General features: G+C 40.3%; 1 protein-coding gene across 5 annotated transcripts; it reads left to right on the top strand.

Annotated features, from left to right (window-relative positions):
* The first annotated feature begins 24,386 nt into the window (after positions 1–24,386).
* Positions 24,387–138,979, top strand: LOC137256326 (PDF receptor-like). Of its 5 annotated transcripts, none has more exons than XM_067794089.1 (13): positions 24,387–24,432; positions 76,403–76,514; positions 116,559–116,666; positions 116,876–117,039; positions 118,236–118,339; positions 118,943–119,108; positions 121,494–121,650; positions 130,992–131,052; positions 131,802–131,871; positions 133,442–133,527; positions 134,639–134,819; positions 136,296–136,433; positions 138,442–138,979. In XM_067794089.1, the coding sequence occupies exons 2-13, from the start codon at positions 76,436–76,438 to the stop codon at positions 138,646–138,648; spliced, it is 1,521 nt and encodes a 506-aa protein (XP_067650190.1). In that variant the 5' UTR covers positions 24,387–24,432; positions 76,403–76,435; the 3' UTR covers positions 138,649–138,979. The 5 variants fall into 5 exon arrangements, with proteins under 5 accessions (XP_067650190.1, XP_067650191.1, XP_067650188.1 ...); XM_067794090.1 differs by lacking the exon at positions 24,387–24,432 and adding an exon at positions 54,348–54,409; XM_067794087.1 differs by lacking the exon at positions 24,387–24,432 and adding an exon at positions 72,259–72,370.
* The last annotated feature ends 5,200 nt before the right edge of the window (positions 138,980–144,179 follow it).

Raw genomic sequence — 144,179 nt, 5'->3', positions numbered from 1 at the left:
TAACACCGATATTGTCAGCTCAGGTATGTTGCCCTGGGTTAATCTCTTATACTGCCGTGGTGAAAATGACTCGGTTCTACCGTCGTTGAATTTCTCAGTTTTCACCGGCACTGCTCTCAATATAGTGGAAGGGTGACCTCCTTGAATGTTATACGTTGTGCTCACCTGGCCGAGATGAATGTACAGCTCTCGGTACGGTACTAGGTCGGGTAACTTCGTGCCTGTGACGGTTGTTGTTGGTTTTATCTCGTCAGGAGACATACCGAGTATCCTCGCTAATGGTCGGCCTAGCCTCAAGGAGGTTCTTCCGTTGTTGATTAACACCACTGTGCCGTTTGAGTCGTTCATCTTGAGTTCGGCTCCCAGGGGTTTGAAGACCTCGTCGTTTAGCGAGCACACGCTGTAGTAGCCGTCAGTTATCTGACTGCGAGTTCCACTGACGAACAGCTTATTGTTGCTGATATTAATGTTAGTCCATTGCGGTAGGTAGGTGATATCGCAGAGTGCGACTTCGAGTTGACCTGACGTGTTATCGATCGCGTGCGTCAGCTGAACGGCCTCACCGCTCGTTATTCCTGGAAGTGTTATGTACATATTATATTATATAATTTATATATTATAATATGGATTTAGCACACTTGAAAATCGTGGTGAATGCAGATGGTACGGGGTTTAAAACAACCTTTATTAATATCTTTGAAAAATATATCGTGTCCGTTAATAACGCGCAGGCGGTGGTAAACTGGAATCAAAACCCAATGCAGTTTTGGCAGAACCAACTCAACTTTGCTGTGTGGTGTGCGACGACAGGGTCGGGTGTGACACCAGACTACGGTATAGACGAACTGAGTAAGGCGGTTATTTTGTTTCATATTTATTATCAAACGAGACGAATATTGAAGGAAATAAGTGCTCCTCTTCCCCAAGATAAAGCGTGGAGTATGACGAATAACCCCTATGATAGACGCGCTTATGAACGTGTTTGTGGGGAGTTTGAGATTCCAACGAATAAAGACTTTCGCCTTCCTGGTGTGAACCATGGTCTCGGTATAGTTCTCGTGTACTTCTACAGGTCCGGAAAATATTATGCCGGTTCTAAAGATGGTTCATACAACCCACACCGTCATACATTTACAGGCCCCACAACGAATGAACAGATCCATGTCAGCTGTATAAAACAAACCAGTCCTGATGCAGCCACAGCCTGGACTAAAATGATCTCAAAAACATCGAAAGGATTCACTCGTGCTGGTACAATACGCTTGAACGACTCGATTCGAACGTACGTGTGGGCGCTGTTGGGTGCGCAGTCGATGACGCGTTCTAACATCCTCGGTAAGGGAACTGCTTACGACGCTCAGACACAATTCGTTTCCAACGTTGAGGATGCTATCAATTCTCCAGTTGATCTCCCGCGGGCTATCGACCGTTACCAAAACGTGTTAGAATACGCCAGATCGAAAGTCAATTACGTGTTCGGCGTGGGGTTGTACATGGCCCCGAGTGATATGCAACTGAGAATAAAAAAAGTGGTGGGTTATAACAACAAAATAGTCATAGCCACGGCGGACCAAAAGTTGGGTATCAACCCCGATATTAACACACCACATATCCCACACACCCAACCACGTGAAAAGGGTATAGTGGCGCCACCTCCGGAGCCTAAAGTTCAACCAACACCACAGGAGGTGGCCCCTCATATGCAGGTCTCCTATCAGCAGCATATTGATAATAAAACAGCCTTAGTGGTTGGTGGGGTAACTTTGGGACTTATTTGGTTAAAGATTTCTTAGCCGCTACGTACACCAGACCCGCCACGGCGACGATGGCTGCCCACAGGTTTTGACTGAGCCACATGGCAGTTTTAGACAGAGCGCTCAACAACCACGAGACGATGCTACCCAGTATGCCGGGAAGGGCTTCGGCGGCTTTACCAGCCAGTTTAGCTAGGCCTTCCCCGAGTTTTTTAATCCAGTCTTTAACACCACCACCACCGCCTGGAGTTCCCCCGCCGCCGGCAGGCCCCACAGGGGTTCCTCCCACCAGTGACACCACCAGGGTTGATATGATTAAACCCAATGCAGTCAGAATGCTGGCGATGGTGATCCCTTGCTCCCGGAATAATATCCGAATCCTGTCTGCTAACGTGGTGTCTCGGTAGAGGACTTGATTGATGGTTTCCCGTATACGGCTGACCTGGGATCGAAGCTTTTCTTTGAAGGAGGATGCTGTCTCCAGCCAGGTCTGCTTTTCATCTTCCAAATTACGTATTCGTTCCTCGATGGTGGCTTTCATAGACTCGTCCTCAGTTTCACCGAGTTTTTTCTTTTCATAGGCGATGTGGTCGTCTATCTCACTCATTTTGGCTGTGCTTTTCGCGAGATGTCCGCGAATGGTTTGCATCGTCAGATCCAACCCCCGCAGTTCCCGAACGGTAAATTCGAGCCCCGGGAATGGTTTGTTCTCGTAGTCGGCCAACACTTTTTTAATATCATAAGTCATGTTTTGATCTGATGTGGCGTCCCTGATGCCTTCCAGATCTTGAACTAACTTCGGAGGATACTGCTTAGGTCGCGCGCCACCGTAATTTGTGAAGCCTAGTTCATCTTGAACAAAGTTAATCTTATATTTACCGGCCAATGTTGATAAAGCAAGCGGTTTTCTCGTTGTTTGATGAAAGAGATCAATCCCCGGGTGAGCCTTCAAACGCAGCGTGCCATTGCTGAGGGTAAAATCGGAATAGTTCCTTCCCAACGGTTTGAGTTTGGATTTATTTTCAACTGCGTTGTAATAATCGTCGACGGCGCCCTTAAGGAGCTCGTCACTTTGCGAGAATGAGGTCTCCTGGTCATCATCGAATGCCTGGGCACTAGCGCCCGGCATCTCATCCATAGGTATGTCTTCATCCATTAGTATTAAAAATATATTTTATTTATATAACAATGTACGGTAAAAAATTAGATCCTTTCAGAAGATTGAGAGAGCCATTAGGTGCCAGAGCCGTGCGACAGTCGGTGACCATCACCAACAACCCCAGCAAGATAGACCAGAATCAAACTCTGCTGGTTAGATTTCCAAACCTTGGTGAGAATGACCTCATTGTACCAGGCACTGTTCGACTGGCGTTCAATATCACGTTGACCTCCGACAACGACAAACGCGAGCTAGTGCGGAACGTGGGTCGAGCTATCATCAAGAAAACGACCGTCAAGATCAGCGGTAACGAGGTACTGAGTATCGACGACAGCGACGTGTTTCACTGCTACAAGGATCTCTGGAAAAGCGAGAGAGAACGAGTCAATGATGTGTACCAGGGTATTAGCAAATCAACCCGGGCGCGCATAGGGTATGTCTTCACGCAAGACCAGCAAGACAAGCTATCGGACGGTGAAAAGGCCATAGCTCTAGCATACGGGAATCGATTCTGCGTGCCGCTCGACTTCGAGTTGCTCACGGGACACGCGCCGTTTTACCAGGCCGCGCTGGGTGATAGGCTAGAATACGAGCTCACGTTTAACGACTATAGCAAAGTAGTGCGTACGCCGAACGGTGATGAGGCCAGTTATGCCATAGACAACATCTCTCTGGAGTTCGACATGGTCACTAGCCCGGAGCTGGCCAGGCAGGTTCGAAGCCAGTACTCTGGGAAGATGGCTATCCTGTACGATCGCGTGCTGAGGCATAGATCAGTCGTGCGAGATAAGAGCGACACTGTGTGGAATATCAACCTGAACGTGCCGGCGCGATCGATGAAAGGTATCCTGGTCGTCCCCGTGGAGGATTATGATCCATTCCGGAGGGACAGCGAGAAGTTTTTCAACCCCGAGATTGAAAAGGTGGAAGTTACCATCGAGGGCGTGCCCAACCAGCTGTTCAGTCATGGTATGAGGCCACACCAGCAGTGGGATGAGATAAAAAAGCTACCAGTGGGGGATTACATAACAAAGGACCTGGACCTCGGCTCCGTGCAGATCGGTGAATACCTGACCACCAAGTATGCCCTATGGTTGGACATGCGATCCACGGATGATGATAAACTGCACGGTAGCGGGCGCCGTATAGATAACGGTAGCGAAGGGATAACTATCCAGATTAATAAGAAGGCTCAAACCGCTGGTAAGTTGAAATTATATCTGTACGTTATTATGGACGCGCAACTTAATATAGACAATGGGAGATTCGTGCAAGCCATCTACTAGTGGGGGGTACCCCCCCATACCCCCCAATAAACTACCAACCTCTGGGGGGTGTGGGGGTCTCCCCCTCCCCACTGACCCACACTGCGCTATCATATGCGGGCAGACTGGCTGTGGTAAGACCGTTTTCGTGTTGGATATGTTGGAGGGTTACTACAAGGATGTGTTCGATAACATCGTTATCATGTGCCCTACTCTGAGCATGAATAAAACGTACGCGCGACCTTGGGTGATGACGGACCCGGACGTACACAAAATCGACCCTGGAACACGCCTGCAGGACTGGTTGAAAGCTCTTCACGAGAAATTTAAAGGGGAACCGACGCTGTTTATACTGGACGACTGCAGTGCTAATCGCGAGATAACAAAAAAGAGAGACATGCTATCGTACCTGGCCTTCTCCGGCCGGCATGCAAATCACAGCGTCTGGGTGCTAACGCAGAAGTTCAACTCGGTGTTGAAAGACCTCAGGGAGCAGACGCGATGGGTGGCCTTATTTCACTGCAAGGATAGGGATTCGTTTGAGGAGTGTTTGAGAGAGAACGATGTGATGAGTAAATTAGAACGGGAACGGGTGAAGAAACAGCTCGCTGAAACTAAACACGCTAAGCTCGTTCTAAAGACCGACCAACCAGTAGCATATATAGTATACTAAAGCTAAGCAAAGCTAAGCAAAGCTAAGCAAAGCTAAGCAAATGCTAAGCATAGCTATGATATTTGAAGTATTTGTCGTGTGCAACTTAACTTTCATTTCTCTGTGTTTTGTCTGCATCGGGTATTATATAGTTAAAACTAAATCTTACTTGTTATATTATAAGATGGAGTGTGAGGAATTGCTCGAACAATTGTCTGTGGAGGGTTCCCCAACTGGGGATTCCCCCAAGCGAGAGAAACTGGTGGCGTTGGCTGTTGGCGGCAAAGCCAAACATTACTTTGGAGACTACACTCCAGATAAAATCAACAAAATGTCAGCCGAAGAAATCGATAAGCTGTACGCTAGATACGAGTCCCGGCTCGGAGCAGAAATGACAAAGACAATAGGATCGGCTATGACCCAGATATACACCGGTATTGTATCACACTTCCTTCCCATTCCACCAGAGCGCCGACTTTACCTGTGGGAGGACCTAGATAAAGACCCTTTTATCGAACACGCCGTGAGCTCTATCAGCTGCGGGCTGTACCACAAATATGGTATGTTGTTGGCCCCAGTGACGGCGGCGATTATCACGGCAAAACATTGTCAATTTGAGAGAAAGAATAATAATAATAGTATAGATGGATGCTGCACAGGAAGAGACCCCAGTGGAGGTACCCCCAACAGTGGAGGAGACCCCACCCCCAACAGTGATGGAGGAGACCCCTTCAGTGGGGGTACCCCCAACAGTAACCAGGCAGAAGAATCCTAAGAGAGTAGCTGCCGGTAAAAAACGGTGGTGTAACCAACATAAAGTGACCAACCCAACCCGACTGTTGTTGGCTGTAGGTGTAACTGCTGCCGTGGTTATAACATGGTTATACGCCTCCCACAGTGAGCCACCACCCACCCACAACAGTGGGGGTATGGGGGTATCCCCCATGGTAGACCCGCATATCATGTTATAATTTAAAATATTTTATATCATATACATAATGTCTGAGGGGAAAACGTTCGTCAACGACGCATACCACGCCACAGTGGTAGCCAGTCTAGCAGTAGGGTACGCTCGGTTGACTAAAATGGTGCTTAAACAACCAACTATCAAGCTAGATTTCAACCTGCAGGATATGGGTATGCTCATAATGAACCTTGGTATGGCGATGGCCACAAAAGACATCCTAGTAAAACAAGGAATAATACCTGATAATATAATGAAATAAATATAGGGATGGCCACAATAGCTATGATGGTCGGTGGGGCGTTAGTGAATGCCCTGGCATTTTCCGGGAGTAATTTCCTCTTCTCGAAACTACGAGATGATCACGCGGCTGAAATACAGGAAGAAAGGAAGCGACACGATCTCGCTACTGAGAAATTACAAAGAGCACAGGCCGAGTACGCTAAAAAACGCCTCCAGAGGCTCGATTTCATTAACGAACAACTCCAGCGTGAAAATCATGCCGTTCAAACATTCAACGATGTCGATGAAGGAATGAAAGAATACTACAAACTAACTGGTAAACGATTGGAAGCGCTCAATGAACCCACACTCGCTCAGTACTACACACCATCCAAGGGACAAATGAATCGTGAACTGGGCTTCATAGTGTTGGGTATAGCAGCTACTGCGTTGGTTGCTAAGCAATTAAACTAAAATACCTATATAAGTAAACATGAGACCCGCTCCATACCGATGCGAATATATACTTATGGGGAAGACCGAGGCCTGTGGTAGGAAATGCAGGAATCAGGGGTTCTGTTGTTTCCATATGGGAAGTCCTAACTACACGTGTTCTGTGTGTGGTATCGGGGTTAAAGGACACTACTGTTTATGTAAAGCTCACGGAGCGAACGTAGTCAGACATCAACTCATATACGAGAATAAAAAAGGCTACATAAAAGAACGTAGGCGACTGCTCAAGATAGACTCCAATTAGAGATTATACACACCTACGTATAGCTATGTCTGTGGAAAACATATTCAAATATGAACTGGCCTTATGGGGTAGCTTCAGATTTAAGATAATAGTGGACGTGGTATGGATTAAAGAGGGTGTTAAGTATACTCACCCCTTCGAATGGGAGCGGGATATCGCGTCTCAATACCATATAGAACGTTTTTCGAGTATAAGTGAATACAAGGAATACTATACCCAAGGCGAGTACTGGATTGAAACAGCCACACTATATATTTTACCAGGTACGTGGGACGATTTGACAGAATGTCTAGAATTGTACCCGGCCACCAGAAAATATTTTTTAAGAGTTACTGCCGACCAATTAGACATTGATTCTCTTAGGTGTAAACACTATGGCTACTGTGCGCGAGCTCAAGAGGGTCGCAAAACAGAGAGGTGTTATCGGGTATTCTAGAATGCGGAAGTCAGCATTGTTGAGATTACTAGGTTTAGAAGCCCCTCCTACGGTAAAACAATTAAAAGCTCAAGCAAAACAGCTTGGACACACGGGTTATTCAAACCTGGGGAGAGCCGGGTTAACCGCATTGTTATCACATGCCCCCGTAGCACGTCCCACTGTAAAACAACTGAAAGCCGAGGCACACGATTTGGGTTTAGGCGGGTATTCCCGTATGAGAAAACCACAGCTTGTAGAATTATTACGACAGAATAGAGCTATTGACCTACAGTTCGTGCGCACTAAGCACGCTGTAGGTAATTATTTGGGAAGTTGGCGCATGCACGTTGATAGAAACATAGACATTACAGATATCAAGCCTCTGATAGCTTATAAGGTCAACCAGGAACTAAATAATCTAGGAAGTATCAAGTTTCAGATCACAGTGAAAATGTCGCTCGATAAGGAGGGCACCACAGGGGTCACTGAGTATTTGCAACCTTACTTCCGAGGCAAACAAGAGGTCGTCACACATGCAGAGACCATTGACGCATCAATCGATACAAGTTTTCAGCAGATACGAGAATACCTAGAACGCTACACGCACATGGGGTCCGGGTGGGCTGTGGATAAAATCGATAACGTCTATCTAGACATAGCTAAATACGTGCCGTTCAGAGGCGGGTCATACCTAGCCTTACCCCCCTACTATAGGAACAAACATGCCATAGTAAACGTTAAGAATAGAGGAAACGATTGCCTGAGGATATCTATCAGGTCAGCCTTATTTCCAGCTGCCACTCATTCAGATAGGCTTTCTAGCTATCCCCAAGATGATGGGCTTAATTGGGATGGTATAGATGAACCCACCCCCATATCCCAGATCACTAAAGTAGAAAAACAGAATAATCTGGCTATAAATGTCTTTGGGCACGAAGGTAATACAATAATAGTACACAGGGTCAGCACGGTGAAGGATTGCCAAGTTATCAATATATTCATGATCCAGCGAGGTGACAAGTTTCACTACACATGGATAAAACATCTCAGCCGGTTGTTGCACGACCAGTCGAAACACAATGGGGAAAAACATTTTTGTGTACGATGTCTACACGGTTTCAGTCGAGCTGATTTATTAGAATCCCACCGGGATGATTGCCAAGGTGTGGGGCAGACGGCCATACGAGTCGACATGCCTAAGGAAGGTGAAAATATCCTAAAATTCAGTAACCACAAGAACCAAATGTCTGTACCTTATATTATATACGCCGACTTCGAAGCCTTAGTTGTGGGTGGGGATTCCCCCACACCCCCTAGTGGGGGTAGCTTCACCCACAAGACACAAGAGCATAAAGCCTGTTCGTTTGGATACATTGTCGTCCGTTGTGACGGGGAAACGAAAGCTCCGGTAGTGTATAGAGGGCCTGACGCGGCTGAAAGGTTTCTAAAATGTTTGCAGGAGGAAGAAAAAATTATTAGGAATACATTATATAGAATCGCTCCCATGCGTATGACCCGAGCCGACAGGCTAGCTCACGCTAGCAGCACTAACTGTCACGTGTGTGACTCACCGCTTAACGGTGATTCGGTGAGAGATCACTGTCACATAACTGGTAAGTATAGAGGCGCCGCTCACAGCGCGTGCAACCTCAAGCTTAAAATCAACCCTAAGACAATAAACATCCCCGTTGTCTTTCACAACTTGAGAGGGTACGACTCACACTTGATCATGCAGGCCATCGCGAAAATCGATGGTAATATATCGTGCATCCCCAACAACATGGAGAGATACATCTCCTTCAGCTTAAACGGACTTAGGTTCATTGACTCGTTTCAGTTCCTCCTGTCGTCACTCGACAGTCTGGTCAAGGCCAACAATACCTTCCCTATCACCGATCGATACACAGACGCCGAGACTAGACCCCTGCTTATGAGGAAGGGTGTGTACCCATATGAGTACATGGATAGTTGGGTCAAGTTCACCGAGACCAGACTACCTCCTATCGACTGCTTTTATAGCAAGCTGAATGAGGCGTCCGTCTCACGAGACGATTACTCGCACGCGACTAACGTATGGAATAAACTGGGTTGTAAGAACCTGGGTGATTATCACGACCTGTACTTGAGGACAGATGTACTGCTGTTAGCCGACGTGTTTGAAACGTTTCGGCGGACATGTTTCAAGCAGTATAAACTCGACCCCGCATGGTATTACACCAGCCCAGGTCTGTCGTGGGACGCCTTGCTTAAAAAGACCGGAGTTAATTTGGAATTGCTCACAGATTACGACATGCACCTATTCATTGAGAAAGGCTTGCGAGGTGGGATTTCCATGGCATCCAAACGATACGCTAAAGCAAATAATCAATACGTGAAAGGTTACGATCCTAACAAACCAACCAATCACATTCTATACCTCGACGCAAATAACCTGTACGGCTGGGCCATGAGCCAGTATCTACCTACAGGGGGATTCGAATGGGTACCCCACGTTGATGTTATGAGCATTGCACCAGATTCGAACAAAGGTTATATCCTCGAGGTTGACTTAGAGTATCCCAAGGCATTACACGCATCGCACAACAGCTATCCCCTTGCACCCGAACGTATGAGGGTTAACCCAGACTGGATGTCTGAGTACCAACATAACTTGTCAGGTGGTCGTGTGACAGACGTTGAAAAACTCGTGCCTAACTTAATGAATAAGACCAAGTACATCGTTCACTATCGCAACCTACAGCTGTACCTGTCGTTGGGTATGAGACTGACCAAAATACACAGGGTGCTCATGTTTGACCAGAGCCCATGGATGGAGCCCTACATCAGAATGAACACAGACCTACGAAAAAAAGCCACCAGTGATTTCGAGAAAAATCTCTACAAGCTCATGAACAACTCGGTGTTTGGTAAGACTATGGAGAACCTGAGGAAACGCGTGACCGTGAAGCTGGTTAGATCTAGTGAGGAAGACAAGCTCAGGAAATTGATAGCCAGTCCGGCATTCAACCGTAGCAAGATATTCACAGACGACCTGGCTGCCCTACACATGAAGAAAAGCCACATAAAATTCAACCGACCTGTTTACGTGGGGATGAGCATCCTCGATTTATCCAAACACCTGATGTACGACTTTTACTACAACGAGCTCAAGAAACAGTATGGCGACAGGTGCGAAGTGCTGTACACTGACACGGATTCCCTGCTGATGGAGATTCGAACCGAGGACGTGTACGAGGACATGAAAAAACACCTCGATTTATACGACACCAGCGACTACCCTAAGACCCATGCCATGCACAGTACGGTAAATAAAAAGGTCCTAGGTAAGATGAAGGACGAGTGTGCTGGCACGCCCATAGCCGAGTACATAGGTTTGAGGCCTAAGATGTACTCCATACTGAAAGCCGACAATAGCGAGATCCGGAAGGCTAAGGGGGTTAAGAAGTATGTGGTGAAACAACACATCAAACACGCCAGATTCAAGGAAGCCCTGTTCAAGACCCGTACCTTTAGACATAAAATGAACACACTTAGAAGTGATGGGCACAAGATATACGGACTGACTATAAACAAGACGTCCCTATCGCCTATGGACACGAAACGTTGGATAGCTATTGATGGGATAAACACATACGCGTATGGACATGAAAAAATTTGAGTCTATTTACTACAGCCCGCGTGGGTACTGGAAAGGAGCTAGCGCAGTAGATAAGCTAGCTAAACTAGCGCGAGTACCCCCGGAGGAAGCCAAAGCGTGGCTTGAAAAACAAGCCCTGTGGCAGATCTATTTGCCGGCACCACGCTACGTACCTAGAAGGAGGTTCGGTATTAACATACCTAATAGCATTCACCAGGCAGATCTACTGTTCCTACCCCACGATAAGAGGTACAAGTATGCCTTAACCGTAGTGGACGTAGCCAGTCGTTACAAGGAAGCCGAACCCTTGACCACGAAAGATTCGGCCCAGGTAGCCAGAGGATTTGAACGTATATACAAACGCAGCCCGCTGACGTGGCCAACAGAGCTGCAAGTTGACCCCGGACGGGAATTCATGGGTGCCGTGTCACAACTGCTAGCCAAACACGATACAAAGGTCAGGCGTGGCACGGCCGGAGCCCATCGCAGCCAAGCCATAGTTGAGAGATTTAATAGGACTTTGGCTGAGCGCTTGTTCGGCCATCAGTATGCTAGGGAGATGGCCACCCCTGGAAAACGATCAACCGAATGGGTCACGAGGTTACCCGAGGTGGTGTCGGCAATCAACCATGAAGTCACCCGTCTCACCGGTAAGAAACCGGCAGACGCTATCAAACTAAAATCAATAGTTGCAGAGTCGGCCGCTCCATTGCGTGGGAAGGAGAAACAAATACCGGATAGGGCCCTAGTGAGGTATCTATACCAGCCGGGGGAACACGAGGGCGATAACCGTAAGCGAGCCACCGATCCTATATGGTCAGTCAAAACTTACAACATAGATAAAGTGGATATAAAAGCCGACGAACCTAACTTGTACTACTTGAGGGGTGGGCCGGGTAGGGGGTTTGTAAGAGAAGAATTATTGATCGTACCGTACGGCACAGTGTTACCGCCTGCCAAGTCACGGTAAACGTGATGGCGTAGCTTTGTAGTAGGGGCAATAGTAGCAAGAGCTAATGGTCTCACCAAAGCCTCATTTAGTAAATGAGGCTTTTTAGAGGGGGTTTTTGAAAAGTGGTCCAGAACTCTCATTACCTATACTACTCTTGCAGTGATATCGCTGGAATATTGTTAAAGACGGCGTAAAACTAAAGTCACTCACCTTCTCGCTCTCGTGTGGTTATGACTGCGGGTAATCGAGTCTCTAGTATTCCGTATTATGACTTCTATGAAATCTCCACGAGTTGTTTTTAATAACTGATTTATATTTATGATCATGGCGGTTAGCACCGGGGTCAGGTCAGGATATACTCTTCTTTCCGTAAACACCTAAATGCACCGGTATTTGACCGAGATTCCTAAGAACATGTTTAGGAAGTGATCGGAATCGTAGAATGGGTTGAGATATGTAATGCGATCATACAAACTGTTTTGTAAATTTATTAAATGGTCACAGAATATAATATGCATGTGTTTCGTGAAGTACATTTACTTGACTAAAACTTGGATAAGTATAACAAAGTATTATTTCTGGCTTATTGATTGATGGGAGTAGCGGCCCTTGGGCATACCACTCAGACTGGAACAAGGAAATACCTACCTCAAGGTCGATCGTGTCTTACTTCATAGTGCATTGCGGTACCCATTACGCTAACCAGATTGCAATCTATCCAAACGGGTTCGAATCCCTAATTTCTTGCGTTGGCAGCAGCATTTTAATAATCAAGGGAAATAAAAAAAACAAAGCAGACAAAAACAGCGTTTTCTTACAAGGACTACTTGCGCAAGGATCTGCCGTTGTGCGGTTTACTGTTATTCACCATACCACTACGCCATTGCTGCCCCGAGGCGCTCTACGCACGTGGATGGTGATTGAGCCGAATGGTCCCGAGTAGGGTAGTGAAGTGTTAAGGGTCATTATGTTCGTCCCTGTGATTTCTGTTACTCCTGATCGCCCGCCTGAGTCTTATATCTCGTTAGGATGCCAGGGAGGCATTCGGTATGTCTTTAAAACGTTAATGTTGCACGGGACAATTGTCCTGTGACCGGAATGACAACACGACAATATTGCCCGACCCCTTCGTTCCAGACCAGGTATGCACGTTCAGAAAACAGCTGAGTGATAATATTAGAAAAGTCTATTTTACTTTTATTTTGTCTTTAGAATGAATTTGACTTGCAATTGTTATACAAGATACACATATGCGCATATTGGTGAGAGATGTATTATTATTTGAAAAATGTTATGCTGAAAATATGCATGTTGTTATGCTTTTAAAAATGTTATGCTGAAAATATGCATTGTATATGTATGTATATATTTATGAAATGATGTATTAATAAAAGTATTCTTAGCCATTTCCTAAACGACTTGTAACAGAATAGCCGAAAACATTAGATCAAATACTACAAGCGCCACAGCTCTTTAGTGGACATAACCGTGTAAATGTGCGTGTGCTGTCCTTGGAATTTATCACAGAATATCACAAAACAAAAAACTGCTTGAATACCACAAGTGCAAAAGCAGGTTAATGAAAAAAATGCATAAATTTGTTTAATTTTAAGTGTCGTTTAATTCGGCACTTCCACATGTGACTGGGGTGTCAAACAAACTTACAAGAAGTGGTTTGGAAATGAAATGCCGTTCAATTGTGGCTTCGTGAAGATGACTTTGAACCTCTTCTATGAGTGGTGCTCTAGTAACGTCACGACATGGGCTACACCTTATTTAGTTATACGGGGAATTTTAATCCCTACTCCACCCTAAACGGACTGATTATGGAGATATATAATCCTGTTCAGTCTTCACGTCTGGTACCAGTGAATATCTGGATTAGAACTGATCTTCCGCAACACATGCTTCTCATTCGATCGGGTGTGGTCAGACTTGGTTGGCACATGTCATCGTATCTCCTGGTGCTCATGATGTCAATCACGGTATCGCCTTGTCCAGGTCCGATGATTAACAGACCGTCGTCAAATAGCTGGAATATTTCCGGAAACGTCTGGACACAGCAAGCAGACAAACACACACATATATGCATACACGTTAATACACTATACAGACGTGAGATGCACGCTATTATATACAAAATTCACATCGAATTAAAAGAACGTTATGAAGCATAAGCAACGATAGACGTGAACAGGCCACATTTGCAACACATCACGCCGACGACTGTGCTTCATTTACACTCATCTTGTGTGCGAAATGCCTGCTGTACAGAAATTCTACGGATAATCCCAACGGGAGTTGGTTTAAACCAAAACCATCGGTTTTACATTTTTTGGAAACGTTAGTTTTTCAGAACGATGTGATTGGCCTGTCTTTGATAGATATCTGGCGTTTTGCACACGCACAGTACGATTCCCGTAAGATATCCAAACCGCTGTTCAATGAATATTTCTCAATGGCTTTTCCGACAATAGGACAAAAACATTGCCCTTCTATTCAATTTACAAGAGGGATTATTGTGTTCTTTGTTTCTCCTTGTAAGTCAAGGGGGATCAAGAGGGGTTTATTTTGCCATGACGGATATTTCCGATGATTGTATCAGTGCCTTTGGTTTGACGACCAGGGGAATGCTTGGAAATAACCAATCTTTCAACCTGCTCCGGTTAACGAATAGGAAACTTGTTAATTTGTTAACGAACGTGACAGTTTAGGGGAATCTTCAACTTTGACAGATTTCATGGCCATGCTATAAAAAGTAACAGTTAACAGATTAACTGATTCAGAGGGTTTTCATTTTAATGTCTCCAAGATGTAGTCGTGCATGTTGTTTGACGCCGCATACAACATTATGCCAGTGACTAACATTATGAACATCGGTCCGATCACTTGCGACATGATGAATTTTGTTACAGTCGAGCCTGACCATCTGTTGCCGAAGACCCAGATTTTCTAACCCAGATCTTCAAATGTTTCCAGGACTATGGAATTTACGGCGATGAGTCATAACGTCTATATACAAAGCTTGGTATATCACATTTGTGTAAATGCTAAAGGCAGACACTAATATTAATATTGTACTTAAATATCACTGTCAGCGCCAAGGGGTTATAATATCGTATAGACAGATTGTTCAGTTCATGAAGATTCAGACTGAAGACATGGCAAGAGATCAAACTTGAATCCGCCAATATTGAAAATATTAATCACACCTACACAACCTGTACTCACTGAGAATAGGTAGACGAGGTTATCTGTGCAAGTATGCAGCTAAAGGTAGGTAAGTGAAATATAGCATCATGTTTGCTTGGTATTTGAGCGAGGCCAAGACGTTTCATTTGAAACGAAACGGGCAAATGATTTAAAACCAAAGCAGCAAAACGGAAAAATGGCATCGGCTTCCAAAGCTGCTATGGATATGGGAAACATTGAAAATCTTTATTTGTATTACAAAGTGGACATTCCTCAGTCTTGTCGTAGATAGATGATATCAAGGGTACCAAGAGTCCATAGATTGGACACCTTGTTTGTACCTCCTGAGCTGCTGTAAGGAATAAATTGTCGTGATTTGTCCCTCTCAGTTAGCTTATAAATCAAATCTGGATTAATCTCCTCAAAGTTTTACAATCACTGAACTTTAACTTACTCCACAACTCTGTATGCATTATTATTATTATATGATATTTATATGGCGCACATATCCATGCAACTAGAACATGTTCAAGGCGATGGACCTTGAATTTTACTTTTACCTTTTCTGCATAACGAAAGTGCTTAAGTATAGCTTATGTACGATATCATCCGTATCATTCAGTGGGACACCACATTTGGTACGTTTTGTGTGAATTCGAACCCTATTTCGCCTTGACGTCACTATAATGTAGCGCATGAGCAACCAGATGCGGATTCATTTGGGTGCTATAATTTATCATAATAATGTGTTTTCATACCCACGATGTTCAAAGCGAAACAGTCATTGGATCGCTTCTCGTCTTAGTTTGTGGCTAAGCGATTCTTTCAAGTTCTTTACAAAGTTTTTAACATTTTGTAACAATGATTTGCCTTCGTCATCGGATGATCCAAATTTTGTGATAGTTATCGGCACATTGAGTACCTCTCCGGCTGTATGATGGTAGTATGAATCTGACATTCCAGTTGTTGATACCATGAGCGTCGATTTACGCATGTAGAGCGTACTACAAGAAGAGAAGCACAATAATTTGATGTACTTCGCGCCTTTCTCTCATATCAAAAGCATTAGGCTGCATAAAAAAAAATTAAAGTTATTCTCGGGGACATTTTTGTGTTTTATAATTTTCTCGGTTTCTATGGAACCTTTTCGGACTGTGTCTCAAATTGGAGTAATGGTCTTCATTTAGGGGAGCAGAACCTGAAACCTATTCAAGATCACAGAGTGGTACCTTTTGCTATATACAATGTTTCGGCATTTTGATTGTTCCCGGTTTCCATTGAGACAATTCTGACTTAGTCTCGAAATGGCGGGATGAGCTTCGTTGCCGCAACACAAGTCGAAAACTATTTAACATCTTACAGCAAAACTTGGCAGATATTGGAGGCAGACCACAAAGTGGTGCCTTTTTCTATTTACAATGTTTTTGCATTTTTATTTTTCGTGGTTTCTATTGAAACAATTAGTCTCAAAATGGAGGGATAGACTTGGTTTCCAGAGGACAACTCGAAAACCATTTGATATCTTTCAACAGTTCTTGGCAGATATATGAGACAGATCTTGAAGTGGTGCCTTTCGCTGTTTACAGATATATGACATTTATATTTTTCATCGAAACGATTCAAACAAATATGTGGGGGCCGGGAGGATATGTCATCTTCTGATGACTCTTGTTTTCCAAAGTGACGATGGCGGTAGGACTTTTGTATTGCTTAACAGAAAAAGTGACACATTTTATTTTTTTCTCTCAGAAATACAACTTAGAAAGATTAGCACGTGTTAATGACTTGTAGGTGCAGGCACATGACAGTGGACAAATCGACCGGGATCCGGCAAAGTCAGCTTTATTAAAAAGTTGTTACGCGCACAAATTAAAGTGACGCGCCGAGAAACATTTAACTTTCGTATTTAGCCTTACTTCCTTCTTGTAGCAACGTTTCACTTACACATTTAAGCTGTCAGAATCATTGCAAAGCCATATTTACATGTTGCTTGTACTTTCAGAAAAACCAATACAGTGACCAATATTCCCAAAGGTAGAGCAATAAAATGTCTTTTTGGTCTACCAGACACTCAACGACATTGCTTCAGCATCCCAGAAGCATTACACTCAGTGTATCCTTTCCACCATGATATTGGATTTTTCATGCTCAAATCAGATTGGGCGAATATGAGTATGACTTTCAATTCTAATCTGGGCAGGATGATGAATGGATGTTTGTCTGAAGGATGTCTAAATATAGCGCCAGAGAAATCCCTGCCTGCCTTCCACATTCTAGCTGTCAGATTTCATTTTGGCTGATAGATGGTCGGGTTTGATTAAGTGTATTGGTTTTTGTCTGGAGAACTGTGGCTGTCACACTTGCTGTAATGCTCTGTGCATATTGTCACAGTGCTCGGACCTCTGTCACTTAAACATATTGGAACCGATGGCACGTTGATATGGTATGTATGGTATTCTGTTGGAATATTGTCAGTATCATTACTATGTAGGCCTTTGTGATTTGGCAAAAATGAATGTGTTAGTGGGTGAGATGATTGGAATAGTGAGTGTTTTACTGAAAGGGCTCTTCTTTTGCAGGAATAAGGATTCCATCTTCATCTGGGATTATTAATGATAATGTCGGTTAAATAGATCATGCAATGTTAAAGAAGAAATGCCTGTAGCTGGATAAATGCCGATATAAATGCCGAGAGAGAGAGAGAGAGAGAGAGAGAGAGAGAGAGAGAGAGAGAGAGAGATGGAGAGAGCGGGAAGGAGACAGGCATGCGTGCATACATACATACATACATACATACATACATGCACGCACGCACGCACGCACGCACGCTCGCACGCATACAGACAGACAGACAGACAGATAGACAGATCACTAAAGTATTTACATAACATACGTGATCTTTGGCTTCCGTTAAGGACAAGATATTACAACTGGGTGCGTTCTCTGATCGTCCCATCTGAACGAATTGTACGCATGATAAAGAATTGAAGACGATGCTTCTTAGTCTGTATTGTTGAATATCTCGTACGTTTATATGTCTCTAACCTGATGTTCGACATTCAGTGTACAAAAACGCATTTGCAATACTTGTTGAACACCCAGTGCCCTGACCATATGTGGTGACAGGCAATGGAACAAATATTGACTGCGACCACTTTTGGCGAAAAACTGTCAGGAAAAGCATGTTAAGCTGGGGACGTACCCTTATCTTCAGCGACCCATGCTTGTCGTCAGAGGCGACTAATGATATCGGGTGGCCAACCTCACTGACTTGTTTGACATATACATTCGTATTCGTAGATAGTTGTTCATGCCGTTGATCACTGGATTATCTGGTCCACGCTCGCTATATACAGACCGCCGTCGTATAACGGCAAATTGCCGAGTGCTGTCGTAAACTACAAACAAGCAAGTCCTCATTCTCGTAGTCTCAAATCGTTTCCATGGCAAATCATTGATGAAATAAAAACCATGACTTGCGACCTGCTCTTTCCCCCGTGGATGAACCTGTTCTGAAACGGAGTCACCAACGACTCTTGATGGCCCGTATGACAGATGAGACTGTGAATATGGTTTACTCTTGATCCCACTCGGGTTGATATGTAAACTGAAGAATAGTCTTACAGTAATTATAGGGTCGCCGTGACCATCGAAGATGTGTCAATCACAGAGCAGAACGTCAGTCATCATAGAGGCAGAGAAGACCAGAATACCAATACACCCAGTGTCTAGATGCTATATATCATATAGCATAACAATTAGTGTTTATGAGCACCACCCATGGGAAGAAATTGTAGTGAATGTGACCACCGGAACCTTGAGATGTTTAAAATGGATGTAGGGCAAAGATTTAATTCGAAGGAAAAGAATTATTTTGTATGCAAAGTAGATCATTACAGCACTTAAACGTTTGTATTTGTTGAGTTGGTGATTGAGTGAGTGATTGAGTGAGTGATTGAGTGAGTGAGTGATTGAGTGAGTGATTGAATGAATGAGCGAGTGAGTCAGTCAGTCAGCATGTTTGTCACACTGTTCAGTTGTATCAGATGAAAAAGGTAGACAGCGAAAGGACGGCCAACTGAAATGAACAATGATTGCTGTGCATGAACATAACCGTTTTACCGTTACACAATGTGACACTGATGTCTGATCGTATTTCGTGCTATCAACCATTGTCTGTTAGAGGACGCGATTAAAGAAGGAAAACACAAGGGCTTACACTTGTTAATGCGTTTTTCAACGTTGAATTACTGTTTTATTCATCAACATTTAATCTGAGCACACCTGTAAGAGAGATAATGTAAACAACACACTTCATGAAAGACTACACTTGATAACTAGAATTGGCAACACAAAAAGATGCAATCGCTGTCAAAATGTTTTCAGTTAACGGCTGCAAATTCTTGGAAGGAGTTTTGGGTTCTGTTTGTGGTTGTCGTTTTGTTTTGTTTTTGTGTATGAACACGTGATCTAAGAGGATATAACTGTGTTATATCAAGAAAACCACAATGTCACAGCTGGTTCTTTGTCACAACTAATTCACAGCACTACTTTGTGATGATACTAACACAATACCTCTTCATCGGAGGCTCAGTGTTATTGGTTCCAGGAGCAACAAACGGGCAGTAGGAATGGTGTTTTAATCCAGCCTTCCCTAGTCTCCCGAAAGACCATGGTTCGATAAGACAGATTTCTTGTGATTTATTCTGTGATATTGAGCATCCTGAAGTCAACAGAAGGTTCATGGTTAATTAGGCTTTGGTCGAATAGCTAAAAACTCTTTTTTGTTTCTTTTTCGATACTGATATATTCATTGGTGAAAGAATAGAAGACTGAATACCATCTATTGATTATGATTCCGGTTGCTTGAAAGTACATGATAGCTGAAACGTTGTGGCATTTTGTCAGTCTGTTCTTTATGAGGCGGCGTTATACGTTGTCATATATAAAACAAAAAGTACGGGAACTCCCCCAAAACAAGCTGCATAGGAAGTCTGTCTTCCGTGTGGTTGAAGCGTTTGAATCAAACATGGTATAGCTGTGTTTCATCACCCTTGTCGTTCGCTATTTGTGACAATGCATCGTTTCTGTCAAACTCAGCGAATACTGATTCGGTTGCTTCACTGTAAGTCAAATATATTATTTTAGGTGCCAATTAAGCAGGCAAAACGTTGAACTTATGCTAGAGTATAAATGACCTCACTAGGAAGGGAGGGAGAGAGAGAGAGAGAGAGAGTGAGTGAGAGAGAAAGAGAGGGAGGCATGCATACATACAGATCATATCCGTTTACCATCAGTTTCAATATATTCAACTGACGGATTTCTACTCCCTCTGACCACACCGCCTAGTTATATAAAGGAAAGTACCGTCCACCAGACAAAAGCCAATACCCTTAATCTAACACGACCATCTATCACGAGGATGCAACCTGACAGCTAGAATATAGAAGACGGTCAGGGATTTTCTCGGGAGCTAAAAATAGATATCCTTCAGACAAACATCCATTCATCATCCTGCTCGGCTTAGAATTGAGAACCATACTCATATTCGCCCAATCTGATTTGAGCATGAAAAATCCAATATCATTATTTAAAGGATACACTGAGTGTAATGCTTCTGGGATGCTGAAACAATGTCGTTGAGTGTCTGGTAGACGGAAATGACATCTTATTGCCCTAACTATTTACGCAACAACGACCCTTTGGGATTACTGGTGATAAAACTCATATAGAGTTTCTGAAAAAGATTGATTAACGGACACTGTTGTGTAATATCATTGTATGATAAGCAAAAGCATTTGGAAATTAATGAGCGAAAATGATGCAGCGCCAATGTGAACAATTTCAGTTTTGTAATTGTAAGTCAGTTGGATGAGAAGGGAAGCTGAAAGAAATGTCATCAGCAAAAATCTAGGATTCTAATCAACTGACGTTGTTCTTGTAAGGAATACACACGGATATAATTATACATAATACCTGAACCTCACAGTTAGGGACGGTATTATCAACATGGTGATAGATGAAAAATATTTTGTTTATTTACTGCTGAAGATTGCTTTGTCTTCTCGAACAACATTACTGCTAGGCTAAGATAGCAGGGAACAAATTAAAACAAACCTGCAGCAGGCATGTGGTACAAATTCGGTATTGTAAATAACAACTGTACTCAAATGCACCGTGAATCAATACTACGAAACACTCTGATATTCATGGGAGTCCCGGTTTAGATTTGGGTTGGAATTCTCTGGTGGGAGTTCTATCATTGTGTTCTGATGCATTCCAACTTCAAGACTCGTGAAGGTCCGGCTTAGAATAGGCCTTCAGCAACCCGTGCTTGCCATAAAAGGTAACTATGCTTGTCGTAAGAGGCGACTAACGGGATCGGGTGGTCAGATTCGCTGGTCAGGCTGACACATGTCATCGGTTACTAATTGCGCACGTTGTTGATGACTGGATTGTCTGGTCCAGACTTGATTATTTACAGACCTTATACCTGGACTATTCCTGAGTGCGGCGTAAAACTATACTAACTCACTCACTCACTCCAGCTTCAAACATTCCAGCACTTACAATGCAGTACAAGTCTAACTATAACGCACACCACTGACAAGTAAGGCACAATATATACTACAGACAAAAGGCATGGGAATACCCTAACACTTGATAGTCATTTACTTAAGCTTAAACATAGTGGGGTCATTTATACTCTAGCGTAAGTTCACCGTTTTGCCTGCTTAAATTGGCACCTAAAATAACATGTTTGACTTACAGTGAAGCAACTGAATTAGTATTCGCGAAAAACAAGGGTGATGAAACACAGCTATACCATGTATGATTCAAACGCTACAGCCACACGGAAGACAGACTTCCTATGCATCTTATTTTGGGGAGTTCCCATACTTTTTTGTTTTATATATGACAACGTATAACGCCGCCTCATAAAGAACAGACTGACAAAATGCCACAACGTTTCAGCTATCATGTACTTTCAAGCAACCGGAATCATAATCAATAGATGGTATTCAGTCTTCTATTCTTTCACCAATGAATATATCAGTATCGAAAAAGAAACAAAAAAGAGTTTTTAGCTATTCGACCAAAGCCTAATTAACCATGAACCTTCTGTTGACTTCAGGATGCTCAATATCACAGAATAAATCACAAGAAATCTGTCTTATCGAACCATGGTCTTTCGGGAGACTAGGGAAGGCTGGATTAAAACACCATTCCTACTGCCCGTTTGTTGCTCCTGGAACCAATAACACTGAGCCTCCGATGAAGAGGTATTGTGTTAGTATCATCACAAAGTAGTGCTGTGAATTAGTTGTGACAAAGAACCAGCTGTGACATTGTGGTTTTCTTGATATAACACAGTTATATCCTCTTAGATCACGTGTTCATACACAAAAACAAAACAAAACGACAACCACAAACAGAACCCAAAACTCCTTCCAAGAATTTGCAGCCGTTAACTGAAAACATTTTGACAGCGATTGCATCTTTTTTGTGTTGCCAATTCTAGTTATCAAGTGTAGTCTTTCATGAAGTGTGTTGTTTACATTATCTCTCTTACAGGTGTGCTCAGATTAAATGTTGATGAATAAAACAGTAATTCAACGTTGAAAAACGCATTAACAAGTGTAAGCCCTTGTGTTTTCCTTCTTTAACAGCGTCCTCTAACAGACAATGGTTGATAGCACGAAATACGATCAGACATCAGTGTCACATTGTGTAACGGTAAAACGGTTATGTTCATGCACAGCAATCATTGTTCATTTCAGTTGGCCGTCCTTTCGCTGTCTACCTTTTTCATCTGATACAACTGAACAGTGTGACAAACATGCTGACTGACTGACTGACTCACTCATTCAATCACTCACTCAATCACTCACTCACTCACTCACTCAATCACTCACTCAATCACTCACTCACTCACTCACTCACTCAATCACTCACTCACTCAATCACTCACTCACTCAATCACTCACTCACACACCAACTCAACAAATACAAACGTTTAAGTGCTGTAATGATCTACTTTGCATACAAAATAATTCTTTTCCTTCGAATTAAATCTTTGCCCTACATCCATTTTAAACATCTCAAGGTTCCGGTGGTCACATTCACTACAATTTCTTCCCATGGGTGGTGCTCATAAACACTAATTGTTATGCTATATGATATATAGCATCTAGACACTGGGTGTATTGGTATTCTGGTCTTCTCTGCCTCTATGATGACTGACGTTCTGCTCTGTGATTGACACATCTTCGATGGTCACGGCGATCCTATAATTACTGTAAGACTATTCTTCAGTTTACATATCAACCCGAGTGGGATCAAGAGTAAACCATTTTCACAGTCTCATCTGTCATACGGGCCATCAAGAGTCGTTGGTGACTCCGTTTCAGAACAGGTTCATCCACGGGGGAAAGAGCAGGTCGCAAGTCATGGTTTTTATTTCATCAATGATTTGCCATGGAAACGATTTGAGACTACGAGAATGAGGACTTGTTTGTTTGTAGTTTACGACAGCACTCGGCAATTTGCCACTATACGACGGCGGTCTGTATATAGCGAGCGTGGACCAGATAATCCAGTGATCAACGGCATGAACAACTATCTACGAATACGAATGTATATGTCAAACAAGTCAGTGAGGTTGGCCACCCGATATCATTAGTCGCCTCTGACGACAAGCATGGGTCGCTGAAGATAAGGGTACGTCCCCAGCTTAACATGCTTTTCCTGACAGTTTTTCGCCAAAAGTGGTCGCAGTCAATATTTGTTCCATTGCCTGTCACCACATATGGTCAGGGCACTGGGTGTTCAACAAGTATTGCAAATGCGTTTTTGTACACTGAATGTCGAAAATCAGTTTAGAGACATATAAACGTACGAGATATTCAACAATACAGACTAAGAAGCATCGTCTTCAATTCTTTATCATGCGTACAATTCGTTCAGATGGGACGATCAGAGAACGCACCCAGTTCTAATATCTTGTCCTTAACGGAAGCCAAAGATCACGTATGTTATGTAAATACTTTAGTGATCTGTCTATCTGTCTGTCTGTCTGTCTGTATGTATGCGTGCGAGCGTGCGTGCGTGCGTGCGTGTGTGTATGTATGTATGTATGTATGTATGTATGCACGCATGCCTGTCTCCCTCCCTCTCTCTCCATCTCTCTCTCTCTCTCTCTCTCTCGGCATTTATATCGGCATTTATCCAGCTACAGGCATTTCTTCTTTAACATTGCATGATCTATTTAACCGACATTATCATTAATAGTCCCAGATGAAGATGGAATCCTTATTCCTGCACATGTATGTATGAAACTATTGGGATTATTTTTTTTATGTTCTTCAAAGCTTTATCATGCGTACAATTCGTTCAGAGAGGAAGATCAGAGAACGCACCAAGTACCAAGAGCTTGTCCTTAACGGAAGCCAAAGGTCACGTATGTTAAGTAAATACTACACTGAATCCCTTTCCTCTGGAACCTTTACACCGTCCACGTAAACTTTCCGAACATCAGTTTAGAGACATATAAACGTACGAGATATTCAACAATACAGACTAAGAAGCATCGTCTTCAATGCTTTATCATGCGTACAATTCGTTCAGAGGGGACGATCAGAGTACGCACCACTAAGAGCTTGTCCTTAACGGAAGCCACAAGGTCACGTATGTTAAGTAAATGCTTTAGTAATCTGTCTGTCTGTCTGTCTGTCTGTCTGTCTGTCTGTCTGCATGTATGTATGTATGTATGTATGTATGTATGTATGTATGTATGTATGTATGTATGTATGTATGTAGGTAGGTAGGTAGGTATATGTGTGTGTCTGTGTATGCATGCATGCATGCATGCACGTACGTATGTATGTATTTATGTATGCACGTATATATGTCATTTCTTGTTTTGTTACATCACGTGTACAAGCAGAATAATATATATAATATATAATAAGCAGAAAATATAGGGTTGTTTGTATTTGTCTCTCTGAGAGTGTGTATAAACACCTAATTTGTTCAGGTTTATGAGCAGTAACAGTTTTAAACAGCACGAATATATGGACTTTTTATGACTGTATGTTTGTATATATGTATGGATATATGGATAGATGTGTGTGTAAGATCTGTATATCTCATACAGTTTCGTGTATAATCCCATTAATCTGGTAAAATCTCTTTCCCTTGCTATTGGCACACACTCTTACCCTTTCCCTCCTAAACAGATACGAACTCAAACATTTTTTCTTGTGACGGAACTGCAGCTGTGCAAATAATCAGAAACACCAGGTGTTTAAGAAAGTATGAAATATTTATCAAAATCAGCATGACGGAATAATGGCAACACACATACAACGCTTGCGGCAACTTTCGTGGTTGTCGGCTTGGGCTGGGTATTCGTTGTCGGTGTTGCTGGAAACTGAAAAAGCAATAAATGCCTTATGTGAAAAGTTTTGATAAGGGCGTGCATTTATCCTGCGTATATTAAAGAATGTATTTTCAGAGACCTTTTGTCACTCAGGAATCTGCTAACAATTTCCGTATATATGTATTAATAAAACAATGTTACTTTGCATGTTATCGATCCAAATATAACATAGAAATTAACGAATTATGTTTAGTAATCGAAGTACCGAACACTTATTGATTGTTTTATTAAAAGCGTTGGACGGAGTGTCTGAATGAACGTTGTTTCAACTTAGAAATACAGTAGGTTGACTGTACAAACTGGTTTGTAAAACATTCCATCATTTTTGTTTAAATGATTTCATGAGTGAGTTCCTGGAGGGATTATTTACAAGGTCCACGACAAATAATAAGTTAGTTATAGTTGGTACAACAACTCGGCAAATATAAAGGGAAATAAACTAAAGGAAAACTACACTAATAAAGCTAACATATGAAAAGATGTTTGAAACTAACAATTCACGTAGTTTCATGATCAGCCTTCAACATAGGAGGGGCGGGAGCGTGTGTGTGTGTGTGTGTTTGGTGGGGTTGAGGGAGGCATTGATTATGCAAATGATATACAAAGTGTGTGTTGGGGGTCGGATGGGGGAGCGGAGTCACTTGTACGTTAATGTTAGGGTGGACCATTCACATTGTACATGTTTCTACATACAAATTATCATCACCAGCACCATGAATAAGCAACGGTCACAAATGAAAGTTACCTTGTTGAGCTCTGTATTATGGGGAGTTGGGCCTGGCCTTTACACCTCCTCAGTCGTAGAGGAACCAGAAGGGATTGTTATAGTACTGTTGTTGATAGTAGAGAGAATACAGGTAATTCCAGTCATAGTCATAATCATACAGTTGGTATGGATTGTAGTAGCTGGGCTGATAGGACGCTGTCACCATAGCAACAATGACTACGAGGACGACGAGGATTTGACGAAGCATTTTGTTTCTGAAACAGATATAAATCGTATATATGAATACCGAAAGGATACTGTTCCTCCTAAGGACTTGTAATTGAGTGTTTGGTTGATTCTGATATTCAACAAAATATTCAACTTTACAGCTTAATGTTGGGGGGATACTTTGTCTGCAATGTCAAACAGTCCAGCTAAGACCACGTCGGATATGGTGCAAATAAAACATAATTTAATTGGGAGAACATAATTGGGGCGAACCGGGATTCGAACTCATCATGTACTGGTGCCTAAAGTCCGTCATTCATGCACGACGTTTTGTTCGATATTTACGAACTTACGTCAATATACTTCTCGTTTATTGAAGTGAATGAGTACAGAGTATTGATAACGACGACTGAGTAATTTTAAAAGCTGCTACTTGTTGTTACCCAGCCTGGGCCGGGGTCAGACATTATGGGGATAAAACAAGGACTGTTCGAGTCTGTGTCAGTATACTGTGTTTGTATCAACATTGAATTGCAGCATGGTACATCAGTGTGCTGGCTCTATGCAACCAGTGTAAGCCCGGATGAGTACAGGGCGACACAGACACATGGGCAATAATTCTAGACCTTAAACCTCATTTTCTTTTTCCCTGACCTAGTTAGTGTCACATGGCGGGGAGATGTGGTAGCCTAGTGGTAGAGCGTTCGCTCCTGAGGCGGAAGACCCAAGTTCGAATCCCCACTTGGGTACAATGTTAGATTTCATTTCTGCTATTCAGCTATTCTCGAAACGCGAACCCTACGAACTTCTCAAACCCCTCTTAACACAGTGGCTATGATCAAAGTTAAGAATTCTTAGTGCTAAGAACCTTTCGAGAAGACGGGCCCCGCAGGCGGTTATATGTATTGCTACAATTGTTCAGATGTCCAAGTGAACAAATACCACATTGGAAACAAATCAAACAAATGTTTTACACTGAAGGCATCAAAAAATTTACTCACACGTTTTGACGATTCTTTCTTTTCCTGACCGTTGTGATGACCACTCACATTACGGGCAGTGTTATATACATGTTTGGAAATTCCATGCTAATTATGCACAAAACAACAAACTAATAAATCCACATTGACCCTCAGGGATCCGTTGTTGTCTCACTGACAGTAACGTATGATCACATCAGGTGACACGTGGATGTGAAATATGCGCCATATAGATTCAGAAGTAATCAAAATTAAACGTCGTTGGCGTTGTTGAGAAGTTGTTGACTATGAGTAACGTGACGCTGTGTTCAGTGGACACTCACTGAAATATGACATCTTACGAGGGACATTTTCGTATTGACGAATTGTCAAACTTTGGTTAATTTTGCAACTTTTTGCTTGTTTTTGTGAGGACGACAACGCGACAATGTCCCTTGTAGGATTCCATACTATGACGCTTATTGTTTGTTTTACAATTAGCTCCACTAAGTACTTACATTGGCTTTGAAAGAAAACATGAGTTATGTACTATAACATATTATGTACATATACAGTATACCTTTTTGCTTGTTTTTGTGAGGACGACAACGCGACAATGTCCCTTGTAGGATTCCATACTATGACGCTTATTGTTTGTTTTACAATTAGCTCCACTAAGTACTTACATTGGCTTTGAAAGAAAACATGAGTTATATACTGTAATATATTATGTACATATACAGTATACCTTTTTGCTTGTTTTTGTGAGGACGACAACGCGACAATGTCCCTTGTAGGACTCCATACTATGACGCTTATTGTTTGTTTTACAATTAGCTCCACTAAGTACTTACATTGGCTTTGAAAGAAAACATGAGTTATGTACTATAACATATTATGTACATATACAGTATACCTTTTTGCTTGTTTTTGTGAGGACGACAACGCGACAATGTCCCTTGTAGGATTCCATACTATGACGCTTATTGTTTGTTTTACAATTAGCTCCACTAAGTACTTACATTGGCTTTGAAAGAAAACATGAGTTATGTACTATAACATATTATGTACATATACAGTATACCTTTTTGCTTGTTTTTGTGAGGACGACAACGCGACAATGTCCCTTGTAGGACTCCATACTATGACGCTTATTGTTTGTTTTACAATTAGCTCCACTAAGTACTTACATTGGCTTTGAAAGAAAACATGAGTTATATACTGTAATATATTATGTACATATACAGTATACCTTTTATTCGCTCCCTCGCTGAAGGGCAAAAATAAAGTAAAATTCGTTTGAATTCCTACAACAGTTTATTAACTGTAATTCCTAGCTCTTGCAGTGAATTAGTTGAATTTTACGCCGCAGTCAGCAATATTCCAGCTATATGGTCTGTAAATAAGCGAGTCTGGACCAGACAATCCAGTCATCAACAACATGAGCGTCGAACTGTACAATTGGGAACCGATGACATGTGTCAACCAAGTCAGCGAGCTTGACCACCCGATCCCGTTAGTCGCCTCTTTCGACTAGCGTAGTCGCCTTTTATGGCAAGCATGGGTTGCTGAAGGCCTATTCTAAACCGGACATTCACGGGTCCCTAGCTCTAGGATTTGAGTGAATTTCATTTCTTACACTGAGACAGGCGTAAGAAATTTAATTGCCACCATATGATGCCCTGATATATATTATGTTAGTAATGGTTTTGCAGAAACGATGATTCATACCACAGAGAAAGATTTTAGAGCTTACTTAACGTCAGGACAGTTCGTGTTTCATAAGCTTTATTTGAAAATCAAACGCGTGATGAAATAAAAAGAGTTTCTTTTACTCCTGAGTATATTTTAGATGTAGTCTGATATGCAGCAAAACAATTACCATTTTGTGTTCTGTTTAATTCCCAAGCATTGATGAACCCAAAACCCTACAATGGTGTCTTACCTGTGTGTAGATATTAAACTACAAACATTATTACTGCATGTTAAAAAAATGCACAATAATTGGACATCATCCAGTGAACCCTTAATATCGTTAGCTGTTCTTGATCAAAGACAGTTCAGTTTACAAGACGAGCAATAAATCCGTTGTGCCCAGGGGCATGTTTATGTCACTTTCCGAAGAGCTTGTCATCACTCACAGCTTAACACAAGTCACAATGCATCTCATTTGACATTATTCACCGGACAAACATTCTGTATTTTCATGGTAATATAGATATCTATGAACAGTTGATACAGAGAATATGGTATCCATATTTTCGTTTAATTTCAGTCTCATTTGCCGACAGCCACTACCGCGGTTGTGTTGCTGAAATACCACCAGTCAGGGCCCCGGAGAATCTGGCTTCCACACTGACAATCACAGAATTGTATAGGCGACGAAACTCACCAAGAACAGACAATAACAAAGTGTAGGAAATGAACTGTAGGACCATCGAATGCCGACAGAATTTATATGACCAGTACTGTCTCCAAGAGCACTGTAATGTAAGCCAGCAGCTTTGGTGAAAGCGACCTTAAGTGTAATTTAAAGGCACAATCCCATTCCTTTTGATCAATGAAATACGTTAACAAATCAGCGGCCGATGCCACCACGGTATTACATTTTAATAGTCATAACAAAGTATTTAAATATCTTATTTATCGCTATGAAGAGGATCACGATAAAAATACATCGGGACATTGACAGAGTACACCGTGCATAAATGCCATCCGTGCACATTCTATGCCTATTTATAATATTGTTTTAAAATCATTCTCACAGTCGTTTGTTTGTTGTTTACTCAGCGTAGTCCAGTCATAAAACGACAGTTTGTAAATAATCGAGTCTGGACCAAACAATCTTGTGATCAACAGCACGAACATTGATCTACGCAAGCCTTACCACCCGATACCGTTACTCTTTTTTCACGACAAGCAGGGCTTACCGAAGATCAAATTTAATCCGAATATGCACGGGTCGTATTGTCAAAATATACCGTACCTATATATCATATGTCATATATTGCATCCATGTTTCTTTTACTGCACCTATTCACACAAACGACAAACGGATGGGCGTGTAATGGCGTGTAATCATCCCTATCACATCCGTTTATATAGGGAACAAGATGATACCGATAGCCTTAAGAAGGATACTGATAGGCCATCACAGACATTGAAGGATGGGTCTGGCTAAAGAGTGCTCAAATGTTATACCAGCTGATCCGAAGATATAGAAATAGTTCCACCAAAACTATCATTCATCAGTCTATACATGTTGTCTGACCTGTTTGGACTGAGCCGTCCACCCATACGAAGTGATAGATGAAAGCTAATCAAGGCTTTACAAGACATTCTAACGAGCTCTCATCGCTGGGGAGGATTATCCGCAACATATGGATAGCGTCCGCTTCTTTGACACTGTTGGAAATATCTGTCTGGTTTAAGCTCTAATCACCTTTAGTAATGTTCTGTCCACCACGTCCCTTGGTCCATGTTTGATGGGCAAAGGTCTGCTAGGTCCCTCTGGACATTGTTGTTGTCCTTTCTCGATCTTGGTCAGTGGTCAATCAGGTCGCTTCGCTGGACATCAAGGATGTCAGAGACTGATATTTATCAATAGTGTATTGGCGTAGGAATCAAGTCCCCTGGGAAATCGATGGTGATTTAGGTGAAGTCAAGGCTTATGAAGTCGCGGTTCCTCTCGGGAAGAAGGGTTTCCTTGTGCTGCGGATGGCATTTCTCGCGGGTCTAAGAGTCTTCGTCTATCGTATTTCCAGCTGTTATTCATCCATGAGTGTAATGCCACGTACAATGCTTACCAGTCTGATATTCCTCGTTACATATATTTTCCCAATACACGGAGAAGAGTGTGCATTTTTTGACAATAACGAGGATGATACCTATGCTCAGACAGGCTATGTGTTTTAAAGAAAGATTTTAAAACAAAATTAATTATTATGTAAATGGCAAATGGATTTATAATGAGATTTTATTTAATTTTAAGCCGTTATCTAGAAGGATGTGTTGTATCAAGTATATAATTAAACGTCGGCGACAGGAATTACCCATTATCCGAAAATAAATCGACCTGTGCTATTTAAACGATGGTATGTGTTTTTCAAAAAGGGGTTATGCTAAACCCTTTCAAACAACTGTAGCAAAAAATGCCATTTTACGTTAAACTTATATTAAAAATTTTCTCATGCCTGATAATATTTTCAGATAATTCCAAATTGGATTTTCTTCTATGTTTGGGTGAAAAAATGTCCTATTTGGAACATGTCAAATAGGCTTTTCTTAAGGATTTCGTATGTGGAGGTAATTCTGAAATTGATCGAATCCTACCGATGTTTACTGCATTTTCAACAATAGCTACAAAATCAAACAGATTTTTTCAGCTAAACTATTAACCTGAGCCTAGATTTTCGAAGATCACTTACGGCATATGCAGTCGTAAGTTAATATTTATGTATGGCACTTAGGATTGTCTTTGCGTTTAAGGGAGCTTCGAAAATCTAGGCCCTGGTTATATCACCAATGACATCATCTTTCAACAATGTTCTTCTTGTAGATAAGTTCTCATAACAGACTGAAAAAATATATTTTCTGGAACAGTTGGGGTTTTTGCAATTTATTTGTGTGGGGGTGTGTTTTTTAAATGGGTAGGGGATGCCGATGTATTGTACGTTAACTAGATTTCCTCGAAACTCGAATCTAAATGATATCGACTCATTAAATATAAACAGTATTGTCACATAGCCGTGTCTGAATCTTCAGTACAGAACCAAGGAATAAATCCGCCCGGAATCCGGTCAAATCATAGTGCATCTTCATGACGTGCGGTCAGACCTACATGTATGTAACCGTCTTCTAAATCCCAAGGTGCTGAGTACCACCATGAAGTAAACACCGCCATACGCCCGATATCCGTCATATTTGACAGCGAACGAGATTTCATATCAAAGTGTCATACATACCTGTCAGTAATTTGTCAAATGAAGCACTATCATGAAAGTATCTCGGGTGACACTGGCAGAGAAGCCAATCCCTGTGCGGAGTGAACCAGGGTAACCATAAACCATTTTCAGGCCGGTTGTTTACACATACTTAATGGCTAAAGAAAGAAAACATATTTGACCTTTATATAATCAAAAAGTTCAATAACTTATCAATTTGATCATGTCCGAAAAAATATGTTTTACACAATAGGGTATATAAACAACCGCAGGACTCCTTACACATCCACAAAAAATCTTTGTCAAGAACGGAATGTGACACCAAAGTATCCCTACTATGGATGAAATCTTCAAATTTATTTCAAATGACAGTTAGTTTTAAGAACATCAACCCAATGGATTCAGTTTTATATTCAGAGACTTAGCGTTAGTCTGGGGTACGCAGATATATATTCACAGACTGGGGTACGCAGATATATATTCAGAGACTGGGGTACACAGATATATATTCAGAGACTAAGCCCTAGTCAGGGGTAAGCAGATATATATTCAGAGCCTAAGACTTAGTCTGAGGTACGCAGATATATATTCAGAGACTGGGGTACGCAGATATATATTCAGAGACTGGGGTCTGCAAATATGTATTCAGAGTGTAAGTCTTAGTCAGGGGTACACATGTACATCAACATATTTTCCGTCTACAGCTGCAACACTTTCGCGTCGTACATGTTTCACAATCGTATAACTGGTCTCAATTTCTTAATATCTTGATCCAAGAATCTAACATTATTCTGTGCATAGTTCATTCCACATGCAGAGCGTGCATGGATACCCCCCCCCCCCCCCCTTGCCCCCAGTGTACTGTACCCATTATCTACAGCGTACATCGAACAGGTGCTTAGTTTTCATCTAATCTTTTGATTGAAACGTTTTTTTGTTTTTGTTTTTTGTTTTGGTATCCCGACGCTTAAATTGGTTGCTCTTCACACTATAGTGAAAAGCCAAAGTATTTGGCATGTCTTGCTCTACTACATATCCGCAATTTAGTTAAAAGCAACGTAAACTCTCTAGTTACCGCACAAATATAGACTTATTTTCCACTGTGCAGGATATGAATGTTAGCTGTATTAATGGTCGCCACTTATCAAACTTTTGAGAGCTGGAGAACGGCTGTGCTGCAATATGTTGGTTGCAGAACACAGAAACTCTTTGTATTCACCCTTGCACTAGTGATGTATCATGCGAAACATATACTCTAAGTGAAAAACGCCAATACGGATGTTGAACTGATATTGAAGCTTATTATGTGGTGTAATGGTTTTGAATCTGGTTTTGCAGCAATATTGTATTGTTGTGAGCCAGTGTTACACTTTCTGCCCAGACCTTTCTTCCAAATTGGTTCCGGTAGCTGAGGAGTATTATTACAACTACTGTGTTCAATGCCATAACCACTGTACTAGCGGCAGATGTCGATTGGCCATACAATTGTGAAATGTACTTGTGAAGTTATGAAACCTTTATATTGACTCGCATTGATTTATAAACACAGTTGTTTCTAGAATACAAATGTTTACCAAAGCAAATTTCTTTTTGCATGTAGGTTTCACCAGTAGTTCTTTTACAGGTTGATTCTGGTTTACCGTTTCAATTTAACTTTTGGAATCACTACGTTTCAGTACATATTCACAAACAAACAAATTTTCATGACAAAGATAGAATTTCATTTCTTACTGCTTGTGGTTCCGTTTACCCTTGTTTTTTGTATTTTGTAGCAATAGCAAAACTCAACTTTGACTTAGGTGTGGCAAACAATTGTTTATGTGTCCACGCGATCCTTGAAGATAAACTTGTATTTCTATACTCATTAACCCTACATCCTCGAAGCAAGTATTTGATTCTTATATGCAAGGGTTCATAAATCACATTGCTCGACGCCCACGACAGGTCAGGTTTCATTTATGGCAATCAAATGGTACCTTACTTGTCCGTGGGCTACTAACTCATTTCTGCGGTCATTACGGTTTCAAACTGTAAATAGACTAGGATTTCATTTTGTATCTGCTTATTATTATCTCTCTTTGTTATTTATCACTTCTCAATAAATAGTCCACTAAATAATTACATCCAATACGATGTTGATTCATTATTTCATAATTACATAATCATGATTATGGCATAAAAATATGGGCAAGTAGAAAATTAGTCAGGGCAAGTGACTTTCTTAAAGTCACTTGCCCTGTGACAAATGGCTTTTTGAAAAAACTGACACCCTGCTTATGTGGTGTGGTTTGGAGAGTAGTGATCGTTATTGCATGTATGCTCATTTTCAGATTCCTGTCATTGGTATCATAATTTTGTCAGCATTCCACTTGGCTGATTTCCACCAAATGGGATGAAGCCATAAATTCTACTCAACTGATTTCTGTCACTTGTGACCTTGTCATTAATTCTGAAGCTCCTGCCTGACTAATTCCTGTTACACATGACCTTCGTAGAATTCTTAATGTTCCAGTAGATACAGGCGGAGATTAAAATGTGACTTCTTGGTGAATTCCATGTCCCCCAAAATGCCTCAATTCTGTTACATGTGATCTTTCATGAATTCTTCAGAGTGACTGATGTCTGGTGAGCCTTCTTAGAATTCTCTAATCTTCCACTAGATACTGACAGACTTAGAAAATGTGGCTTCGTGGTGAATGTCATGTCCACCTACTGACTAAATTCAGTTACATGTGACCTTGTGTGAATTCTTAAGCTTCAGCATGAATACTTTTTAAAATAAGACCTTGCTTAGAATTCTCAAACTTCTATTGGACTAATGACATTAAAATAAGACCTAGTGGTAAACTTCCTGTCCCCCCAATGAGTGAATTCTGTTATACGTAACCTTACCTGAATTCCTTGCCCAGAATTTTAACCGTGAATTCTGTTACATTTGTCCTTTCGTGAATTCTTAGTTAGACTGATAAGTCTGTTCATTGTTGGCCTTGGCATGACCGCATCATATTCCGTTTGACTGGTTTACGATGTATTAAACATAGCTCTAACGATTATACCTGCATTTCTTATTTTTGAAACGACTTTAAAAGCTTACTATAAACAACACTACAAAAAGACCTGTTATTTCGTAATGCAAAAGCACTCTTTCTGTCGCGTAACTTCTACGAGTTATTGACCTGATACTAATTTAAATGTGACCGTCCCTAATACCCCTTGAAGGGAATAGAACAGCAGACATATTGTTTTTCGTCCTTCACCTTTAAATGTTGTCATGCTTCTTATAAATGTTCCCTCGAATATCCTCGCGCGTCTCGTGCAGCGTCCCTGATGATCTGTGGAGACATGTCTGATTTTAATACCAAACATGTTGGTGGTAGATGGCAGTTAACTGAAAGCACATGAAACCGGATCTATCAATTTGTCAGGGATGCCCTTGATAGTAAAAGGTCGTTGATAATTTTACGAACCTTTCTGAAAGCATAGCTTATGGCATATCTGCACACGGGTTACAGATTTGATAGAATTAAGTTAAGAACATAAGCCCTTCCACACAATATGTAAGACGAACTTTCGAAAATAATTCAGCGAATGTAAAATTTTTAATATATCCGTATGATTGGTAACGTTATCGTAATATCTATAGACATTGTCGTAATAAACATGCCACGCTGACCGGCACGCGGGTCACAAGTGAATAATATGTACATATTTTGCTGTGGAATTAGTTTCCATAAACCCAAAGCAGATACAGTTGTCATGTGCATTTGAAAGAATTGCTGTGTGAATTTCCATTTAACAGCTGCACTTGTCAAAGTTTCAAATCAACGCATCCGTGAAAATCCGGTTAGAATTCATCCTCAGCAGCCAGTTGCTTGACCGATGGCCGGGTTTGCTGACTTGGCCGACACATATCCCAAATGGCTAGATTGGTCCTCGTGGCGTTGATCACTGAATTGTCTGCTCCATTTGCCATTTTTCCATATAGTTGGCATATTGCTGAATATGAGCAACAAGCAACCAAGCTGCAAAACAACAACTAACTGAAACCATGAGTCATCATGCGTTACTTTGCCTCTCTTAACGACACAACAACCACGCGAGAAATAATTCAAGTTATGTTTAATTCTGTGAAGGCTGGGGTCATTCGTATTCTTATACGTCTTTATAGTCTTCTTAATGTGGAATATGTTCTAACCCATGTGCCCCACCGCCATAAAGCTGGAATATTGCTGAGTGCGGCGTAAAACTAAACTCACCCACTCACTAACCCATGTGCTGAGGCACGTATGAAGAGACATACATCCACACATATACCAGAAATGGGAATGGCATCTATGTCAGGAATCGAACCGGCGTCTTGTACGAGCAGACGATTGAACCCCTACACCAAGGTGTGTGGTGGAGTATAGGTGAAAGGATAAGATACAGACAGAAATGCCCTGCTATTTAATAGGATTTCAATAAGACCATGATGAATATGATATGTAGGCAATGACATGCCCATATTTAATAGTGAGTGAGTGAGTGAGTTTGGTTTTACGCCTTTTTTTAGCAATATTCCAGCAATATCACGGCGGGGGACACCAGAAATGGGCTTCACACATTTTACCCATGTGGGAAATCAAACCCGGGTTTTCGGCGTGACGAGCGAACGCCGTAACCACTAGACTACCCCCACCGCCCTCACATTTAATAGCATAGAGATAGCTGGATATATGCATTGAGATCTATGCTGAGGAGCGACCATACCATCCTGTTGCTTCTATCACATGTTTGACTTTTAAATGAAACTTATAATATTTCATCCAGCACTCAAAGAATGTTTTCTCTGCGTCCTTAATTCTTAAACGCTGAAGAATACTTTAGACATGTCGTTTTGAAAATCAATAATTTTTCGCTTTCGGCAGAAACTTAAATTTCAGATATGACCGGGGTCATATTGTTGTAAATTTTTCATTGAACTTAACTATTTTTACAAACAAACTGACGCAGATTATTCAACCAGCAGTTGCAGGAATGAGTGATATAATTTAATTCAACAATAAGTTTTTTTTCGATATTCAGTTAACGGAAAACGAGTTATATCATTTCTTTTGCCTGTACGTTATGATATATGTAGAAGGGTGGTGAAAGGGCTTGGAAGAGGAAATGCCTTGCTATGAAGCAGGCAATGAGATGTAGCTACTGATGTATGGGGTTTCAGTATATATGTCAGATGTTGAAGGTCACATTATGAAACCCAGTCTCTGTTTCGTAAGTCACCTAGTTATTGAGATACAGCACCATATCTTCAAGCTACGAAAGATATATCCGTGTGTGTATGTGTGTTTTGGGAAACTGGTAGGTACGTAAGTAGGTACATGTAGGTAGGTACATGTAGGTAGTAAGGTAGGTGCATGTAGGTAGGTACGTACATGTAGTTAGGTACGTGCCTGTATGTAGATACAGATAGGAAGGTGAATGTAGGTAGATACATCTGGTAGGTTGGTATATGTAGGTAGGCAGGTGCATGTAGGTAGGTAGGTAGGTAAGTACATGTAGGGAGGTGGATACATGTGGGTAGATATATGTAGGTAGGTAGGAACATATAGGCAGATATATTTCGATAGGTACATGCAGGTAAGTAGTTACATGTAGGTAGATACATGTAGTTAGGTACGTGTAGGTAGGTAGATAGGTACATGTAATTAGATACATGTAGGTAGAAAGGTACATGTAGGTAGATTGGTACATTCATGTAGGTAGGTATGGACCTATTTTTCCAATGTCACAATTACATTTGCATACTGCCAGGGGCGGTTGGATAGACAAGTGGGTGAAGCTTTGGCTCGTCGTGCCGGAAGCCCAAGTTCGATTTCCCACGTCGGTACAACGTTTAAAGCCTATTTCTGGTAAATGTCGTCCCTAAACGCAACTCGCTCATATGATAGCTCCGGGTCAAAAGAGGTCCACTGCAACCTATGCTTGTAAAAAGGTGCTGGATTGATTACATGGCCATCCTCGGTGACTTGGATGATAATGTACAAAACATCCCACAGCAGAGTGAATACGTGCTCATAATGTCAATCACTAGATCACTGGCCGTCATCAGACAGGCGATTATTAACAGAAGAGCAACGTATCGGATGCTACCTCTGGTGATCTTTGAAGCTGAATATCATTTGGAACATAATGAGGGTATGTACTCAAAGGTTGTGTCCTACCAAAACTGAAACTGCCATCGTCCCAACCTCAAAATGGTAGTTGCAGTGTTTCATTAAAACATTAAAATTGACTTCTGTCGAGTGTATGGCAACAGCTGTCTATCCTTAACACTGGGGACTGAGAATAATTGAGACAAAGCACCGGAAGCAATCAGCTGTAATCTTGACACAACGTCATAAAAACAGACAAGGAAAGCACAGCCAGGAAAAACCATCACCATTTACCTTTCAAAAGGTCATAGTTATGGTATTTTCCCTCAGCATAATACCTGCCTGCATGCACGTATATAAACACACAAACACATTCATGCATGCATACTTACTAATGCATACAGGTACGAAAGCACACATACATGCACATCGGAACCTATCTACCGTCTTAACCACATACAAGCGCATGAAATATGATATGATGTGATGTGATGTGATGTGATGTGATGTGATGTGGTGTGATGTGATGTGATGTGATGTGATGTGATGCGAGTGAATTTGGTGAGTGAGTGAGTGAGTTTAGTTTTACGCCGCACTCAGCTATGATGTTCAAGATCTCACAGATCAAACAGACGAAAACATGCCCATAACAGTGACAAATCTCTTGAAAGCCTCGTCAATTGTACGATACAGACTCTTTCTCAGCCATATGTTCTTGAATCATTATCAGAAAGGGACATCTGGAGCCCTACCATGACACCGTCACACATGAATAGAAGTCAAGTTAATTATTTTCCAAAAATACGGGTATCTGTAAGTTGATTCAAAACGGGAAGATACGCCACATTTTTATTTTCAGAACTACATTCCTTAATACGGATGTTTTAACCAGTTGCTGGCATGTTTGTTACTTCAAAGGACATACTCGGAAATGAACCAGATGTATGTTATTAATATGTTGATTGCGGATAAATACTACTTTAGTGGATATTAAGCGTCACTGCAGAACAAAACCAAATCTTTGACTATCTTCAGAAAAGGAAATTGTACTTGGAGTAAAACTATACGTCAATGGAGAAAGCCAGCTGACGTAATTACGTCTCGTGATTTCCTCGACCACGTGTGAATACATGCGTAATCTATATTTTTGAGACATCCTCAAAATATGTTGGTCCGTCTTGGGAGCGACGAGCCCTCAACAGAAATAAATAACATAACCGTTTCATTTCCAGACATGTTGACTCATGATCAATGTCAGAGAGATTTATTCTGGAACAAAATTATATTGATCTTATCATAGCATGGTTTCTACTAAATATGTAATGCTAACAAGCCTCGTGGGGGTATTTCTGAACAAAATTCATTACCTTCCCTCTTCTGTTTCTTTGAAGGTGTAGTGCGTCACTGAATATAAAATGTAGAGGGAGACGTGTTTGCTTTTCCATAACGATCAATTGGAAACTACATAACATGTCATATTTGTTTATGTGATGATTTTCAAGTTGAAGGTAAATAGCTAATGAGGACGGAAAGGCAAGATGTTTGGATGTCGCCTTCTTAACTGTGAATAACACGACGTTTCAGAATGTAAACGTCAGAATGTAAACGTCAGAATGTAAACGTCAGGTCATCAGCCAGCAATGGCTCCGTTATTCAGATTAAAGAAATTTACATGTACAAACCTTGCTTGCATTCCACTTCTTAAATCCCTTCAAGTATTTAATGAGAATGGGTCTGTAAATGAATCGGATTTGAAAGAAATAAACAAAACTGATGAAACAAAACTACATAAATAACAATTGAATTCTAAAATTCTAAAATGTCTGTCAAGGATCTAATTGAATTCTAAGATTAACTGAGTTCACAAACCACTGCACGTTGATACAGGTATCACTGTGTCAGTTCTAACTGGAGTGGTGATACACGTTTAGTGGTGATACACGTTTAGTGGTGATACACATTCAGTGGTGATACGCATTCAGTGGTATTGTAATGCAAGATCAGTGAATGTAGCAATGTGGACACTGACGTCATTATTCACCTTGCAATCCAACTTGCAACTAGGATTAAGCAAGGATTAAGGGATTAATCATTACGAATAACCTGTTCTGGTTAACATTACATGAAAGTTAATATTAAAGACAAGATTTTACTCACCTTTAACTCGCGCCTGGTGATTCAGTTAACTACCAGTAAAGATTGCCATTTACTGAATCTACACCTGCACTACGTAAAACACCCTCTTATAACGTATCTAACAAATTAAGAACAAAAACATTTGTTTTTTTTATTATTTTGTATATTTGTTTCTTTTGGGTTTTTTTCTTTTTATTTGTGTTTGTTTTGTGTCTTCTTATTGTTCCCAAATTAAGTATACATTTTGCATGCAGAGATATGTAAACATTCATACATAGTTGATATTACTGGGTTCTCCGATAAATGCATGTAAAAGTTATCCGAAGTCGTCCTGATAGTAAACTGCGAATAGTATACACCGTTTCTATGAAAGTTTATCAGATTCATTATTTCTTTTGGTTAACATGTTTGGTGAAAGTTTCCGAAGTCATCAATTTCAGAGTATTTCTTTTGGAAATAAATTTTCAAAAATGTAAACTTGTAATGTACCTTTTAAAACTTAAAAAAATCGTTCAATTTAGGATGCAATTAATTCAGAGTGCAAATGCAAAGGTGTCGGTAAGCAGAGATTGTATGATTTAATACTGGCTCGTTTTCGAAAGTACCAAACCAATGGAGAATTTTTGCCAGTTGTAATTCTTGTATGTTGGGGAAAATCCAATTTTGAAGGTCATTGCAGCAGGGTTTGGTTTCATCACATCCCTAGTAATAAGTTCTCATTTACATTATTACAAAAAGAGCATATTGCGTTGTCAACAAGTTTCATCTTAACCCATTCTTTTTGGTATAAATATTTCCATGTAGGAACTTATGTTGAAAGTCTAAACTTTAAATGCCTCTTAAATCCTTTATATAAGACTTAGTATTTTTTCAAAATCAGTATCAGCAAATCGGCAAAAGAAACTTTTAATAGACGCTTTGGCGTTGAAAACATGGACACTGTGTCTGACTGTCAGTCGGCCAGCTACAGCCACCAAGCCGTCTTTCTAGTGTTTGTCATGAATTCATTGGATAGTAATTGTTAACATTAAAAAAACACTTTTGTATATTGTATTGAATTCTTATAATATTCTGGACTACCCCGGTCGTGATTTTTCTGGAACGTTGCTACCTCACTCGTTCTTTTATTAACATTGTGATGACGTATGGTATCTAGTCATAGAACATTTTAACATGTACCAGCCATACTTTAGATCATTTGAAGCGGCATTTGTGCAACATCTGTGTCTCAACTATTTAATCTGAAACATATTGGTGTTCCCTTCATCCTCAACTCGCTGTGCAGTGGGATACGGGCACCAGATCCTGGTCGTCCATTTACCTTGTGTGTTTCCACTTTCACTGGTCCGCATGACACCCACGTTCGTTGGTTTCACAAAGCGGTAAGCATCTATGCTCAACCTACATCATTTCGAGACTTCTTCCCGTATCAAATTGAAAAAGCGTTTTCCTGTAAATTTATTCAAACCAGCAATAAGTATTGCCGACGTGACTTAAATCTTAACTCACTTACTCAAACCAGCAATAAACCATGTCCTTATTTAAGACTATTTCTGGTAAAATAGTGATATGAGATATTTGTTTCTATTAAAAAGTCAAATACCGTGGGGGATAGTTGAGGCAGAAAATCGCAGTTTCAGTTAAATCAACTCTTTGGAGGTAAAAATAGCTCGCCCTTTAGGATAGACGTATTGATTGTTTGGCTTTGTGATTCAGCGAGACATCGTATATCGGCCGTGGCAGACCCTTCCAAACAAAACAGGTCCAACAAACAGTCTTGAATAATGAATCGGTCGTCTGGGGAATGGCCTCGTGTACTTTTGGCTTGTTTAGCTTGTTTCCAAAGGTCGCGAGAAAGTGAAGATATAGAGCTCCAACAAACACCCCTTAACATTTTGTTTGATGTGTTGTTTTACCCTGCAATCGCCAGTGGTACAGCTATAGGGCTGTGCTCTGTAAATAATCCTGCCCGGACCAGACAATCCAGTGATCAACATCATGAGCATCGATCTACTCATTTGGGATACGATGACGTGCTTACCGAGTCAACAAGCCTGATCAACCGACCCCGTCAGTCATCTCTTTCGACAAGCGTAGAGTTGCTCAAGACCAATTCCAACCCCGATCTTCACATTTTCCCTGTTAACGAATTAGTTATTTAAAGGCAACTATATCCAACCTTTGGCATGAAAAGCTTGGTTCCAGAGGTGGAGATTGCAGCCGACACCTGCTGAATCATTAAGATGTGTGTTACGCTTTTAGTTAAGCTCTTTTAACTATGCAAAATTAAGCTTGTGATTCACAGGTGTCAGAATATGGCATATTACGTATTATATATTACGTACAGAGACGATTTACGTTTGTGTTTCATGACCGGTTTCATGATATTCCCGTTTTACTGGGGCATACTTTGGGAAACCATAGTCATTTCATCAACCTCCAATCACAGGTGTTCTTGAGTGCACATAGCTACACCAACACTGCTCTGAAGGCGATCACTGTCAAATACCTATACACACGTGTCCCATATCATCACCAATATATCATATTTCGTGGCTATGTTAACACTAATGTATCATATTACATGGCCATATTATCACTAGTATATCATATTGTTGTACATTGTGTACATTGTGATATATCACTAATATAGCATATTTTCAGTAATCTGTCATTTTGCATAGTCATATTAGCACTAATATATCATATTACATATCCATATTAACACTAATATATCATATTACATATTCACATTAACACTAATATATCATGGCCATACTATCACTGGTATATGGTAAAACGGCCGAAAACCATCTTGTATAGATAGTATTGTCCTACGTGATCCACTTCAAAATAAAAACGGCTGTAGGTACCCTAAAGGTTCAACAGTTCACTCCTCAGGGTTAAAGCCGCAATCAGTGTACCTCAAGCAAGAAGTTAATAAATATTGCTGTTTCAGTTAAACATTTGACAGCGTGTGGAAACAAATACTATTTTGTGATCAGTGAGCATTTCTTCACCCATGTTCACATCTAAAGAAAAGACTCTACCTGTTACCCCCGGAAGTGTAGTGTGTGACAGACTCACTCACTCACTCACTCACTCACTCACTCACTCACTCACTCACTCACTCACTCACTCACTCACTCACTCACTCACTCACTCACTCACTCACTCACTCACTCACTCACTCACTCACTCACTCACTCACGCACGCACGCACGCACGCACTCACTCACTCACTCACTCACCCTGTATGTGCGTGCCTTAGACGTAGCGGAAGCCTCTGTCAAAGTTGGCACTGATTATGTTTCTTTGTTTTTCCTAATATATTTATATACACTGTAATCAGGAAGACTTAATGAACTATAAATTTGGCAGAATGGGTAAATAAACACGCAGTGTAATGATATTACACGTAATCGTTGGATGTGTTATTTGAGTGCAAAGTCTTCACGAACAGTATATAACAGTCCCTCCTGGATTCCGTGGCAATTTTTTAAGAATTCCGCGGCAAATTTAAGCGAATTCTGCACTCCATTTTTCTATATTCTGCAAAACATTCTGTGGTTAAAATATTCAGATAAAACAACAAAAACATTATACAGACCTTCATGGTTTAATTCTCAAACACAGATATAAAGTTCAGTCGACAGTGCACATCACATCGTGAGTGAGTTTGATAAAGCATTCACACCTTTTTCTTTGTTTGAGAATTAAAAACTCGCTGAAAGGTATTTCTTTCCTCCCGTAACTTTGATGCAGACATCTCCCGGTTTCATGCAAACAACTTTATACCTAAAAGAAATTTTAAATAATTTCAATTTTCAAAATGAACGATTTTGAGAATGTAACGCCAGTGTCAAATTCATCTAATATTATTTGAAAGATGCCTAAAACTTGCTTTATTTATAAAGTATCTTTAATCATGATTATTATGAAAATGTTGCACAACAAATATGTCAGTCCTTTTTATGTATAACTAATCTTACTTTGGACACTAACCCTACTTTTCGTTTCGGCTGACCCTCAGTTTTCACTCATTTTTTAAAATAAGCAAATTCCGCGGCAGAAAAGTGGCAAATTCTTCACGAAAATGCATTTTCCGCGGACCAGACATTTTTCTGCCTGGCAAGGTAAATTCCGCGATTTTGTCTGCAACCGAGGAATCGCGGAATCCAGGAGGGACTGATGTAATAAGTTATGCCATGCATCCTAGATACTTAGGAGGGAATCAGGAACTGATGTCTGTTCCACACAATTAACATTTTGCTGACAACCAAGATGACTGGTATGATGAAGACGAAAAGACAACCAACACTCAGTTTTTTTCGGTCAATCTATGCGATATACGCCTTAAGCTGAGAGGGTCATACATTACCCTACTTGGACTTAGTGAGTGAGTTTAATGTTACTCCGCTTTTAGCAATATACCAGCAATGTCATGGCAGTAGATACGAGAACTTGGCTTCACACATTGTGCCAAAATGGGGAATCGAACCCGGGTCTTCGACGTGACGAGCGAACGCCTTAACCGCTAGGCTACTCCACCGCCCTAACTAAGAGGTCAATCTTTCACAACACAACACATTAAATATAGCATCATGCAGCTAAATATAACGTCCTCCTGAAAAAGTCTTCCGATCCAATTTGAAGAATATGAAGCCAATATTGGAAGTTAAATCTCTCCATTTCCTCGCTTCGTTTCAATTTTATTTTGTTTTTTTCTGTCACAACGTGGCTGTTCATCAAACATTTATTGGCTGTTGAGTAACAGTTATTGAGGGAACGTGTACAGCATTATGTGAAACCTAAAAACATGGCCTATGGCGTCGGCTTAACGGTTTCTGTGACGGTATGTCATCTGGGAAGCCCTTCCTCGGGATAGTTAGCCACTGTCCATTGCACTATAGCCAGATATACAATTATGGTTTAGATCGGTGTTATTACTGGTTACAATTCGCAGCAAAAAGTTGCGTCCCTTTTACGTGACAGAATCTTGACTTCCTGAGTTCGAACCCAAATTTGGCACTGATGATGTTTCTTGGTTTACCTTATCTTATATATTGTAATCAACAAGACGTCATGAATTCTACATTTTGCAGAATTAGTAAATAAACATGCTTGTGTGTTGATATACCTTCAAAGGGATTGACATAATGTAAAATAAGCACCCATTGTTTGCAAAGGCAGAAATTTTGTCATTTTAATTTTAATAAATTTGCCAACACCCAGCAGTTGATGCAAATCCTGTTGGTGGCTTTGCGGATAACAACTCTACTTTAAGTAGCATCGTCCGTAATAGAGTGATCTAACTTCGGTTGCAGTTGCTATTGCCCTCATTTATGTTATGTTGGAAATATGCTTAGAATAACAAGTATGCCAGTATAAGTTGCCTGATGGGAAATAATTGGGACAAAAAATCAACTATCATTATATCGTTTAGTACTTTTCAGTTTAAAAACAAAACCATTTTTCATATTATCTTTTCCTTTCAACTGATGTATGCGCTTTTGGAAAACAGGCGTTTTTGTTTCCTTCAAACGTGTTAGCTTCTTTTGAAAAATTAACATTAGTAATATTTTCTTTAATTGTAAATGCAAATGATTATGATATCCCTAAATTAGTTTACTACATGAACTTTCTCTAAATATGGATTGGTCTTTCCAATTATTTTAGCCTAACACCTTTCGACAGCATCAAATGTTAGTTTTGAAATAGGTTGGCGCTTCTTTATTCTGGGTATATATGTTTATGGTTATTTACGAGGTTTACACACCGTTTGTGATATTCTAGTTATTTCACTACCTTTTAATATAAAAACCGCATGTGTGTCTATCCGTGCATAACGTTTCTTGTCACGATGTGGCTGAAATACAGCCACTGTAACTTTAAATAACTACTCATCTTAACTTATTCACTCTCTTCTTCACTCTCTTATCAATCTATTGAAACTTTCCACAGCTCGCGGACTTCATCAAAAGTTCTCTTTGAACATCTGCATTACATAGGGCCTCAATCATCAAGAGGACACTATTAGCCTCTGTGATTTTTAGCCAAGTGTTTGATATGTTAATCCTGAAATATGCTATTCTAGGACCCGATGCATTTTCGCGTTCCAGTCAAATCCTTTTCAACGACACAACTTTTCGGCGGTATATTTTTTCACTACGGACGTTAAACGTAGGCACCAGATGGAATACACTTGTCATTTCTGGTACCTCGATATATTGGTACATAGGTATAATCGTAACTCCATATATTAGGGCATATATTCCTTTGTTACCCCAAAGGCCCAAGCATGAACTAGTTTTCCTGAATATTCTCCGGACAATCCACACCTGTGAAAAGTGACATAAAACACTGCATGCTGACAATTACATTTTTCAAGGTAGACACAGATCGATTGTCATCCCTGTCACAGACCTGTTGTTGTTTGCTGTGACAGTCGACTCCAATAATCAATATCTGTTAAATCAGAAATTACATCTCTAGAGCAACAAAGTCGTTCCACAGGAAATTGGACCTAGATAATTGAACTGTGTTTTCAGTTTATTGGGTTTCTGGAAACCATAGAATTTAGGACTATTTGTAATCAAGGTTTAGTTTTGTGGTGGTTGTTAAACATGAAGCAGGAAATTGGCCTAACATATTGAGCTTTCATTCGTAAATATGTGTTGTGATTTGAGTAACGTGTTTTTTGTGTTTCGGACAAGAAAAACGATCAGCTCCAGGATCATTCTGTTGACTGTTGCAAGACGTTAAAACAAAACACATGCGGAATACGTTTTCTTGTAGCGGATGTTGTGATCTTATTGTATCGCACATTCTTTTACCTTTTCTCTTCTCTCTTTCCCTTTTCCATCTTTACATCCTTCGTACCTTCCTTCTTTCTTTTCATCCATCATCCTTCCTCCGCGTTTTCATTCATCATTTATTATTTCCATTGTCCCTTTCTTCGATCTCTCCATTCATTACCCCTTCCTTCCGTCTTTCCCTCGATCACACATTCCTTCTTTCAATCCACCATTCATTCATTCTGTTCTCGCATCCATTTTTCCTTCCCTACATCCAACCATCATCCTCTCCTATGATCTTTCCATTATCACCTTTCCTTTCGTCATTCCCCTACCTCACACCTCCTTCTAGCCATCATATCACACATCCTCCCTTCATTCCTCTTTTCCATCCCTCCTTCCGGTTCCTTCCTTCAGTCCAGCACCATCTCTCCTCCCATGTTCGTGACTGTCATTCTTTCCTTCCAACTCGTTCCGTACACTTCTCATCCACCCATCTTTCCTGACATGCATCCCTCACCCAATCATTTCACGATCTTACCGCCTATCTTGTTGGCGTGTCTTTGTATTACATCGGTCTTTTTTATCCTAACCATATGGTATAAAAGTTCATCTTAAATTTAGAAATTAAGCACAAAAGGTGAACGCAGAATGTCAAATTCATGAATCGATTTCGGAGATGTTTTGCTACAATGAGTCATCATTAACTCAAAAATAGTTCTGGTAACCCAGAGGGACAACGTACTCTCCTCCTAGGAAGCGTTCTTCCTGAGGGTAAATTTAGGGCCTTTCCTCTCGGGGTATAATGCACCCACTGTGTACATTGCAGTGCACCTTTAGCCATCTGATGTACCCTTCATCTTAAGGCGTGCCCTTCGCCAAACGGCCAGACGATTCATGGCACACTGCAAAACAAAAGATACCTCAGGCTGTACATGTATTATTATGAGTTGTCAACTGGTCACGAAGGGAACATGGGTCGGTGTACCCTCGATGTTTGTGTATTATTTTGAGCAATGAAACATCAAGGGTACATTAACTCCCGAGACACCAGTGAACAACGTATTTATCTCACCGAACTCCCCAAAATTTATTTTGAATCGCTTGAAGCACAGGTACAAAACTTTCTGTAGCCATCGATAGATTTTGCAAACAAGAAAAACACATGTAGAGTAATCTCCCTTCCATCGATTTGCATTCGCAAAACATCGGCAATTTCCCTACATTATACGCGATTCAATGTTATTCGAGTACCAAATGAGATCGACATTCCCAGCGGGGTACATAGAAATGTTATTTGTTTTTAAGCAGGGTATATTGACAATATAAGAAGAGAGCTCTGCCAATCTATGTGTGAGGTAGAACTCTAGCTCTTATGCCTGTTGACACTTATGATCTGGGCATTCTCAAGGGTTCTCTCGATCAGAATAACAGATCACTTCTACGTGTTGTGTCCGACTCTAAACAACGGCCTTTAATTTCGAGCATTGCGGTTTTCAAAGACGTTAGCATCGTCGAATCTTGCATCCCTGATTATGTCAAAGTCTCTACAATACGGGAAGATTTCAACTTGATTTCTTTCAGATCTCTTGAAACTGTGCCTAATATTCTCCAAAAGCAAGTCCTGTCTTGTATTGGCCGCCTAGTTAGGCCTCTGATTTCCATGTAGAAATGATTAAGCATTTCGGTTGAAGACACTCATCGAAGCCAAGGTGCTCGTGATGATGATCACTTGATTGTCTTGTCCAGACTCGTTGTTTACATACTACCGTTAAATTGATCGAATATTGCTGCATTAGGTATGAACCAACAAAGAAACAAACAAACATTTTGTTTTTATTTGATCACTCAGGCTCCAGGTATCGAGGCTCAGCAATAACTTGTGACTCATTAACCCTAAAGACACAATCCATCTCGCACAGACAGAAACGTAACAGTAATCGGTTATCACGACAGGAAACCCGTTTGAAGTTCAAAGATAGATATCACCTTTGCATGTGAACAAGGTATTAAAGCTCAACCGGTCATCAGCAGTGGTCACATCTGAGGCCGTATCAAAGGCTTTGTTAATCTATGGATCGCCGTCTTGCCACACTCCATCATAAACTAGATAAAGCTGCCCTTTAGCGGACCTTCTCCAAATCAGCATAACAATTGGTGTCTCTAAGTGGTCAATAAATTAGGTTTAGTCCAGGAAATGTCATCTTTCGGCTGACCATTAATAAATCCGAATGCTAAAATAGGACAGCTCCAGGGGGGATAGTTGAAATCCGGTATAATCAGGAGTTTTTCATGATTGTCTTCTATAACTAATTAAATGATAAAGGTTAAATGATTAAAGACGCCTTCCGCTTCTGATAACACACTCAAAGCGGTTCACTCATCGTTAGACGGTATATATTTAATCTATTAGTGACCATCGTTTAAGGAGTTGAGAGGGTTTCTTCAAAAGTGTCGTAATTCATTGTGTAGGATAACGTGCTTGATCTCTTTGAACGCCTTTCCAATCGCATTCGATTGAGTGAGTGTGCGAGTTAGTTTTCAATATTGCAGCAATTCCATCAATGGACACCAGAAATGGGCTTCACACATTGTAACCTCGTTGGGAATCGAACTCCGGTCTCTTAGCATGACGAGCAAGTGCTTTAACCACTGGGCCTCCTTACCGCCCCTTCGCTTAATGATGACCTAGTTCGCCAAAGAGACAAAGTATAAGATCAGCATTACTGTTCGCGATACACTGACATGACCTAAAATGGACGATAAATTGACGTACACAATGACTCACTGACTCACGATAAATATTGATGCCAAAGGTGACAAAAGATGGACCCGGGTATGTTTAATTTAGGCCAGACACATCGTTATAAATCACATCGTTATCTCTGTCTACATCCGGGTTCTGTGAGGTCTTCTCGTTGGTGTCCCATTACATTGCTTGCATGAATATTTCATGTAATCAAATTGGATTTTACGGAATGAGATATTCGATGCAGCCTTATCGCTTTTGATTCTGAATACCAGATTCAAGACACGTGAAAGCAAATGCTACCCCAGATACCTGTCATGTTTTAGGACACCAATACGTGAAACCTGTCTCATAAACCGCTCTTGTTTGGAATGGTCCTAGGGAACCATTTTCAATTGTTGGATCTGCTGATTTCATACGAGGAGAGACCCAAGAGTAGTAGGCCTCCCATAGTTCCAGTCTCACGATCCCCGTCCACTTTTTATCTTGGTACCTGAAAAAACCCGCACAATTTGCAATAATCCCAGTCTGTTTCTAAATCGGGCACTCTAAGTCCTTGACTGGTGATTATGACGGGAAGTCCTTTAATAACTATACTGAACATATTTATATGGCATAATTTGAGCTCATACCATTATTCAAACGACAGATCGGTTTTCATTTTCAACAACCTTGTTGGAAATATTGCATCACAATGTGTTTCGATTACTAATAATATCTCGTTAACCACATTCGCCACATATGTGAAATTTTGGGAATGACTTTGCTGAAGATTCCTTCAAAATAGACTGGGAGCCTTCCAAACATTGGACATCGAGAATTCAGTTCAGCCGACAACTTTTGATTCGCGTCACGTCGATCATCCGAAAATTTTGTTTGTTTCTTTGTTTGTTTGTTTGTGTGCCTGTTCTACGCCGTATTCAGCTCTATTCATTTTTACATTTTAAAAGTTGGATACCATATGTAATTGTGTGTTTAATTTTATGCATCAAACAAGAATACATTGTTACTCTGCTTACAATCTGTCCCTCCCCCGCCCCCCTCTCCCTCAACTACCCGCGTTTTAAATAACAAGGACGGTGGGGTAGCTTAGTGACCTGAAGCGTTCGCTCGTCACGACGATGGCTCGCGTTCGATTCCCCACATGGGTACAACGTTTGAAGCCCATTCCTTGTGTCAAACACCGTGATAATGCTGAAATATTTGTTACAAGTGGTGTAAAGCGCAAAGCACGTACTCACTCCCTAATTCAAACCAATAGCCACCCTCACTTTTCCACGAATACTACAGGAACATATATATCTCCCTACCCCAGCCCAGTCGAACAACCTCATCCCACGAAAATCTGCCTGTGCAGGTGAACACGCCAACCATTCCATATAGTACATCCAGTTAGCGTTTGATTTGCGCAATCTATTTCTGAAAACATCAATTCTGCAGAAAAAACACAATTCTGTCCACTCAGCCGATTCTGTCAGAAACTGATTGGTAGATGCCAGCAGTCACTCGTTAAACAAACACATAATCCCTTGTGCACGATATACGTATTGACTCGTCAAATCTTCACAGGCAATGGAGTCGGATTAGCATGACTTGCGCAATACTTGATGACATCATGTCTGACATGCCGAGACTTGGAGATGGGTAGTGCTTAAAACATTCACTGCGAATCGTATACTACTCACGCTTTGCTTAGGATCACAAAACACAACTTTTGTTAAATGTAGATTAATAATTGGAAACTGTATCCATTTAAAACCGATCACATAATAATATGGTAACCCCTCTTTAGGCAAACAGTCACTTTAATCAAACATTAAGCACCTGATACATCAGTATCTATAGGAATGGTGTTCATGGCACCAATCAACCATTTGGCATGTTGGCACGTCAGGAAAAATAAGAAAAAACACCGCATGTCAGTGGTATGGGATCCACAAGATGCAGTGACATACTGAATCCTAAGATCCATGCTTTCTATAAGCTTAGGTATTTAAACCAAATGTCACCCTACATAATAGCTTTCTGTTGTCCCCATGTTTGATCCTTAGCAAAGTGTGAGTATGAAACATTTCTGTGTGAGTAAAGCTGACTTATTAATCTGTACGGCTGGTAGTACCTTAACCAAGCTGGACTAGATAATCCAGTGACAGAGATCATGAACATCGATCTACGGAACTGGGATCCACACATCTACCAACGCTAGTCACGTCTAACGATAAGCATGGATGGGTTCTTGGAGACCAGTTCGAATCCTGGTTTTAACGTGATACGCTTCGAGTGAAGTAATGTGGCCCAGTATGCAACATTGTTTTTGAGTCCGCTTGTTTCCCAGAGTTCTGCACTACAACCGGGTGGATCTTTGTGGATTGATCTGAAATTCGTAAGATACGTCCATTTGAATCGGGTGGTCAGTCGTGCTCGGTTGACACATGGCATCGTATCCCAGCTGTGTACATCGATGCTCATGCTGTTCATCACTGGGTTGTCTGGTCCAGACTCAATTATGTACACCCTTGTTATATGTATTGCTCAGGGAGGAGTTAAAAAAATGAAACACTTAGTCACACCGAAAGCTAACTGGCGATTTACTTAGGAAGGAGATTTTTTCTGACGTTGTCTAGATAATGTATACACATGAAGATGGCCCGGCAACGGTAGAGAGGTCCGTTGACAATTCCATCGTGAATGCATTTAACTGGTTGTTTTCATTCATTCCTACATTGTGAAACGGTGCATAACCGCACAGTCACTTGCATAAACCTAACTGAAAGTCTCCTCGCTATTGTCTTCTGTTGTCTGTCATTTGGGGGTATATATGGACCCGATTATATTATCCGATGTGCTTTCATATATGTATATAAATAGAGAGAGACACTATTGATTTTCCTAATGGGTTGTTACAGTCTAACACGCCCATATTGAACGGACCACAAAGCAGGTTACTCGGTTGTAGACATAAATAAATAAATAAACCAGAAAATTACACTCATTGACTCACTCACTCACGCATAGCTTTTTACCAACCCATACGCTGCCTCATTCACTCGTTTCCTTTGTCACGCTTTGCTTTTTCTCTTTCATGATCTCATTGAATTTCCCTATCGTTCAAACATTGCCACTCATTCCTTCATGACATCTTTCACTTATACATTCTCCTTGCATCGTTCACTCATTCAGCCTCATTGCCTCTCACTCTCCGCTGCCTCATTCACTCTGTCTCTCAGTCTTTTTTGTCTTTTTTCTTTTGTTGCTTCTCTCACGCCCGCCAAGATCCGGGTTAAAATTGGTCTTCAGTAATCCATTTTTGTCGTAAGAAGCGACTAACGAGATAGGGTGGTTAGGCTCGTAGACGTACCTGAAACATGTCATTATACCACCATATGCTTAGATAGATGCTCATGCTGTTGATCACTTGATTGTTTGATCCACCTTCGATTATTCACAGACCGACGCCATATAACTGGCATAAAACTTAACTCGCCCACTAACCCGCCATCACTATCATGGCGACTTTCTCGCATCCCCGTTGCTCCTTTTGCCCATTCACTATCACTCCCTCACTAACTCATTTTCTCTTGCTCAGACAATACCTATCAATCATTTTTATTTACCTTGTCACTCTGACTCACTCACTCTATCACTCACGCAATGTTTACTTCTCTCATTTTTGCTTATCACTCAATGTCTCTCTCACTCATTATTTTGTTATGGCGTCCGTCACCCATACATTGTGGCATTACCTAATTCATTTTTAATATGTAATTACCTCAATATTATCCCGAAAATCAGCCTGATGTCATAATATTCTAGAACGCTTATCGAACAAGAACAAATACAGCAACTATATTTATAATAAAAACAATAACATCAGCAGCAATAGCAACAGTAGCAAAAAATAGTTGTTTATGTTCCCACATATTGATCAGATAAATCAGAACCCCACACGCCTCATATCACATCATGCCTAGACCTATCCAGTGTTTAACCTTACCCCAACACCACTACAGGCGACGGCCGTGTACTCCGTCGCTTCCTATAATCAATCTCCAACGCCAAAAGAGCGCAGTTAGCGCTACTTATTTCCGAGACTGAAGTGATGTGCTGTCGCAACACAACATTCGTGGGAGCCATGTTATAGAGGAAGCACATCGTCTACACGTGTTTAGAAAGGATGTGCTCAATTCTGGGGCAGGTTTCTACATCTTGACAGCGATTGTCAAACGGGTTATTACAACTAACGACTGATCTGCTGTAGGTTACGATGGAACCAATGATGACGAGTTCTTGAACATTGTCAGTGTAGGGTATTCTTGAGGTATTGAGAGGTGCTCACGAACAAAGGTAAGCTTCTGTGAAATTACTTCCTTGTCTACTTCACATGATGCCTTAATTGATCATGGCTTCTGTACTATCATCACATTATGACTTGTTATGACGGCACGATGATTGTGTAAATAATGCAAATGTTTTGATGGTAGATAAACAATTGATGTAAAGGCACAGGAACATAGCGCCACGTATGCACGTAAAATGTGCTTTCATTTTATGTCTGTTTGAGATTACAAAACTATTATTATCATACTAAAGAAATACTGTAAAACGGTGTTGTATAAGACAAGGAATTGGTTCGGTAACCGAAGATAAATATTGGACGTTTTGCAATTTGATGAAGGGATATACCATGATCTAGAAGCATATGTTTACATGAGAATGTCATTTTAAATGTCGTCATTCTGTAGAATATCTCAACTAATGCATTTCGTTAGAATTACCTCAGCATTATATCGTTTGTATATATTGTATTATGTCGTTTGTATATATTGTATTATGTCGTTCGAATGTATTGTATTATACTACATGTATATGTTTATCTATATAATGAACGAAATCAGATTTTAAAAAATAATATGTGTTATTTTCACGTCCTACCGAGCGAGACCAGACACCAGATACGTGCTTAGTATACGATGATGTGTTTATACTAAGTTTTCAGTGTCAATGTTCGAACTGCTCTTTTGCGTTAATTCGTTCAACGTTATTTATATATTTGTTTTATTCCTTTACGAACAAACTGGTTTGCATTTCTGAACGGACAAACAATGAGATTGCGTATAGAAATTGAGAGATTTCTGTAAATGAAGACCAACTGAAAAGATTAAACCCTTGTTTTTGTATGTCGTAACAAAACAGGGACAACTTTATGCACACTAAGGTGTTAGTCGACAAAAGCTTACCAGCAGCAAGGGTTTCTTTCTGAAGATAAAGAAAAAAGCCTTGGGTATACGTAAACACAAAGTATTGACTGTGGACATTTCATTGTTTACAAGAAGAAAGATTCTCTGACAACGTGTACAGTATATCAATTCATCCATAGAGCACACCTCGGTGAGTGTGTCATGCTTCCGATGTTGCATTGTGTATGTGCACAGGACAATATTTTCCAGTAAAAACAATTATAGCACACTGCACCACGGACAACGACAGCTGTGGATGTTGGAGGACAAGATGGCACTGTCTACAACAATTCATTGCCATTGGCGAAGTTCCCGAAATACATCTACTAAATTAATAAAATTTAGATATTTATTCCCCAGAGTAGGACAGTGAATATAATGCAGAGACTTGCTGAATATCATGATGAACATACATTATGGTACATCTGTTTCATTCAGAAAATACAGATATTTATTCCGTTAGATTAAAGAGAAATTGTCACGTGAGAATAATATTCTGTTAAAATATGACGGTAAACATATGTATTTCGAATTTTGTAAGATGAATAAGATGTAATGAGATTACATTTGTGTTCATTCTTATTGTTTTGTTTACTCTGTCCAAATATGGAGGAACCTGGATATGTCCACTGTTTTGCATGAAGCACATTTGTCTCATAAAATTTCATTTTACGGGACATGTTTACATAAAAGTTTAACAGAAAAACTAGCTTTGAGTTAGACATGCAAACACCTTTGTATTTGTATCAAAAGGTTGGGCTGGATTCCTCGTTTAAAACGTGAAGTGACATTCAGAATCTGTTGATGGCATTGTGCAATGGTTTCGTTCCTCATAATGTTGCTGAGACATTTCCGATGTGACGTTAATGTTAACTGATTGGCACAAAACTTTTCACAATGCAACTATTTGCCCCATTGTCTCAAAACCATACATCATCATCATCATCGTCATCATCATCTTTCTTGTCATCTAAAAAACGGGAACGGTTGGAATACTGCAAGTTAAGACGGCAGTATACCGGGAACATTATCCCGCAGAACTTGACATTAAAACCCACGATCCTGTGAGCCCAAAGGGACGCAATTGGGCATCACAGTATTTCTCCCAAAGGAAGGGATAAATGTCATTATATATAATGAGGAGAAAGGTGTGTCTGAATTCTGCACTATGGAGGTGTTGTTGTCAGGGGGAATATTTACTGCTGTGGAGTGTGTCGCACAGACATTAAACACATGGCACAGAATGTCACCAGATTTACGTCTCGGAAACGCCTCCAACATGGTGGCTCTCATTAGGTCCTTGCAACTTTTCATTACTGGAAGAGAAACAATGACATTTCTCATGTACATATCCTTTTTAACCATTTGGCTTGCAAGCGTGACATTCCAAGGCGCCAATTTTCCAACTGCACAAAAACAGGAAGTACAGAACTGCTTAACTTGTAATTGGTTCTCATGGTGGAGTGGGTGAGGAGTATTCTCAGGCCCGCGCGCGCGCGTGTGTGTGCGTGTGCGTGTGTGCGTGTGTGCGTGTGTGTGTGTGTGGTATACACGTGTGTTTTATGTGTATGGCGTGGTATGGTGTGGCTCAGTATGTGTCAGTTGTGTGTGCGTGTGTGTGTGTGTGTGTGTGTGTGTGTGTGGTGTGGTGTGAGTTTCTGGTTGCTGTGCGGCGCGGTATGTATCAGTTATGCGTGTGTGTGTTGAATTATTTGCATAGTTTTGCGTTCCGCGCTGAGTACGTTTATAGCGCAGGTGTGTGTGTCATGCCGTTTGTGTTTGATACGCGTGCAGGTTCTGATATGTTGTACGTTCATAAGGTACGTGTGTTATGTGTTTAAAGGCGTGTATGGGCGCGTGTACGTGCATGTGAGAGAATGTAGTGGGCCGTTTGTGTCTTCGTCTACCAATTCTCTATCACTGCTTGTACTCTTCAGAACTATTGCTCTTTTTATAGTTTAAGCCCCAAGTATACCTACTAGGTTTAATGGTTTGAATGATGCATGCTGGGAAATAGCTTCATGCTCACATCCAGCCTTCATGTCGTATACCATGCTATCAGGTTTCATCTCCATGGCGTCATGGTTAGATTGTCCTCTGAATGAGATGGAGAGCGATCGTTCGATCCCCACCCACTGCAAACATTAAAAGAACGTTCCTCTTAACACATTGCTTAGTGGGGGCGGCCATTGTCCTAGTGGTTAAGGTGTTTGCTTGTCAAACCGAATCCCCGGGTTCGAGTCTCATATGGGCACAATGTGCAAAGCTCATTTCTGCTTTCCCCCAACCGAGGCGTCCTAGATATATTGCTAAAAAGCGGCGTAAAACTAAACTCGTCGACAACGACGGCATAACACAAGAGAGATCATTAAAGGGATAAAATCGATCGGTCGGGTTATTATACTTTGTCTTAATGGAATATCAAAGTCAAAATGGGGCATGGTGTCTCATTGAGAAAGACGCTACAAAAGCGGTACAGGGAGATTCAGACCTACAAACCTCCTGACCGACTCTGCTCATCTAGGTCGCTTCAAAAGAGAGTAATTATGAAAGGTATCTGTTGCCTCATTTCACCTCAAAACTTATTCCAAATGTCACCCGTGAATGCTAAGTTGGCAACTATGCATTTCATATCATGAAATTCAATACAATTCCACAGATAACTTTTCAAACGTATTGATTTGATATCTCTCGCTACTGAGTGATCTCAAGGTCAAACTGTCTCAGTGAGGTTGGATTGGACAAGATTTCATGTGAATACCAAATCAATAAACATCTAAACATAAACCACGAAAACGGTATTCATGTATGTATGCATCACACAATCGTTGCATATATACAGAGATTTATTTTGAAGGAAATAAAGATTACATTACACAAATAGTAATTCATAAAACGCTTCGCCAAAGAAGATCGTTCCGAGCTGTTTGTCCATGTGTTTGGACACTAATAGTGACAGTTTTCACAAATGTGTGTTGGGCAGTTTAGCTTCGGTAATGTCGAATGTGGATTCGGTTGCATTACAGCCAATGATTCATGGGTCCAGAGTTCGTAACGTTACGACAGGTCGTAACTCTATAGTTTATCATAGGCTTACGAATGTCGTAACTCTATAGTTTATCATAGGCTTACGAATGTCGTAACTCTATAGTTTATCAAAGGCTTACGAATGTCGTAACTCTATAGTTTATCATAGGCTTACGAATGTTGTAGCTCAATGAACGCTTTGTGGCTCCTTTCAGAAAGCAACCTTTACCAGTGATTGAGTTTTGTTTTACACCACTCTAAGCAATATTCCAGCTACATGGGGACGATCTGTAAATAATGGAGTCTGGACCAGCTAATCCAGTGATAAATAGCACGAGCATTGGGCTATTTGGATATGATGATGTGTGTCAACCAAGTCAGCGAAGTCTGACATAGTCATGCAACCTTTAAAAAGGTTAACCTTAACTATCGTTCTTTAACATTGCACTAACCTTTGTGACTTATGATAACCTCAGTGCTTTGTGAAAGGACTCTCCAAAACACAAGCACACTACACAAGACATCTGGGGTCCATGCAGGCAGCAAAACAAATGTTACTCCCAATAGCTACTAGTATGGTGATCTACGTTCAGTTTTTAAGTTCCATGCAAGTTTTAAATCTCTATCTGTGATAATCTACTTGTCTTTTGCAGAAAAATATATTTACTTCATTTATTATCCACGTATGACTTGCTTAAATAGCTGAAATATCGATCCCTGACGTGACTAGAAATCCCCACTCCCTCACCCACCCACTCACTCATTCAAACATGAAGCATTTATCAAATACTGCTTTGAAGCAGACTTGATTGTAGAAAGGCATCAGTGATATCAATGGATCATGAGATCGTGGTACTAGACTAATGCACCAAAAATTTGACTGAACAAATATTAACAAATGAATTTCCTGCTAACTTTGCTAAAGCAACATTTTGTTAAAACAACAGAATAGAACTCATTGTGGAAAACCCTACACTAAATAGCTCCTCAACACAACATACGTCCCGATGGGTTTGGATCGGCTGGACACAATGTCTGAGCCGATTGTTATTTTTACCACATTGATTGTTGTTCATGATATCAGTCATTGGTTTCTGATCTACAGTTACATGATGCCGTGACACTGCTGGTCATAGCATAGATGTCTGTGCCTACATTCACATCCTATCGTATGGTCTTAAGGTTGTCGGCTCCTGACTTCGAAAACATTTGCGTGGAGCATGATATCGATATCTGATGGTCATGTCAGAGAGGGAAGACATGACGTTGATATTTAATGTCATGTCAGAATTTGAAGACTTTAATCCAGTTTATTCCATAAGAAAAAAATCTTATATCTGGAAAAGCCATGGAATGGGCTCCCCGCTGGTAATATTTGCAGGAAGATCCCACACAGAAGATGCAAAACCTCTCCCGTGGTGGAGCGGTGACTATTTCCGTTTGTCGATAATCCATGGTATTGATTTTCCCGTTACGAGTTACGTCTTATATCCCCCATGATGTTTTAGAAAATGTGGTTACAGGAGCTGCTTTGTACGAGAATAAAGTTCGACATGCTAAGGGTGTTATGGTGCTTGAGGTTGTTGTTGTTGTGGTGGTGGTGGTTGCTATGGTGGTTGAGGTGGTTCTTGAGGTGGTGGAGATTGAGCAGATTGTGCTGATGGTGGGTGGTTATGGTGGTGGTTGTAGTGTTGGTTGTGGTGGTGAGGTGGTTGTGATTGTTGTTTCTGTGGTGCTGAGGTGGTTGTGATTGTTGTTTCTGTGGTGGTGAGGTGGTTGCGATTGTTGTTTCTGTGGTGGTGAGGTGGTTGTGATTGTTGTTTCTGTGGTGGTGAGACGCTTGTGGTGCTGGATGTGGTGGTGGTTGTGGCCGTGGCGGTTGTGATGGTGGTAGTGGCTATGGTTTTGGTTGTGGTGTGCTTATGGGGGTGGTCATTTTGGATGTGGTTGGGATGGCGGTGCAGTTGGTGGTGCAGTTGGTATACTGAATGTGACTTGTGCGCATATATTTTGGCACATGTTTGGGTGATGTTTTTCTTTGGCTAGGTTGAATATTGAGCTTGCGGGTGGAAGAGGGGGGTTGTATACTGAAAAAGTCGTTTGTCCAAACCACATCTTTCTGAAGTAGATTAACGTTCAGGGTGGTGGTTCAAGAGTATAGTTACAATGCAGAGGGTTGATGTTGTTGGCGCAGACGTTAGGTGTGTGCACTGTAAGAGATCATGTAAGATGCTTCTAGCTGAGGTTCGTGAGTGAAAAGAGGAGGTCTATACTTTGTTGCTAGTGGAATGGATGACGAGCAATGTGATACTCACGCAGAGTCTGAAAGAGTGTGTTAGAGACCCACAAAAAGGTATGAGAAAAGAGTTAAAAATTTACAAATTTTGTGGTCAGAGTGGGTGGGTGTCACATACGAAATATACAGCACTAGTGGCGGAGAAAGGAAAGAAGAGGAAAGTAAAGGAGAATTGAGGTTTAGTAAGTCATTCAAAGGACAACTGTAATGGCGAAAGCTTGAATTTACTGAGACAATCAAAACAATAGAGAAATGGGGAAAGTGGTGGTTAGTTAGTCATTTATAGAAGGGAAGAAATGCCAGCAGGAGGGGTATTGAGGCATACAAAGGAACAGAAAAATTAGAAGGTTAGTGGGTCATTCCAACCAAATACGAAATGGAGAGAGTAGGGATTACTGGGTCTTTCACAGGTAAAAAACAATTGACAATAGTATGGGTATTCGGTTATTCAAAAGGGAAAAAGAAAGTAGAACTTAGAGGTTAGTGGATCAATCAAAGGTAAAAAACAATTGACAATAGTATGGGTATTCGGTTATTCAAAAGGGAAAAAGAAAGTAGAACTTAGAGGTTAGTGGATCAATCAAAGGTAAAAAAGAATTGACAATAGTAGGGATATTCCATCATTCAAAAGGGAAGGTAGAAAGTAGGGGTTAGTGGGTCATTCAAGGGAAGAATGAAATGCTCAAAGTAGGGGTTTGTAAGAAATTCAAAGGAAGCAAGAAATGACGACCATAACGTTTAGTGGATCATTTAAAAGAAAAGTACGTTTATTCAAAAGTCTTTCCTCTGCTTCACAATTGCCGCTTCGAGCAGTAAATGATGACGACAGGAAAGACAAAAGATTCATTTTCCTGAGATGGAACAAAGCCAATGTAACACGATGCAATTATTGGCTTCAAATTAACTTTTTGCTTGCCTGCACAAAACATGTTCATCATGTCATAGCATGCCTGAAACACAGAAGCCTTTCATTTAATTACAGTAACTACTTCTAACCATCTAGTCGACGCTAGAAGTCCACTAGAGTCTGGTGGCTCTGTAAGTTACTATGCCCCGGCTTGATCACCACAAAAGCATTGCTAACATAGTGTTCAGCCCCTAAATAATGAGCAGCCAAAGTAATTGCGATCTTATCGTTAAACGGTAGGATTCAAGCTCAACAAGACTTCCTCCCAGCGTTAAAACAAAATTAATGTGAAATACATTCCAAGTGTACCACTATCCTTGAGACAAGGGTGAAGCATCAATAAGGGTTTCCATCTTTTTTTCTCAGGTGAATCACATAAAGGGCCAAAAGGATTCGCTATCACAATATTAGTGATAGTGGCACATTACAGACTGGTCGACTGATACTAGTGATAGTAGTACATTACAGACTGGTCGACTGATACTAGTGATGGTGGTACATTGCTAACTGGTCGACTGATACTAGTGATAGTGGTACATTACTACCTGGTCGACTGATACTAGTGATGGTGGTACATTACTATCTGGTCGACTGATACTAGTGACAGTGGCACATTACAAACTGGTCGACTGATACTAGTGATGGTGGTACATTATTAACTGGTCGACTGATACTAGTGATGGTGGTACATTACTAACTGGTCGACTGATACTAGTGATGGTGGTACATTACTAACTGGTCGACTGATACTAGTGATGGTGGTACATTACTTTACGGGCAACGGACAATGGTGCGGTGTATGCAGGCCATTTATAACAGTACAATATAGTCAGTGTTTTAGTTGTGACAGTAATATTACGGAACAATACCGATGTTACCATCCCTTGTGTATAAATGTCACCCCTAAAGCCAGTTTAGTCAATTCATTGTCTATCCATTGGGGTGTCATCACACCCAGTAAAATGTTTAACTTTACTGCTACCGGTCAGTATCAGGTGATATGTCGCTATATTGTTTAGGGAATACACACTCACTTCCCACGGGGTTATTTGTCGTATCTTTCGTAGGAACATGAAATTCGGCACTCCGCTGCGTCTGCACCGACTGGTACATGCGAGTGAGTGACGTTAGTTGTATGCCGCACTCAGTAATATACCAGATATATGGCGGAGATCTGTAAATAATCGAATCTGGACCAGACAATCCAGTGATCAACAGCATGAACATCGAGCTGCACATTTGGGAACCGATCACATGTGTCAACCAAGTCAGCGAACCTGACCACCCGATCCCGTTAGTCACCTCTTACGACAAGCATAGTCGCCTTTTATGGCAAGAGTAGGTTGCTGAAGCCCTATTCTACCCCGGGCCTCCACGGGTCTATTAGTACATGCGATGTGAGGGTAAAGGTTTTATAGTATGAGCAAGTGGATTTTCGTTTTACGGCGGCTTTTAGCAATATTCCAGCGATATAATGGCGGGGGATATCAGAAATGGTCTCCACATATTGTACCCATTTTGCAAATCGAACCCGGGTCTTTGCCTTGACGAGCGAACGTGTTAACCACTGTGCTACCCCACCGACACAGAACGGTTTGATAACAACTGTCCAATAATCAGGATGCGTATCTAATTCCCATGTTCTACCCGACGTTGTAAAGAATTACTTCCTTGGTGAGCGTTGTGTTGAACGTTTGGGAGTAAGGGACGCATTTCATGCTTTGTCGTATTTTGGGCTTTGTCTGCGTTGTAGACACACACTGTTATCGCATGTCAAGGCCCACTTTGTTTAGGTATTTTAGTACTGAGTTGCGTGACAACAAGGAATCGCTGAAAAGACCAACTGGTACCATGTGATGGTAATGCCCCAAATATCCAGTTGCAGTCTGCTCATCATTGTCGTTCTTCTCTCAAGATGACGCAATTCTGCATTTTCCTGACGTCTCCTTTGGTGATTCGAAAACCTGCGTGGCATTTGCAACAACCTCTCTGAATTTCGAGCACACATATTGATGTGCTTATGTATTGATAACTGTACTTGTTTATTGTTCCGCCGGAGTTCGCTTGAACGTTCTCAGCACCAAATGAACCATCTTTGATCTACGTGCATGACTACAAGACTCATTTCGTACAAGGTCGTATTGTAGATGCAACCTCCATTGTCATGGATTAATGATTGGTTCAATTCCTATTACCTTGATGGAAACAGGGTTTTATTGGCACTAAGTGAACTTATAAGGTATTCTTATGTCCAAATTAATCTCAGGTCTACGTTTTATGCCACAACATGTGAGGGTCTGTCTTCATTTCCCATTCGTTTCACATGACGCTGATCCAAAGATAGCTCTTCAAAGACCTCTACAAAGGGCCAGTACGGCGAATCTGGTATGACTGCAGTTGTTGGAGCAGGGTATAGAGATGTTGTTCCGCGTGTACGGAGCTTTGCCGAGTTTAAACGTCCACGGTTTTAGGGAAAGACGTGCAATACATTAGCAACCTTGGAGATTACGTACTCCCATTTCTGTCAGCGTCCCCACATATTCCATCCTCACTACCCCTTCTAAGGTAAACCGTAACACGAACCACAGGCTAACTGTAGCGCAAATGGGTCGCGCAGCATAGAGAAAATGACAAGTCTACTTACATGCGAGCAAAGCGAGCAAAGGTTGGCAACGTACTTTCCTCGCTTCATATCGAAAAATATTTTTCATGTCAAAATAGCACATTGCCACCATGAAAAGTATACACCCATTTCTTCACTGGGTTGTGCTCTCACATTTACAACCCCGTGTAGAACAATTACTAACGTGAAATATTTTATTCAACATTTCAAGCGCAACTCGTTGTGTACCAGACCGTTCTTCGCCTCCATTCCCCCTTCCAGCTTCCGGATCAACGGAGTGAAGGAACAGGAGGGTATTATTCTATATGGAATACTTACAGTTACCTCCCCTGCTTCATTTACCCATTACGCCAGAAGTGTTTTATGTAGAAAAAAATGTTATGACAGATCAGACAAATAAACTCCAACAGGTTCATGATAATATTAGGCGATGTGGTATTTCCTTTTAATTTCTGCTTATTTCTTGTTCCATCACTCCGTTCAACCGGAAGCTGGCAGGGGTAATGGAGGCGAGAACGATCTGAATGACCACGAGTGGCGCTTAAAATGTTGAATAAAACATATTATGAGTAATTAAATTAAACATGGGGTACGAAATGCGACAGCGTAGCCAAGTGAGCAAATGGAAGTGTACTTTTGATGGTGGCGATATTTCATTTCGACATGAAAAATATTTTTCGATCCGAAGCGAGGAAAGTAGGTTGCCAACCTTTGCTCGCTTCGCTCTCATATAAGAAAACCTGTCATATTCTCTATGCTGCGCAACCCCATTTGCGCTACAGTTTGCTTGTGCACGAACCCTGGGTTTTAAGTATGCGGGTTCACCAAACTAGTAAATGCAGTAGGACATCATTTACATCATTGAATGTCTGTCCCCTTTGACAGCAATGTGATTGGAAAGATTCAGGAAAAGCATGATAAATATGAGGACCTCGCCTTTGAAATGTCTAAGGGAACTGTGCAAATGTGCCCACCTCGGGATCCTACATGCCTCCACCGGGAATCGAACACGGGCTTTCATCGTGATAGGCAGACGCCTTGCCACTGCAATAATGCGCTCCGCAAACGCACAAACATAGACACGACCCACAGATGTGCACACATAGACGGAGTATGACTGAGGAATTATATTCATATATACATATTATGTATAAAATCATCTTGGTCTCAATATAAATTCCATGAATCGCACATTGCTTTTATACCTGTAGAACGACATGAATGGGTTTCCGTTTTGCTGTCCATACATTTTTTCTCGATTATATTTTTATAAATATGGTTTTGTCATATACCAAAGAAAATGACCCAGAACGCGATGACGTCCCACCAAATGACCCCACCGACCTTTCTCATATAGCATTACAGAACTACATTTTTAAGGCGCCGGCACAACACGATTCCAAGCGCGCAAACAACCATTTAAAAAGCTTATCAATGCCCAGAGAATTTGTATCAAGATGAATCCATCTAACACGCGAACGTCATCTCGGCAAGTGTGATGAAAATCACCCCCAACCTCATACAACCATTCATTTAAGTCTCATGAACGAACCGACTTCTTACGCCCCTGTTCAATTTTGATATCTAATTAATCTTAGGAGGCTTCCATCGCCTCAAAACTATAAAATATGAGGAATACCACGAAAGCCTTTTGAAGCAAATTTCCTTCCATCTATGCACTGGAGCTCACTTTCACATTTCACGACTGAAATATGAACGATCTTTTCAAAGACAGACTTCTTTAGAAATTAACATAAGTCAACGTTCCACCGTCTCCCGACACCAATTAGAGATTTTTAATAGCCCATCTTCCATCGTATCACCGGTGGGTTAATGCTACTGGCACAGTATTGCTGCTTTGTGTTTTACGCAATGTCTAATACATTAGAATTAACCAGCTTTCGTCCTCTAATACACAAATGCAGTGGCAAAACACTGTGTGTTAATAATTGATGACAATGTTCGAAGGTTACAGTGCCCTAAAACTAATATTTGTTGCTAAACTGACAGCATCGTAGGACGCTTTCTGATAAAAGTGTAGCATCGCACCGACTTATATGGCTGTTTATAATGACACATCTTCACGTGTGTCCCATGTCAACATGCCCGTCAGGATGAAGAGTCGGATATGAGGTCGTTGTCAACCCTATTTTCCAGCTTTTATTAATACAGGGGCCATTTGCACAAAACGATCTTAGAGCTACAATTATTGTAAATTCTTATGATTGCGATCTTAGGCTTCGGCTACAATCGCCATCCACTTGCACAAAGCGATTGTAGGCTAAGATCATTGTAAGTTACAATCAAAACTTACAATTGGTCGGAACCAATTGTAAGGAGCTAAGATCATTGTAGTCAGTAGCAAAATAGCGTTCACGTTGGTGTCAGTTTCACGCAAATAATTAGCTGTACGTTTTGGGATTGCTTTTATATTGCATAAAACTGTATGATTCGCCTCGACACTTCAACAACACGGAGAATGCAACATCGACGTCAGAAATATCGTTATTTGCGGTAGTGAACAAACTCATTATCGAGTCGATATCATAAAGTACAATTCTCACCCGATTCAGTGTTGGAAAAAGTATGAACACCATACCTTTTTGATAAACAAGGAAAGGATAGTAACGAAAGGTGTCTGTAAGCGATTAGCAGTGGCCATGACCTTTTCAATAACTCAAGGGCAGCTAATCATAGTTTTTTTATGCAAGATGGGAGTGCTTTCCCATTGCTTTTTATGTCGTTGCCGTAAAATCTGCCATGCCCAAATGCAATGTATGCCATGTTGTGACATCGCAGATCTCCACATATACTAGTATTTCTTTTCGGTCATTGATTTTGTCTTAGTTTATCATTAAAATAATCTACAGATGAATTAAGTACATAATTATGGCTTTTTTCTAGTTCTAAAATCAAAAATTAAATCTGACGAGAGACAACAGTTTTAATATATGCATTTTATATATAATACAAGTATTCTTCGAACAGGAAAAATACATTTGCAGAGGTATGTGAAACTTGCGTAAAAACTTTTTTTACAGAAAGAAGAAATAATTATCAACAAACTAGAGTAAAGTAATTAATATACTGTGGATAAGTATTTAACAACACTTACAACACACACGGAATAATATCGTTTTCATGTTTCCCTGTCGTGCATTTTCCAGAACACTCCCACAGTCATGTCACCCTTTCATATCTTTACAAATCTAATGCTTGTGGGATATGTTTGGGATTTTACTTCAAATAACACCGACCAGATGCCAAACTATGTTTCACTGACAGCCATTGACAAATCATGGTACATTTAGGTGTTATATCATGAGGAATTTATGTTAATATATATTCTTTTAATTTTCATGATTATTAGGCCAATAACCCAAACCGAAATGTATTTGTTTGTATTTCAATATTTTCATAAAACATGATGTTTCTGTGGTTGCAGTATCACATTCTTAGTTCATAAATCATATTAGAATATTAAAAATTAGATAATAACCCACGAGATACGAGTTAATATGTATGTTATCTTCCACGTTATCATTACAAAGATGTGTGGGGTTTTTGTTTGTTTGTTTGTTTTGTTTCCATGAAAATTCTGCAAAGTGCGATTAAGGAAGGTATGTCCGTTGTGTGCAGTAACCAGGTCCACGTTTTATTTGAAGACAACTGTAGACAGGAGTCGAGATAAAGAAATGTCTGCCTCCAACGTTGAAGAGTTCGATCTTAGTTAAGATTGCGATCTTAAATCCACGCTGTCTTAAGATTGTCTTTGTGCAAGTAGAATAGGGCAATTGTACGGTGATTGTAAAGTTGATTGTAGGGGCCTAAGTTTGATGGTAACTAAGATTGCTCTGTGCAAGCGGGTCCAGGAGGGGAGTAAGGATGTAAGGATGCCAACATGATGTTGTCTTCGCACTGATTACGTGTTTGTTTACTTGAGCTTACCCACGATGTAAATGTCCTGAACGTGTATCACGTCTGGCTTTGCTACCATACCAAGCTGGCATTTTACAACTGAGATCCCCTACTAACAGACCCTTGAAGATCCCATATTTGTCTCTCCGTGAAGATCCGGGTTACAATTGGTCTTCAGCAACCTTAGTTTGCCATAAGAGGCGTCTAACGGGATCGAGTGGTCAATTATAAGTTTTGATTGTAACTTACAATGATCTTAGCCTACTTAACTTTGTGCAAGTGGATAGCGATTGTAGCCGGTGCCTAAGATCGCAGTCATAAGAATTTACAATAATTGTAGCTCTAAGATCGTTTTGTGCAAGTGGCCCCAGGGTTGCTGATTTGGTTGACACATGTCATTGTATTCCAGTTTCGTAGATCGATACTCATGATCTTGATAACTGGATTGTCTGGTCCAGACTGGATTATTTAAAGATCATTGCCATGTAGCTGGAATATTGCTGAAGACGTTACTGACACACTCATCCCTTTCCTAATCATCATGATCATGCGCCTGGCGGTATTTACAGGGGAATTACGTGTCTATTTGTATGGGTAAAACGTGACATCTCTACGGACTCCTTACAGCGATATGACATGTTCCGATTGCAAGAATTAAACTTGCCTCTTTTAGGGTCTCTTTACTGGGGAAGACACGTACATTTTGTATGCTTAAAAATGCTTGCTGGATGGGTATAGTCCATTTGCAAAGGTAAATGTTGATTGTCGGGCCAGGACTCGAGTATTGAAAGACCGACCCTATAAGCTGAGTTTATACAAACAAAAAAATATCGTAGTGAGTGAATGACTTTAGTTTTACGCCGCACTCAGCAATATTCCAGGTATGGCGGCGGTCTGTACATAATCATGTCTGGACCAGACAACCCAGTGATCAACAACATGAACATCGATCTGCGCAACTGGGAACCGATGACATGTGTCAACCAAGTCAGCGAGTCTGACTACCGATCCCGTTAGTCGTCTCTAAAAACAAGCATAGTCGCCTTTTATGTCAAGCATAGGTTACTGAAGGCCTATTCTACCCCGTGGCCTCCACGGGTTACAAATATCATAGGTGTAACGCACTCAGTTCACGGATATAACATGTCAGTTTGCATTTGATCAACATGTTCGTTGCATTGGCAAAACATTAGTGAAACATGACTGTTTCTAGTGTATAACGCATCAGTTTGCATGAGTATAAACTGTCATTTTTTACAAATCGACAGCATACTTTCTTCCAAAAGCGTGATAAACCATGCATTATGGAAATGTAACAGGGCGATCGTCAAAGGTGAAGAGATTTAAAAGACAGGTCTGATGAGGAAGACATGTGAAGTTTGTAGCCTAAACCAGTTGTGGCATTAGCATCAATAACACGATTGAGGAAGAGAGGAAGGGAGTTAGGGAGCCAGCATGGTTTTAAGCCACTTTTAGAAATTATCCAGCAATATTAACGTAGGAGACATCAGAAATGGGTTTCTCACATTGTGTTGTGGCTAATCAAATCCGGGCCTTTGGCGTGACGAACGAACGCTTTAATCACTGATCTACCTCACGAGTTGCGAGTTGATGTATGTGTTTAAAAACGCTGAATGAACTGCGAGGTCAAATATCTGACAACATGAGCAAAAGATTTCTTGAAGTCAGAATTTTGACTAACATGTGAAGGATTAAGAAAATTCCAAACAATCATATTTCCAGAGATATTTCTTCAACAGACAAAGCTAAATATTCTCTTAGTTTGGTATTTTACAAAAGCATGAAATTCATTTGAAACCAGAATAATTTCCACCGTGTCAATTACGACATGCACCAGCATCAGCACCAGAGACGTCACTTCTCTCATTGAAGATGGTTTTCAATATTGATTGAAAGACTGAAAGCTATAATGAACTAGAACGAGCGTTTCTGAAAGAAATAGTTCTAAATAACTGATTATTTATGAGGTTGTGTTGACCGTTGTATTGATTAAACAAAATGAAACCAGAAGACAGTGCTCGGTAATATAATTATTTCAGAAACAGTATGTAAGGAATCTCGTTGTCTACGTAACATATATCAGGATAATCAAAACACGAACGTTAAATCTGTGTGAATAGAACCTGCTTCATACCCATCTTAACATATGACTGCGGAAGGCGATATTTGATGCCCAGACTCATCTTTCATGCCACATAAATCTACAATCAACAGTGAGCGATCAAACAAGCGGAAATTCTATCCAGGCCATAGGATGCCTCTATGCATGAACATAAAATCGTCAATAGTGAACGTAATTGTGTAGCCATCAATCATCGAACAGGTTGCAACTCGACATCAATCAATTCCAGAAAGATTTCTCTTACTGAAAGTTGCCCTGCCAATCCTCTTCTCCATTAGGCCACGTAAGAAATTTCACTACTTCTCTCCGCAACGAAATCTGTAACTTAGCGGCTTAACAGGTTTATTTAGCTTCTTCCCAAAATAGCCAAGCTTGTTGTTAACGTACATTCGTGTTCCATGGCTACCCTGTACTCAAGGGGTGGTACGTTTGGTTTGGTTGGATAGTTCAATCAGCAATCAGCAATATTCCAGCAATATGGCTGGGGCCTGTACATAATCCCGTGATTAACAGCATGAACATCGATATACACAAATGGAATATGATGACATGTGTCAACCAAGTCGGCGAGCTTCTTTCTAGGGTTGCTAGGGTTGTTGAAGATCAATTCTAACCCGGATCTTCACAGATACAAGGGACGGTACAATTGTGTGCACGTGAGGCTTAAGGTCGTGGTAGTTTCCCTATATGGGTTCTATTACTGCTGGAATCTTGCCAAAAGCTGTGTACCAATATTACTTCATCACTGGTAAACAATATCAAAATGCACCTCCAGTTTCACAAACTCACTGTCCCATTACTGATTCCGAACTCAAGATCGATAGTTTTTTTGGTTCACAGGACAACTGCATAAAAGAGTTAGGCCTCTATTTTTTACAATAATTGAACGCTATTAAACAGAAAAAAATGTTTCGTGTTGGTCGCTTGTAGGCTGGTGATGTGAAGCAACACTTGTTTATACGGCCTTACAGATAACATATCTACATTGGTTTCCGTTTGTTCCAGTTTGTTCGTATTCAGATTTATGTTATTGATTGATTGTATTGGGTTCCTCTATGGTCTGTGATTAGCTCAAGTAGCAGTAATAACTCTCACTGTGTCAGGGGGGTTAGCCTACTTAACGCCAAACCTGTCCTCTGCTGTCTCCGTGTCTTGATGTTTAATGGTCAGGTTTATTCATTGACCGTGGTCAATCGAACTGAAATGCCGAAAGACAAGGCCAATTAACTCTAGTCAAGAGTGAGTGAGTGAGTGAGTGAGTTCAGTTTTACGCCGCACTCAGCAATATTCCAGCTATATGGCGGCGGTCTGTAAATAATCGAGTCTGGACCAGACAATCCAGTGATCAACAACATGAGCATCAATCTGCGCAATTGGGAACCGATGACATGTGTCAACCAAGTCAGCAAGCCTGACCACCCAATCCCGTTAGTCGCCTCTTACGACAAGCTGAGTCGCCTTTTATGGCAAGCATGGGTTAACTCTAGTCAAGAAGTGCTGTTACTGTTGGTCTCTCCTCAGTTAGAACAACCCCCAATTAGATCCTGGTTAGAACTGGTCTTCGTGTCCCAGCTGCGTAGTTCGATACTCATGTTGTTGATCACTTGATCTTCCCACTATACTGATGCTAAGATTATTAACTATTGAATTGTCATCCTTTCAAAATGCTTCGTCAGGTGAACTAAGAATAACTCATTATATTGATTAAACACTAAACCACGCGCTGTACCTTCTCAAGATTACTCCAAGTAATAAAGCTAATGGATTAACTGTTGAAGGTACCACCTAAAGCTTTGGGCGCTCCGGATGTACGGCTTTATGGCTGTGGTGCTGTTGTTTATTAATAGCTGAAAAACATTTCATTATCGGAATGTGTAATAACTGACATTTAAAACAGTCGTGTTTACGTGTCCTTACTCATATACCATGTCATACTGATGCGTAAATACAAGTATGCATAACAGCTACAACCGTTTGCATGAAATCGTTATAGCAATTACATTTGATGCAAGTATAAGTACCGAGTTCCATCAGTTAACATTACTTGTAGCGACAACATCAGAGCAGAAGAAGCTTAGGCTTTGTGTTGACACAGATTCTGTTGGTCATCATTAGCAAACTAGCGGTAGAATGGACGATATGTTGGCAGCATGGGTAAGCATGTTCCTATATACCCGTTCATGGATATGTGTTTAAAGCAATATATACATTTATAGATTCTTAGAATGCTCATGATATGATCGAAATAGAACAATGAACATTCTTTATAATGAATATAGAAACTATTTAGATGCATTTATTTAAAACAAACTGGAATACGTAGTGTTGTTATAATCAAATTAATGATCTTTAAAACATCCAAAACGGTCATGTTGTCCTTCTTCGAGTTGGTTCATAGATATGCAAGCTTGTCATAACGGGGATCGACTCCGCCACGTCTTTTAACTGAATCTGTTATCAGTAAAATATCGTATACATCAGTTTTTTCTGTACAGATGATATGATTTCATTGCGTCTTTCGCGTTTGTATGAAGTTCAAAGAAATCTTCACAAGGTCCAGGAAATTATAAATTTTCGTTTTTGAATTAAACTCACACACAGAAACCCTGATAATGTCCTAACGCTCAGCTTATGGTATGTTCAAACTCAATGATTCCCACATGTCTATCAAATATTATGTGTGTTTAACGACACTTCCTACTTTATGAGAATAACAAATAGGGGTGTCAATATTACCTTGGCTTGAAAACCACTTACGATAATGCATAAATCATCACGTCAATATAAGGTTGTGCCTTTTTAAGAGGAAGCAATATATTTTTGTTATAATTTGTTGAGCGAGTTTTATTCGCTTCGATAGTAATTAGCGAGCTAGATGTTGAGGACCGGTGCAGAGTGTTGATTACTTTAAGAACGATATCGACTTTCGTTGTTGCTCTTTTGTCTGAAGAAGGTTAATGATGTGGGTCTACGATTTGGAATAAAGACGAATAGTAGGATTGGATGGTTGACACTGTCTTCAGCAGGTATATCATCTTACGACATGCTCTGTATGGAATACACACTGCCGATCATATGCAAACTGTATCGATATGTGGAGGAGATATAGAACAAGAGCAAAACATAGAACTTCATCGATCCGAGATCAATAGAATAGTCACACCATTGAAATATCAGTGATTTACCAGAAATGTTCTTTCTGACAGTAGTTTCGCTGACTAGTTTTTGATATGGTCGGCGATGTAACAGACTAGTGCTAGCATTCCCACAGACCAGGGCGGTGCATTGTGTGAATACCATTTCTGATGTCCCCCACCGTGATATTGCTGGAATATTACTAAAAACAATGTCACTCACTAGTGAGTGTTAATGTCACGAACCTCACAAATTTGTAGCCTTAACTCTCATGATGTTAGTGTGAAATGTATAAGATGTTAGATAATAATAATGCAATGTGATTGGCAAGATTCAGGAAAAGCATGATAAATATGCGGACCTCGCCTTTGAAATGTCTCGCTTGCATCCCAAGTACACTGTCGTCAGGCTCCCCATTGTTCTCGGTGCCCTTGGTTTGGTACCTCCTGATCTCTTGGCGCAGATGAGGAGAGTGCCCGGGTTCTCCACCGGGAGCACAGCCCTTCTGACACTCTGGGTAATGCAGAGGGCTGCAGTGTTGGGGAGCCTTCATATTCTCCGAAATGTTCTTGGTGGGTTCGACTAGGCAGTGTTTCCTGGGAGAAGTCCCATTCGCTGTCTGGGCTGCGTGTAGAGGGGGCGAGGGCCCTGAGCTGATGATGAGCTTGACCAGCCTGACTGTGCCAGGATCACCCGAACCCTCTCTGCTGCATTTCAATTTTTAATCTGTAAAACATAATAATAATAATGCCCTTCCTTGGCACAAACAGCATATCTTAAAAGACATGATTGCATGGCTCGCTGCTTTTATTATCGTCTCCGCCATGCCTGTGGCTTTGACTCCGAGGTCCATCCATGGTATGACCCTGAACATGTCCAGGGCGTCTTGGAAAATGACAGCTACAAACTTCTCTGGAATAGGCCAATATACAGCCTGAGACGAATTCCAGCCAACAAACCTGATCTTGTCCTTTTTGATAAAGCCAATGAAATTATTTATATCATAGAATTTTCTGTCCCTTTTGACAGCAATGTGATTGGCAAGATTCAGGAAAAGCATGATAAATATGCGGACCTCGCCTTTGAAATGTCTCGCTTACATCCCAAGTACACTGTCGTCAGGCTCCCCATTGTTCTCGGTGCCCTTGGTTTGGTACCTCCTGATCTCTTGGCGCAGATGAGGAGAGTGCCCGGGTTCTCCACCGGGAGCACAGCCCTTCTGACAACCTGGGTAATGCAGAAGGCTGCAGTGTTGGGAAGCCTTCATATTCTCCGAAAAGTTCTTGGTGGGTTCGACTAGGCAGTGTTTCCTGGGAGAAGTCCCATTCGCTGTCTGGGCTGCGTGTAGAGGGGGCGAGGGCCCTGAGCTGATGATGAGCTTGACCAGCCTGACTGTGCCAGGATCACCCGAACCCTCTCTGCTGCATTTCAATTTTTTAATCTGTAAAACAATAATAATAATAATAATAATAAGAGGGGGTGAGGGTCCTGAGCTGATGATGAGCTTTACCAGCCTGACTGTGCCAGGATCACCCAAACCCTCTCTGCTGCATTTCATTTCTAATCTGTAAAACATAATAATAATAAGCCCTGAGCTGAAGATGAGGCGTACCGGCCTGATTGTGCCAGGACCACCCAAACCCTCTCTGCTGCATAACTATCTTAACCTGTAAATCATAATAATAAAAATGTAGTTTTGTATAGCACTAGATTCCATAAGAACATATGGTCAAAGGGTAACATGAAATAAACTAGAACACATTATAAAAGACCGGATTTTTTAGTAAAGTGTGAACACTAGTGAGTCTGTATGAAGATTAGGATTCAAGCATAGTAGATGGTGAATAGATGAATTTTCAACTGCGATTTAAAATTGTCAAATGATTTCATTGCTCTCAGTTCTAAGGGAAAGTCATTCCAAAGCAGTGTTCCAGCAGTTCTGAAAGCCCTCAGACCATATCCTTTCAGTCTGTAAGGTGGGACGCTCAGACGATGTTGGCTCCCAAAGCGCAGATTTCTTGCTGGCGGGTGGTTGATATTGTCGATGATGTTACAGACAATGGGTTTATGATGACAGCATGGTTACATACCAAAAGTTGATAAAAGGAAGCATGATACAGCGTAGTGCTTTTGAAACATCAGAAAGGAGACGTGTTAGTGCTTGGCATTGTCTATACGGTTACAGACAAATGGTTTCATCTCGGTGCTGTTACTGTTGGTCTCTCCTCAGTTAGAATAACCCCCAATTAGATCCTGGTTAGAACTGGTCTTCGTGTCCCAGCTGCGTAGTTCGATACCGATGTTGCTGATCACTTGATCTTCCCACTTTATTGATGCTAAGATTATTAACTATGGAACTTTCATCCTTTCAAAATGCTTCGTCAGGTGAACTACGAATAACTCAATATAGTGATTAAACACTAAACCACGCGCTGTGTTAGTGGTTATACGGTTATAGACAAATGGTTTCACCATGGTAACACATCACGGGATGATAAAGTCATCTATGTTGACTAACGGTTGTTAGCATATCCATGGTCACATTCATTGTGTTAGTATTTGATATTGTCTACAAAGTAGCAGAAGCTATAAGATGATGATGTCACTACAGTTGGAGATTCGTTGACAGCGTCAGCACAGTTGCTTGTCCAGCAGATTAGTTTTGTAAATTTATGTTACGCGCATGTTGACAAACGCATGATATACATTTCAGGAGTCGACCAGCAATTCTCTCGAGGACAGTCTGATGTGTCGTTCATGTTGCACACGTATTCTGATAGATACGTGTATATTTCAGGAGTCGACTAACAGTTCTCTGGAGGACAGTCTGATGTGTCCGTTCATGTTGCACACATATTATGATAGATACGTGTATATTTCAGGAGTCGACTAACAGTTCTCAGGAGGACAGTCTGATGTGTCCGTTCATGTTGCGCACATATTATGATAGACACGTGTATATTTCAGGAGTCGACCAACAGTTCTCTGGAGGACAGTCTGATGTGTCGTTCATGTTGCACACATATTATGACAGACACGTGTATATTTCAGGAGTCGACTAACAGTTCTCTGGAGGACAGTCTGATGTGGCCTCAACGAGGCATTAAGACTCGGGAGGAATGTCTGGCCAAGCTAGGGGATGCCGCGTTTCCGAAGGACGGAGGTAGGTCTAGTTTGATTCAATAACTGTACTGTCAGCATGATTCAGTTTCCCCTGTGAGGTTTAGCATGTGAACATGTGTCGCAACAGGCTCGTTCTTGACCTACGTACGCGGTATACGGAGGAACATGCGTACGGTTCTTTTAATTGTTCAGGCTAGCTATTCTCGTAACGTTCGTAGTCCTACGAACTTCTTAAGCCCATTCTTAACACATTGGCTGCGATCAAAGTTAGGAATTGTTAGGGCTACGAACGTTTGGAGAATAAGGGCCCAGGTCTTTGGAGTGCCTGCGTAATTTGATACCGCATACTGCTTATCTGTATTGACTGCGTATTGCACATGGAACATTAAATTGTATGAGCTGCGTATTGTTTGGAGGGGATGTATTATAATGTTTATTGGACATGGATGTGATTGTATCGATAGCGTATTAAAGGGGGCATGTTCGTAATTGTATGGACAAGGTAATGTTTGTGGGCATGTACGTAATTATATCGATTGCGTATTGTTTCGAGGACCTGGGCGTAATTGTATTGACAATGTAATATTTATAGTAATGTATTGATTGATGATGTTGGAGCATGTACGTCAGGACTACGTAATGCATATGGACAGGTCTATACTTGTATTGAATGAGTATTGTTCATGGGACATGTATGTAGTTGTATTGATTGCGACATGTTTATCAGATTTCGTAACTCGACTCTTCAGTATGATTGTATGATTACACACATGCAAGAAATGACGATGTCGACTCTGCTCACGTCAGCACTACATCTGAATAATTGCACACGCCACGGCGTATTTCCACCCTTCGTTTCAGAAGAGTTGATTTGGAAGACCACGTAGATAACGCAGACACTTCGTGACTGCACAGTGTCATACAGAGAGGAACACTGCTCTTCTATATTGTTTAATCCTCTTCCTGACATTCCTGGCGTCTCTACGCCCTCCCTCTCAGTCCGCAATTGACAAAAAGTAGTGAGAAAGAACACCGTGATTGGCGCAGGATTGGCTATGCTGCGTAATCTGTTCCTTTTTGTATAGTCACAACAAAAGAGATGCAGAAATGTTGTTTGATTATGGAACACTGTGAAGAATGTCTCTTAGTATCGATCCAAGCTTCCTTCTTAATCTAAAGGTGATGTTTTCGCACCATGACTGCTTCCGACAGAACTTCAGAGGATCCTTTGTCGGAACAGATTGCTCAGAAGTGCGTCTTTGCTCAATGTTTGTCATATGAATAAGCTGGTACGCATGATTAAGGATCAGTTATATGATGAGTACGGTTATGTTTGTGAGCGATTGAATGACTCAGTGTTTCATTCTCGCATGTTCGATCCTGATAACCAAGTATGAACGCTTCAACGGACATTATGTTGTTCCGGCTGAATGGAGACTCCCTGTCACTAATTTCGATGATGATGACGACCACGAGGACGATGATGATGATGATGATGATGATGCATTATACAATGACGTCAACAGAATGTCTCTTCACACTACAAACGAGGAAAATAAATCAACCTTTTAATACAAAAGCTGTTTGCATAATTATTTAACTCAAACTTTTTTTAGTTATATTTTTATGTAAAACTGTCCAGTCAAATGCGGTTGTATCAGACAAGTGGGCTTCATGCAAAACAAGCCACATAACCAGGTTATCATGATATTCAGCATCATGATGATAACGACGACGATGTTAATGACGATGACAACGATGACGATGATGATGACAACGATGACGATGATGATGACGACGGCGACGACGGCGACGACGACGACGACGACGACGACGATGATGATGATGATGATGATGATGATGATGATGATGATGATGATGATGATGATGGTGACGACGACGATGACGATGATGATGACACACACGACACATAGACAGACACAAGACACGCAAAAGCAAAGTAATATCAAACTTACATTCAAGGACCCGGACGCAACCGCAAGTCTATTCTATTGTTCTCGACAAACATCTTGCAGTGTTAATGAGTTAGCAAATAATTGTTTTCTGGTTACAGTTAATCAGACTTAAGTGCATGGATCACATGATGACTAGCAGACATTCGCAAAAACTGTGAAAAGCTGGTTCACAAATCAAATTCTCTTCAATCGGTGATTAGCAAATGTGTCAGCACTAGATAATAACTGGTCACAGTTGCCTGATGAAAGACATTCCGTAAAACGCTAAAGACAAAATATTAGAGCCAGTTATGTGAACAATTCACTGATAGTCTGGTAGTGTCAAACTACCATTGCGTGATACATAATGGCTACCCTTGATGAATATTCATGACTTATTCACGATTTATCTGGAAACATATCGTGGGTCCTACAAATGAAATGTTGGTGTTTCATTAAAGCGATTTTTGCATTTTTTAAACATAATTTTACAACCAAACATACATAAAACCTAAACTTGTTAAAATGTTATGCATTCAAGTATTATTTAAATGTATGTATTACAGACAGAACTCGGGCAGATTATGTTTCAGTAAATTCGTAATCCTTTGGAGATTTATACATGTTTAGAATGCACAGGAAAGTCCGGCATTGTCAGGATATTATAATGCATTGAGTGTTAATTACATTGTTGCAGAAATCTGAACGTGTTTAGAACCAAACCACTTTCATGATATCCGGATTTCTGATTGGTTGATATCTGTGCAGGATGCAGTACACCGTCAGAACCAAAGGCTACGTTAAAATATATCTGTTCAGATGTTGCTCAAACGCAGTCATGCTCAAACGCGGCTTTGATGACGAACCAGCACTTTCACTGTTGGGGGGTGTCCGTTCCTAAATACCGTTATCCTCCCATGATTCCATATCCAGGCCTTTTATTCAAGTATTCGTCCTTTGATATGGTATCGTTCAGGATTAACCGACGGTTACGTTTAGGTCCAGTTCCACTCAATGTTTAACATAAATATGGATAGTCTGGAGTCTGTTATGTAAACCTGAATACAATTACCCTCAAAGCACAACACAAGCATGGTTTGTACAAGGTTTGCATGATTATTACTGAATACTTTGGAGTGACAGCTTAAGCACACAGATGAGGATAGTCTGAGGTTAAATGTCTTGGATTAACTACTATTTATAAATGAATATATTTGCACACAAAGCATAACATTATATAAATAGCCTGAGGTTATCCACTAATTATATATGAATATATTTGCACTCAAAGCTTGATATTAATATGGATAGTCTGGGGTTAACTATCATAAGTTAACTATCATATATTAACCACACGGATATAGTGTGTGAGATAGCATGGTTTTTAGCAATATTCCAGCAATATCAATGGGCTTCACACCTGCGTTTGAAATCGAACCCAGACATTTGGCGTGAAGGACGAACGGTTTAACCACTAGGCTACCCCCACCCTAAAGACAGTGAGAAAACCGAAAAGTTGACCTGTGACTATCATATGTCTATGATCGCTTCCACAAATACCAGTTACTGTTGTATGTCTATGATCGCTTCCACAAATACCAGTTACTATTGTATGTCTATGATCGCTTCCACAAATACCAGTTACTACTGTTGTCTATGATCGCTTCCACAAATACCAGTTACTATTGCATGTCTATGATCGCTTCCACAAATACCAGTTACTATTGTCTGTCTATGATCACTTCCACAAATACCAGTTACTACTGTTGTCTATGATCGCTTCCACAAATACCAGTTACTATTGCATGTCCATGATCGCTTCCACAAATAACAGTTACTATTGTCTGTCTATGATCACTTCCACAAATACCAGGTACTACTGTTGTCTATGATCGCTTCCACAAATACCAGTTACTATTGCATGTCTATGATCGCTTCCACAAACACCAGTTACTATTGTATGTCTATGATCACTTCCACAAATACCAGTTACTACTGTTGTCTATGATCGCTTCCACAAATACCAGTTACTATTGCATGTCTATGATCGCTTCCACAAATACCAGTTACTATTGCATGTCTATGATCGCTTCCACAAATACCAGTTACTATTGTCTGTCTATGATCACTTCCACAAATACCAGTTACTACTGTTGTCTATGATCGCTTCCACAAATACCAGTTACTATTGCATGTCCATGATCGCTTCCACAAATACCAGTTACTATTGCATGTCTATGATCGCTTCTACAAATACCAGTTACTATTGCATGTCTATGATCGCTTCCACAAATACCAGTTACTATTGTCTGTCTATGATCGCTTCCACAAATATCAGTTACTACTGTTGTCTATGATCGCTTCCACAAATACCAGTTACTATTGCATGTCTATGATCGCTTCCACAAATACCAGTTACTATTGCATGTCTATGATCGCTTCCACAAATACCAGTTACTTTGGTCTGTCTATGATCGACTTGTGGACAGTAGTTCTTGAGTAAAACTCTTACATTGAGAACAACGAAAACTCTGCACTCATATGCCCGCTTTCTTCCAAAATACGTTAATTAGGCAGTGGAATGTTTGTAAATAAACATCTCTTCGAAACAGTGTATGGAATGTCAGTATTAAACTATATGATGAGCAGCTAAAGAACACTTTCATGTATAATTATGCAATAATTAATATCGTGGTATCGTGGCATCATTGATGTGTAAACAGAATTATGTATGGTAGTGACGATGATTACTGTCATTATTTTAGCTCGTTTAAAAAGAAGATTAGGAATCCAGCTGTTCATAAATATCAACTGTAACAGCGATAATAATATCATAATTAAGTGGCCTAAAAAGTGAAACAGAACGCTTGTTTGCGTTCTCGAGGGTCTCACTCTTAACTGACGAAGTATGATTTCCATGAAATTTATTCTAGATATGAAAATAAATGTAGATTATATACAGTGAAAGCTGTCAAAACCGACATCTGTCCAATCCGGCAAGCTGTCAACGCCGGCATAAAATTTCAGTCCCTTTTATGACTTGTACATTTATCATCAGCTCTACAATCCGGCACCTTGACAAAATCGGATTTTTTCTTCAGTCCCAATGAGTGCCGGTTTAGACAGTTTCCACTGTAATCACTTGAAAGAGACTATCCAATGTTATGTAAGTGGATGCCCAACGTTTTCACAAACACCATATCTGAAACGGCCTGATGCCATGACTCGTTCTTATTATAACCGGGTAGCCTAGTGGTTAAAATGTTCACTCGTCACACCTAAGGCCCGGGTTCAATTCCCAATATGGGTAACATGTGTGAAGCTCATTTCTGGTGTCCCCCGGGGTTATATTGCTGGACTACTGCTAAAAGCGACGTAAAATCATACTCACTCTCGTTATTCCCATCCATTCATGGTAGACCAATCAAAGGCGTCGCGAAAAAATAGAATTCTAGAATCCTTTGGGACAGGCTCAGACGCATCCAAAGAAACCCAAAATGACACTGTCGTGTTTATGAAAACAATGATATGGGTTATATCACTGAATTTTGTGCCTCTTTTAACACAAATGTGATTGACAACATGCCAAACTCGCTTATAAAATTCTACACTTCCCAAGACGGCCTTTATCCTTGGTTACCAGGAATTGGCATTTTAAATTTTCCAACTGACATTGGATGAGTAACCGGATTTGTTGCCCACAACCTTTCTGAGATCCTAGGTAGTTCAGAAGGTCTTCATATCCTCTTGGGGGTTCTTGTTGGACTCGACTAACAGCTCTTCATGGGAGAGTCCCATTCAATGTCTTGGTTGCGTGCACAAGGCACTATCCCAGCTGCCATAATGCGCCTAACTAGGAACTTATCAGAACGTGTTTTGTTGCATATTAGAGTGATCTGCGAAATAAAAATGACGCCGTCGACGATAACGACGACGACGACGATGATGATCATGATGACGACGACGATGATGGTGGTGATGATGATTATGCGGAGGAGTGGAGGAGGGGTGGAGGGTGGGGGGATGCAACAATATATCGGCCGGCTACATCGCGCCTATCTGTAAATAATCGAGATAATAATAACCAGATAATGACCATGAGATTTGCCCCCACGGTTGGCATACAAAGACACGCAATCGTCCAAGCTTAGTCGACTTCCACGGCAAGCACACTGCATGTTGATGGGTGTCTTTATTCCATCACGGAATATGACTTCAAGTAGCCAATGCGTGCAGATTATGTCCACAGTCATTTGTACTATGGATGCGTTCCCAGTAAAATTCTGTAAAGGAAATAGCCATTCCTTTTTTCTCAAGCAATCCACCATGCTATATTATTGTGTTAGTATCCATACACCTACCACAGAATAATTTTTCTGTTCATTTGTGTTCAAGCTAATCACAGAACAATAGAAAATACAATCCTACCGGGTATCCATTTTTGTCCTTGGAAACACCACATGTAACACCCTACCCAAATATCATCAAATTCATTATCGTGTCATAGTGTCTTAATATTGTTCTGTCGGTGCCTTAAGAAAAAAACTTTAAAAACCTTTTGAACTCTTGTCAGATGAAAATATGTGTATATTTATCATTACTATGTCCGTGGTTTTCATGAGAATACTAAGGGCCTAGCAGCAGCAACATGTAAGCAATGATTCTCTTGTATGGCACAATGTCCTCCTTACATTTGTAATTATGACGATATATGACTGGAAAATGGGAAGAATACCTTGGTCAATCGTGATCATTGGGTCTTCCAAAAAAGATGCCGAACAATAGTGCTTCTTGTCACGTTTGCACAAAAGTCACTAAAAGAGGGGAATGCCACGTTGCCGTGGCGTGAAGGTCCCGGGGTTGAATAGGTCTTCAGCAACCCATGCTTACCGTAAAAGGCCACTATGCTTGTCGTAAGAGGCGACTAACGGGATCGGGTGGTCAGGCTCACTGACTTGGTTGACACATCTCATCGGTTCCCATTTGCGCATTTGTATGCTCATGTTGTTGATCACTGGATTGTCTGGTCTAAACGTTATTTACAGACCTCCGCCATATGGCTGGAATATTGAGTGCGGCGTAAAACTAAAGTCACTCACTCACTCACTATTGCGGAGGCTTAAAGTAAATTTATTATCGACAGAGGGTCTGTCATAATAAAGATGATGAGCAAAGTTGTACAGTTTCAGTTTGAGAATAGGAAGAGACGCCATTCGAAGATTTCACAGAAAGACTAGCATTTGTCATCCAGAAACCTTAACAAGACTTGACAAGAAGCACACAGTATTATCAATAAAGATACACAATATGTCAGTAAATTTGTATTTTCGGTGAAAAACATTCGTCGAGAACAAACCTATCGCTGAGTATTAAAACTAATTTCGCAAATATGACAGAGCACTATTTCGGCACCATTTCGGAGAAGTGGAAAGAACGCAACACAATCATGTATCTTGATGAAACCCGTCTATCTGCAAATCATCCTCCTTTATGCATGTGTCATAAATAGCGTGGCAAGTTAATTAAGTAAGCAACTACAAGGGTGTGGCGAGAGACATCATGCATGCGGTCTCTCTCTTGCAAGTAGGACTCCACGGTATTACCGGTATATCGGTATATCGCAATACGTGGGCATGCTGCATTGAAAAGAACAGAGAACCGGGATGTTTGATAAAAATGTATGAAATGTATATTCATTTTACTGTTAAACTGTCGTTTACCTTTGTGGTTATTTGGCAAAAGGGGCATGCTTTTTATACTATAAACTGTATATAACGAAAGCAGAATCCTTAACTATACAGACATCTTTTGTCATCGCTGTTACCCGAACCATTAGGCTGCACACAAAAAATTAAATGTTTCTCGTGCACATTTTTGTTAAAAGTGACGAGGACGGTAGGACTTAATTTTTTATTTTTGATAGAAAACAAGGTGACGAGGGAGGAACACATTTATATTATTTTTCTCTCTCAGAAATACAGCTTGGCAAGTTTAGCACTTGTTAATGATTTATAGATTCAGTCACTCTAGTTCTTACAGACATTCATTCTTATAGTGATGCCCGGGAATTCTATGACTTCAGTCCTTTCCCACAACGACGCACATGAGATACATGTGGTCTCACCTATGGCAAGTGAGTTTGTTCAAAATTGGCTCTGTTTACCCAGCAGAAAAATGGGTACCCGGTGGGATGAACCATCTGACCTTAACCTGACAGGTACCTTGGGCTATCCGCGGTAATGCTGTGCTGTGTGTACGCGCTTTGAGCCTGACCTTCAGGCGTGGTGTGGAGTACTTGCGGTACAAGTGCCCTCATTACTATTATTACTCAGGCCAATTTACCAGGTGTGTGCGGTACAAGATGATATTTTCTTGTGATTATTATTTGATATTGTAACTGCGGAAGGGGCGTTGGATATGATGTTGCAGGAATAGTGTTAGAACTAAACTCACTCACTCACCATTGAGGACGCTCAAAGTAGGGTCCATCTCATAATCAAGCAAAGTCGACATAATTATTTTAAATGGCAATAAAAAATTGTTACGCACACAAATATAAGTAACACGCCGATGCCCAAGAATTCTATGACTTCCGTCCTTTCCCACAACGAAGCACATGCGATACATGTGGTTAAAAGCTTCATAAAAGGACATCAATCCACTCACTCACTACATTTAGAAATCACTGGCTGCTTAATATTCTACGCAATGCTGCTTTATCAGACTGGACTGCGCATGTTCTCTTAGCGCTAAGATAGTCGTAAATTAATGTTAATGTATGGTACTTACAACTCTCTTACGCTACGAGAGTTTCGAAATATATGTCCTGGGCCCTTATTCTCTAACCGTTTGTAGCCCTAAGAATTCTTAACTACGATCGTAGCCAATGTGTCACAAAATGGGCTTGAGAAGTTCGTCGGGCTGCAAAATTGTGGTACGAAAATTTCGAGAATAGCTTGCCAGCTTATTCAACTTAAGAGTGAGCACGTGATAAGTGGGAATCATCCGGGTATCTTTGAAAAGTAAATACTAATTAACAGCCTATTAGTAAAGATAAAACGTCAACAGCAGAGAGTGCTTGTCCTCGATTGCGAAACATATTCTGTTGGGCGTGAAATGCGAAATGGTGATAGTGAGAGTCCACACCAAGTCTACGCGAAAAGGTTAAGACATTTCAAAGCGTGATACTTAATTTCATAAGCGCGAAGTTTGCTCGTTTGGGATTAGTCATTAGAGACATAAAGTATGCTCATAGCATAAAAACCCAAAATATGTTTGTCATTTTCCAAAAGCTGTCGTATTGCAATGAGATGAAATATCTGCTCTGTAGAGACTAGTGTTTGTTTCAGTGTTTTGTTTGTCTGTTGTTTTGAACCTCACTCAGCAATATTCCAGCTGTATGGGGGTGGTATGTAAATAATTGAGTCTGGACCAGACATTGTAGTGATCAACAGCATGAACACCAGTGTTCTCAATAAGAGATCATCAGTGAGTGAGTGAGTATGGATTTACGCAGCTTTTAGCAATAATCCAGCAATATCACAAGCAAAACTCATTCAGTCGAAGTAAACTTACGCTCAGTATTATTCGTTACAGTGCTATACTGAGCCAAACAAACCCTAGTAGTAGGTCGCGTCACGGCTTACATTTGAGCGACCTTTGACCGTCCAATCATATGCGAGACGGCCGAGCGGATGTAACCAATCAGACAACGGCTACTGTGTAGGGTTTGGCGCGACTTACAAAATTCCCCTGTGGCTGACAATGATTTCCAACGAATGAAAATCCGCAGAAAACACAGATATCTGACCTTCTGTGTATACACTTAGAGCTTTCTGATGACATGGTTACCATTATCTGATATTACTGCAAGCTGAATATTGACGAAAACACTATTTTCAGCAACTGATTACTCGCTGTGATGGCGTCCTTCATGTGCACCACTCAGAAGCGATCGTGCGAAAAATAGCATTCAGAATCGTTCAAACACAAACTTTTACGAGGTAAATGTTCAAACGGTATGTGCGAATGTCAGTTTTAGCTATTTGGCAGGCAGTGTTCTGATAGGACAAATAAAACGTTTAGATGACGCGACGTTCTTCTAGGGTTCGTTAGACGCGGCATAAGCAGTGTAACGAATAATATTGAGTCCAAGTTCACTTAGACTGATCATTCATTGCCCCCTTATGGGGAATCGAACCAGGGTTTTCGGCGTGACGGGCGAGCCCTTTAACCACTAGGCTAACCCACACACGATGAGATTATCACAGTGACAAATCACGGATAATCTCCACATCAACTATAATGCGGTAGAGACTTGAAGAACAATGACATCGACATTTGTTTATATGTTAATTTGTTTAATTGAGTAATTTTTTAGATTGGTATCGATATATCTGGATATGCGTCATATTTTGAATAAACGAATTCGTTCGCATTTAAATAAAAGGAAAACGATATTATGCACAGAGATAATGTTCCTTATATCAAAATACTTTCGAGTTGCTATGAGAGATATGGGTGCGTTTATTGCTTTTGTTGTTTTGTTTTGGTTTGGTTTGGGTTTTGTTTATTTGTCTTTTTTGTTGTTTTGGTTTTGTTTTGTTTGTTTTTTGTTTTGTTAATGGTTTTTTGTTGTTGTTGGGTTTTTTGTTTGTTTGTTTGTTTGTTTGTTTTGTTTTGTTTTGTTTTGTTTTTGATTTTTTTGTTTGTTTTTTTTTGTTTTGTTTTTTGTTTTTTGGGGGGGTGTTTGCTTGTTTTGGGTTTTGTGTTGTTGTTGTTGCTAAAGGCGACGGTACGCCAACAGCAACGCAATTATAATACCCATGGTGTCCCCTAGTACACAGGTACTCGACTACCGCACTCATAACCCATGACTGACATGCCATTAATCAAAGATACCATCATGTCTGTTGCCGAGACTGACTGGAAATATTATCAGGCACAACATAAACGTCTTTTAGATGGTCACTTAAACGGCAATGAATTTATATCAGTTCATCGCAGCGCTTCATCAAGTACATCTGTCTTTGTAGAAGATTTACCTCCAATCCTTATGTCTAATTTTAGCAATGAAACACCCTGAAGAAGCCTTCGAGTTGTTAGGTTTGGACTTAACGTACAGCTGAAAATCCACACTGAAGGGTTCTAGACGTAACAAAGCATGCTGGTTTTGGTGTTAAAGAATTAAGGTGGTATTTCGAACAGGAAGCGTTTGGTATAGTCTGTTTATTTAGAGCCTTGAACTACAGTCTGTTACGTGGGCAAGATTGATTTTTCAGTACAAATGATACAAATAGATTCTGATGGAAAATAAGTGCAGATAAATGCTTATATGTTGCCTGAACCGAGTGGCAACTGGGGTAAACGAGTACGTACAGATATCCTTATGTTCATGATGAGAACAATGGTGAGCTGAACAGAATCATTAGACATAGATCGGTTTCCATTCGGCGTCATCTATTCTGCATTCAAACGTACTAATGTGACAAGTATTATATAGTAGTATTATATATTGTATCCAAAAAAGAAACGCATGGGCGATTTGTATTTTTTAAAATCTTACATATTGTGTTCAAACACAACTGCACAAGTAGAAAATCGATTTTACCTTTAAATGTTGAGGTCGATGAAATTTCTTACATGGGTTACAAAGGCATCGTCACAACACAACAGACATCACCGTCTAGTTGAAATTGAACAGCAAAAGAGCTTTCTCTGCCTGGCAATGAAAATTAAGATGACTTTCAGAAATTGGCATTCGTTTTGAAGGAGTTTCAAGATCAAATTACTACGTCACGTCTTGACACGGAACATCGCCACTGAGGGAATGCATTCTGGAAATTACCAATCTTCCGTTACCAGGCTCCTGAATGTTAGCCTAAGCAAGATATCATGTCTTGTGACTCATTGGAACCAAACAAGCATAACAAATGACCGTCCCCGTACGGGCAGACCTCACGTTGAGACTGCAGCCGAAGATCGGTACATCCGGTCGGTACATACTACAGGTGCCTGATCGTAAGGCACGGGTGAGAGGTGCCTGGGCTTCAGAGGATATCCGGTAAAACTGTTGAAACAGGTTGAAAGAGCCAGGAGCCACGACGTCATGGTCGTGCTACGCCGTCACCATTGCGCTCAACGTCTCCGTGATCTAAAATATCCGCTTGGGTGTATGGACATTGCCTATTTCTAAACTCGTGTAACAATTCATGCACTAAAGTCTATTTGAGGACCAGTTACACATGTTTGAACATTGTCGCCACAGATTTCTCGTCTGTGCGCTACCTTTTTTGGATAGTGTATTTTAACTACTTTATAATGAAGATGTAAACACACAGCGTTTCGTTTCAGTGCTACTTCTAGCCCTCCACAAACATGTGGGGATGACATCACAAAGCAAACCATTTCCAGTGTGGCAAAGATGTAACAAGTTCACCAGACCATCTGCATAAAAATATTGTTTCGCATTGCTCTTTCAGAAAAAAAATGCGGCGAGGTTTTTTTTTTTTACATTTTATTCTTTTTTATATTATGGTAACAAAATCACTTTTTGACAAATCAAATACTTAAGTGTGAAATATTCACGCACATTTTGTGAGTCAAATTTGCATTTTCTGTCTCAAAGTAAAAAAAAAGTAGGCTCCGGTCGAATTTTCTTATCGGGCAGTAATGAGAAACAAGAATATTTTCATATGTACCCTTACATAGGGAAGAAGTTATTGATGGGCATGACAGCTATAGCATTATAGACATCAGGAAAAACATATACATTTATACATTTATACCACAGATTCAATGACGTGATGAGTGAATTACAGTTTAATGCGCCTTGCATAGGGGAAATCATACGTAATCCCCAGTGATAGATTTTTTGGCTGGCATTGCAGCCTTTTAGAGCTTGTGCTTCCTCGGGTTGCAGATGTTTGTGCAGAGCAATGTAGTGTGTTGCCAGAAGATGGATTGACGGGGATTGTTGATTATATGCGTTTGATATTATTAGCTTTCTTTCCGTTTAAACTGACGCACAAAAGAAACGTTCCTACGGTGATATTATATAATCTAAACTGTGTTGGAGAGAAGTATGCACTGTAACTTGCTCTTTTAAATTACACAAAGATACCAAAAATAGGTGCTTGTGAAATGGGTTAAGTGATAAAATAGATGAAACAAATTCTGAAAAAGATCTTTCAGTTTTCAGTAACATAAGGAAAACAATGACAATGTTTTCTCCCATATGTACCACCAAAAATACCGAGTGATATGGAAAGAGTTAAATCATATTCGCAGCTGTCAGTGAGTTAGTTGTTTTCATACTGGAAGCTGCTGAACAAAATCAAACACACATAGATACATAGATCACACACACACACACACACACACACACACACATATATATATATATAGATAGATAGATAGATATATTAAGATAGACAGAATCTGTTTTACATATATATATATATATATATATTAAGATAGATAGAATCTGTTTTACAATACATCAGTTCGTGTTTAAACAGTACCTTTCTTTAAACAGAACTGATTATTTGCAAAACCTGTTTAGAACAGTTGACTGAAGTGAGCGGCTGCATTTACACTAGTGAGTCTAAACATATGCTCATTAGTAGAGTTGCATTGCTGCATTGTGTATCCAACTTACATTTCCAGCGATATGCCTTTCAAATTTCGCAGTTTCTTGACAGTGTGTTTTGCACATTTTTGTTTGGATTTTAGGGCAAATCTAGAATTCGAACCTATATTTTCTGAGATTCGAGCACTCGTGAGTGAATCTGTCAGTCGACCTCAAAGCGACCGAGTCACCCCCGCGTACGCTGCAGACAGAGGTAAACATTTCAAGGTCATTTTGATCAAACTATACGTCAGACAGCATTAAGTGCTCAGTAATGACAGATATTTCCCCTGAATGTATAACGAGAACCTAACACGCGAGCGTTTATGTCGTTTGATGGGGATGGCTTCGTTCGTTAGGCTGTTCGTTTTCATGAATGGCTGTGAGCAATCCTTTTCCAAGACAGGAAACGCGGAACTATATTTATGCGTAATTCAAGCACGAACGGTTCAGAGTTGGTACTTGGCTGACAGGACGTGAATAGCAGCCACTCTGTGATGTTCTGTACACATACAGTACAACTGTACTTCTTGTACAGCACACCAGTGATAATCCAGGTCACTACTAGTCTTCAGGAAGCCATGATGGTCGTTAGAGGCGACTGACTGGTCAACATCGCTAACTTGGTGGATGCATTTCATTGGCATCCAGCTACGTATATGGATGTTCTTGGTGCCAGTCACCGAATTGTCTGATGTAATCTCTGACCGCTTGGACGTTTAGCATAAAAACCAGGATGTCGCATTATCAGGAGTCGCATTATCAGGAATAATGTCTGATTGTGGCGTTCAACAACATAAACCATACCATGTTCAGTGTAACAAATTTCTAGAGAATCTCACCCAAGTGTCTGTCAATTATATCAACACGACCGACTTGATAGCTTTAAACATATCCGAGGCTTGTCTATTTTTACTTTTATCAACGGGTGTTGACATAGTTCATATCAGTTGACACAAGGGCGAGATTCTGTTTATCATCAAAAAAACACTCTTCATTATTTCAAACAAATTCACATCTGTGAACAATATACTACCTTTAGACTTGCACTAGAGCGACGTCATAGCATTGTTTCGTCATCAAGTTCATAACGTCATAGCATTGCCAGGCATTCTGCAAAGTCTACGGCTAAAACGATATGTTATAGGAGGTATCGTATGATCTTATATAAGCAATATCTCCTGTGGAACACAATTTTCGATGAAAAACAGAATTATCATCAGTAATTTTGTAGATTAGATACTACAATTGCGACGAATGACCTGCGCAAACCTACTCAGTTGGATTACAATTTTCACAAGCAAGGTTGATTACGATCATATGAAAATCTGACGCCAGTATTGCCTTCCACAACAAACGACTTCAACCAGGACAAAAACGAAAATGCTTGGTTATAATTACTATGTGAATGACAGGAATCACTACGACTTTGACGACAGTTACATTTACGATGATAACACTGCATTAACGACTGTACCGTTTTAACAGGTACTACGACAGTTCTGTTTTAACAGCTACCACGACACTGCGATTTTAACAGCTACCACGTTAGTACGATTTTAACAGCTACCACAGCACTGCGATTTTAACAGCAACCACGACTGTGCGATTTTAAGAGCAACCACGACAGTACGATTTTAACCGCTACCACGACAGCACAGTTTCAACAGCTGGCACGTCAGTACCATTTTTTGCACTGAAATAATCACGACAATATGATTGCAACTATATAGCCATGACACAAATAACGATAATGCGAATATGACATCGGAATATATATTACAATTGTTACGACTCGACCACGATAAAGTACTTCAATACTACTTCAGTGTTCAAGTGTCTATAACGAGGATACAATTTGTACATTGTGCAAGTATTAAAATGACACAAAATTGCAAATATTCACAATGCGACTGACGCTAGATTAGAAGGCCCCTCCACCATAATGATACATGACATAGCGGGTAGAATCTTAGCGAGTAGATTGCTCTTTGGCGTGTTTACATGCGAAGGTCCGGGTTAGAAAGTATCTTCAATAACCCATATTGTCGTAAGAGGCAACTAACAGATCAGGCTGGCTGACTTCTTTGATACGCGTCACCGGTTCCCAATTGCGCAGATCGATGCTCATGATGTTGATCACTGGATTGCCTGGTCGAGATTCGAAGATTTACAGACCAACGCCATACAACCGAAATATTGCTAAAGGCGGTGTAAAACTAAACTCACTGACTCACTTTGGCGATATGAAGCAGTTCACCTGAAACAATTCGCCCGAAATACATCTTCTGGAATGCACATTTTAAAGAAATAAACCGAGTCCTTTAATTCTGTATTTAAATATTTTTTATCAACGAAACTTGAGCAAGATCCTCAACCGACAGATCTGAATAACTACCGACTAGGCACACCCAGACGTAATTAGATTGGAATTATATGAAATGAAAATTGGCATAAATATGGAACAGGTGCTCCAATTAAAAAAGATCAAAGCAACAGAACTTCTAAAGAAAGTGTGTAGTATCAAAAAGATAAAGAAAATGGTGCTGCAGTAAGGGATGCATCTGATCGGATGCATCTTGGGGAAGATGAAGAAAGAGAGAAGATATCATCAAAAAACTGCGGTTTAGGGCCTTGTTAAGAGCATCTCTCTGGTGATGAAATGTGCATAAATGTAAAGTGCACATACAGAAAACTCGCGACTGATGGTAAATTTTACTTTCAATTCGTCCATTGCGCACTGCGTTACGTAATCGTCCAGATCAACCAATGTGCAAGTTCACTGTTTGATTAGCCAGCTCATCTGTCTTATGGCATCAAATGAATGTTGCAAGCCTCTTGCCTTCCATATAACTCTCATGTTTCAGAGTAGAGGCGATAATAAACCCTGGTTGCGTTTCTCTCACCTCCTCTCTCACCCTGTATCACTCCCTGTTATTTTATTCTGCTTTAATCGTATAATCATTTAATAACAGTAATTAATGTCTCGTGGGTCTTGATGGCCGGATGTTCACTTTTACAATATGCGCAATTTTATGTGCTTTTTATTAACGATTTTATTGTAGAGCATGTGGCACTGAAATAAAATATCTTCTTCTTCACTACTTAGGGCCACCAAGAAATGATACACGGTGTTAGTATGAACGGTCCCAGATCCTTCAAACCGGCGATTTTTCGTTTAAGGGGTTTCCGGGTCGGATTCAAGTATTACCGGATAAACGAGGTCTGCTGATAAACGAGGTTTACAAATAAACGTCGATTTAAAATTCTCAAACTTTCAGATGGTTTCCGCATTAACGAGGGTTTCAGCTCAATAGGGTCCGGGTTTGTGCGTACGCATTTCATGTTGTATTTGGCTTTGTGAGTTCTTTTTCGTTTTTGGAACGATCTGTTTGTCTTGTAACGATCTGTTTGTCCTTGACACCTAACGCCCTTCGTCTCAGCGAAACTAGACACGTGTAGGTAATCGATTTCTACTTATTTTTCATGTTTTTCCAATGTCGGAGACTTGAGTCATGACACGATCTAGAGAACGGTCACGTTGTCTGTATCATGTATATTACAGTGTCATGTACTATAACCTCCATTACACGCCGACTCCTATGGGGGCGGAAACCTATATAGATATGGCATGTGTAATGTACACGTGCACATTTCAGAAGTCACCCAATCAATTTCATTTTTATCCCCCAGTTAACCAAATGACATTTACTGAAATAATGTAGTAACGTGGTCGTGTGTTTGTGAAGATAGCTGAGGTACCATGCGGTGCGCTCTATGAGATCTCTGTTTCTCGGAGAGCGTCGGTAGTGTGAGTAGTCCCTCCCGAGCTGTACCTGAGACATAAAAAACAGTTGGTAATTTCCTGTCCTAAGAGCAAATAAAAAGACCTGGTCGACAAGAAGACAGTTTTTTTCTGAGCTGTGTCTCCGTAGTGCAGCTACGGAATAGTTCCACCACGATTAAACCCGAATTAAATTTTGCATCACACACGGTACAACCATGCAAACGCACAACGCAAGTGCAAGCACAGACACACAACACAAGTGCAAGCAGACAGACAGACACACAACACAACTGCATGCAGACACAGACACACAATATAAGTGCACAGAGCCGCAGATACGCAAAAGGAGCGCAAGCAGACTCACAGTACTAGTGCATGGGGACGCAGACACACAACACAAGTGCATGGGAACGCAGACGGCGACACAACACAATACATGCAGACACATGCGGACAGTGCATGCAGACAGGGACACGCACTGCAAGTGCATGCAGAGACAAGTGCATGCAGAGACAAGTGCATGCAGAGACAAGTGCATGCCTTCCCCTCGTTATATAGGTGCAACAATCTTAACGCGATGTAACACCCAGTTTCTCCTAACCTAACTCTTTCGTCAAAATCTGCAGTGTTCAAGGAATTACCAGGGTGAAGGAACCATTGTTAGAAACTGTATTATACTGATCTTATTTGACATTTACCGTCAATGATGGTATGTCGACAACTGTCTTGATCTTACGACATTTTGAAAGCGTTGACCAGAGGCTAATGACGCTGACATTACATTTTTTATTGCTGCTTGTTGTCATTAATGTTCGCGTAGGCACGGCTGTCCTAGTCGTGAAGCGGTCTGCATTTGGTGTGCGGAGTTGCGTTCCCTGGAGATCAACCAACGTGGGTTCAAATCTCGGTCAATACATGGCATTCAAACTTGCAGACGACTGAAACTTGTATCGCGCCTTGAAATATATTTACCACCTACCCAATCACTTATTCAACTCGTGGAGATCCGGGGTAGATTTGGTCTCCAGCAACCCATGCTCGTCGCAAGAGGCAATTAATAGGATCGGGTGGCTGACATCTAAATTGCGTAGATAGATGCCAAGATGTTGATCACTTGGTTTCGTAGAAACAACACACGTGCTGCGTGCGTCCGTAAACAACACTCACTTATGTGTGTGCGTGCGTGCGTGTGTGTGTGTGTGTGTGTGTTACTGCTTCCTCTTTATCTCACATCCATCGAAGAACGGTTGAAAGTTAACTTTTATGTTAAATCAGCTAGTGCAAGGCCAGTAGGGTAGCCTAAAGGTTCAAGTGTCCGCTCGATACGAGTCCCCAAAGTGTGTAATGTGTGAAATTCTTTATTCGTGTCCACCGCCATGATATTACTGCAATGTGTGTATTGCTAAAAGTGGCGTTAAACAATGCTTAGTCATTATCAATTCAATATATCGTGGTGCAGTGGATCTATAGGTTGAATCAACTTAATGCAACTTATTGTTTCAACAAAAGACCACAATATGGGTAACGTTAGTGCTCAGCGCCAACCGGAAATGGCCAAGGAAGGGTTTATGGTTCACAAGACACAATTTTTCAAACCTAGTTCTTGACAACCATTGGTCTCTTATTCGGCACCACCTAGTTAGTGATTAAACCTGATCATAATGACAGCGGTAGGGTTACATTCCGCCATCTGTGTTTACTGATACTGGTGCTCTTATGTGAAACTTGACCTTGACCTTAACCCTCGTCAATAACAGCAGCTGTCTAGCTGTCTATATGGGCGAATTTGTATCTTTATTTGTCTCTTTTCTTTGATAGTTCCCAATATTGTGTTTTGGCTTTGATGGTTGGTATTTGGTCCTTTAATATTGTATTTTGGCTTTGTTGGTTGGTATTTGGTCCTTTGTTAAGAAGTTTATGAAGCTGGACAACATATACCTCGTTCAGACATACCTTCAGTAACATGAACAAAACACACACAGATTTATGAGTCATGTAAAATTTTCAATATACGTGTCACAGAATTATTATGAAGAGCAGTTTAATGCTGCAGTGATACAAAACGTCACGGACGTGCGAAAACACCAAAACACTTCTGTAGCATAGGGCATTGGCAGGAAACGTCGTCTCAGTCAAACACATCTGACGTTGTCTTTGTTAATATCGAGTAATATCAACGACGTTGGTGGTGGTGGTATGTGTGGGTGTGTGCGTGTGTGTGTATGCGTGTGTGTGTTAGAGGGGAGGGGGAGTTGGGCTGATAAATGCAATTGTAATGCCAGGGAGATTCAATCATAACTGACTACAAGTCGTAAAACACGAATACTCACCAAGTAAAGTATTGCTGACAACAATCAGTCCTTTGAGAGCATATTTCGGGTGAGTATATATAAGGTCGAGCAAACCTGATTTAATGATGTTGTAGTGAAATTTTATCCGACTAATTCAGTTTGAACTCATTTTCAATTTCAACAATAACAAATCAAACGTAGTTTAACTGACCAAATGTCTTCTTCACAGCTCGTGAGTGTGTGAGTCTCAGTATGTCTACGAGGGTTGGCTGAAAAGTTCTCAGCCTGAGTGGTTTTTCCCCACCAGGTAGAGACAGGTGTTTGTCACCAATGAGGACAATCATTTAGTGAATCATAGACACAAGAACTACAAACGTACTAATAGTTTTAGCTCAACTACAGCTCGTTTGGTAAACCTACCCTCTGAAATCATCAGAAATGGACAAAACTGAATACAGGGCAGTCATCAAGTACTTGCAAAAGAAAGGGATGTCCCCAACACAGATACATGCTGACATGGTCTCCACTCTAGGGGATGATGCTCCTTCATTTTCCACAGTAAAGAAGTGGGCTGCAGAATTTAAGCGTGGCAGACAAAGCCTTGATGATGACCCATGCTCAGGAAGGCCTTCAACAGCAACCACTCCAGAAAACATCACGCGAGTGCTCGATATGTTGATGGATGATCGACGATTGACTACTCGACATATTGCTAGTGTAGTGGGCATCTCTCATGAGAGAGGTGAGCATATTATCACCAACGAATTAGGAATGACTAAAGTTTCTGCAAGATGGGTGCCAAAGCTCTTGACAGCAGAATAGAAAAGTGTCAGGTTCCAGACGTCCCTTGACAATTTGCGTCGTTTTGAAGCAGATCCCGATGATTTTGTGGCACGATTTGTAACCATGGATGAGACCTGGATACATCACTTTCAACCAGAAACAAAACTACTGTCAAAACAGTGGAAGCATCCTGATTCACCAGCTCCGAAGAAAGCCAAGTCTGTTCCTTCAGCTGGAAAGGTGATGGCATCAGTCTTTTGGGATTCCAGGGGTATTCTGCTCATTGACTATCTTGAAAAAGGTCAAACTATCAACGGCAGATACTATGCTGATCTACTGAACCAGTTGCGAGAAGCAATCAAAGCCAAACGACGAGGGATGATCGCTAAAGGTGTCCTCATCCACCAAGACAATGCGCCTGTTCACAAATCGGTGGTGGCCATGTCAACAACCCGCGATTGTGGCTTTGAACTCATTGACCATCCTCCTTATTCACCTGATTTGGCTCCTTCTGACTTCCACCTGTTCCCCAAAATGAAAAAGGAAATCGCCGGTCGCCATTTTGCAAGTAATGATGACGTCATTTGCGCTGATTTTTTTAGGGTAGCTGAAGAAGATTTCTTCCTGACCGGGATTCGGGCCTTGCAGCATCGCTGGCAAAAGTGTGTGAACTTAGAAGGGGACTATGTAGAAAAATAAATTACAAACGTGGACTTTGTAACTTTTTTTTCACAGTGAGGCTTAGAACTTTTCAGCCAACCCTCGTATTATATTGTAAACGTGTTCTGGCACTCATTTGCATTTGTTCCGATGTGCATTAAAATTCAATCAGAAAAGTTCCCTCTCAGAGAAGTATACAAAAGATGTGGTTAAGCAAGTAGTCATTCAATGGCCCGGAGAAGTAACAACAGTAATCAGTACACAAAGGTAAGATGGTTACCACATGGCTGTAAAACTAATATGAAATCTAATTTAAAATGTATATTATGCTAACATTCCAAGAAATGGCAATCAGTAGCAGATTATATATATATTAATCAATCTCTCTCTCTCTCTCTCTCTCTCTGTGTGTGTGTGTGAGAGAGAGAGAGAGAGAGGGAGGGGGTGAGGCTAGTCTTACGCCAATATCACGGGGGACACCACAAGTGGGCTTCACACATTTTACATAACTGGGGAATCGAATCTGATCCTCCGGTGTGACAAGCCAACGCTTCAACCACTAGGCTACCCCACCGCCCCATACATTATACTTAAAGCAAGTGGAAGGCTCGAATTGTCCATATGTCTCAGGATAACCTGTCACAGGGACAAGAAAGAACTGCGTGTTCTTTAACATTTTACATTACGTTTGTCACGGGTATAAATATAAACAAGCAAGTTACCTGTCCACATTGATTTTTAGAGATAAATGGACTGCTATCTTTTGCTGTGTAAGTAATACACCCATGTTTATATCCGTGTCTATACATCTGCCAGAATGATTGTCGTGTTTTGCACAAATGTGTGAAATTTGTACTATTTTCACCGAATTATCCCATTAGATAAAAGACAGTAAAGACAGTTCAAAAGCGACACTACCCTTAACTGCCTATAATTGTAACCCAACTGTACTAATCACTTCCTAGTGTAAATAGCCAGGACCCGTGATTATTTCAGTTACTGTAGCGAAACGCCTTGTGTTAGCTAGGTTGCAGTAGCTATGTTGCGTAGGTTCCCTATTGTACAATAAGTCCGGTACCAAGAACTCCATGGATACTCCTCGGTGTTTGGCGGCTTAAAATAGTCGCTGGCGTTAAAGGCACGTCGTTAACAAAGAAAGAAGCGCCTGATAAAACGTTTCGATAAGATGCTTTAAATACAATGTTGTTTAAGTGGCCGCCTTATTGCTGTTGGTGTTGTGATTGATCAGATTTCTGTCACTCCGATGATCTCTTTGATTAACGTCACGACCGTGGGAATTATTAGTGCATTAGTTGTGCACTCGCTGACCAGGGCACTAGGGACAGTAGAGATTCGTTGTAACAAATGTATGTGGAATCGACATAATTGACAAATACAGTGCATGGACGCCTGATCACTGCAATGCCAGAACTTGGGGAAATATGGGAACATATTTATCATCTTAACGTCACTTCTCCTTTCCTCTTTTTAATTTCCAAATGTTTCACCGAGTCCAGAAATTGATATTTGAAATGTGTGGTGATTTAAAATAAAAGAGACGAAATATTCAGAATGTTGTATTATCTTATACCAAACATGTAAAGATATTGTAAATGTGAGATGAAAATTATTTCCGCACCTAACACCCAGTTTCGATTCCTTATATATACTCTTAAGAAGACGTAGGGATCCTCAACTTTCAGTTTGGTTAGAAGTAAAAACGTTAAGAAACTTTTCATTGACAGACATGTCATGCATACACCACCAGTCTTCTTCACCACCATGCCTAAAAACCATGGAATGCACGGGTATAAGACAGTAATCCCATACGCGCGCACTGTCATTCTTGATTTTGATGGATTTCAAGAAGGTTACAAAGTAAAGGTCGATGATTTTGACAATCAACATGCATCGCACCACAATTGGTTTGTGGGAAACCGGGTTATATGGACTGTTTTGTTTCTTTCATTTTTTTCGTCCATGTGCAAATTTCACGTCCAACACCAACCATCTCTCAAGGGAGGCATACAGGTATAAGGAATTGCAACCAGTGTTGAACTCTCATAATATTCATTATTATCATACCAAGATTAAATGTTTGAAATTGTGCTCCGATGTTTTTTAATGGTAAGTCAAAAATGAAGTTCCCTAGTGTTTGGAAGAGTATATTATAAATTGTTCACTGGTCACGAGGGGTTCATGGGCTCATGTACCCTCGAGGTTTGTTTATGTTCCCCAAGCCGCAGGGCGAGGGGAACATAAACACACCCCGAGGGTACATGAGCTCATGGATCCCGAGGGGCCAGTGAAGAACGTATTTATCTTACCGAACACCTGAGTTTTAATTTTGAACTTCTTATGAATGCGAGGCGAATCGCCATTTTGCAGACAACACAAGGTAAACAGATTTAGAGTTATCCCCTTCCATCGATTTTCAATCGCAAAACATCGGTAATTTCCGTGCTTCAAGCGCGATTCAATGTTATTCGAGGCAAAGAAGTGCTATCATGAAGCACCAGAACAGTTCGGAATTCCCAGCGGTGTACATGGAAAACAATACATCACCTGTAAGTGGGGTACATTGAAAAAAAATAGAAAAGCGCCTAGAAAGCGACATTCATGTGTGAGGTAAGATAATAGGTAATTACTTATTTTACCAACCGTATTGCTGTTCAAATTTTGCCAGCAGCTGAGTTTCACATGATCGTTGTATACATGACTAAAATCACATATTCTTTGGACGAACTCAGAATAGTATCTAACATTACGCTTTAGTGACAGTGGGGGACCTTTCAAGCTTTGAACTGCATCTATGATCAATCAATAACCTCATTAATGAAAATACATAGACCATGAGAAACGTCTATTAGGAACGATGAATTGACACGTCAGTTTCTGCAACCTGATGCTGAGATGCTGTTACTTCTAAATGCCAAATGATGATAGGAGACACACAGTATGACAGTACATGTAGATGTACTTTGTATACGTTCGCCATGGGCGCCCAAGCCATTTGTTGTTCAGTTATACCCATGTAAACGAATCTTTTGAATCTCTTACTGTGCAAGGCATAGGTTTTCTTAATAGACGTACATCACCATGGATACACCTCCTGTGCATGAAAGGTTGAATGGTGTCGAATTTCCAATTGATTACATCGATTAGGTACTAGTACCAAATGAGCGTTCGTTTGAAAATTCTAATGTCCAGTTTGTCAGCTTTCAAGTCAAAATATCATTATTGTTTATATGTGTAAAGTGACGTCGGAACGTTGGTCTTGTGTAAGAAGGCGGCATGGTGTTTAATACTGAGGGTCGTTAATGAGCGTTCCATTGGATTGGATCAATGATATTATTTATTATTCTTAAAGCACATATTGAAAGTCAATTTGTGTGGACAAACATATGATAAAACGTGGAAATGCGTTTTGTCATACTATTTCGTTGCATACATCATAAATATATATTTTAAACATATCTATCTATCTATCTATCTATCTATCTATCTATCTATCTATCTATCTATCTATCTATCTATCTATCTATCTATCTATCTATCTATGAAAATAAACTCATAAAGTGTTATATCCAGAATAAAGTGTTCTGCCGCGCTGGAGAATCTGATGGAAAGCTAATTGTTGCATGCTTCACAAAAGCAGTGAGTCCAAGTGGTGCTTACATCTCAGGTGTTGCCGGAGTTCATTCCACCAGTTTGGTACGGCATTTTGAAAACGGCTGGTGATGCGACTTGGTTTTAGTGCCTGTGGCTGAAGGAGAAACTGGTGAGAAGGTCGAAGAGATCTGAAAGGTTGATATTTGGTTATCATGCTGGGGAGATACAGAGAGGATTGATTATGTAGACACTCGTAGACAAGCAGGACAACTATGTATTTGATTGGCTGTGGAACTGGCAGCCCCTGTAGATCTTGGAGAAATAGTGTGATGTGATGATATCTCGCTGTTCTTGTTGCAGCTGGGCTGCTGAGTTTTGTACAACTTGTAGCTCCCCTTCAGACACGATGGCAAACCTTGCCGGAGGTTGTTACGGTAGTCAATGTGTGACAACACAAAGGCGTGGACCAAGGAGACAATGGTTCTTTTGTTCATGTTCCGTATCAAGGCAGTGTTGCAGATTTGAAAATAAGATTTCTTGCAGAAAGAATTTATGCGAGACTCAAAATTTCATGTTTACATTGAAAATGGCACCGAGATTTCGGGTCTGTTTGCTTAGGGTGATTTTATGGTTGCCCAAGGGGAACTCTTGCAATGCAATGTCATGACACTAATGTTTGGGCATTGTGTTTGGTCTCCGTTCAGCTTTAGGTAATGGGATTATCATTAGCGTTAGCATATGCGTTAGCACTAGCATCAGTAACCTCTGCACGGAGACAACTTCTAGCCCCAAACGCCCCAGCCCATATTCACTCCCATGCCAAACCATACGCAACTGTCCATCATTGTCTCTGCATAGTTTGGATACTGGACGCCTCTAATACCCCTATCATTTCCATCTTCAGGGAGGACTAATTCTTTTCCTTAATCATAAGAGCTATCATCTGTGTCCAGACTCCTTTATGTGACTTGGGCATCGTGAAAGGCACGCGATTGCGAATCATTATCACCAAACCCCTGCATCGGTTCATGTCATCACTATCATTGCCGAGCTGAAAATGTTTGTTTTCAAGATCTATGGACTGTCCACAGTAACGGTCGCTTTTGAAAAACACGCAGCTGTTTACGTGATCAGAGCTGCGTTTATCGACGAGCTTAACCGTAGTCTCCTTCCACTTCCTGAAGCAAGTTCAATCAAGTTTGATATTTTGGCTATCTGGCACCTATTCAAACAACTTCAACACCCTCTTGTTCACCAGTAATGATTCGTCTGGTCCTGACGTCAAGCGGATATCACGTGACCTCAGTGAAATAAGTTCAGTTCCACGCAGTCGCTGTAGAAATCATAATAAACCCCAAGTCATTGAATCCTTGTCGACATTCTACTCACTTAACAAATCATGTCTGGCTTAGCATGGACCTGTCTTCTCAATGTCTCAGTCACACATCATTCAAACCGGGATTCATTTCCACGGAACTTTTTCACATAACCGTGGTTTCATTCAAAATGCTCACCGCTAACACGAACCATGTCGACAAGTATGTCCCATGTTTCAGTCTTTGTCAGAAAGCCCGAGGCCCGAGACAGGCATTAATTACAGCAGGGTTAAAGACATGCTCTCTTGGCAAACATACATCCGCTGCAGAAGTGTCACTCTAAACATTGTTGTGACACAGGGAACAAGGTTGACAGATGGTGTCTAGCGGCTTTGTGTGGCTTAGGTCATATAAAAAATCGATCTTGTCATCTCCGAACGAACTTAAATACACTTGAGCCTCAAGTATTTAATGCTTAATCCTCAAGGAACATTTCTTACCAAATATTCAGTGAAATGCACGGAAACATATTTTCTAATCCTTTGTCATTGTTTTGTTATTTTGTATCTAGGACTTCGTTTAAGGATAAAAATACATTATGTGATGAAAATTCATCTACATCCCCATTATCAAGGAAACACGATATAACACTATACTTTTGTATGTTGGCTAATAAAATGATAGCTAAACATTTTTTTAAAGAGAGGGAAGAACAACTTCAAATATTTCACAAATAGAGAAAAAAGAAAAAAAATCTGCGAGCATGTGACTTTAAATTCCGTAAAACCTGAATTTTGGTATTATTTTACAAAGATACATAAATAGCTACAGACAATTAAAATTTCCCGGTATTGGTGGGGTATGGGATATTGGTAAAGGTAGTTTAAAACACCACACGACCAAATTTATGCAAAGGAATCCACGCACGCATGTACCGATATTTCCTTCTTGTATTCTTGTATCAATAAACATAAAACATGGTTTATTCAAAGGCGAACTTTCCTGAAAAAGGCCACAAGATGTTTATCATCCGTCTGAACACATTCATCAAGAAGACACTAATCTGTTTACGCCGCCCGCCTCGAATACCGTGAGGGCAATAAGCGGATAACGACGGTGTGAGGAAAGAATTAAGCTGAGGATGTTCCTTACATGAGTAAAATATTAAGGTAACACCTTGCACAGTGCTAACTGAGCACTTATCAGTACAGTACGAAGATTTAGAGAAACCTCCTTATCCGAGACAATACTGCTCTTTGTGAAGTCGTCCGGATAAATACGGTCCGAATTGGAGAATGATATGGTTCGTTGTTGTTTAACGTCCAACTACGCAATATCCCAGCTGTGTGACGGCCGTCTGTAAATGTAGACATTCCACTGATCAACAGCATGAGCATCAGTATGCGAAATTGGGATACAATAACATGCCGCAACAAAGCGGGACTGAGTACCAGATTCATTAGTCACCTCTTACGACAAAAAAGCGTTTGCTGAACACCAGTTCTAATACGGATCTTCGACAGGATGGCAGGATCGAAATCCGTATTATTTGACGCTAGGCATCCTGACTTGAAGAGATGCGGTGTCAAAAGTCAGTTCACAAATTCAGTATCGTGTGTGTCCACCATTGGTGTTGATGCAGATATGACACAGGGACGCCACTAGGAGACAGAAGTAGGCTATATGACGTTATATGTGTAAACTAACACCAATTCAGCTTTATCAATGTCTGATTCTGGGTTTGACGTAAACGTCGCTCCATTTTATTCCAAACATGCTCTATAGAGAACGGGTCCGGAGAAACGGCTGGCATGCAGAGTACAGGAATGTTCTTCTGTCACAGTATGTCACATATGGATGGGCATTATCTTACTGAAGTGTGAAGTCACGTCTCTGTCCTTGAATGGACGGCTGCACATGAGGCCCATTAATCTCATCTCTGTCTTACAGTCAGACTACCCCTGAGAGTGACAAGTTGTGTTGGACCATGAGATGTGACGCTGCATCATACCATTACGCTTTCGCCACCAAACTCGACGTTGAACAACGCACGTGTCGGCATACCGTTCAGCATCGACGTCTGTACACCTTTGCCCTAACATCTGCGCTTTCCAGAAGAAATCTCGACTCGTCAGTTAACAAAACGTCATCCTAATCCTGTTTCTTGTGCTGCAGATGCTGTCTGCACCAAGCAAGACGTGCACGTCGATGAAATTGGAACAAAACTGCAGGTCGCCTCAGTCGGATGTTGTGCTCCATCAATCGCTTCCGTGCAATTCTGGAACTGATTGGACGTAAAGCAGGAATGGTCCGAGCAGTCAAACTGGCAGGCTGGAATTGATTCCTAAGATGGGTTAGACGAATGTGGTTGTCTTGCTAACTGGACGTCACTAGTGGATGGCCGGTCGGAGGCAAATCTCTCGTCTTGCCATAATGTTGAAAAGGTCTCCATAGAGATGAAATCGTGTTTCGATGGACACCCAAATCTGTGGCCAATTCATTTTGGACCATTCCAGTGTCCACGAAGACTCTGATCTTCTGAATGCTGTGGCATGATGTACACACAGCATACGAAATTAACGTGTTTTCCACAAAATTCAAAGGTTGGAGAATAATAAATCTTTCTTCAATTTTCAATAGTAGGTGTATGATCTTAAGGTGTCAAAACAGTTTGCACAGAATAAGTAAGTTCATGGTGCACAAAGTGCACGTGCCACGATAAGTGGCATCAAATTCTTTGCTACATGTTTTTTGTTTGTTTTGTTTTGTTTTTGTGTTTTGTGGGGTTTTTTGTTTGTTTGTTTGTTGTTGTTGTTGTTGGGGGGGGGGTGGTTGTTGTTGTTTTGTGGTTAATTTAATATTTTTGTAAATAACTCTTATTTCTTGCAAGTTTATGTTATGCAAAGTTACTTTTCTCCGTTAGTATACAATAATACATGTATGTGAACGATTGTCGTAAACTATGACGGATATTGAACGTTTGTGTTATTGTTGTAAACAGTCTGCCTTTTAGACCCGGGTTAGAATAGATCCCTGCACTCTTGTTTGTCCTTCTATGCGATTTACTGTGCTCAGTTGAACAGGTTCGTTGGCTTGATTGATTCATGGAGAGGAAAAGCCCTAGGTAAAGAAACCGGTATGTCTGGCCCAGGTTGTAACAGACCCATATCGAGGATTAACGAAAATGTTAAAAGATCAGAACTTCCATCATTTTAGATTTAAATTGTATTCTCTCAATAAATAGGAGCGTTTTCAAATACTCTTCAAAGGGGCGTGAAGCCAAACTTGCATGTATATCATCACAGACAATATTATTGTCATTTCATTTTCGTTGTCGTCGTCATCATCATCGTCGTCGTCATCATCATCATAATCATCATCATCATCATCATCATCATCATCATCGCCGTCGTTGTAAAATCATTACCGATACCACGGTCAATTTCTTTTCCCCGATCATTATCCTCCTCACCGTTGTCTTATGTACATCTCTGCGCTCTCCTTCCTCTTCCTCCTTCTCTTCTTCATCGTCATCATTGTCATCGTTGTCATCATCATCATCACCATCATCGATGTGGGGGCGGTGTGGTAGCCTAGTGGTTACAGCGTTCGCTTATCACGCCGAAGACCGGGGTTTGATTCCCCGCATGGGTACAATCTGTGAAGCTCATCACAGCATCAGCATCAACTTTAACGCTGCAATCATGATCACAGTGTCATCAGTATTATTATAGATGTTTTAATTACTGTCATCATCACTATAACCAGGTCTTTGAATGACATCTAGAGTGAGTGAGGTTAGTTTTACACCGCACTCAGTAATATTCCAGGTACATGGCGGAGGTCCGTAAATAATAGAGTCCTGACAGTGATCAACAACATCGATCGATCTGCGCAAATGGGAACCCATGACATGTGTCAACCAAGTCAGCGAACCTGACCACCCGATCCCGGTAGTCGCCTCTTACGGCAAGCATAGTCTCCTTTTCTGGCAAGCATGGGTTGCTGAAGGCCTATTCTACCCCGGATCTTCACGGGTCGAATGACATTTAGATGTTTACACATAAGGAAGAGAGTTTCTGCTGATGTCAGCTTCTGTATCCAGATAACGAAGCTGGCATCCATAATCCATTATCACTGTAACCATCCTCAAAACTGATGGACAGAAAACGGAAATAGCCACTCGTTCCATCCCTCATTAGATCCATCTCATGATAATAATCATCATGACCTACATAGCAACAGCGCCGCACACCAACACGATTAGCGCTCTGTTCGATAAAGACATAATAGCATTGATCAACACTCCAACGTTAATCACACAGCGTAATAACGAGCGTCATATATCGCAAATATAATCATACCAACTGACCATTTATAGCAACCGCTGAGGCAGGGTAAATAATTAGTTTCGTACGATGACCACTTATCTGTAGCTATTTCATACCACTGACCAGTTGGTAAAGGGCAGTAGGTGACAGTGACGTCGCGAGCGTTACCAACGTCACACCGTTGGGTCCAAGATGGACGGGAATTAAATGAGACGTCGGTGTTTTCCCGTAGGGCTAATTTGATCTTGTTAGAATTGATGGTTGTGGCAGCTCATTATTATTACAAAAATACGACCCAGCTGGTTTTAAGGTCCGAAATACTGTTCTATACTCACCGGAGATTATTGATATATTCAACGAAAAATAATGAAGAACATAAGCTAGGAATCGCCCATTTTTCAGCGTGTAGCACAAAATTCAGTCTGATGTACGTGCAACTCATGTTACTTGTAGCCCCAAGAGGCTAATCTGTCTTAATTATTTAACATGTGTTAATAGTGTCTGTGTAAAGTGGATGTTTTAGTGTATACTGTATGGCACATGTACAGATCTAGGTGTCATGTGTGTGCCTGTTACTATTATGATGCAATAAGTGAGGTGAAGTTTGTCTAAATTTGTATAAAATAGAAGTCAAGTGGATGCGTGCGTGAGTGAGTGCGTTCGACAAACTGATCCTTTGAACAGTGAGTCTGATTTTAACGTGATGTTATTTTGAAACCATTCCATATTTACTTCGTGCAATCATGTGGTTTGCAATTAATGCTGACAACAATGCATCGTAATAATGGATCAGAATAAAGTTGATTCTGGCATTCCAAACCTTGATCATCAGATGGTGGCGTGTGTGAATGAGTTAAGTTGTACGCCGATTTAGCAATATTCCAGCAATATCACGGCAAGGGACGCCAGAAATGGTCCTCACATTGTACACATCACAGGAATTGAACCCGGGGTTTGGCGGTAACGAGCGAACGTTTAAACCGCTAGGCTACCTCACCTCCCCCGGTGGTGGGGGGCACCGGATGGACGTTGGTGTGATAAGCTACTTCAAGAAAGTAATTTTGTGGTTGGTTGGTTGGTTGGTTGGCTGGTTGGTTGGTTTCAGTGGTGCCTAATTATATAAAACGGGAGCCTTTCTCCGTCACATCTTTCAACATATCTACCTTAATGGACACTTTCTCGCCAAAGCATCTTTCATCCATACTTTGCTCCCCCCATCCTCATGTCTTTACATGTTCTCTGCCCTGCCGCCATTACTGTGTACACCCTGCTGGTTGAAGTCAAGCTCTTAGACGATTGTCAAATCTCCTACACTAGGTCATCATTTGAGGTTTATAAATAGATATAAAACAACCGTCTTCTAAGGAAAAACGCGTTTAGTATAAAAGCAGCACCGGTTGTGTATTGAACAGTCTCTCTGCCCCTCGCAACGTGAGGGCCGGCAGCAATTACCTTAATCAAAAAACATCTCATTTTCATTTCTATTTGTGGATACAAAATTAAACTTCAAACCGTACGATCAATGAGGAAACTGCTTTTTGTGCTCACTAGTTTCATATAGAAGTCAAACTAGAAATGGGGTCTTCTTTTCCCCGAAGGGAATCTAATTATTCACTGTGTGTTCAAAGTGGGTCTCAATTTAAACAGCTGTGACGAAAAATATAATTGCTGCTTGTTGTGTTCTTAGGAATTAGTTGTTGGTATGACCGGAAAATGGGATTTTTTAAAAAGTTAAGATAATAAAATGTTTTTATGATTTACGTCTTGAAATCTCAGTTTCGAGGTTACTGTGTTGTGCAGATGTGCCTGCAGATATTTTTGTACGTCTTCAAGTTTTTTCGTTTTACATTGTCGACGGAGGAGAGCAATTTTTATACTCGACCCGGGTGTACAGTTCTTTGTAGGCACACATGCATACATACGCACGCACGCACGCACGCACGCACGCACGCACGCACACACATACATACATTATTTAGTAAATTTTTACATTTCATTTTTGAACACATGTTACTGATACCTCGTGTATTGTGTAGCGTACATTTGAGGGGTCTGTTAGCCTCATGGTCAAAACGTTGCGGTTAAAGCGGCGTAAACCCTCATGCATTCACTTACTCATACACATGAATGCTTCTCAGCTAAGAATTCTAAGGGGTTTGTTAAAGTATGCCGAGAGTAATGCAGGCCTTACCAGCTGAATCTCTAATGATTCGAATGGTAGAATTGTTTTTCCAACTCACGATCACAGGACATTTGTCTGCTCATTTGGCCAATTCGATTTTTACATGTCTCCGGTGTACCGACAAGTAACTCTACCTGTAGGAATATACCACAATGTATGTTTATAGGCTAGTCTAGTAGCCCAGCCGTCGGGCATCATGCTCAATGGGCGGGTTCTATTCCGCAATTATATACAATGTGTGAAGTCCATCCATGGTGTCCCCAGTCCTTATATTGTTGGAATATTGCTGAAGGCGGTGTAAAACCATTCGCGAGAACTGAATACTCATGTGTGATATCGCAAAGACAGCTAGACCACACTTCTATGCTTGGATCTGTGATTTTCCTAACGGTCATCAGTAAATCAAAATATATTTGAAAGCCTAATGAGAATGCAACAATAATGTCACAGAGATATATCATGCAAATCCGTTTATCCCGGAAGTAGAATCAAATTGAATCTACTTCCGGGTTTGAGTGCATATATCACTTTATTTTCACCGTGTTCCAATGGTCATATAGAAATTTTAGGACAAAAGGGGGTGCGCACCCGTTCACGGCCTCTTGGTCCGCGCAGGCATAATATAAGTGTTAGATTCGAGAAGGAAGAACTAGCCTACTATAACAATAGAGTAGCTATGTATTTTGTGTAGGCTTACAACTTACAAAATACGTGCCAAAACAGAACACAATTATCCTACCTCAGCATTCGTTAGTTACGGACAAGACCGCCATTTGGGATCTAAATCTCGCCTACGACATTTCGTGAGACAGGCAATAGTTTCCAAGCTACAGCCTTAAATAAACGATAGGGGTCAATGACCATACCCGTAAGGCCAATGCCCTTAAGCAATGGCCCAACACCCACGCCCTCCAACTACTGGATTCTGGTTGTACTGTACAGTGATGCCGTTTCGCGGGCACGTCTTGCGCTGTCAAACCACTGACAAGTCCGGGACAGGCTTGACAAAAACGCTTGCCAGAGCTAATAAATAACACGGCTGTCAAACCAGGCAGAATGATACGTTATTGTTTGTAAGTAATATCTTGGCTGTTATAGGATACTTTTAATGAGACATTCTGTGTCTCATTGGCATCATCTTTGCCGCTCAGGAGGTATTGTTTCTGGCTATTAATCAAGAATAATGACATTTTCCTTGTCACAAGACATCTGTGACTGTCGATGCTGAGATATATCCCTGCTCAAGATGGATGCAGCATCAGACCCTGCAGAGATATATACTTTGGGGGATTTGTCGTCAACCTGATAAGGAATGACCTCAAGAAAAAACGTAATAAATTCATACGAAAAGCGTTATAATGAATCGCGGGGCCATTTAGTTATCAGCACAATCCTAAGGGCGGCTATGCTTACAATGATATACAACTATAAACTGCAGGTAAAGTAAATACCTGGTTTGGTGGCGACTAAAATGAATGAGATACAAGTCATTTTTGGTACTTGACGCTGCTTTTTTTATTGACTAAAAATAGTAATAATGTCTTGATAATGCTGCCATGTGTTGTTGTTTTTTTAAATTCAGCGGTAAGGTTAATACTTTCTTTGCCTGACAGTTTACAATAAACAAACAAGACTTTCTGTTTGATAGTTGCAGTTCTTCCCCAATAGGTCTTAATTATACAAAGCATTATTCAAGAATCTCATCTTTACGTACTACTAAACAAATATGAGTAAAAGAAGAGGTATAACATAATACCGTAATGCCCGTCAAGAGTATCGTCCAAGGATAAGGGCTTTTACTAAAAATCAGAACGACAGCTGGCTATGTTTTTTTTCGGTTCGACTGGTAGAAGTGGCTTTGCGAAAAACTATTAAAATCCTCCTTGGTGTGCCAGTCTCATCGAAATGGATTTATGATCAGCTAATCAAGTCCAACAAGACCAAGTCTTTTTACGCGATTAACTTAAGAGGTTGTAAATCATACGACGGTGATAGCTTTCATAATGAAGTTCATTCAGTCGTTCTAGAAATCGAAGGTACACAAAACGATATCTCACCCACCACGATACTAGCAATGGTATGGGCGATGTTGTGATGCATTAGGACCTAGAATGCAGTGACGTGCCGTAAGTACATAACAACCTTACTATAAGGTATGTATAGTTTTTGCTTACAAATTCTACCCGCATGTAGTTGACATGCACATCTACACTACTGCTCAAAAGTACCTACCTTGTTTTCGTGGTATATATGTGATGCTGCTTTTGAACGACATTCCAAAGCCTCAAAACAACGCATTAATTTTTGAAAAGGGTACAGAAAAATTCGAAAAGGCTAAACTGGTAAATACACTGAAGAAAAGGTCCGCACGGAACTGTACCGTTAAATAAGATGTGCTGATTTGTGAGCAGTAGCGTATAATCAAGCATTTTTCGGTTTAGAAAGAAAATCCATTTTCACATTGATTTTAATGCTCATATCTCAGTCCCGAATTACTTCATTACTTGAATAAAGATTGATATGAAAATGAATTTCTCAATCACATTGTATGGATAAACGACTTCATTTGGGGACATTGGCATGTCATCTACGTGCATCATTGTTTTTGATGCTGTTTTCCTTGTTAAAAAGTAACGTCATAAGAAAAGCCAGATTTATGGGTGTCAGCTCCATTACTGTGGATAACACAACGTTTCGGAGAGCTTATGCTTGCTCCTTCATCAGGTCGGAGCGTATGCTTGCTCCTTCATCTTGCTCCTTCTATATTGTGAATAACACGACCTTTCGGAGAGCATGCATGCTCCTTCATTTTGCTCCTTCTATATTGTGGATAACACAACATTTCAGAGCTTATGCTTGCTCTTTCATCTTGCTCCCTCTATATTGTGGATAACACAACGGTTCAGAGCGTATGCTTCCTCCTTCATCTTGTTCCTTCTTTATTGTGGATAACACGACCTCTCGGAGCGCATGCTTCCTCCCTCATCCTGCTCCTTCTTTATTGTGGATAATACGACCTCTCGGAGCGCATGCTTGCTCCTTCATCAAGTCGGAGCATATACTTTCTCCTTCATCTTGCTCCTTCCTTATTGCGGATAACACAACGTTTCAGAGCGTATGCTTCTTCCCTCATCCTGCTCCTTCTTTATTGTGGATAATACGACCTCTCGGAGCGTATGCTTGCTCCTTCATCACCTGATACGCTCCGAAACGTTTTTTATCCACAATAATGAAACTGACATCCATAAATCATACTTTCTTTATGCTTTGCACTTTTTAATGCCCTTCAAAGATTTAGATAAAGTTATGTTTGAATAACGTAGTTATCTAGTCGGTACGGATAAATTTCTCTAATGTTGCCCTGCATTATGTTTGACATTCGGTTTCCGTGTATACATTATGAACCTAGTATGTAACTATGCTGCCACCAAAGGTTTAGAGTCACTGAAAACACTCACTCAGGTTTATCATTCCTTGAATTCGTGAGAAAAACTTTTCAATTTGCTTACGATACAAGTTTATGTGCAAACAGTATCTACAAACAGTATATCGGTTTGTGCAACATTTTGTATAGAACAGGGACCTGAAGTAATCGGCCATATTTATACTAACGAGTCTGTACTTTTGATACGAGGTATATCTAATAGAAATAGATATGGTACACCTCTATAATGAAGACCTTTTCAAATGTGGAAAGGAACAGAAAACCTGAAGGATAGTGCGAACGATGAACCACTATAGTCGACGCGAGAATCTCCGGGTTAGAATTGGTCTGAGACCCATGAAGATCCGGGGTAAAACAGGCCTTGACATGCTTGCCATAAAAGGCGACTATGCCTTGTCGTAAGAGGCGACTAAAGGGATCGGGTGGTTAGACTCGCTGACTTGGTTGACTCATGTATTTGGCTCCCAATTGTGCAGATCGGTGTTCATGCTGTTGATCACTGGGTTGTCTGGTCCAGACTCGATTATTTACCGACCGCCGCCGTATAGATGGAAATATTGCTGGCGGTGTAAAACTGAACTCACCCACTCTCTAGAATTGGTCTTCAACAACTCACCCTTATCGCAGGAGGCCAGTGGTGGTGATTTTTTGGACTCTTGTCATTATATCCCAGTTTTGCTCATGATGTTAGCTACTTGACTTTCTGGGCCAGACTCGATTATTTGCAGACCACCGTCATATATGTGCAGTATTGCTGAGCGCATTGTTAAACAACAAAGCAATCAGCCTTAATACCATGGGTGGACGGTTTTGAGTCAATATCATGAACTGAGGTAATTGAGTCTAAGGACACTATAGTCGACACGGGAATCTCAGGGTTAGAAATTAGAATATTGGGCGCGGTGGGTGAACTAAAGCGCCAGGCTAGTGATCCAGCGGAGTTGAGGTGTCGGGATCAAGCCCACCTGTGACCGAGCGTAAAAACATTGAAATTAGCTTTGTGTACAGACTCTATCACTGTTGTCACAACCCCTAGTGTACACTACACAGCCTGTACACTTAGAGAACTCACGATGATTGCCACATGAATACGTACAAATGCCTAGTTGTGGGTATAGCAACGTGCAGTGAACGTGGACAAGGTGCTGTGACTGTGAGTAAGGGACATCGTAAGGATGGGGCAGCAAGAGTGGTATACTCCCAAGGGAGTTGAAATTTATACTAACATCCAATCATCAATGTTGAAATACCAGCGCCTTGCACAAACACTAGTTGTGTGGACATGTGCGCTATATAAATCGACTATTATAATAATTATGATTATCCAGTTATGTAGTTCGGTGTTCATGATGTCATCACTGGGTTGTCTGGTATTATTTTCTGCAGATTCCAGCACATAGCGGCATTATACAGCAATCTACTTTATCAGTGCATGTGCTCTGACACCTCCTTCGTGAACGGGTGACCTTCAGAGCTCAGCCCACGCTTTCGTGCTGTCGCGCGAGGCAACAATCGGTGTTCGGGTTGTCAAGTTCTCTGACTTGGGTGATGTATCGCATCTTATGTGTGCAGTGTCCAATGTGTCAATAATCATTCTAATCATTCACAGACCGCGTCCATATACCAGGAACCTTACGCGACGTTAAACAGCAAAATGGAAGAATAACAAAGTTCTTTACTGCTGTTTCGGTGTAGCTGGCTCCTCTGTCTTTATGCTGTTGATCATGTGCTTGATCACGGTGTTAGAACCTGCACCGAAACGTACCTCTCAAAGCAATAAAGAAGTTGTTCATCCCTATAATCGTTATCCTTCTTGGCCCATAAAGATCCCAGGGTAGAACAGACCTTCAGCAACCCATGCTTGCCATAAAAGGCGACTATACTCGTCGTAAGAGACGACTAACGGGATCCGGCCGTCAGGTTCGCTGACTTGGTTGACACATGTCATCAGTTCCCAATTGCGCAGATCGGTGCTCGTGCTGTTGATCACTGGATTGCCTGGTCCAGGCTCGATTATTTATAGACCTCCATCATATAGATAGAATATTGTTGAGTGTGGCGTAAGACTAAACTCACTCACTCACTGTTATCCTTCTTTATTGCCCCAACTTCTAATGCCTCTCAAAGGAGTTAAGATGCAAAATACACTCATGGCATAAGACACAGTGAGTCTCATGATGGACATATTGTGTTACTTTGATGACAAATTAGCTCGCGAAGTTTTTAAAGTCCCGACGCATTGCCCAATTCCTTATATTATGAGATGGATATTCAAACAAAGTTCGGAAATTGTAATGACTAGTTCAACCGTAATTATTGACATCAAAAGGTGCTCTCTGAAAAGACTTATACGCTTTGCTTGTATAACTTGATGTGTATTTTTGTAAAGCGCATCCCTATAATATGTCATAGGTAGGAGATGGAGCGGTTGCCGTTTAAGACTTTTAAGGGTTTCCTTTTATATCCCGGAGTGTAAACTTTGCCCTGGCAGAAGAACCGGTAGGGCAACTAACTAGTGGTTAAGCGTTCGCTCACCGGAGCGGACAGCCGGGTTCGATTCCCCACATGGGTACACTAGGTGAAGCAATTTCTGGTGTCTCCTGAAGCTACTGGTAACTCACTCACTCACTCACTGATTCTGACGAACATCGGATCGATCCGCATTCCCAGCATATTATGATCGTTTACCAGCATTTCAATGGGACCCTACTCGCATCGCGAACTGCCACACCTTACGCAAGTACCTTAGCTCCCAACACGAATCTGAAGGGCCAGTCTTAGTCCAAGTTGTCAATATTTATGCACAGTCTGAAAATCTCACCGGTGTGTCATTAAACATAAGAGTCGATATTATCGGCGATCAAAATATCCAGTACCAAATCACTTCTTTGTCATGTACAGTACATACTCACAACACGCACAAAGAGTGGTATCTTAAGTATGGCACGATATTTGAATTTTTTATATAATGGGCGTTCTTTGTTGCCCTCAGTTAATACGGCAGGCGATGTTGACATTAATAACTCATGTTTGAACACATGACGGGGACACATAAAAACGCAATGATCTCCTCTTTTGTGGTGTATGACCTAGTTATATTATAGGTCAAGGCCGTGACACTTTGTCAAGGACAGTCATGGCACGAACGTTATACAAGTTATAACAAAAGACTCCCCGTATTTAAGGTAGTATCGATCTGTCTGTTGTATAAAAGTTATCTTTGTGTTACCTAACGTAGAGATGTTGATTTTGCATTTAATTTTCCAAATGTAAACTATAAATTTATTTCTTAGACATCCGTGCAAAAATAAACAAGTTAACGTGAGTGTGAGTGAGAGTATGAATGTTCGTTAGGTTTAACGCTTCCCGCACCATCACTGCAGGAAACCAGAAATGGGTTTCACACATTCGGGAACTGAACCCAGGCTTTTGATCTAGCGAACGAGCGCTTTAAGCATTGATCTAACCTCTGTGGTTTAACCGCCGCATGGGACATTGCGTCATGTTCATAGTGCGGCATTTCTGTTTTGTAAGGAACACCCCTCTTTGGTAAAACGATCAAATGCTCATACGCAGTTTACACATTAGGATGCCGGGATTTGATCCAACAGCCATACATACTTCCTGGACCCAAGGGACGCAACTCTGTACACAGAATGGTGAGGCCGTATTCACCTTTGCGACCAGTGACTGTGTATACATAGTTTTCTATGTTGACCATCCAGTTATTCAGTTTTGACTTATTGTAGCTATGTGTTGTTTTGTGCCTTCCAGCCTTTTTTGGTCAACTCGATGACAATCTTTAATCGTGACATAAGTTTTTGGCTAATGGGCGTGGAGCTTTTGTCATCGCATCCAGAAGCGTTGCATGTTACTCATTACGTCATACACTGGCGTACCCCCCCCCCCCCCCAAGATTTGAATTTAGCAGTCATATATTTGGGATATTACTGACTGTGACATTATAATAGATATATTAATAAGTAATACGCACATGATATGTGTATGAATTATCATATTTGTTTTTGTTTCAGGTTTATATTGTAACGCAACATGATATGTGTATGAATTATCATATTTGTTTTTGTTTCAGGTTTATATTGTAACGCAACATGGGACAATGTTTTATGCTGGAAAGCGGCCAAAGCTGGCACTGCAGTTCGCATGAACTGCCCCCCTCTACCCGGCTTGGTACCCACAAGTAAGTTCAAGGAAACATCTAGTAAAGAGATATTGTGCCCTAATATAGCCACATTTTCTTTTTCAAAAGTTTGTTTCACATTTTCGAGACTTTTTTGAAGTAATCTACGTCAACAAGCAACCTCGACATTAATCTTCGATTTGACCTTCGTATTGGCTTTCGTATTGACCTCCGTGTTGACCTTCAGTTTCACTTCCGTCTTGTCACAGACTTTGCTACTCGGAAATGTGGACCCAATGGCCGATGGGAGGGGAAAAACCCGGGCGACTACAGCGTCCCGCAAGGTTACACCAACTACATCGGCTGCTACACTCAACAGGCACTTGAAATATACAAGAGATTCTACATGAACAAGACACCGCAACAAAAACAAGTAAGCCCACGTCAGCAGTGCTACAAAAGAAAGAAGAACACCAGAACCATATTATAGTGCTCATGTTACCCACAATCCAGCATTTCTGCAATGCAAAACGCCTACGAGGAAGTGCAGATTGTTCCAGGTTGTTCAGGTCGAATTATTCACCTCAGTTGGGAGCCGTTTCAATTTTAGTGTTATTATTTTTATCATCAAAGTGAGTGAGTGAGTGAGTTTAGTTTTACGCCACACTCAGCAATATTCCAGCTATATGGCGGCGGTCTGTAAATAATCGAGTCTGGACCAGACAATCCAATGCCCAACAACATGAGCATCGATCTGCGCAATTTGGAACCGATGACATGTGTCAACCAAGTCAGCGAGCCTGACCAACCTATCCCGTTAGTCGTTTCTTACGACTAGCATGGGTTGCTGAAGGCCTATTCTACCCCGGGACCTTCACGGGTTTTATCATCACAGGGCTCCAGATAGTTTTTCAAACAATACGCGCCTTATCTATAGCTCTGTTTAATCATCAAATGGTTTCAGAGAATAAAAAGTAAAACACACGCAGTTCTATGAACCGTGAAGACGACATGGTCTTCGCGAATTTGGTGCTGAATGTTGGTCTAGTGCTTAAAGCGTTCCATCGTCACGCCAAATGCGAATTCGAAGACTCGGGTTCGACTACCCACATGGGTACAACGTGTGAAGTCCATTTCTGGTGTTTCCCGTCCTCATATATTGCAAAGGCGACGAAAAACTAATCTCATCCTTCGCGAAATGAGGGGGACTCAGTTTGTGTATTAACGCATTTGAAAATTCAGTAAAGTTTATCTTTACTTAGCTACCATATATTGGTCGAGAGAAATAGCGCATATCTATTTCAGAATGTGGTTGGTCTCACAACAAAAATGATAAATTTCAAAGCTCCATAGCCATAAGAAATCTCACTTATTAGCAGGTCCGATTATTGGATTCGAAGCATGATCATAAATCACTATCAACATATTCTTGACTTTTACCATCTAAAGAAAATAGTGAATGTTTCGTTCAATATTACGTTTCCAAATGAGATCTTTTCATAGAAGTCAGGAATCAAAGGATATTCTGATCAATGCGGTACATCGCAAATTTACTGCCAGAATATGAACATGTTTCCCTTTCTGAAAATGTTGATTCAAATTTACTCACTCAATCACAATCACTTTCAGGTACTCAGAGACATCGTCTCAAGCGCCAGGACAATGGAAATAATTGGCTTGTGCCTCTCTTTGATTGTTACAATAGTATCCCTCATTATCTTCAGCTATTTCAGGTATGTATGTGAACAGGTGTGCAGTAGTGATCGGTCTAAAATAGCCATCGACCGATTTCCCCAGACTAACTTAAAGAATCACGTGACTACAATATATATTTAATGTGTAACCTTATTATACAGAACTCCCTCATCATAAGGACCATTCCGAATTTTGTGTATGTTACACCTATAGATCTGTACAGTAATGTAAATCTAGGAATGAGCTCACAAAGATAGCGCTCAGTGTCAGTGATTTAGCGTGTGTTGCGCTCTCGCTCTCGCTCTCTCTCTCTCTCTCTCTCTCTCTCGCTCTCTCTCTCTCTCTTTCTCTGTGTGGGTCACTTGTTGTCTCTGTGTAAATGTCTCTCCCCTTGTTTCCTTTCTATCGATATTTCTTTCTTTTTCTGTGTCTCGCGGTGTGTCTTTCTCCGAGTGTCGCAGTGTCTCCCTCTTTCTCTCCCCATTTCTCTCTATGTTTTCTTTCTCTGAGTGTCGCTGTGTGTTTCACTTTCCCTCCGTCTTTCCTCCTGTCTGATACGCTGCAAGAATTATTAGACAGCTGATGTCATTTAATATTCGCTCTCTCTTGTATAGTCTTGAGTTTTAAACTTTTTGTGACAGGAACCTGAAATGTCATCGGACGCGCATTCACAAGAATCTGTTCGTGGCCATCATTGTCCAGATCTCTATTATGCTCATACTGTACATCGACCAATACATAGCAAGAACAGCTGGAGGGGAAGTGGCCGGCGCTTCCAGCGGAAGTAGTGGCGCCATCTATGACACGGTAAGTTCCACAACTCTCTATGGTTTGAGCATATATTTCCGGTTGATATATGGGATTGACACAGCTGTACACAGGCACATCCCCTCGATCCAACACCATGCTGATGAGAGCGTAGCCAGGTGGTCTGATTCTCAGTCTCCTTGACCCCTTAAGATCTTAAGATCAGTGTATAAATATCCATCTACGATCGGGTATATTTCGACCAGAGAGAAATTACAGTAAGAAATCGAATGTTGATTAACTGAAAACATAATCAATCTCGTGAAGTGTCCCGCCCAAATCACCCATTGACACTACCACCACGATCCTCTCCAATAAGTCAATAAATCCATATATAGACTCGTTCATCCCAGATCCTTGTCATTTACATATATCTAATTTGTTAAATTTAAGATGTTTGTAAAATTATGAAGTCTGCAAAATATAAATCATCAACGGTAGACAAAAATTAATCTCGATTAAACTTTGGAGGAGATTCGACTTTAAAGGCAAATTAGTGACAAATATATCAACAGAACCTTTGGATTTAGTACTTATACCAGGTGTTTGCAAAAGCAATATCAAAATCATATGTCAAAGTGATTAAGTAGAAATATCGGCGCTAAGACAAAGGTGCAAAATTATGCAGTCAGAGAGTGAATGTATCTGAAATTGGGTTGCCTTTAACTATCCCCTGTCCCACGCCACGGGCAATTATTGTTTGCTATGTCTGTAGATATTTACACAGGACACAAGTTTTCCGTCAATTGTATAGTCCTCATAACTAACAATCACAACGATTCCAGAACTGGTATGGTCCCAACTCAGGATTTCGTCAGGCATGTCTGTTGTAATGATTCTTGTCATTTTCCCAACCCAATCCAACCCAACCAGTATCTATCCCGTCAAGTTCCGTCACAAACCGCATAGTTGTCTTTGTCATGCTTCAAAGACGATGTTGATGTCGAAAAAATGTTTACTTCAATTAGTTTTGAATTATTATTTCATGCATTAAAGATATTTGTTGTCAAAATGTTATAATTTAATATTGCAAAGTATTAAAATAGTATGGCAATTTTTCATCGTAAAATTTAGTTCGGATGAGGTTCAAAAGGTGTAGCTATGCTATAACTGTTATTAGTTTTCCCAAAAGTATCATCTTGATTGTCATGACGAGATTATTTCCCCTTCTTGTTAATGATGTTCCTTAGAGCGCATGGCTTGTCACTGCCTTCATGTTGGAGACATCAGCTGCTGCAAAAGGCAGGAACACATTTTTTCTGAAGCTAACCACGTCAAAGAAAGAATATTGAACGTAAAAGTGACCATGAACATACGTATAACAGAAGAATCTTTCGGTTCGGTGAGAGTGAAAACATATCGTCTTGCATCCACTGACAGTTAAGAACCCGAAACATCTCTTATTGCTTAACGGTATACCTAGCGAACTAAATACTGCCAGACTAATGGTTTTTCATCTAAAAGGAGAAGTACAAACTTACCTGAGCTTTAAAGACAAGTTGTATTTGTTTTCTATGAACTGAACAAATGATTATTCCCTAAGGTTTGTGTTGTAAGGGCTAGGTCGATCATCAAAAACTCATTTTCACCTTTTAATTATATACCTGGGTCAAACACGCAAAGTGATTGAAAATACGATTCTAATACTAAGCTCTAGTTGTGTAACGAGCAAAACATGAAACGTGACCTCATTGATACACAGAATAAGCCCAGGGAAAGAGTAAACACTGAGATAATACCAGAAAAAATCGTGAATACCTCACAGAAGAAAAAACTCTGAAGAGGGGATTATGATTTCCCCGTCATGCGCAGTACCCACAAATGGCAAATTGTACTAGTGATAAAACTTATCCCTCTGTGGAAGATAAAATAGGCTTCTAGTGAAATAAAAGTTTAAGAGAAGATAGATTTCGGATGAAGTATCTAAACTGCCCACGCCGGTCACACCCGTTTCAAAAAAATGTTCCGAATCATGTTTAAATTGCTAAATGTTTATGTGGATATAACGTTTGAAAAGTCTGAGTATTACAAAGGGTGTAAGCACACTTAATAGCATAACACGTTTAAAACCTATTCTATGGTTTCTTATGTTTAATAAAATAGTCAGTCTACGTAAAATATGACTAACGACAACAGAAATGGTTAATGTGGTCTTGAAAAGTATATATGTATGTAGATGAAATGAGGAATTTCTAATCCCGTCACGTCTTAGCGTCAAGCCACAAAATGTAACGCAGCCGATGTTACAATGTAATACTCTTACATACTGTACATGATAATACTCATTAACCTTTTTCAACGGTGAGTTTTCGTAAACATCGTATTATTCCACAGGACATTATTAGCACTTAAAAACAAGATAATCGATACTTATTTTTCTTTCAGCCGGTGTTTTGTGAAATCTTGTACGCTATACTGGAATACACAAAAACAGTCAAATTCATGTGGATGTTTGTGGAGGGTCTCTATCTGCACAATATGATCGCCGTGTCTGTCTTTTCCGGGAAACCGAATTATGCTGTTTTCTACGCCATAGGATGGGGTGAGTTAATTTACTATTCCGGAAACATTAGAGACCAAGTATATAACAATGACAAACAGGTAGGTTAAGTCCAGGAATAAATTCTCTTGACATTTTCTTCATGAATATCAACAAGACGCGATGATGGAGTAATTATATTATATCAATCACATTGTACATTACCAAAATGCACATTCCCAGTGAGTCAGATGAAGTGTAAATCACTGTACGACCTCCTCTAGTAGGGGCAGTCTGTAACGTCTTTGTTAAGGACTTACTGCCTAAACTTCGACATAAAATATACAAATACGTTTTCATTAAGATTTAAAATTAGGATTAATTTTTAATTACCATTTTCTTATGAAGCAAGGAATTGGAATTCAAGGTAACCGTAAATGTTTGTACTGTCTCTTTTCACTTTCACACGAATAAATTCGGATCGGCTGAAAAGCAGGAGATTGTCTGAATTGGCTAATTTCGTTGTGTACCAGCATGTTTCAAAATGTGTTGTCCCTTAAGACTTTCGGTTATCAGACACTGTCCACAGTATTTTATTGTTTGTCGAAGCCAAAATGTGGTCTTGCTCACAAGAGCGATCACTGGTTGACCTGGTCGAAATATCTCTATATGCAAATCGCAAGCAACTACTTGGAGTATTGCCGACGGAGAAATATAACACCAAATATGAACGTTAGTGTTAACCCCGGGGTCGGCCTTTCAGACGGTGCAATTATCTGCATAGTAATTGATGGATTTCTACATAGTGCAGGTCACACTCCATGTTTTACTGATATCGTATTCTTTGACGCCGCACGGTATCCCAACTATATGGCAGCGGTCTGTAAATAATCCGGACAATCCAGTGATCAACATCAAGTGCATCGAGCTGCACATAGGGAACCGACGCGTTACCCAAGTCAGCAAAGCTGACCACACGATTCCGTTAGACACTTTTAACAACAAGCATATGTGTTATATCATATGTGTGTGTGTGTGTTTGTGTGTGTGTGTGTTTGTGTGTGTGTGTGTTTGTGTGTGTGTGTGTTTGTGTGTGTGTGTGTTTGTGTGTGTGTTTTTTTTTTGTGTGTGTGTGTTTGTGTGTGTGTTTGTGTGTGTGTTTGTGTGTGTGTTTGTTTGTGTGTGTGTTTGTGTGTGTGTGTTTGTGTGTGTGTGTGTGTGTGTGTGTGTGTGTGTGTGTGTGTGTGTGTGTGTGTTTGTGTGTGTGTTATCATTCTTAACCTTCACGGGTGTACACACAAAAATACCTTTGTAGTACAGTCAAAAATTGGATAGCAAAATATCTGGGTGAGTGGGTTATGTTTAGGCTCTAGTATACACCAGAGCAGTACGAGATCTATTTCTGTTATAAACATCAAAATATTGGACTTAGAAGACACCCTAGAGCAAACACACACAAGTAAGCAAAATGGAAAATGTCAAATATGTCTCCACAACAGGCAGTTTACACCTGAACACATCGATCATATGGCAACATACCATTCCACTTTTCTCAAATATTTTCACATTTTTTAATTGTATCTATTGAATCAATGGCGTTTTGAAAAAAAAATACAAACTGGAAACTTTAACTTGTTGGTTAGCCTCTGAGTTGATTTGTTGCAATGGGTATGTACTGATTCAACTGACCCGCTCTATGTTAAGTTAAAATGATTTGTGTTATTTTATTTTAATGTTATATATATATATATATATGTCCTCAGTATATCTTCTGTTTCTCAAGGGGCGGTGGGGTAGCCTAGTGGTTAAAGCGTTCGCTCGTCACGCCGAAGACCCGGGTTCGATTCCCCACATGGGTACAATGTGTGAGGCCCATTTTTCTGGTGTCCCCCGCCGTGATATTGCTGGAATATTGCTAAAAGCGGCGTAAAACCAAACTCACTCACTCACTCACTCTGTTTCTCAAGTGCGTAGTCTCTCCTTGCTCAGCACACCGCATTGTCAAAACCAAAATCTAACGCATTCTATCCGCATCCATATGTACAAAATAAAGCAGACTTGAATATACAACATTCAAAAAAAAGTAGGAGATATTGGATTTACAAGATTGATAAAACGCAAATGATGATGTTGAAGAAAAATTAATTTGACAATTTATTCCATGTCTTTGGAACTGTTTCATCTGTATGGATATATATCACGTTTTCTCATATTCACTAGGGAGTAGTGTGCTCGCAAAGTGGAATATCCCCTACTTTTTTCATGGTATGTATGATTCTCGCAGGCTGGAACAGTGACGAACAGTAATTTTATAAGAAGGGATTTGAAACTTACCGATGGTTAAAAGCAGCAAAACTGTTTCCATATTGTTAAGAAATAAACACTTAGATAAAAGGCAAAAAATCATTTTCAAAGGCAATCTGGAGGAGGCGTGATGTTTGATGTTAGGCAGAACGGATGGAAATTTTCACAAAAAATTCTCAGGCTGCCGTGAGCAACACACGTGAACGTACTGCACGTGCAGCTTCGTGTTGATGATGTTTTTGTGGTACTATTATTATATACATCATCAAGATGACACTGTTCACGAAGAACTCCTATTACACAGTAATTGCGATCAAAGTAACGCCATTGATCTAATCTCTTTGAAACCCTTCCTCTTGAGAGACAGACATTATCTGAAGCTTATGATATACTTCGATAATCCTTCATATTGACCTTGAGATAATTTGGGACGTACGTTTTCATTTGCTGTGACAAGGGTATACATAATTGAGCAGATGGTCTATTTCGGATGGGAATAATTGCATCTGGTAGCATATAGTGCTTGACTAATGACAACTGTTCCAGTTCTTGGTCAGTTAGCTATTGTCTGTTGTCCATTAATAATCAGGTAGTAATGAATGTAAAGATACCTGTCTAATTCGTCTCAGATAACATGGTCTGTGCGTGCGTGCGTGCGTGCGTGCGTGCGTGCGTGAGTGAGTGAGTGATTGAGTGGGTGGGTGTGGGTGAGTGAGTGAGTGAGTGACCGATTAATGGCTGCCTAAGGATTGCAACCCAGTTTGAGCACTCCAATGTCCCTTCCCCGCAAATACAGCGTTAACTGTATCAGTATCATAAAAGACAGAAGCAAAAATGTATATGAGATAAGAGTACATTTGTAGTACAGATTCCTTATGGAAATGTTTTTGTCACATTGTATAAAAATGTTGCTTGTGAACATATTTTATTTCAATTTGTGTGAAATTCTTATGTAGCTGTCCTAAATGTGTGAAGAATCAATATCGTCTACCTTCGTGACATTAACACAGTCAACTAATCGTGTAGAGAAAATTACGAAGCGACCCAAATCTGGATCATTTGACGTAAACTTGATATCGCGAACGTCCTGGGTTCACTTGCACAAAACGATCTTAACGCTACAATGATTGTAACTCCCATTCTCTAATACAGGCTTAAGATAGTCGTAGAGCTAAAATCGATTTGTGCAAATGGGCCCTGATCTATACATGTTTATAGTCACATCAAATTAGAACAGTGTAGTACAAAACCAAATCTATATTTTATTGACGTGGTGGAAAGGTGTACATTTCAAATGTCCCCACAAATACAATACAGCTGAATTAACATGAGACATCTAATTACCAGGTAATAACTTAAATAAAGTTTTCATAATGTCCAAATCTCTATATTTTAACCACAGTTGATAACATTGTACTGTGCAAAGGTCCAGATTTATATGAATAGTCGTCAGGGAAACTGCATTAAATATCCATATTTTTTTACGTTCCGTTATACGTTGTTGAAAAGGTCACTAACATGTACTGTTTTTTCATAACATGTGCGTGAGTGAGTGAGTTTGGTTATACACCGCTTTTAGCAATATTCCAGCGATATCACGGCGGGGGACACCAGAAAATGGGCCTCACACATTGTACCCATGTGGGGAATCGAACCCGGGTCTTCGGCGTGACGAGCGAACGCTTTAACCACTAGGCTCTCCCACCGCCCTCATAACATGTAATAAATTGACAAAAATTTCGCTCGTCATCCCAAAGATCCGGACTTGATTCCCCATATGGTAAAATGCTGAGAAGTTCATTCCAACACCTGTGGCATATAAAATATTGGCAAGGTGACTTAAAATAGAACTCAGTCACTTGTCAAATGCGAGTGACATTTCGTCAATGTCGTAAGTATGCAGATTTACTTAAACCACATCACGGCTGCTACAGCTTTGGTGATACTGTAGATCTTCATGTCTAGACGAAACCCAAACCTACTATCTCGAACCTTCCGCACCAAGGTCGCCAAATGGAAGAGTCTCGTCTTGAACCAGCGGACAGTCATGGTAATCATGTACTCATGGAAACAAATACAGGAACGTATGAAAGTGCAACTGTTTCTTTATTTACTTCACACGCAGTGGAATATGTACCTTGTGAAGTAATCTGGAAAAGAATAAATGAACACTTGTACTTTCACATGTTTCTTTGTTTGTTACCTGACTCGATGCTTTAAAGATACGTCATCCTGTAGCTGAAATACATGTACTTCTAAGTGCACTAAAGTAATAAACAACAAACACGTATGAAGGTCAAGCCTTTGATATCTGCCATTGTGTACAACTCTCAACAAATAAATTTCACCTAAACACATTCTTTCTCTGGTACTTAAACCTTTGTTTTAAGTGAGCGAGGGAGCAAGGTTTCACTCCGTCTTTATTAATATTCGAGTGCGTCTTTTTGTAAAAATGAGTTCAATAAATTACCCCTATGTGGAAACCCGGACCCAGAACTTCGGCGTAACGAGGGAACGCTTTAACCACTTGGCTAGCGAATCACCCCTTTTATTTGACCTGAATATTGCATGACTCATCTCACATGAAACAAACAAAATCCTAAAGTATCAACACGAACACATCCGTTCTTGATCAGTAATCTCTTGTTCACTAGTGGTTTGGGAAATGCTTCTGTATCAGGGCACAGGAATGTCGAAACTGATGCTCTCTTTAAGTAATTGAAACACCATCAGGTTGAAGATAAGTCATCGATTAAAAAAGTAAATTAATCAGAAAATGGCAAAGCTTTGAAGGCTGCGCTGAAAGTGCTATCCATTACACATCGATACACATCTGTCTCATCTAATTTAATTGTACTGGTTATCTGTCTGTAGAACGTTGCTCAAAGCGTTCGCAGCCCTAAGACGATCGTAACTCCCATACTATAACATAGACTTACGACAGTCGTGACTCCCATACTTTAACATAGACTTACGACAGTCGTAACTCCCATACTATAACATAGACTTACGACAGTCATGACTCCCATACTGTAACATAGACTTACGACAGTCGTGACTCCCATACTGTAACATAGACTTACGACAGTCGTGACTCCCATACTGTAACATAGACTTACGACAGTCGTGACTCCCATACTGTAACATAGACTTACGACAGTCGAGACTCACATACTATAACACAGACTTACGACAGTAGTGACTCCCATACTTTAACATAGACTTACGACAGTCGTGACTCCCATACTTTAACACAGACTTACGACAGTCGTGACTCCCATACTGTAACATAGACTTACGACAGTCGTGACTCACATACTATAACACAGACTTACGACAGTCGTGACTCCCATACTATAACATAGAGTTACGACAGTCGTGACTCCCATACTGTAACATAGACTTACGACAGTCGTGACTCACATACTATAACACAGACTTACGACAGTAGTGACTCCCATACTTTAACATAGACTTACGACAGTCGTAACTCCCATACTATAACACAGACTTACGACAGTCGTGACTCCCATACTGTAACATAGACTTACGACAGTCGTGACTCACATACTATAACACAGACTTACGACAGTCGTAGCCCAACGATCGCTTTGAGGGACGCGACTCTGATGGAAGCTGATCTCACCAAATAAAGTACATCTGGTTCTCCGGCTTGTGTTAAATACGTTCAATCAGTTTGCTTCAGTCTGCACAGAAGGAGCTAGTATAGTAGAAGATCTTAAGATATAACCGTTTAACTTAAGCCCTGGCCGACTTGAACTTAAAACGCCTCAAGTTTTGTCCGTATCATGCCCCATTTCAAATCAGATCTTCCGATACGATATGTCAATGGCTCAGTCCAGATTACTTAAACCACATCACGCCAGCCCAGAGTCGCTCATTTCCGTAACCCTAAAACGTCTGCTTCCGCCCAAATACTGTCGCCAATATGCATATTTTTTGCGCGTGTACTGTTCATCTGTGTTTATTTTTTTAAAAATTAGTTTTGTATCATCGAAGCTTTTTTATTGATGGGCTTTGTACTTTAGCGATTTCAACTAATGCTTTTTTATAGCAGTCTTTTGAAACATGTAGTGAAACGGTAAGGGTAGCGATAAGTGTGAGTGAGTGAGTTTAGTTTTACACCGCACGAATGAGCATTGCCACCATGTGCAAATGTGCAAACGGCTGCACTCGTCACAATACGCAGACATCTGTGGTCGTTCTTAATGAGTGAGCGAGTTTAGTTTTAGTTTTACGCCACAGTCAGCAATATTCCATCTATATGACGGCGGTCCGTAAATAATCGAGTCTGGACCCGACAATCCAGCTATCAACAGCATGAGCATCGATCTGCGCAATTGGAAACAGATGAAATGTGTCAGCGAGAGTGACCACCCGATCCCTTTAGTCGCCTCTTACGACAAGCGTACCGTTCCTAATGACACCATACTACCAGGTAATAGGTTTCCTTGCCCTTTATTCTCGAAACGTGTTCATGTCTGACAACTGCAAGCTAGGATCTTCACATCACGTAGCACTCTTGAGCTATTGATATCCATACGTCAAATACCGTCCCGGTTTACGATGATATCGAGTCCCCACAAAGATCAGCTATTGTCAGCTGATACTCAAATTGTCCTGGACCCTGTGGTTTTACTGGGACTCCCGATAACAACGTCCATTACCAACAAATTAATTGAGGATTATTTTGATGATAAAAGGTTAGGTTTCTAATTTTGGTTTGCCGATCATGTCTTGGCTTGGATTGGTAACGATATCTTCAACGTGTCATTGATTTCACTGAAATGAGATGTAGCGTTCAAACCTGAAATAGCTACTGTAATCAATTATTTACACAGTTGCATGACTAGAAACAATCCAAGTTCGCACCCGCTTCTTTATCGAGAATCCAAACTCTTATCTCATTCTGACTTGCGTGTTACTTAAAAGTCTGTTACAAGAGATTGAGTTTACTTTTACGCATGTAGCATTACCAGAATCACTAACAATCCGTGGATGTAATTATTGTGACCTACATGTATATGTATTTAAATTCCTGCAAGATTGTAACCATCCCTGAATATGATTCTTCAAAGGCATTTAGAAGTTGGCGTAGCAATACAGGACAATTTTTATGGAGTTCATTTCAAGACGTTTCGGAGCGTATCCCTGAATAGGTTATTAGCATTTGTATAAAATTCCCCTGAGGGGTGTATAAATCTGGTTTAAGTGAGAGCACGTAAAGCCTTCGCATAATTACAGAGACGCACACGTCAACACATGCTTGTGTACCTTCTGCGGAGAGACATCTGTGAGCACATGATTGTGTACCCTCAATGGAGGCCCCAACCAACACATGCTCATTTACCCACCTCGGAGGGGCAATATATGAACACATGTTTGTTTACGCTCCATGGAGAGGCACATATCAACACATGTTTGTTTCCTCTATAGAAAGATACGTATCAACACATGCTTGTTTACTGTATATGGAGAGATACACATATCAACACATGTTTGTTTCCTCTATAGAAAGATACGTATCAACACATGCTTGTTTACTGTATATGGAGAGATATACGTATCAACACATGCTTGTTTACTGTATATGGAGAGATACACATATCAACACATGCTTGTTTACTGTATATGGAGAAATATACGTATCAACACATGCTTGTTTACTGTATATAGAGAGATACACATATCAACACATGATTGTTTACTGTATATGGAGAGATACACATATCAACACATGCTCGTTTACCCTCTATGGAGAGATGCATAGCGACATAGGCTTGCTAACCTTCAGTCAAGAGCCCATATCGACACATGCTCATTTACCCACCAAGGAGAGGCAATATACCACAAAATGCTTGTTTACCCAGTATGGAGAGATACATATGAACACATGCCTGCTTACTCTATGGAGAGACACATACCGGCACATACTTACACTATATGGAGAGGGACATATCAACACATGTTTGTTTACACTATGTGGAAAGGCACATATCACCACATGCTTGTTTACAAGTTGCGGGGATACACATGTCAACACATGCTTGTTTACACTCTGTGGACAGACACACGTCATATCGTGCTTGTTTACGCTCTATTGGGGGGGGGGGGGCACATGTCAACACATGCTGGTTTACTCTCTATGAAGAGGCACATATCAACACATGCTTGTTTACACTCTGTGGAGAGGCACACGTCATATCATGCTTGTTTACACTTTATTGGGGGCACATGTCAACACATGCTTGTTTATTCTCTATGAAGAGGCACATATCAACACATGCTTGTTTACACTCTGTGGAGAGATACATGTCAACACATGCTTGTTTACACGTTTCGGGGAGAGACATGTCAACACATGCTTGTTTACTCTCTATGAAGAGGCACATATCAACACATGCTTGTTTACACTCTGTGGAGAGATACATGTCAACACATGATTGTTTATACGTTTCGGGGAGAGACATGTCAACATATGCACATGTTTGTTTACTCTCTATGAGTAAACGTTCCTGATGTAAAATATATCTGTATATGTTTATTTACATTCCCTTTGCTAAATATGTCGAAAGCTACGTGTTTACGTTCTAGGAGTAAAATACAGCATGTGTGTTTCATACAGTCCAGGTTAAACACTTAGAGATTTTTACAAGAGCAAGTGATTTTAACAAATCGAGTGTGAAATTTTGTATTGCCCTAGTGAGAGCGAGTTTCGTGTGAGTCATATGACACACTTGCGCGAGCATAAACAATTTCTTTAGTCAAAAGTTTATTTATGTACATTTGTGCAGTAAAACAGGATGAGGACGTGACGGTCTGCTTCACTGACGTCATGTTCAAGTTTTTTAATGACGTTACTGGCGACGTCACAGAAACATTTGTTGCTAGTCAAAATGGTATGCGCACATCTATACGACACTGATTATGTTTCACCATATGGGCTATAAATTTCAATGCATGTTTGGTGGGCAATATATCGGTCATGCTTCTTTATTTTCATGTGAACGACGATATCAGTATTGCTCGTTTACGTTACATATGTACAGCACATCAACAATTAATTGTTTTCATTTCAGGATTTCCGGTGTTGTTGATAGTGGCATGGGTAGTCGCTATGACACAGATGTATGTTGCAAAGTGAGTATTCAGATGTTTGTTGAAAATATTGTAACATTAATGTTTTGATGTCGATTAAGAAGGACACTCGTGTTGTATAAGTCTTTTGTAACAAGACCGAGCGCAGTATTTTATTTAATACCCAAGTCTTGTGTGCATTATATTTACCAAATAGCGCAGTTTTGTTATTTTTGTGGTTTCAAAAAGAAACCGGTTTCGTAAAGAGGTTACGGAAGAGGATTGTACAGTAGTACACTATTTGTATGACGTCACACTGCACTGACGTGTGCCCCTTGGAAACCCACAGTAAACTACTCCGTAGCACCCCATTTCTTGGTTTGCAGTTGCTTCACTCGGCTAACATCACTGCTGGAAACATTCTGTTTATGTTTTTAGGACGGACATAATGTTTCAGTTCGACTTAAAAAGAAACAGCGACACGGCAACTTTCACAATGTTTACATTCCCACAATGAATATAAGTTGTAGAATGAATGAATTCACGTGTTTTTTATGAATGAAAAAGCAGTTACGTCACAACGTGACCTAATCGGCTATCTAATCAAATCGTTAGAATCCCATCTCAAATCGTTACGACACAGGTCAACGCGATATGACACACGTGCGACGTACGAGATTAGAATGCACCCACCCATACGTCGAACACGTGTGTAATAAATATGTATATCGCCTGGTGTATAAGCACACGTGTATAATTTGGACGCTGAGGAAGGTCCCCTTAATTACTAATATGACTCTTGTATTTTTCAGATGCTGGTATGCATATTATTATCTAAAAATAATATGGATCATTGAAGCGCCCAGAGTAGCAGTAATAGCTGTAAGTACAAAGGACGTGGTGTATGTACGAAGTGTGACATGAAATTGGGGTTTAACCCACTTTAATCCACGTGCGACAACTCGTCCGGATTTATACATGTTTCTTTATCTTATCATACCAGGCTTACTGAGACACCAGGACAGATTTTACTTGAAAACTCACACACGATCCGGCATGAAATGCCGTTAGCCATTATTGCTTATGTGTGTAGCAAGGGGATTGAGCCACCCTTTGCCGTTTAACGCCACACTCAGCAATATTCCAGCCATTTGACGGCAGTCTCTGAATAATCCAGTCTGGACCAGACAGTTCTGTAATTGACATCATGAACATCGATCATATAATTAGGATACGCTGACATGCATCAGGCATATCAGCGAGTCTAATCTCCCGATATCGTCGCTACATCTTGCCACAAGGATGTGTTCGTGAAGATCTGTTCTTAGGCTATCACAATAGCAGTGAGACTTGTCTGTAACTGTTTATAGAGACATGTGTTATTATGATTATGTTGGGGTACAAACGTAAGGATTTTATCATGTAAGTATCAGACAGATATTATTATTTGATATTTGTGTTGACATTTTAACTGGAAGGACATGTCTGACCTTAAGCTGTCCATGGAAATGTCACCGATATGTTGATGTTCCAAATACATCCTCGCTGCGTATCAGTTGATCCCCTCAGATTTTAACGCTGCGTTATTTTGAGACATATAATCCTGCATACTCAACCTACTTTTTATATAAGAGCTAAAAACACCTTTCCATCACTCACTCAAAAGTCTTGTGTGCCATTCCAGCTAAACATTAAGCATGTGAAGACAACAGTTGTTACTGATGACAACTTCTTATTGTGAAGGGTCATGAAGGTGAATGAAACAATTATGAACAGACAACTATATATGAACATATTGAAACAACAACAGTATGACAAAGGAAACTAGTAGTTAATAGGTGGGTGGACAAGGGTAGAAGCCAGGGGTTGTTAATCCAGGCATGATTGGTAAGATAAATAAATGGAAGCCATCGAAGAGGGTGATAACTAGCACTGACTGAGAGGATGGAGAATAGGATGGACAAAGGGAAGCCAGTGAGTGTTAAACAAGGCGTGGTTGATGAGGTAACCGTGGTGGCATATAACAAGGTGGTAAGACAAGAAGTGGAACTGGGTCTAATAGTAGCATGTGCAAGGACAAAGAGGCCAGTAGTGATGGTGAATTAACCTAATATTAATAAGTCCCTGGTCACGACTGATTGCTGGTTGGCTTCTTATGTCTTTATGTGTATCACTTCTAAAAGCCCTTCAAAAACTCCATTAAGTATGTGTTATGACCGACAATGAAATGGAACTTTGACGCAATACAAATGCTCTTTTCGATTCTTCTTCTTCTTCTCCTCCTTCCCTCCTCCTCCTTTCTTCTTCTCCTTCTTTTTCTCCTCCTTCTCCTTCTTTCTTCTCCTTTTTCTCCTCATTGTTCTTTTTCTCTTTCTTCTTCTTCTTTTCTCCATCTCATCATCATCTCCTGCTTCTCAGTCAAATTATCTTAAGTGTATTTTCTCTTTTGCAGGTCAATTTATTATTCCTGTTAAACATCATCAGAGTTTTAGTGATGAAACTGAGACAAAGCCACACGAATGAAGCAAACAAAGTTCGGTTGGTACTTCAGTGTTGTTGCGGAATGTCATTTTACTTTGTCGTTGAAAATTTATGATTACATCAATGTATTGGATACCTGTGTTGATTCAATTAATCTTTGTAGAGGATAATTTGAGTAGTGTCTGTTTCCAACCAATGATCTGATAATGGTACTGAGATTGATGAATTTCTTACCATATTAAGTAATGGATATGTGGGAAGCACATTGAGTATAGAAATGTAACTTGTGTTGCAACATATCCTATTAGTCATAGTTGTTTTTTTTCAAAGTGCATTGCATTTTATCAATTAATCCTGAAGTGCATTGGCCTGCCTTAGTGCTGTGGGTTTCCATGACACCTGTCGAGTTTGGCATCCACGTGGGTGGACAAGTCTGATCTTGATCCTTCTTAAATAACATTCTGGTGTGATCCTGAAGATGTATTTCAGAACGCAAGATGTCTGTCACAAGTATTTGTCAGATGAAAAACGTTATAAACGTTATTTAAAAGTACAATGTATCCGTGTTCGTACTGCGTTGTACTTTTCAAACTGCATTGGACATAGTTCCATATACCGTGATTATAAGAACGTTAACGCTGTGCATACTAAAATATGATATGGCGTGATATTCAGTAATGTCTTTCAGTAAACATTATTGTAATTTCAGTGTGAAGAAGTTAATCTACCTCATTTATCCAAGAAATATGTCTACATTTAAAGTAGCGTTTGGAAAACAGTGCTGACTCCCACTCGTTTTGATCCATTTCAAATACAGACAGGTGGCATTAACCAAGAAACAGACCTAATTAGTGATAAAGTTCTCTAAATATCAGCGTCGTGTCGCAAATGTTTCCTCTCAGTGATCTTATACATCATATAACGATGAGGTGTTCTCATCGATGATTAGTACGCGATATGAAACTGAGTACGTCTGTCCATGGCCGTAATGAAACAGAAAAGAGTAACACTAATGGTAATATATTAAATAATTTCCTCATCAGCTATTCCGGTATCTGTGAACACAAACATTTTACCTGATTGTCTCAACTCTGTTCCCATGTTATCCGACTGAAAGAATTTCTTTTTTACCTGTGTCAATAACCACTTTGCTGTCTTCAATTTTCAGAAAAGCAGTGAAGGCGGCAATAGTGCTGTTACCGTTGCTTGGTATAACAAACTTTGTGGTGATGATAGAGCCCAGTCATGATAACATCATCAAGTTCGGTGTGTGGGCGTTCAGCGCGCATTTCCTCATCTCATTTGAAGGTTTCTTTATCTCGCTCCTTTACTGCTTCTTAAACGGAGAGGTAAGTTAACTACTTGCACGCTCTCACTGTATGTCCATATAGGTTGCTCTTCTTGACCGTTTTATGTCATCCTTCATCTTGATTGCAAAACATCTTGTGTGATGATATCCATGGTCCATGACATTGGGGACAGAATGACTTTTTATAGAAGTAAACATTCAACTACAATTGAACACAATGTCATTTTGAATTAATTTGCATATAATTGTAGGATTTTAAAGAATCGTATGGGAACTATTAGATCGGTTTAATGAGTGCACTTGTAATTACTCATGAAGAACAAAAGTTTATAACTGTCTTTGATTCATCTGTCAGCTGTGTTTTTATATTGTCATTGCACAATATCACACTTGCACGAGTGGTTTATCGACTTTAAAATTTAGCACTCCATACAATAAACCACACATTTTTTTCATTTAACATCGTACTTTCTACATGTGTTTTAATGTCATACGTATGGTGTAGGTTATATATGTACAATATATAGCAACAAAAATAAGGATAAAATCAAGAAACATTTATTCAAATCTGTTCTGTACTAAGAAATTTTTGCAACTGAATGTTGAAAAACCGTTATTATGTTGTTTTGAGGTTTTTTTCAAATTATGTATGTGTGTTCATTCTGTACATATGCCGTAATGCAAAAATTCAGTATAGTTGAACTCCATTAATCTGGATTTTTTCGTTTCGGAAACCTTTTTCGACACTTCATCACATTATTGTGTTTAACTTTACAGTGTCATGGATGTGTTGCTTCAACTTAAAACTGATGCATTTTTCAAAAGTTTCAGAATAGATGATTTCATTTGTTGTCTGATTTGAAAAGAACAACATTTATCATTCCAATATTAATGAACCTAGGTGCAAATAACCCTACAGAGACAGTTATGTCGAAGATACCCAACTTCTGCATCACTCGACTATTCCACGGTAACATGGCGAAACGGAAGTAACAAGGTACACAAGAACTGATGGCGTCCCACCCAAATATACATGACGTTGCCTGGCTAACAGCATGCAGCACAGATTAGGACATGCGCAGTCTAACTCTCAAACTTTGCATTCTTGTGTTATATGAGCACCATTGCACAGCATGACTTACCTAACATGTATCGATTTGGTACCACAGTCAAACGATTTCATGTAATATTCAAGACTCAATTAACTTCGGGTTGTCCGTTCTACGAGAGGTTCCAAATCGAAACATTGATCAGAAGGCAATTTCATTACAGTTTGATCAGTATTGTTTGTTTGATCAGAAATGTAATGAGGAAGAGGGTTTTTCTTTTAAAAAATCAAGGATGCAGACTTACTTGGACATGCGATGTACTGAATAACTTGCGAGAGTCTTGCTGTTATTGATTTGAATTACATGACACTAAAATGCTTTCAGATTGTGATTGAAATTGCCGCTGAAATGTACACGGGATAGCATTGTAGACTAATGGATATTGACAAGTGTTTCTATGGCAACAGGTACGAGTGACAATTCGGAGGCACTGGGAGAGATATCGACAACGTAGGCTCATACATACATCAAGCTTAAGGCGCATGAGCAGATCACTTAGCATCTTTACATCCTTCAGCGAGGTGTCTCATACCTCTGCGTCACAGGTACATGTGTACGTAAAGTCATTACGTCACCGATACATGAGCACATGATCACATGATCACACTTTGGCCATTTTGGTTTGGAGTTGATATGTTTTCAGCACTACAACAAAAGGCCCCAGTTTAAGTTGCAAAAGAAAGAGTGGCCTAATAGGGATTTGTTCGTTACGACCGAAAACACGGGTTCGACTTCTCAATGACGTGTGGTAAAATGAGTGAAACACGTTCTGCACCGAATTCTGAATGGCATAGAGCCCAAAGTGACCAGTCTCTTATAAAGTCATTATATAGGACATGGGTGATCTTCACAGGTATTAATGCTACAGTTTGCTTCACTCTGCTCGGTTGTGGGGATTTTTAGACACCATTCGATATATTATTTAATTATCTGCTTGTGAAAAGAAAAAGAGTTGACGAGAATATTCAATACAGTGGAACCGATTACTGATATGTCGTTCCATTGCCACCTCAAACATTTTGGAAGACATATTTTGGCAGCAGTTGAAACTCGTTTATCCAGACGTACTGCAACAGTATTTCCCAGTGTACGGATTCTGGGTTAACGGACACGGCTAATACGGAATATGAGATTTATTTAAAACTGTAGCGTTCAACTTACGTACGGAAGGACAATCCAGGTCTATCTAATTTGGTTCGTAGAAAATGTGGCATAATATTTTAGAGTCGTCCTCGGTTTTCGAATAAGCAGCTCTTATCTTTATGTTGTTCCCGCCATTTTCTCACGAAAACGTAAGCGGCAAATATCACGCGAAAACGGTAAGCAGACACTATTAGTACCACTGGAAAACAAGTCCCCGTTTCAACACGTTTCATTGTCGATCGAACGTTTGTTCCAATAAGCCTGAGCCTGTCCCCAAAAGTCAAATGAAGTGCTGTTTCTTTTAAATCTAAAGAATATTTCTGAGTGCTTATTCTGAATGGAGGCGCTGAGTTGTGAAATTTGTCAGATTGAATGATTGAAACGAAACTAGTCTGGTTCACAGTCAGCTTTCGATGCACAATAACGTGGAATTACCTATAAACGCGCTTGTCTAAAAATAAACACTGCTATAACCGGAATTTTGGGGGGATTATGTTTATGAACGCCTTGGAGATTGAAAGCGGCACGGAACAAAGTATAGATAAAAGAGCCACCGAAACCGAGAACGAAGAGTACGACCCACATAACTAGTTTGTAACAGTCTTTACAAACTGCGATGAACAATGTATTTATTCACATTTTTTTCATTCTTACAACACATTCTTATTAGCAATATTTTTTTTTATAGCATCACACGTTTTGTTTTAGATAATGTTTGACTGCTGCAGAATTAGAAGCACATTTTGAATGCTATGCTACCAATATATTTACTCGTATAGTATATTTGCATGTGACATTTATGGTATGTGATAATGCAAGTTGTTTTGTCAATGAGTTTATAATTATATAATTTGCCGACTGTTAGTCTTCGTGCATGAAATTATGCATGCATTGCACATGTTTTACCAGTTTACAATCGTGTATTTAACCAGAAACTCTGGACCAAGACTGCATGCTTGCTTGATACATTACTTTAAACAAAACATTTTATTACGTTTGTTCAAACATGATTTGAAGCTCATCTGAGTAATATCTAAAACATTTACCTCTATTTCTTATAAGTAGGTTTATTTGTGAATGGTTTGTTAGCATATCCTTTGCCAGTATGCCCATATTTAAGTAATCTTTCATTTTATGCATCATTCTGAGACAACCTGATAAAACATGTATGAGAGAGGTATACGGACTGCACTCAGAGTGTTCATTACCGCCAATTACACCTAACACTGGGTTAATATAGGTATCTATATAGCATGCGTAACGTAAATATGGTTGAACAGTAAAACGAATAGTATTATATTGTCTATATTTTTCGACAGGATGAATGCATTCTTTCTTTGCTGTAGTATATATGATGCTGTTAAGATATCCCACTGCAACTACTCACATTCTAATTCTTGTTGATTTCAGAAACAGAACCAAACCGCAGCCTCCATGACAGTAAATGGTCATGTTCAACCTTTACTCCGGGAACCCTTCACTAAAAGAGTAGGGGCTGGTGCCCTGGGAGTAAGGAGAGCGATATTTAAAGACAACACTGACAGCAAACAAAGTGTCCGAAAAATAACTAATCTTGGTGGATTTAACGGTGCAGAGATCAACGAACAGCGGATATAGGATAATCGATAATCGATACTGCAATATTGGTTTACACTGATTTGAAGACGTGTGGCATTGTCACTACTTATTCTGTATATAGAGACTGGAAGAAAACAGACTTGACAATAAATGAATTGTTTGTAATAATGAAGACAAGCATACGGGCAGGTGACTGTGATACTGACAGAAAGAGTGTGAGCGTTTCAAGGACTGTTGAAAGTAAAACTTTCCAGAAATGGTGAATGTGATGGACATTCATTGAGCATTTGACTCTGAGGGCTAAATGGAAACGTGCTGGTGTGTGTGTGTGTGTCAACACTGACCTTTCAGAATAAAATGATTTCTTTGCCGTTGAAACATTACCCATTTGAGGTGGGAGGAAAAACTGCCAAACGAGCACAAAGAGTCCACGTTTTCTTAAGGAATGGACAGTTTGGATACAACTGAAGTCGTACACTATCAAACCATAACAATACCCAATATGCCGAACAAGTACCTCAGAATGGAAATGGTACGAGGAAGTCTATATCCGCACGCAAGCTTACTCATTCTAAACCAGTTACACTCTGGATGTCTATGAAGATTGCAACACAAACAATATTTGAAATTCAGTTTCATAACGTAGAATATATGTCTGGTTCTGTTGACAAGTATCGAACACAACCAATAATACGTCAATTACATACAACTACTATTAGCACTTCAAGTTCTACAGCGAGTGATACAACTACCTTGTTAAATCATAACATGGGTGACTAGAATACAAACTACATGCTTCCAAGGTAAAAGAACAACCCTTAGAAATCAAGATCTGAGACATCTAGCACATTAAGCCTTTAACAATGAAACTGCATTCCTACAGCATTTGGCACTACGACCAATAATTTGGGAAATTATTATCTGCGGAATTTTTTATGGCCACTAACAACAACACTTCATGTTCTTTCGGAGACGGTTCAGGAACCGTGTAGAAACACGCGTACACCGTTACCAGTAACACTTCAGGACCCTTCAACGTTGACATAACATATACGTACAATCCCCTGGGAAATCAGTGTCTGCATACAATTGGCACCTAAATTTACTAACAACGAAAATCCAACCGAAAATTGGCAATCATGATTCTACGACAGTTAACACAGAAAGTTAAAACATAAAATAAAATAACAAAAAGTACTATATATCAAAACAGGTGGCACATCAACCATTGGTAATCATAATCCAAAAACAGCTGATACAGGCACCTATTAACATTTGCACTGTGTGTAAAAATGTGCAACAACCCCCACTTGAAATAGGAAACCATATATTCAGACACAAGCGACAATAACTCTACATTTTGTCGGAATCTTGAAAAGGCTTTTTTGAAGAGACACAAGACTTGATGGTTTACGCCAAACCAGCAATACTGACTGTACAATAGCAACTAAATACTGTAGAAATTGTTTCACATTTAATATTATTATTTCCTGGCATGTATATAATGTACAAACATTAAGTGTTACATGTGTAGTGTACAATTCATGTCATGGATGTCAGCTAGGACTGGACTGCTGTGCTTGTAAAACCCGGTTTATGGTCGTGTTGAACGCAGGTTTCGAGACTGACTTCAACAGTGTCGAATGGACAATACATTATTTTTTGTTCTCGAAAAGCGGAAAATATGATACCATTTTTACAACAGTCAGTTTGGGTTACCAAAGTGTTTCGCAAGAAGAACTGTTCAAGGTCATCATGCAGCTATGGTATGACGTGGTATGACAACACATACATCGTAGCATATATACATTGTATATATAGTTTAATGCTTAGTTCTACGATCACTGCAAGGAATTGTGCAGCAGCATCTAAGATAAAGACGCTGATACATGCACAAAATTACTACCTGGTTCTGTGAGTCAGTATGCGCTCTAGTTTCATTCTCAACGCCTCGAGGAGTATACAACTAAAATAAACTGGGTGAACAGGAGCTGAAAGTCTGAGAATGAATTTGTGGTGGCAGCACCTGCTAAGGGACTCAATATCCTTTAACTGAAGCATTGACGTGGTATGATGGCTGTCGGGTGTGGCCATGTCCTAGAGTATTATCTGTTAAATGTCCGACTAAAGTGACGATATAGCCAAGTGATGTTATGATTCTTCAAGCTGAAGTAACGATGTATCCAGATGTGTTGAAAGGTCTAGTGGCGATAGATGCAGGCGTTGTTAGGACTTCCAACTGATGTGAAATGCAGCCACATGTATTTATAAAATGACCAGGTAATGTTTTGACGCGCCCAGTTGTTATGAAAAATCGAGATGAAGTGACGATATATTCAGCAGGTGTTATGAATCGCCCAGCTCAAGTGACCAAGGTATTGCTATGAAATATACAGCTGAAGTAACGATATTTCAAGGTGTTGTTGGGAGACATCAAGCTGAAGTCATGATGTACATAGGTATTGTCATGTAACATCAAATTGATTCGACAATGTGTTGAGGTGTTCCTATGAAACACCTGTTTTTCTATGACACAAAAAGCGCAAAGACGATGTTCCTTTGAGGTGTAAAACGTCAAGCGCAAGTAACGCCTGCCTAGGTGTTGTTATGAAGCGTCTAGATGAAGTGGAAATATACCCTGGTGTAGCTATGAAATATTCACCTTCAGTGACGATATATCCAGGCGGTGTTATAAAGTGACGGTAAATCACGGAATCATCGAGCTGAAGCAAGGATAGATACAAGCTGTGCTAAGAAACCTCCATCTGAAGTGACGTAGTGATTTCACCTCAAGATTTTTGAAAACATACCTGGCCTGATGATGATATACCCAGGTGTTTTAAGGACATACCCAGGTGTTTTAGGAAATACCTAGGTGTTTTGAGGAAATACACAGGTGCTTTGAAGAAAGACACAGGTGTTTGTAAGTTTGTACCTAAGTGTTTAGGGGAAATGCCAAGGTGTTTTGACGAAATACCCAGGTGGTTTGAGAGAACAACCTGGTATTTTCCTGAAATATCCATGCAAACGCACAGGTGACGTCTAGAGCAAGGACTTGTTACAAGAAGCAACAGCTGTCTAACGCATTCATTTGTTGTATAATCTGTTTCCAGGCCTGACTGACAGAGTCTAACTGCCTTCTTATATTCGAGCAAAACTGTGATATACTTCTTGTAATATCTGACTGTGTTGATATTTGTATCATAATATTCTACATGTATGTGAATATTCTTCTTAAATCAGCTGGTTCTCCTACTGTTACAGCAGCTGTTTCTGAAAATCAACTCCATCTACTGTGTGGGTTGTATGGTTTGAATATTTTCATTTGTCCCTGGATTACATCTAATATCCGCCGAATACCCTACTAAAACAAATAACATTGTCTCTTCGTGATGTGACAAACATGTTTGTTTATTCTTTGCACTTCTGACATTTCTTACTGGTATATTGTCGGTACGATATCTAAATACCGCATGTGAGTTCTGCAATTTCTGTTACAAGTTCGAGTCTTTAACATGTCGCGATCTAATTTGCCTTGGCTCAATCAGTATATGTTTATTGACGCCATCCTCTTTAACCTTTCTGTATTACTTGTTGTGTTTGTTACACTTGAGTGATTTTACATTCTGTCAATAATATTCCTAAGAACATTAGATCAATATGTTCAGCAAAATACTCATCATACCCCGAGTCCAATGTCGAAATTAGACCAATGATATTCATCATGAAACATGGTTATATTTACGTTAGTTTGACAAGGAGCTCATTCCTGAAGTACAGAAGATCCACACAAATGAATAATCATTTTCAGATAGTTTCCCAGATAATAAGTTCAAAACAGCTAAAAAGCTGTGAACATCATATAATAGAACATTGATGATCCCCCCATGGTCTGGTATAATTTTTATTTTACCTTTACTTTTACACTTTCGGCACAATATAACAATGTTTGCGATCTTCACGTTCATCTTCATGTTTGATAAAACAGAATTATAGTAAGCAACATCTGTAATTTATCAACAAAATATGTTTATAAACAAAACTGTTGTGGGAACATTGCTATTCGGGGCTGCGCTTGTGGTTACTAAATTATGCTTTATTGATTGATAATAAGATTGATACTAAGAGAAGGACTTTTTTTGTCCTAGAAATGCCAAGTCCCTCATGTCCTGTACTAAAAGAGAACGCGTCTAAAAGAGAAACTTCTGTACAAGAAACTATGGTATGTTATGCATACACAACGTTAAACATGACATGTCGACTTTATACATATGTTTTCGCCGAATGTCCAGCTGATTCAAGAATTATCAGATGTTACTCCGTACTAAAATTGTGAAACTGGATAAACTCCGTTATGGCCTTGAAGAGTTTGATATGGCAAGCATTCAAACCACCATTAACTCTTGATATTCTCATTTTGGCAAACATTCAAGCTCCATTGACTCATGATATTCTTATGTAGCAAGCATTCAAAGCATCACTAACTCTTGATATTCTTATTTTGGCAAGCATTTAAAGTACTATCAACTCTTGATACTCTTATTTTTTTTGCCATAACTTAATTTGTTATTATTTTATATTTTAATTGTTTTTATAGATCAATTTATTTTGTATTTTAAGTTGTATTCTGCTTGTATATGATTGTATTACAGTTTCAGTAGACAAATTCCATGTTTGCTCATATCACCTTTGTGATAACAACTGATCGGCATGAATCGCAATAGCTTGTACATGTCTTTGATAGCTATAGCAGATGCCCAATAATGATTGCCAGGTCTCCAGGAATATCTTGTGACATATTTGGCATTTGATTATTTTTTGCACACCTTGAACTATTTGTATAATTTTCGTCTCCATATGGTCTTTCAGATGATCGTGGAATGTAGAGACATACGTGTTTTGGTATTTTTCCAGGTTCCAACCAACATCTACTTGATTTTGGCGCATAAAGGATAAAGTCCATGACAGTACAAAAGAAACCCTTAAGTTGTTTCGTGTTCCTAATCCACTACTACCGGTTACCTAGAGTCAGAAACGGCTAAATTGGTTTCGTGGTCACACTCGACCACTTCCACTGCGGCATAAAACATCGATGACTACGTCTGAAACAGGAGTACACAGTGGTCTGTGTGTTTCTCCTGATACCACCATAACGTGTCTGTTTGCCACGAAATGACAGACCCTGCAACATATTCATCCAATATTGAATGTAAGAAATAAAGATTTTTACTGTCTCGAGGGACATATTTACTGTGCGCTGTCTGCCTTTGCTTCCAAAATGTATTTCATCAACAAGAACAACTCGTAAAATGCGTATATTAATCTGAAATATTAATGAGCAACTGGTTTATGCCACACATCACATGACAGTCGAAGATAACGTGAGCACCGCGTAAAGTAACGGAATGTGTTCAAGATACTTTTTGACTGTAGATTTATTAAATTCCAAACGTTAATTTATAAACCGACGTAATCTTGATTACCTGTTTTATTTGATTGATATTCTGGATGTACTGAATTATTTAATAATTATCACGCCATTTTCAAACTCTAATTAATAAACCGACGTA

This window comes from Haliotis asinina, chromosome 11 (assembly GCF_037392515.1).
Source record: "Haliotis asinina isolate JCU_RB_2024 chromosome 11, JCU_Hal_asi_v2, whole genome shotgun sequence".
NCBI classification, from domain to species: Eukaryota; Metazoa; Mollusca; class Gastropoda; order Lepetellida; family Haliotidae; genus Haliotis; species Haliotis asinina.
Note: the sequence above shows the minus strand (reverse complement) of the source record. Positions and strands in the feature narration are given on the sequence as shown.

Excerpts from the sequence above, each read along its gene's own strand:
- LOC137256326 (XM_067794087.1), top strand. The coding sequence starts at position 72,347 with ATGGACGATATGTTGGCAGCATGG. Across the intron at positions 72,371-76,402 it reads ACGATATGTTGGCAGCATGG|GAGTCGACTAACAGTTCTCT; the intron begins GTAAGCATGTTC and ends TGTATATTTCAG. Across the intron at positions 131,053-131,801 it reads ACACAGATGTATGTTGCAAA|ATGCTGGTATGCATATTATT; the intron begins GTGAGTATTCAG and ends TGTATTTTTCAG.